Source organism: Phacochoerus africanus, chromosome X, assembly GCF_016906955.1.
Source record: "Phacochoerus africanus isolate WHEZ1 chromosome X, ROS_Pafr_v1, whole genome shotgun sequence".
Lineage (NCBI taxonomy): Eukaryota > Metazoa > Chordata > Mammalia > Artiodactyla > Suidae > Phacochoerus > Phacochoerus africanus.
Window position 1 is genome coordinate 115,255,286 of NC_062560.1, and position 144,179 is coordinate 115,399,464.

The following is a 144,179-nucleotide window of genomic DNA, read 5'->3' on the forward strand; positions in this document are numbered from 1 at the left end:
GAGCTGTGGCCGCCAGCCTACGCCAGAGCCACAGCAACGCAGGATCCAAGCCGCGTCTGCAACCTACACCACAGCTCACGGTCACGCCGGATCGTTAACCCACTGAGCAAGGGCAGGGACCGAACCCGCAACCTCATGGTTCCTAGTCGGATTCGTTAACCACTGCGCCACGACGGGAACTCCAGTAGTTTCTGAAATAGCCAACACTTCCCTTCATTGTTTCTCACAATTCCAAGATTCTTTAGTTTGCTCTGGTTTTGATGGTAACTGTGTTCTAATAATGTCAGTGATAAGAATTAACTCATTTTCAGTAGCTGGAATTTTTTTTGTAATTCATAACTGAATGACTTCTGCAATTTTGTTTGACAAGTTTCCACGTGCATGTTCTCTTATGCATAAGAGAAATGCAAGTCCAGACCACATTAGATAGCACCTCACAACCATTAGGATGGCCACTGTTAAAAGAACAGAAAATAGCAAGCGTTGGCAAGGACAGGAGAAATTGGAACCCTTGTGCACTGCTGGTGGGAAAGTAAAATGGTGCAGCCATTGTGGAAAACAGTGTGGAGTTTCCAGAAAAAAAAAAATAGAATTACCATGTGATCCAGAAATCACATTTCTCTATATACATCAAAAAGAATAAAAAGCAAGACATCGAAGAGATACCTGCACAACCATGTTCATCACAGCATTATTCACAACAGCCAAGACATGCAAACCAGCCACGTCTGTCAACAGATGAATGGATAAAGAAAATGGTGTAGACATACAGTGGAATATTTTGGTCCAGATTTATTGAAACATAGTTGACATATAACACTGTACACGTTTAAAGTGTACAGTATGTTGACGTGATCCACATAGATTGCAAAATGATGACCATCATAGAATGAGCCAGCACCTCCAGCACGTCACATAATAACTACTGCTTTTTTTGTGGTGAGAGCATTGGAGATATACTCTCTTAGCAACTTTCGAGTAAATAATACGGTTTTATTAACTATGGTCACCATGCTGTACATTAGATCCCCAGAACGTGCTTATCTTATAAGTGAAAACGTGTGCCCTTTGACCAACATCTCCCCATTTCTCCCGCCCCAGCGCCCAGTAACCAAGACTATACTTTCTGTTTCTGTGTGTTCAGCCTTTCGAGTTTCCACATATAAGTGATATCACTCAGTACGTCTTTCTGCATCTGACTTATTTCACTTACCATAATGCCCTCCAGTTTCATCCCTTTTTTGTACCCTCGGATGGAGTGGGTTTGGGTGGGGTGAAATGGAAGCGAGACCTTTGTGCACTGCCCCCAAAAGGCTGGGGAAGCTGGTCCCTCATCCCACTCTTCCTTTCCTGGTGCGGGGAACTCTTTCTAGCTGGGGAGTTCCCTCTCGGTGCTGAGCAATGTCAGCTTCAGGAATGGAATGATACAGGCACGATGAAGCTGTCATTCCTTCTCCTCCTGTGTGGTTAGTCTCAGGTTTGGGTTCCACTGTGTTGCTGAAGTTTCCTAAGTGGACTCCTAGGGTCTATCAAGGTTTTTGTTCATGGATATCTGTCTAACGTCAATCTTTGTGGGGATACAGAGACTGGGATCTCCTATGTCACCAAATTGGTGACATGCCTCTCTAATATGGAATATTACGTACACCTCAAAATGAAAGAAATTGTATCATATGCTACAACATGAATGAACCTTGAGGATCTTAGGCAAAGTTGAATAAGCTTTTCACAATAGGACATTGTATAATTCCACTCATTTGAAGGATCTAAAGTAGCCCAAATCCTAGAAACAGAATGTAGAAAGGTGGTCATCAAGGGTAGGGGCTGGGGGTGGAGAGGTAAAGGGGATAAAATTTAGTGTGTCTAGAGTTTCAGAGTGGCAGAGCAAACGTTCTAGAGATTGGATGCACAATAATGTGAACATACATGATTGAACTGTACACTTAAAAATAGTTACATGGCAAATGTAATGTTATGTTATTTGTTGCCTCATTAAAAACAATATGATGAGCTAAGGGACAGATTCATAGCAGCAGATTTACATATCCTGAGAGACATAGGAGCACCTGTCAGGGACAGAAAATGAATAGAGCCAGTGCTGGATCCAGGGTCACGTGACAAACGGGGACCAACGGGAGACTGTGGGCCAGGGGGAGCCCGAGGCTGCAGAGTCTAGGAACCCGGGCTTCAAGACAGACCTGGCACTGAGTTGTTGCTCCAGGTCTGCCCTGACGTGCTCATGCCCTGGGCCACTTCCCTGACCTCCTAGTGTGTCCACAGCCTCTCCTGTCAACTGAGGGTGGTGACAGCATCGACCTCTTCGGCTTATTGCGAGGATTAAGAAACAGCTCATTCGATATTTATGAGAAACTTTCAACGTGCCAGGGGCTTATGTAGGTGTGAAATCACAGCGAACCAAACACTCTTCCCCTGGACCTTAGCTTCCAGTTGGGAGATCAAGACACCAGACCCGCAGAGCGCCTGTCAGGTGCCACAGGTGTGCTGAAGAAAAGCTGAAGTCAGGTGCAGGGGCGGAAAAGAAGTGGGTGGTGCTGAGAACTGGTCCTCGGGGCAGGCCAGCGGGGCAGGGGAGGAGGGACAGGGAGTGAAGGGGTGGCTACTCCTCCCTATATCAATATGAGGATGCTTTTTTGGCACAGCCCTCATAAATGGGATTAGGGCCCTTCTAAAGGAGGTTCTAGATAGTTCCCTCAGCTATTCGGCCATGTGAGGACACAATGAGAAGACATCTATGAACCAGGGAGTGAGCCTTTACCACACACCAAATCTGCTAGTGTCTTGATCTACTTTCTAGCCTTCAGAACTATGAGAAATAAATACCTGTTGTTCATAAGTCACTCTGTGGCGTTTTGGTACAGTAGCCCGCATGCAGCAAGACAGCTCTCTTCTCGCTCTGTCCTCACGTGGTAGAGGGAGAGAGAGTAAGGCTCTGGTTTCTTCTTCGGAGGGCATTAATCCAGTTATGAAGCCCCCCCCCCCCCCGCATGACCTCATCTAAATCTAATCCCCTCCCAAAGGCCCCGTTTCCATCACATTGGGGGTGAGGGCTTCAACATATGAATTGGGGCAGGGGGCACCAACATTTAGCTCCTCACACTTGCCTACCACACGGGCCAGGAGTGACAGCTGCAGCACTGCGGTCCACTGTGGGACAGCCCGGGAGGACATGGTGAAGGGCAGTCCTCCCAGAGGGAAGAACTCTGAGCAGTCGCCGGGTCGCTCCTCTGCCTGGAGGAGAGACGGCCACAGGTACATGTGTATATCCACGCCTAGGTCATGCCCGAGCCCTCGGCTGGAGGGTCAGGGACCCAGGATACGTGACTGCATATTTGGGACAAGGTGGTCCAGGAGAAAATATGTGTATATATCTGTCCAAATGGATACATGCGGTGAAGATACTTGTGTCTCATGAGCATTCTCAGCAGATACGCTTAGCAGAGCAGCGCTTGAATAATCTGATGGCTAGAGTAGTCATCATCTCCACATCAGTCAGCCTCTTTCCCCAAAAGCTGGGCCCTAACCCAGTGGGCTCAAGAGCCAAGGGGCCAAGTGGCAGGGATGGAGGTTCTGCTCAGCAACGTGGGCTTCCACTCACCCAGGCTGGTCTCACTATAACACACTGCTGAGGGCCCAAACCACAAAAAGCAGAGAGCAACGCTGAGCCCTTGATACGGCCCCCGTCTCCAGGTGGCAGGACCACTTCCCTTAAGGCAGGGGCAGGGCTTCGTCTGCACACAGGTAGGCATTCGAGATATGGATTATCCTTCCACCTAGAGTGCTTTTGAGAAAACAATATTGATTTAATGTCTTATTTACCATCATGGTATTCTAATCAGCATCACTTCTAAACAGGAGCCCATTTCACAGGAAACAAGCACAGCACTGGCACAGTGTCCATGGAACTCAGTGTTCTTGTTATGCTCCCCTCATCCTGATGCGAAATGACCTGTGGAAAACTTACCTGTGTTTCAGCGAGACGTTAATAACTTGAGGGGCTGGGACAAGGGCCTCTAAGAGATGGCAGTGCTTTATCTAAGCATTTATATGCCTAGATATATGGTTCTATTTCTCCCATCGAATGGATTCGTGGGTCCTGCAATCAAGGTGTATAGATTATTGCCCCCAGCGGTACAAAAGAAAACTTCTGTTTCTTGTCCCGACAAGAGCGGTAGCTCTTCTGAGCTAGAGGTCTTAGTTCTAAAGAAAGAAGTGCTCTCACCATGGGATAAAACAGTGACTCCACTGAATGGGAAGTTGAAGCTTCCAGCTGACTACTTCGGACTCCCCATCCCTCTCAGTCAACAGGCAAAGAAAGGCTGCACTGTCCTGGCTGGGGGGATTTAACCTGACCACCAAAGGCAAGTTGATTTCCGACTGTGAAAGGGGCCATGGAGGACTGTCTGATATACCTAGAGAGCTTCTTGACACTCCCAAGTTCTGTGATTAAAATCAGTGGATAGTGTATGTACATCAAATCATCACAATGCTCGCTTTAAATATCTCACACTTTTATTTATCAATAAAGCTGAGAGGGGAAGTCAGTGGATAATTATAATAACCTAATTGAGGCAGACTATCTAATGGCCAAAGCATTCAAGAATGAATGTTGCAGAGTTCCCTTGTGGCACAGGGATCCTGCCTTGTCACTACAATGGCACAGGTCACGGGTTACTACAATGGTGCAGTGGCATGGGTTACTACTGTGGTTCAGTCCCTGGCCTGGGAATTTCCACATGCTGTGGGTGTGGGGGAAAAAATGTTAAGTCATCTTCCCAGGCAAAGAACCATGAAGAGCTGAGTGCTGGCTGAGGACAAGGGTATTGAAGGAAAGTGGTTATGAACATCGGCAATGCGACCTGCTGCAGAAACCAGGGCCGTAATAGTATTTAGCCTGATGAGTTAGTGACATACCCCTCCTCCAAGGGAAAACAAATAAATAAGCAAGCAAACTATTCAAATAAAGTTCTGGAGTTCCCGTCATGGCCCAGCAGAAATGAATCTGACTAGGAACCATGAGGTTGCAGGTTTGATCCCTGGCCTCGCTCAGTGGGTTATGGATCCAGCGTTGCTGTGAGCTGCGGTGTAGGTTGCAGACGCAGCTCAGATCCTGCACTGCTGTGGTGTAGGCTGGCAGTGGTGGCTCCAATTCGCCCCTAGCCTGGCAACCTCCATATGCCGTGGGTACGGCCCTAAAAGTTAAAAAAAAAAAAAAAAGTTCTTAGGGCCAAAGCCAGATTTTACTGACAGAGAATCATAACATTAAAAAAGGTTCACTACTTTTTCTTAACCATTGGAAGGCAATTCCTCTGAGTGTCATAGTCTAGGAAACTTCAGCTGTATCCAGCACCATCCTACAGCACAGCAAACTGGTCTTTGTTTCTCATTGATTGTTCTGATGGGATTATGTTTTGACTTGTAGTTAATTTTGTTGCGATGATGGGAATTTATTTTTATAGTACCTTCTCAAGGTCCTGGATATTCTTTTAAATCTGAAAATAAACAAACGTTTCTTTAAGCAAAAGATGCCTAAAACGCCTGTGTTGTACAAGACATTGTGAGGCATACAAAAAGGAGGTTACAATATACATGGGATTATAAAATGAAACCTCACGGAAAGCTATAGCATGCAAAATCAACACACAAAAATCAGTTGCATTTTTATATGCTAACAATGAACAATCTGAAATGGAAATTAAGAAAACAATTCTATCTATAATAGCATCAAAAAGAATAAAAATACTGGAGTTCCCGTCGTGGCGCAGTGGTTAACGAATCCGACTAGGAACCATGAGGTTGCGGGTTCGGTCCCTGCCCTTGCTCAGTGGGTTGACGATCCGGCGTTGCCGTGAGCTGTGGTGTAGGTTGCAGACGCGGCTTGGATCCCGCGTTGCTGTGGCTCTGGCGTAGGCCGGTGGCTACAGCTCCGATTGGACCCCTAGCCTGGGAACCTCCATATGCCGCGGGAGCGGCCCAAGAAATAGCAACAACAACAACAACAACAACAACAACAAAAGACAAAAAAAAAAAAAGAATAAAATACTGAGAAATAAATCTAGCAAGGTGAAGGATTTGTACGCTGAAAACTACAAAATATCACTGAAAGAAATGAGAAGACACAAATAAATGGGAAGACATTCAGTTCATAGACTGAAAGATTTAATGTTGCTAAGATGTCCACACTACCCAAAGTGATGTACAGTGTAATCCCTATCAAAATCACAATGGCATTTTTTACAGAAACAGAAAAATTAATCATAAGATTCATATCGACTCTCAAGGGATACCAAATAGACAAAAGATTTTGAAAAACAATAAAATTGGAAGACTTACATTCCTCTATTAAAGCTACAGTAATTAAAACAAGTGTGTTACTGGCATAAAGACACACAAATAGACCAATGGAATAGAATAAAGATCCTAGAAATAAACCCTCACATATATGGTCAAATGTTCTTCTCTGTGGGTGTCAAGACTGCTCAATGGAGAAAGGACCATCTTCAAAGAAATGGTGTTTGGAAAACTGTATGTTCACATAAATGAAGAATGAAGTTGGACCCTTATCTTACGCCATAAACAAAAATTAACTCGGAGTGGATTAAAGACCTAAATGTAAGACCTAAAACTATAAAACACCTGGAAGAAAAAAACTCAAGGGAAAAAAAGCTTCATGACACTGGACTTTCACTGCATTCAAGAACTTGCAATAATTTCTTGAATATGACACTAAAAGCAAAGACAACAAAAGCAAAAACAGAGAAATTCAGAGAAGGGGAGGGAGTTCAGGAGTTCAGTTTAAACACATGAAATGGGTTAAGTTTTAAATGTCTCTTAGACATGCAAGTGGAGATTACATATGTGAGTGTGAATTTGAGTCTAGGGTTCAAGAGTAAGTTATAGTCCAGAGGTATAAATTTAGAATTGTTGGAATTCACATCATATTTAAAGCCCCAAGACTATGTGGTATCATCTAGGGAGAGAGTATACTCAAGAGAAGAAGGCCCAGGTTCCAGATTTGGGGCCTTCTGATATTTAGTGGTGCAAATGAAAAGAAACAACTAGAAAAGAATGAAAAGAAGTATGAGCGAACAGGGAAGAAATCCGGGAAATGTGGTTTCCGGAAACCCAAGAAGGTTTCCACGGAGGAGGGAGCGAGTAACTGTGGTAAACACTGCTGAGATAGTTAAAGGCAACACGTAGCGGACCCTGAGGACTTGACATGGCAGTCTCAGTGGAGTGGAGGATGCAGAAACCAGACTGCACTGGGTTAGAGCACGAGCAGGGTGAGGAGACAGGCAGAATGTGAGCAGACCGAGCTTCCTGTTGAGCCCATCACCTTCTGCCTCAGGAACCCGATCCATCTTTCTAACTCTTGCAACAACTCCGAATGGTTGCACCTTATTAGATTCTTTCACTTCCACTTGCAACCATGGTCATATCTCTCTGTTCCTCAAAGACATAATTACCATTTCCTTCCTATTTCATTAACAGCAAAGCCATACTCTACCTTCTCTTAGATGAGGAAGGACTGTTGGGGTCTCTAGGACTTTTCATTTTGTTTTCAAGGCCAGCAGCAAACTCATCAGCTTCATCAGTCATCATTCACTGAAAAAAAGCAATCAACATATTCTATTAATGACAAAAATACAACCATGACAAAATTGGAAAGTCTTCAAGGATGTATACGATCATATATTTGCACCCTTAATATGATTTTAATAATGGGGCAAAAATTTGCCATCCCCCAAGAAACACTCATGCCAGAAATGTGACTTAATTTTAATCCAGTCTAAGTGGAATAAGGAAGTTACAATACAAAGTATTGTCCAAAGCCAAACATGGTACAGCCATGATTGATCAGAATGTTTGGGGAAAGAGTGGCTCTCATCAGCGCAAAGGGACAAATGCACAATTACTCACTGAAGAAGTACAGGTCATTCTGCGTCAACCCTTTTTAGGAAAAATCATTCTTTTTTATGTGTCCTTTTAATGCTTTAAACTCATCATTAACAAACGCTGACTACTGCTTTACCCAACGCCACACATAGACGGTGAAGGGTAGCGTAGCTTGAGTCCCCCCACCCCCAAACACAAGGAGATTCAAATATGTCCACGAAGGTGCTGGGTAGAGAGAGGTACTTTTCAAATTGGGAGGATAAGGACCAGAACTATAGAAGGTTATCTTTAAGCTGTTCTCATCCAAGGGTAACCAAAGACTATGCCCCCGCATTATTTGAATAAAATCATGGTAAAGAATTTTTCCATATCTTTGCATTTCTTAGAAGAGTACAAAGAGAGTGAAAACAATTGAGCATTTACTACCTGCCAGGTACTGTTCTAAATGCTTTATATTAGCTCACTGAATCCTCTGCAGAGCCATGTGAGTTAGGTGTGATGATCATCCTCATTGTTATAAATGAGGAAACCAAAGTACAGAAAGATTAAGGAAAATTCTAATTAACTGAGGATTGGGGTAAGGTGGAATATAATTATGTCTAGTTTTTGTTAGACAAGGGTCATTGCCTATTCTGTGCTTAATACCAATGAGTGTTCTGTGGGCACATGCTACTCATGTATGCTTCCAGGAGGACAGCTATGTCTCTCTCATCCCAGCTAGGACTGAGAGCTCCAAAGAAGAGCCACCCCCCAGGGCTTAGAAAGAACACTCAAGGAAAAGTACCACTCCTAGGACTGAGTTAGAGCACCTAAGGGACTGTCCCCACCAGGGCTGAGATACAGCTCCCAAGGAAAGCCCTCCTACTACACAACTGAGACAGGGCCCCCAGTGGAACTTCGGCCCCCAGGACTGACATCGACACCTAAGAAAGAGTGCCGCACCTTGGCTGAACTTGAGTACCTGATAAGAATTCCTCTCCAGGGCTTAGAGGGAACTTAAGAGGAACCCCTCCCCCCAAAAGAGTTGAAGTCCAGATCTTGTAGGAAAGGCCCAGCTGTGACTCAGTGTGTAGCAGAGAGCTTTTGAGGTGCCACGAATCTATCCTCTGGGATTAGAGACGTAGCAAAGGAATCCCTTTGTCTCTAGGGCTAAGATCAAACACCCCAGGACAAACCCCTCCTCTAACACTGCAGAGATAGCAGGCTCTAAGAAGAGCTTCTCCCTGCCTATATGGAGCATTCAACAAAAGCACCCCTCACCCATGGCAAAGACAGAACATCAAGGAAGAGCCCCTACTCCAGGGCTAATATAAAGCACCCAAAGTAGAGTTCCTCTTCATAGGACTGAGAAACAATCTAAGAAACAGCGCCAAACTCAAGCCTGAGATGGTGCATTCAAGGAAAAGACCCCCCACTACATGGCTGATAAGCCAGCAAGCGAAGTCCCTTCCCCCAGCGTGGCTGAGATGGGGAGCACCCCAGGAGAGTCCTCCCTCAGTACTGAGACAATCTCCCAAGGAAGAGATCCTCCTCAATGGACTGAAGTAGAGCCTCCTAGGAAAGCCCCTTCATCAACAGCTGAGAGCGAGCGCCAAGGGAAATTCTCCCCCAGGGCTGAGACAGTCACCCAAGGAAGGGTCCCTACCCCACGGCTGATGTATAGTGACCAAGGAAGTCTTCCTGCTCCCAGGGTCGAGACAGATCACCCAAGGAACAGTACCACCCTCTGGACTGAGAACACCCAAGAAAGAGGCCCCTGGCAGGGTAGTGATAAAGTACCAAGGAAAAGCATTCCCCCGCCCCACGGGTTGAAATCCTGACCTTCTTAGAGGAGACTAGAAGCGACTCAGAGAACAGTGGTAAAGTTGTTGTGGTACCACACCAGTGGAACTTTCTAGAAATCTGCCTCTGGGCTATCTGAGAACGTTGTACACAGAGATGTTTCACCAGAAGCAGTCTGATGTATACTACTGCCTGGAGAGGGTGTCAGGGGAAGCTGCTGGTCATAGGATGCTGCTGGCCTCTGCCCTGCACCAGCCGGCTCTGGAGAAGCTGTGTGCAGTGCAAAGGCTGGCGCTGGAGAAGGGTGCCCAGCAGGAGCCCTCTGCGCCAGCGACCCAGAACCAGGAAGCAAAACTTTCCCCTTGCAGTGTCTCTGGTGCCCTCTACAGACAAACTTCTGTAACAATGGTTATAAGAAAAATGAAAGGAACAGACATTTTCACAATTAGGCCAAACAGATACATTTGGAGCTGAGAGGCAAGACGTGGATAACCAGCACACTGTATTAACAAATAAAGGAGGAAAATCATACAGCCTAATCAATGCGGAAAACACAAGTGATAAAATGCAGCGACTATTCATGAGGACGAAATTAAAAGCATTTGTTAAGAAGTGAATCTACCAGAAATCTAGATTGTACATTCTCCCCAGTGGTGAAAAACTAGAAGTATTCCTTGTAAGATCAAGACCAAGCCACTATCACCACTTCTATTCAAGAGTGCACTACAAGAATCCCTAGCTTGCACCCTGAGATAATAAAAGATAAGTAAGTTAATTGGCTAAACTAAAAGCTCAAAGTAGTCTACAAAGAATTTAACAAAGAGAATAGATATAAAATTGACACACAAAAATTAATTTTACTTCTATATAACAGGAACAAGAAATTCGGGAAATGTAAGTTTTTAAACTATTACAAAAACTTGTAAATTTTATGAGAAATATATATTAAAAATATAGGAATATATAGTATATATGGAATATATACATATATTATGAAATAAATATATATGTTTAGAGAGATAATGTGTATGTGGAATGAATATACCTAAATATGTCTAATACCAGTATGCAATTATAAAATTTTATTGAAAGCTATCAGAGAAGACTTAGAGAGCTGTACCATAAACAGGAAGACTCAGTGTCCACTTCCTCCACCCCTCAATTTAATGTATAAATCTAGCTAAATTACAGTCAAAATTCCAATGGGTTTTTTCATGGAATTTGACAAGCTGATTTCCAAAGTCTATATGGAAAAGTAAATGCCCAAGAATAGCCAAGACAAACAGGAAGAACAAATTAGGGGGATCTCAAGACTCATTTTTAACCTTTAGTAATTAAGAGAGTGTGATACAGATGCAGAGGCACACGGATAGAACAATGAGATAGGATAACAGAGCCCAGAAATAGTTTCACGCATGTATGGGAGTGTGATACGTTTCAAAGGTGTCATTGCACATTGTTGGGAAAAGAATACTTCTTTTTGCAGCATATGGCGCTGGCAATCTATGTGAAAAAGAATGCAATTCGATATCTTCCTCACGCCATATGCAAAAATTTTTTTCAGGTTGATTAAGTACTTAAATGTGAAAGAAAAAAATTAAGACTCTAGAAGAAATTAGAGAAGAATACCTTGAAGACTTTAAACATAGGAAACTATTTCTTAAAGAGGACACATACACAAAAAGCACTAAACATAACAGAAACAGTTGATGCAGTAGTATTGGTAATACTCTCCTTTTTACATTTGACATAAGTTTACACAAGTCCCTTTTGTTAAGCTTCATCTTACACATATGAACCATACATTTTTGTATGGACCAAACACTACATTATACGATGTTATACTGCAAAAAGAAAGGCATATAAATTATGGCAGAGAAAGAATTCAGTAACCAAAGAAGAAATAAACCAACTTTTAGCAGAATTCTAGTCTTACCAGTGAAGCTGTGGTTTAAAGAAAGGGTTATAAAAGCAGGGTTAACATTAAAGAAAATCATAAAAGCCAAAAATCCTAGCAAGCTATTATCTTTAATGGACACTTGCTTCATCCCATGAACGCAAAGATGGGTCAACATTTGAAGATCTATTCTTATAATTCACCATTTTAATAGGTAAAAGAAAACAAAAAACATGATTATCTCAATAAATACCAAAAACTCATTTGATAAAATTCAAGATCCATTCCTGAATTTTTAAAATAATGACAACAAGGAGTAAGATATAAGGTTAATATACAAAAGTCAATTGCTTTCTAAAATACCAACAATGACAAACTGGAAGCTGAAAATTTAAAGAGTATCATTTACAGTAGCACCAAAAGAATGAAATACATAAAAATAAAAAAAAATATGTACAGGATCTCCATGTGGAAAACTACAAGATCTATGTAAATGTAGAGATATTATTCCATGTCCACAAAATGGAAGGTTCAATATTAAGATGTAAATTCTTTCCAGTGTGATCTGTAGATTCAAAGCAATCCCAGTCAAAATCCTAGCAAATTATTTTGTAGATATCGACAAACTGATTCTAAGCATTTAGAAAAAGATGAAAGGTCCTGAATAGCCAATCCAATACTGAAAAACAAGAACAAAGGAGGACTCACACTACCCAATTTCAAGACTTAACACAAATCTACAGTCATCAAGATAGTGTGATATTGGTAAAAGAGTAGATATGTAGATCAACAAAACAGACAGCCCAGAAATAGACCCACACGTATATAGTTGACTGATTTTTGACAAAGGAGCAAAGGCAATTCAGTGGAGAAATCATAGTCTTTTCAACAAGTGGTGTTGTAACAACTGGATGTCCATATGAAAAAACATGGAGACCTATACACAGATCTTGTATCTTTCACAAAAAAAAACAACTCCAAATGGATCATAGACCTAAATGTAAAATTAAAAACAATAAAACTTGTATAAGAAAATGTAAGAGAAAATCTAGATCGCTTTAGAAATGAGTTTTTAAGTTTAAAACCAAAAGCATAATACATGAAAGAGAAAATTGCTAAGTTGGGCTTTATTAAAATTAAAAAACTTCTCTGTGACGGACACTATTATGACAGTGAAAAGACAAGCCACGGACTGGGAGAAAATATTTGTAAAACACACATCTGTAAAGGACTTGTATTCAAAATACACAAAGAACGGGAGTTCCCATCGTGGCTCAGTAGTTAACGAATCCGACTAGGAACCATGAGGTTGCAGGTTCGATCCCTGGCCTCGCTCAGTGGGTTAAGGATCCGGCGTTGCTGTGAGCTGTGGTGTAGGTTGCAGACGCGGCTCGGATCCCGCGTTGCTGTGGCTCTGGCGTAGGCCGGTGGCTACAGCTCCAATTTGACCCCTAGCCTGGGAACCTCCATACGCTGTGGGAGCAGCCCAAGAAATGGCAAAAAGGCAAAAAATAATAAAGAAAAAAACACACAAAGAACTTTCAAAACGCAACAATAAGGAGTTCCCATCATGGCTCAGAGGTAACAAACCTGACTAGTATCCAGGAAGACGAGGGTTTGATACCTGACCTCGCTCAGTGGGTTAAGGATCCAGCGTTGCCATGAGCTGTGGTGTGGCTCGCAGACACGGCTCAGATCTGACATTGCTATGGCTGTGGCTGTAGGCCGGAAGTTACAGCTCTGATTTGACCTCTAGCCTGGGAACTTCCATGTGCTGTGGGTGCAGCCCTAAAAAAAAAAAAGAAAGGAAAAAAATTATGCAAAACATTTCAACAGATATTTCACCAAAAGAGAAATACAGATGGCAAATCAGCATATGAAAACATGCTCAACATTTGTCATTAGGGAACTATAAATTAAAACGAGATATCACTACACACCTATTACAATAGTCAAAATTCAAAACCTGAAAATTCCAGTTGCTGGAGGGGATGCAGAGGAAGAGGAACTCGTTCATTGTTGATGGAAACGCAAAATGGTACAGCCACTTTGGAAAACGGTTGGCAGTTTCTTATAAAGATGAACGTAATCTTGCCATATGATCCAACACTCATGCACCTTGGTATTGACCCAACTAATTGGAAAAATTATGCCATATGATCCAACACTCATGCACCTTGGTATTGACCCAACTAATTGGAAAAATTATGCCATATGATCCAACACTCATGCACCTTGGTATTGACCCAACTAATTGGAAAAATTGTCACAAAAACCTGCATGCAAGTGTTGTTTCATGATCATCAAAAACTGGAGATGTCTTTCAATAGGTGATGGATGAACAAACTGTGAAATATCCATACAATGAACTATTGTCCAGAGATACAAAAAATGAGTTATCAAGCCACCGAGGGACATGGAGGAGACTTGAATGCATATTGCTAAGGTAAAGAAGCCAGTCTGAAAAGCCTACATACCGTATGATTCCAACTATATGACATTCTGGAAAAGGCAAAACCATGAAGGCAGTAAAAAGATCAGCGGTGAACAGGGGCTCGGGGGAAGGAGAGAGAGGGTTGAACGTGTGAAGCACAAGGGATTTTTAGGGCTGTGAATTTTTTCTATATGATAATGAAATTGTGGACATATAACATTATGATTTGTCAAAATGCACTGGACTTTAGAGCACAAAGAGTGAACCTTGATGTATGTTGAAAAAAAAAAAAAAAACAAACCCTTTAGGTCAGGGGAATCCCAGGATAGAATGCAGAATGTGACAGATGAGCTCTATTACGAACATTTGAAACACATACTGAAGTGAATGGGGAGGGCATGTGCTGACCTAAGTCACTTCGGAAATCAGGCTTCTCAGTGCTGGCGTGGGACTTTACAGATAAGCAAGAGGAGGAGGTTAAAATGATTTATGTGATGATGGATCAAACATCAGTATGAACTTGTCTCTCACCTAATAGAAATACAGATGTTACATATAGAAATATTTATACATAATGCATATATGCACAGGTTAGTCTACACACATATACCTCCTTGCTTTGTCAGCCTTGAAGCTACAAAACCTCAGCAGCAGCTGAGCACAACTAGGGCCCAGACCTTGGTTTCTAAGACTGTTCCTCAGTAAAAGGAACCAGGTTTCTTGGAGAAAAGGCTGACATAGGACTGGGGAAGGAAATATACAAGTAGTGCCAGAAAGAAGTGCTGGGGAAAAAAAATCCACAATAATGGGAATAACGTCAAAGGGACGTAGGAGCCAAATGAAAGAGCTACCAACATCCTCAACAATTTCAACAACAAAATTCAGTAGTATTGCATGATAACCCAGCGTATGAAATAAAGTTAATATCCATGAGCCCAAACTCATAAATAAAAGAGCAAATGAATTAATAAACTGGGGAGAAAGCCATCTCCCCTGTAGAAGAATTCAAAATAATTGATTTAGATACTCCATCCTCAAGGAGGTGGAGCATCACACCCTGCCCCGAAAGTGAGGGCTGTGCATAGTGACTTCCTTCCAAAGAGGACAGCATGGAAGGGGTTAACTCTGCAGTGGAGAAACCTGACAAGCACTGCTTCCGGTGATCACTAACAACATCCAGAGTGATAATACATGTTAACAAATGTGTGTCCTTCGTGTGATCACCATGGCACACATAATCCCAGTCTAACAGTGATAAAAACACTGGACAAATCACAGCAGAGGAACAACATACAAAATACCTGACCAGTGTTCCCCAAAAATGTCAAGGTCACCAGAAATAAGGGAGGTCTAAAATTAACTGTCACAGCCAAGAGAAGCCTAAAGACATCACAGCTAAATGTAATTCGGTATCCTGGATGAAATCCTGGAACACAAAAAGGACATTAGGTAAAAACTAAGGAAATCTGATTATTAACTCTGGTTGATAATAATGTATCAATATTGGTTCAAGGGTTATTAGTACATGTATCACGCTAACATAAGATGTTAACCATAGGTGAAACAGAGGCAGGCTATGTGGGAATTTTCTGTACCATCTTCCCAATTTTTCTGTAAATCTAAATGAGTTCTAAAAAATAAAGTTTATTTAGAAAATACCATTTTAAAAAAGGAGGTAGAGGGACTATTAAAAGAGAAACAAAGTACCCAGCGTAATTTGTGAACCTTGGGCGGGGCAGCGATACAAGTCATTCTGGGGACACGTGGGTAGATTTGAACATGAACAGTATTGAATGGCTCATCATTTTCTTAAGTGTGAGAGTGGTATTGTGGTTAAATGGGAGAATGCTTCTCCGCTGACATATTTAGGAATGTCATGATGTCATGAAGCATGATGATGAGGTCTGTAACTCGCCACAAACAATTCAGGAGGGTTTTGAAAAAAGCACATTTGGAGAGAACAAAAGCAAAAGTAACAAAATGTTAGGAATGATGTATCTAAGTGAAAAGTATTTTGACACTCATCAAACTATTCTTTCACACTTTCTGTAAGTTTGAAATTTTTCAAAATAAAATTTTAAGAAAAGTATCAGTAGGATTTTGGAATTGGGTAAAATGATACTAAAGTTCATCTGGAAATATAAACATGCAAGAATAACTGGGAAAAAAATCCTGAAATTAATAATAATGTGGTATGGACCAGCAATGCCAAATATGAAAATGTATACTAATTTAAAACAATTAAAAGATTGCAAAAGACTACAGAGTTCAGGGAGTTCCCTGGTGGCCTAGCAGTTAAGGATCCAGCATTGTCACTGCTGTGGCTCAAGGTTTGATCCCTGGCCTGTGAACCTCTGCATGCTGTGGGTGTGACCAAAAAAAAAAAAAAAGACTGCAGAGTTCAGAAACAAACCTAAATACATATGGAAACAATGTATGAGGAACAGTTTTTCAAATCAGTGTGGAAAAAAGCCAATAAATAGGGTTGGGATAACCAGACTGCTCTTTGGAAGAGAAAAATGTTGAAACCTTACCTCACTCCTTTCACCTAAAGAAATTCCAAATGAATCAAAGATTTAAAGGTTACAAAAAAAACTTAAAAGGACTGGAAAAATACATTAAATTTATTCTTAAATGTAAAGAAGGCCTTTCTAAAGGAAGGCACAAATCCCAGAAGCCATAAAGACTGATAAGTTTAACTACATGAATAAATAAAACTCAGGAAAATATTATTAAACATATGACAATGGACCAATTTTCTTAGCTTACAAAGAGCTCATACAAACCAATAAAAAACAAATCATCTACTAGAAAACAGAACATGACCACACAGTTCACATAAAATGAAATATAAGTAACCAATAAACATGAAAATGTGTTCCATCTCCTTCATTAAAATGCATTATAGCTTCATTAAGATGCAAAATACCATTTATTCATTTTCAGATGATCCAATTTTTAAAAGGGCCTCATAAGTAATTATTCTTATACATTTTATGCAGAAGTAACGTCAACAAAGATTTCTGGAGATCAGTTTGGCAATAACTACTGACTTGAAAATGAAAACTATCCTTTGACCCAGCAATTCTATTACCAGGCGCGAACCCTGTTTAGTTTCATCTCATTATATGTACAAGTGTGCTCACTGCAGTATGGTTTAGCAAGAGTAAAATACTGCCAACAACCTGAAAGTTCATCAGTGCTCAAACATTTATAAACACATCCATATATTAAAATACCACAGTCGTTAAAAAGAATGAGGTATTTCTGTATATATTGATACAGAAAGATCTTATAAGACACAAGTAGCAAAAAAAGCAACGTACAGAAGAGTCTATACAGTCTGACTCCATTAATGTAAAACCTTTTTAAGTATATATTTGCTGGCAGATATTTTTTCCTGAAAGAATATACAAGACACTTAAAGCTGGTTACCTTTGGAGAGAGGTATTAGGTGCAAGAGGAAAGGGAGCAAGTTTTAATTTCATGCCTTTCTGTACCATCTGATTTTTTTGCCATGTGCATATATTATCTTTCTTTTTTCCTTTTAAAAGAATACTTGATTAGTAGGTTATTCTGAGATATTCCTATGTAGCTTTGATTACTGGTCGTGCTATTTTTCAAAATACTACAGACAAGTACCAAGTTTTGCAAACCAGAACTTCCCCTTGGATTTTCATGAAACTTTAGATTTGCCCCCTGATGCTTTAATCATGATTTCTTGTTAAATATAAGGTGCCACTCTGTAAAGGCAGTTCGGCTATATAACAAACTTGTGATGGAATGATTAGACACTGCTACTCAAGGACCGATATTCTTATACTCCAAAGGGCATTTGATAATTCATAAATATAAATGAGATTACACATTCTATTTTGACTCTAAAAAAACCATAAAATTGCAATTAGATTTTACATGTACAATGAAAAGTAAAGTATCCATTATTAAAACAGCATTACATTGCAAAAAATACAGTCATTAAAATTAGATCTTACATTTTTCTGGGGACAGAGAAGCAGAAGATGAGATTAAAAGTAAAACAAACAAACAAACAAACAAAACAAAAAAAAAACCACTACCAAAAACAGGGTGAGACAATCATTTATTTATTGGACAGGGCAAGGTCATTTAAAGAGAGGAAACATATCCAAAAGAATGTGTTTAGCTTGGTGTTACAGGCATCGATGCTCACAACAAACAACACTACTCAATACATCATGGAAACAGGCCACATACAACCAGGGAGATGCTGTCATGCCACTCAAAAATAAGCCACAATGCTTAGGAAACAGTCATTAGGGAGTTACAGAGCATTGCAGTCTCCCGCTAGCCCACAGCATTGGGCTGGTTCCCTGGTTATCGAGTGAGTCTTCCTACATTCTAGAGCGCCTTCAATAGTACACGCTTCTGAATGTCACTGAAATCACAGTCAACTGCAGGCTTAACCAGCTCACATCACTACATTTTTGGACTACCTTAGTGCTGTCTGATCGTATGATGACTAAAGACCTGAACCTAATCCCTTTAGCACTGTTACGATGTACCCAGATCACCCAAATCCTATGGTACATACTCGAAAAGGACAGCAGAAATTCACGGAGGAAACTGAAACATTCGGGAAGCTCACCTGACCGGAGGTATACAAGCTCCTTGAATAATTAGACACAACTGAAAACTGCTATGTCAATTAATTGCCCCATTATTTGGCATCGTTGTTTAGCAAGACTCTCCCGACCATGCAGGCAAAGATTTCAATATCCATTCTAGAGACCAGACAAAATATTAAAAGTAGTAACGTATCATGAATGCTTGGCTCTGAGGAAGGACTATTCAGCATTAAGACTAAGAAACCTCTTAGGTATCTGCCCTTCGCTCCTTCCATCTGCTGATCTTTACCAGCCACTGCCCTTCACAGCAATCCCAGTTCTCAAGACGAGAAGTTCTCCCTCCACATAGAACAGAGCCATCCTTGGGAAGTCAGTCACGAAAGACCAGACACTGTAGGAATCCATTCATAGTAAATGACCAGAACAGACAAATCTATAGAGACAAAAGGCCCTGGGGGGGAAATGACAGGTGCCGGCTAAAGGGCCCAGGCTGATGGCAATGTTCTCAAGTTGACTGTGGTCATACGGTCACAGAGTCGCACAACTTGGTGCATACATTACAGACCCACTGAACCGTACCCCTTAAATGGGTGAATGGTAAGGTACGTGAGTTACATTTCAATTAAGTTACTATAAAAACATATTAGGAAAGGAAGACAGGCCCCAAAAGAGAAGAAAACAGGAGGCTCTTGCAAATGAAGTCATACCTGAGGAAACGGTAGACAAGCCTGATGCGAGGAGCTTGTTTCTCACACACATAATTTTGATTTAATTATGACCACTTAGCTCCTGACTTCACGTTAAAACTCGTTTCTAAATTATTTTAGGTTTTCAACAGATTTCTAAGTTTGTTCTCCATAGAGGGCAGAGGCAGGGTTGCATAGACTGACTGGGTTGGCAAAACAAAACTAAGCAATGATAAAAACTCGATGCCATCGAGGATAAGGGCATCTTATGACTAAAGCATATTTCCTTTTCAAATCTGCATAGTTATTCCCTTTACACCTATACAGTTCAACAAAAGCACGGTGTTCATACCTGCACGATTCAGCAAAAGCAACATTCCCTACAAAGAAATGTTTAGCTTCCTGCAGATCAAAGAGCCAGCCAAATTTCCCTAAAACTAAGATCCCTGTTTCTAAAAACATTCTATGCTGTACCCTCATCCTCACCTTCCGCACCATACAATGAAGATGGAAAACTCTTAAGCCTGCTGCAAATCAGAAGCTATGAAAATTTCTTAAATGACCTTAATTTTTTAATTAAAAATATTAGTTCCAAATATTTAGAACATATTTGGCCCAATTCCTTTGAAGTCTACCTTTAATGAGAAAGTTTCCTGTATTTTTACTAATTCACTAGTTTAGTATGCAATAAAGTAACAGAGGCTTTGAATAAGTTAAACTGGCTTAATGACAAGTATCAGTTTTCCTCAGTGATTACTATTCTTCTACACAGGCAGGATGATTAATTCATGAATGGTCTTTTTGGTCTATCTTCAGCTATTCTCACACTACATAATCAATTAGGGACTTTTTTTTACAGATAAATGAGAACACAAGTAGCTTTACAGCAAATCGAGTTTGTTAAATATATTTGTTATGACAAAGGATTTCTGACACGAAAGTTGCTCACTGCACACAGAACCCCAGAGAAGTGATGAAACAAGACAGCTGATGTTAGGAGGTATATGGGAGCGGGGTAGGGTGAGAAATCACGGATAAATTAAAAACTGGCGAGTATCTGCTGAAGCAGAGCCACTTTGTAGGGGGCATAAGGAAAGCTGATGAAGTCACCATTTTGGTCTCTTTAGAGAAGTCCATTGGGTGTTAAGAAATGAAGACCATTTTACCATCATTCATGCTGCAAAATGCAGCAGTCACACTATTTCCAAAAGGATCCTCAAAACTGTAGTGCAAAAGAAAAGAAATCTAAGAAAATAAATAAGTACAAAACCATCAACATTTTCCCAAGAAATGTGCTCAAAACAGTGACTTTTACAAAAAAAAAAAAGTGAATTTGTTTTAAATGAAAAAAAGAATCCTCTCTGAAAGATCAAAGACTCATTTCACAGATCACTTATACTGCATTAATGATTTGATTAACAGTGTACAAACAAGGGTCATAGACTTTTTTTAGTTAGGTCTGAAAGATCAATATAAATACTGATGGGGGGAGTGTTTTGTACCCCAAACTCCAATATTCCAGCTCTGTGTCCTGTCCTGTTGTTATAATTTGTAAAAATCTTAACGACGCAGTGATTCAAGTTTTCGTAACTTCAATGATGTGTTAGAGGACAATGCATCTTGGTTTGAAGCATTGGTTGTATCCGAAGGCCGGAACAGTACTCGACCGCGATGATTAAATACATAAAATGACGGGTGATTCCTTAATGTGTCAAATGTCCTTAAAAGAAAAAAAGCATCAATTTTAGACAAACCTTTATAAAAGCCTATTTGAAAATAAGCAGGCTTCTAATGAATTATGAATCTGCTATGGGTTATATCTTTAACTAAGTTTAAATCCATACAATCGACTATAATTGGTAATCATACTGTGTCTCACTTTTTTCCTGTACTAGAAACCTGGAAAAGCAACATAAAAACTTCAAAATTTTTAAATTCAGGCATTCCTTCCAAGATGCCTATGAAAACAAATAATCGCTCAACTTTCATCACCTCTATAAATCTAACACGAGCCCATGCCAAACAGGCCTTAGAAAAACCGTACAGAGGTTGTATCTTTGATTAGTCTCATTTGGCCCTCACTATTCAAGCCATCTGATCATTTCGCAGCTCAGTCTTCCAAGAATCTTTCAAGTACAACGAAAAATTCCTTTTGGCCCTTCTTTACCCACTGTTGTCCAAACTCATATATTCTGCTACCACCTACTAAATGCATGTATTTTGCTACCACCTACTTAATGCCATTCTGTTTTACTTCTTTCTTTCCTGGCCCCTTGCCTGTGATTCTTGGTAGACTTTTTGTAAGAACAGTAGTGGGTGGTGATAGTGGAGGATCCTTTCTTCTTTCCAGTGAGATATATGTAGTCTAAAAAAAGTTCACACCTAAGCGTATGGCTTTTGCTGTTGGCTTGTTTTTAAATATTAATTTCCTGGAAACAAAGAGAACTCTTCCTTCGATAAATACTCAAATCTCAAAGTCAGCCCACCGAAAATCCAAGCATTCCCCCACACAAAATGGGAAGCCTGAGATGTGACTATTTAAAATGTAAATTAAAAAGTAAAAGGGGGGTGAATTTCCTCTAACACATAAATGTTTGTTGTGAATCCTTCTAAGGAAACATTGTGTTAAAATTTCTAGGATCAAGGTGGATAAAGGCCAGAGATGGAATCGAACAAAGCTAAAGGATGATTTTTACAAAAGTAAGAAATATGGAAAAGAAAACCAAGCAAAGCTCATGAAAATAGCTTAGACATACAGGAGGAAAAAGGAAAGCAGAAGAGCAAATATACTTTAGTCCAGGAATAGAAAAGGGCCTGAGAGCTGATTCTTATGTCACAGACTAGGTTCAAGTGATAGAGGAAACAGAAAACCCCTTAATCTTCCAAAGACTAAGCTGGGACAAGAATATATAAAGAGAAAGGAAGGGGGTGGAGGGGGGGAGAAGGTGGGGGAGGGGAGAGGGAGAGAGGGGCGGGAAGAAGGAAGGAGGAGGAATTCCTGTGGGAGTATCTTCCAGTATATCTATTTCCATCTATCTATCCATCCAACCAACCAACGAACAAGTAATTTTAAGCAACCATAATATAACATCTTATTCTAATGCCAATATCTGTCACTTCACTTCTATTTTTCCTATCATATCAAACATTGTCTCAAATTTTTTTACCTCATTACTCAAAGTACATAATTAAAATGTAAAAACAAAACCAACTTTTATGTACCAGAAAAACAGATTTTAAATTATGAAAATGAAGCAAACCCCCCCCATGAAATTCAATGCCTATGAAAAGCAAGAGACTTACTTATTTTTTAGTTCTGAAGTGGCATCCATGTCTTTAAACTCCCCTGCAATGTGAACTATACCATAACAGGTAACTGCAAAGGCCAGAAGTGTCTGAAGAACTATCTGTGAGTACAAAAATTGACATTACTAAAAATACAAATATTATTATAAAAAGTGGCAATTTTCTCTCCATCTCTTTCTAGCCTTTAACAGGTGTTTCTCCCAGAGCCTATAAAGGAGACAACTGCCACTTTATTTTACTTTGTTTTTAATGGCTGCTCCCGCAGCATTTGGAAGTTCCTGGGCCAGGGATTGAGTCCGAGCCATAGCCGCGACCTACACCTCAGCTGCAGCAACCCTGGATCCTTTCACTGGGTTCACTGCATCAGGCCAGGGACTGAACCGCCCCCTCCACAGTGACTCGAGCTGCTGCAGTCAGACATTTAACCCACTGCACCATAGCGGGAACTCCCAATTCTCACTTTACATGATGTGGAATCAGACACAATAAAATCTTCTTTAAGTTCTACGGATCAGCTGCAAAAGTACTTCTGGTGTTTGCTCAAATAGCAAAAACAGGTACCATGCCATTCAGAAATCAGTAAGCAACCACTATCTGCTTCCAAGAGCAACTAAGAATGTTTTAATGTATCACAGAATATAAAAAGGACACCCCTTACCCACTATCCAGCTTAAGAAACAGACCATTACCAAGAGCTTTCAGGGCCCATGTGTCCCCCTCCAGCTATATCCTTCACCCTCCCTCCCAATTAACTAGTGTCCCTGGTTGTGTAGTCATCAGTTCCTTGCTTTCATTGATAATTTTACCAGCTCTGTATGTACCTCTAAGACATATATTGCTTATTTTTTTTCCCATTTTGAGCTTTTTTGTGTGTGATTCCTCCCTGTTGTACTATATAGTTGTAGTCCATTCATTTTCATTGTATTTCATCATATGAAAATCCCACAATTTATCCGTTCCACTGCTGACGACTGTGTGGGCTGTTTCCTGTCTGTGACTTTTATGGCAGGATGGCTATCTCTGTGGAAGTCTCATGGCACGTGGGTGTGCAATCACTGGTGTACAGTATACCCAAACTCGACGTTATTACCTAATCCCAAACCGTGCTCCAAAGAGGCTGCACAAGTCAAAACGTGCAACGTTTGATATTAACCAACATGGGACTGCAAGCATAATTTCTTTTCCTTTTTGGCCACACCTGTGGCATACGGAAGTTCCAAGCCAGGGAGTGAATCTGAGCCGCAGCTGTTACCTACACCACAGCTGCAGCAATACCAGATCCTTAGCCCACTGTGCCACAGCAGGAACTCCTTTCTTGTGATTTTCTATATTTTTTCAAATTTTCCAATTTGTAAACAGAAGAAAGTTATTTTAAATAGATATAAATGAATGTGTATATGTGTGCATGCATATACCACAAAACAAAGGTGATAGGCGGGGTTAATAACCACATCAGGAGTTCCCGTCGTGGCGCAGTGGTTAACAAATCCGACTAGGAACCATGAGGTTGCGGGTTCGGTCCCTGCCCTTGCTCAGTGGGTTAACGATCCGGCGTTGCCATGAGCTGGGGTGTAGGTTGCACACACGGCTCGGATCCTGCGTTGCTGTGGCTCTGGCGTAGGCCGGCGGCTACAGCTCCGATGAGACCCCTAGCCTGGGAACCTCCATATGCCGCGGGAGCGGCCCAAGAAATGGCAAAAAGACAAAAAAAAAAAAAATAACCACATCATCTACCATTTCTTTAATTATGGACAAAGTCAAAATTAGCCACAAGCTATTTATTCTAACTTCCCAAATTAGAATCTAATGTCATATGTTATACTGGTTTACATACCCACCACCAGTGTACCAAGACCCATTTCACACAATGCAATTATAGGCATCATTAACAAGAATGTGCTGGAGTTCCCATGTGGCCCAGCAGGTTAAGGATTGGGCACTGTCACTGCAGTGGCTTGGGTCACTGCTGTGGCACAAGTTCAATCCCTGGCCCAGGAACTTCTGCGTGCCATAGGCATAGCCACAAAAACAAAACAAAAAACCAAAAAAACCCCAAGGATGTGGTAAATCTATAAGTTGTAGTGAAAATATGTCAAGATAAATTGTTAAGTAATAAAAAGCTATTTGTAAAACCACTACATATAATAACCTTTTTTTAAAGAAAAACTCTGTGTGTTTTGATTAGGTAAAATTATATAAATAAAGATAATGTTATTTATTTATAGAAGAAAACTAAATTACTTATACACTCCAAACTGTTGGGAGTAGACATAGAATTGTGAGCAATGGAGTCAGTTTGTCTTTTTTTTTTAATTTATGGGGTCAGTTTTACTTTTGACACTGTTTGATTACTGTAAGTTACAAAGAACTTATGACTTTTATGCTTTAAAATCCAATAAATATTTTTTAAAAAACAGTGAGTAAAGCTCACATATCATTTTTGCTTAAAAAAAAAAAAAGCCCTTCTGGGGTTCCCTTTGTGGCTCAGCAGGTTAAAAACCTGACTAGTATCCATGAGAATGCAGCTTTGAACCCTGGCCTTACTCAGTGGATTAAGGATCTGGCGTTGCCACAAGCTGCAGCATAGGTTGCAGATGCAGCTCAAATCTGATGCTGCCATGGCTGTGGTGCAGGCTGGCAGTTTCGGTTCTGATTCAACCCCTAGCTTAGGAACCTCCATATGCCACAGATGAAGTCCTAAAAAGAAAAAAAAAAAAAAGCACTTTTTTGTTTTTCTTTAGTTTTACCATTTATGTATATGTCCCTAAACAATGTTTTGTTAGTTTTTCTTGGGTTTTTTGTTGTTGTTTTGTTTTTGGCTGCACCCACGGCATGTGGAAGTTCCATAGCCAGGACTCAAACCCATGCCACAGCAGTTACCTGAGCACAGCAGTGACAACACCAGATCTTTTAACCTGCCAAGCTACCAGTGAATTCCAGTTTTGCTTGTTTTTAAAATTTACATAGAAAAGGAACTTTTCTTAAAAAATAAGGTCAAGTAATCAACTTGTTAAGTCCGTCTCAGACTATGGACAGAGCAACTTTAAGAAGACTGTTGGAGTTCCTGTCGTGGCTCAGCGGTTAACAAACCTGACTGGCATCCATGAGGATGCAGGTTCAATCCCTGGTCTCATTCGGCGGGTTGGGGATCTGGAGTTGCCGTGTGGTGTGGTGTAGGTTGCAGACATGGCTTGGATCCCACATTGCTGTGGCTGTGGTATAGGCCGGCCGGCAGCTTCAGCTCTGATTGGACCCCTAGCCTGGGAACCTTCATATGCCATGGGTGTGGCCCTAAAAAGACAAAAAAAAGAAAGAAAGAAAGAAAGAAAGACTATTTTTGGAGCTCCCGTCATGGCTCAGTGGTTAGCGAACCTGACCAGCCTCCATGAGGACATGGGTTCGATCCCTGGCCTCACTCAGTGGGTTAAGGATCCGGCGTTGCTGTGAACTGTGGTGTAGGTCGCAGACATGGCTTGGATCCCACATTGCTGTGGCTCTGGTGTAGGCCGGCGGCTACAGCTCTGGTTCGACCCCTAGCCTAGGAACCTCCATATGCTGCGGGTGTGGCCTTAAAAAGACAAAAAGACCAAAAAAAAAAAAAAAGGAAAGACTACTTTTTTTAAGAACTATGCATGTATGTATGTATTTTTTTTGGCCACGCCCATGGCATGCACAAGTTCCTAGGCCAGGGATCTGACCCACACCACAGCAGTGACAACACCATATCCTTAACCACTAAGCCACCAGAGGACTCCTAGAAAGACTACTTAAACTAAGTTCTGGAGACCAAATAGAGACATGTTTTGTTTCCAAATCTTTGGGTTTTACAGTAGGGGAGAAAAAGTAGATAACAGATGCTATTTCATGTCTGGAAAATTAAGAGAATAAAAAGCAGTAAAAAAATATTATAAGCTATGTGGTTATTTTTTTTTTTTTTGTCTGTGCCTGAGGCATGTGGAAATTCCCAGGCCAGGGACTGAACCCACGCCACAGCAGCAACCCAAGCTGCTGCAGTGACAACATCAAATCCTTAACCCACTGCACCACGAGAGAACTCCAGAAACTCCTAATTTTTAAAATATATATATATATATATTTTAAAATTGAAGTATAGTTGACGTCACAATATTGTATTCGTTTCAGGTATACAGCAAAGCGATTCGGTTATATATAATTTAATGGAATATAAATGACCAACTTACATCTATTGGCAGTGATTCATCTTCCTTTTCTGTTAATCGCATATAAGAACGATCTATAAACCAGAAGCATACCAGTATATTAAGGAAATTGTACCCCATTTTTCTTAAAATGCAAGCAAATCAATGTACCAAAGAAGCAACTGATTTATATGCTACAAAAAGGAATGCTAATCCCAGATTCCTCAAAACCCTCTATCTTCTAAGGCGGTCAGTCTGATCTTAAACTACTTTATTCCCATCATGACCTGCTTTGTCACCTTATAAAACAGAAGAGTGAAAAGTGAGCCAATATGAGGAAGAAACACCTAAACATAATTTTTCATGATTCCTACAGGAAAACTAGAATTCTCTGAAATTCTTTCACTAACTGGTCAAAGAAATCACAATTATTTAAAAACTATGTCTTCAGAAAATCTCAACTCTGAAGTAGCACCACCATCACATAATACAAAATAATAATGGTGTGGACATGTTTTTCCTGCGAGAATATGCGGGGGCAGTGTTGGAAGAGGAGAAATTCCTGGACACCAATTTTTGCTTCCATGATTTTTTTTTTTCCTTTTTAGGGCCGCACCTGCAGCCTGTTGAAGTTCCCAGGCTAGGGGTCAAATCAGAGCTATAGCTGCTGGCCTACACCACAGCCACAACAATGCAGGATCTGAGCCGCATCTGCGACCTATACCACAGCTCATGGCAATGCCAGATCCCCGAGCCACTGAGTGAGGCCAGGGATCGAACCTGCAACCTCATGGAGACTAGTCAGATTCGTTTCCATTGTGCCACAACAGGAACTCTCTGCTTTCATGAATTAATTATAATTCTGCTACTGCTTTAGCCTTGGGAAGCAGCAAGGTATGAAGGAAATGGATCAGGATTTGGAAGCGAAAAAGCCTGGATCATAACTCCAGCTCTTCGGTTTATCTCATTCAGTGTAAGGCACGTGTGGATTGTAACATGTATCTCAACTTCAGAGTGTTAAAATGTAGGAGGGGGAGTGTGTCTGAGAATGAAAGAAATACAGTATCTATCTTTGCACAACCTAAGTCTCTGCAACAGTAAAATGGGAATAATAGGAGGATAAGTGAGATACCCGATAGGCATTTTCACAACGAAGTTCATCAGGCAAAGGTGAGCATGCCACGGCAACACGGGGTTGCTGCCTGCTGCCACAATTGGGCATGACAGCCTCAAAGGCAAATACTGGTCCCCTTCCAACATGAGCATTATAAAGATGTCCCACTGCAGTGACACATGCCACAGGGCATTCTCACCTCACATAAAAACGTGAAATCTCAATGCTAGAAGAAACCTGCACAAGCCCTACTTCATAACATGCTTAAAATTGCAAATTGACTCTCAAGAGAGAATGTGTTTAGAGACATTTCTGAAGTTTTATCTCACAGGATTTATCATAAATAAGGACAACTTCCTACTGTCCGTTCAATCCCCAGCTACCTCTCTTCTTTGCAGGAAGCCCAATCTGACTCTAACGTAACTCGACCTTGAGCAAGGCATTTCCTCAGGTGTAAAAGGGGTTGGACCTCAGTCATCTGTCTGTCTCCTTGCTCTAGTACTGCACGAATTTACAGCTGAAGTCTATCGTAGGAAATGGCGCAGTACTCCAGCATCCTCAATTCCTCTAGGGCAGCGCTTCTCAAATGAATGTGCGCACAGATCACCTGGGGAGCTTATTAAAACACAGAGTCAGACGCCAAAGATCTGGGGCGGGGCCTGAGTGTCTGCATTTCTGACAAGCTCCCAGGCGAGTCCCAAGATGCTGGTCTACCGACCACACTTGATCGGGGCTCTTGGATACCTTTATTAACCCCTTTGCCACCTGAAAAACGACTTCCCCTGCCTCAATATATCTTTACCTACTTTTAGCCTAGCATCTGTATGACTACTGTGATTGTTTCTTGATCCGTTTGTTTCTCCACTTGACTCTGAACTCCCTCAGGGCATCATTGCACCTTCTAGCACCTAAGCACAGTGCAATTTCAACCAATTACTCAAGACTGAATTTTACCAAGCAGTGCAGCACACAGGCTCTAGAATCAAACTGCTTGTTTTGAAGCGCCACCATTTATCATCTCTGTAATTTTTGCACAAGCTTCCTAGCAGTGTGTGTCTCAATTTCTTCATCTTTCAAAGGCAATAATAACAATACTATCTGCCTCAGTGGTAGGACTGAATTATATAATACCTGTAAAGTGCTTAGTTCAGCGCCTGGCACACCGTAGGCACTTAATAAATGTTGACTGTTATTATCGTTATCATTAAAGGTTGGAGTTTTTGAGAAGCTATCACAGAACAGAGGAGCCTGGGGAACATGACAACTAAATGTAATACAATACCCTGGATTGATTCCTGGAACAGAAAGAAGACATTAATGGGAAAACTGGTGAAATTCAAAGAAAAGCTAGACTTTAGTTACTAGTAATGTGCCACTGGCAGTTTCTTAGTTGTGACATTACACCGCAGTAATGTAAGATGCTACCAGTGGGGGAACCTGGGGGGAGAGGTATACAGTAATTCTCTGTACTATCTTTGCAGCCTTTCTGTAAATCTAAGATTTCAAAACAAAAATTTAATAAAGCTGAATTTCTGTCAGACAAATGTCATAATACACATATGTAAAAAGTAATTTTAATAATTGGATCTTTTTAATTATATATAATAAATAGGACAAAAGGTTTTGTCTTGAAAACAATTGGCGCTTTGAAGGAATTCACATTTCGTTTTCTACTTTAGTCCTGAAGATGGAAAGTAATCTAGCAAAGAAAGGAATAAAGGTCAACTCTGAATTTGTTCCCTTCATTCAAGTTCTTAAATACCTACAGTGGAGAACACTATGCTAGGCATGAAATTACAGAAATAAACAAAATATACATTGTCTCTGCCCTCATGGGTTCTATAGGTTAGGAAAGAGGTCAGCAAACTGTTCCTGTAAAGGACCAGATATTATTATCTGTTGCAACTACTCAACTTTGCCCTTAGTGAGCGGCCAGACAATACCCAAATGAATGGGTGTGGCTGTGTGCCCATAAAACTTCACTGATGGACAGTGAAACCTGGATTTTATGTAACTGTCATGGATCATAAAATGATATTCCTTTGTTTTTTCCAAAACAAATTAAAAGTCTAAAAGCATTCTTAGCTCCCTGCAAAAACAGGAGAGAGGCCGCATTTGGCCCACATGCCAGAGATGGCTAGCTCCTGGTCTAGGAGAGAAAGCAAGACCTCAAAACAGATCAACCGTCTCAAGACTGCACTGCATCCTCTGCTGGACTCCAGGTTTCTTCTTGACCTCACAATTGCATGCCTATGATAAAGTACTTTTACTTTTTTTTTTTTCACTTAAACTTCCCTATCGCTCTTTGACATAGACAGGACACGAATTAAATCCACCTCAATGAAACTTCAGGGAAGGGATATGATGTGCCCAAGGTCACGGATTTAGTGGTAAAGCAAGTTTTTAAGAACCAGCCTTCCAATCCCCCAGTTCAGTGCTCTTCGCCCTGGATCACAGTGCCTCCCTGAGGCAAATGGTCACCTAACTTCTCAGTGTGCCTGGACAGCCCAGGAGTGCCCAAGATGTTGTCCATCTAGTTGTCATGGGGCCGTGAGCATCCGAGATCCTCAGTGTGACACTTTGTCTGATCAGCCCCACGCTGGATCTGACATCACTTGTCCCGAATTCTCGGACAGACTTCCTCTCTGCCCACCCTGCAGCCCGCCGGTCCTGTGCTGAGCCCTCTCCCCAACACCCCCTTCCAACCCCGCTGCAATCCCAGGTGCCCCACTCTCCTCTAACTCACACTGAAAGCCTTGCACCGGGGAGCCCTGTACTGCTTCTCACACTCACCCCAAAGTCTAAGGTCTCAAATGACCGTTCCCGGGACACTCGGTCCGACACTCCCTTCAGGGGTGCGCCCACACGTTGCCCCCGGAGTCCCGCACCGGAGCGGTCCCCGTCCCCCAGGCACTTACGCTGCGCAGCGGAAAACGCCGCGTGGGCTAGGGCGAAGAGGCCGATGCCCACCAGCCCTTTCCAGAGCGACGGCGCCATGACTCCGAAGGAGCAGCAGCCCAACAAAGAAGCGAAGGGCGGCGGAGCCGTTCCTTCCTCCACCGGCGGGTGTCCGCGCAGCGCGGAGAGATGACGTCACTGAACCCCTGGGCGCGAAGTGCCTGAGAGGTGGGAAAAGCAAAGAGCCATGAGAAAGCGGAAACAGGAATGCCGGGAAGAAGGAGAAAGCGACACGGAAAAAGGTCCGCGAGTGGCGAGGAGCCGGGCCTGCGCCGGGCTGCCGCTCTGCGAGGGGCGGAGCTGAGCAGAGGGCATCAAAGATGAGGCGAGAGCGAATCAATGGGGAAGCGCAGAAGAAGGGCGCCAGCAAATGAGCGCGCGCCGTGGGGCAGGGGGCGGGGCCTGCGGGGAGTTCCGGGCTGGGCAAAGGGATTGGGGCACTGGGGGCTGGTGTTAAAGGTGGTCTGTGCTGGCTCCTTACCCCTGGGCAGGGGGAGGTTGTTTGTTTGTTTTGCTTTTCCCTTGTCAAGCTGCGTTCTTTGTTTTCTGTCGACCTTTCCTGTATTTCAGCCTTCTGGCAACCGGCACTGCGGAAGGAGGCAAGGGTGTGAAAGCGAGGTGGCGGGTGGGATGTAGAGGAAAACCACCCTGGATTTGGAGCCCCAAATAAGTGGTAGGCCGGGGGGGGGGGATAAAAGTTTCCTTCTAAGTGTCCGTACCTTCCCGCCCAAAGTGTAGCCCAGCGGGACGTTCTGTCATGAAAAGAACCAGTTTACATAAGGGAGAAATGAAATGGGAAGAATAAAAGGATGCTAACAACACAGGCCAATCTTCTGCCTCTGTGATCAGAATAAAATATACTCTCCTTTCTCGATGTGTGTGTGTGTGTGTGTGTGTGTGTGTGTGTGTGTATTTGGTCTTCAGCCCGTAAAATACAGACAATTTGATATCGGAACCTCATACACCTAAGAGAAAAGTTATATTCCTTATGCTTCTTTAGAAATGACTAGTTTAAAATTGAATAGCTTAGAGCCCTTCCTGTGCTTCTCCCTGGCTTAATTGCACTCTTAACACAATCACCCCTGAGCTTCAGATTAGGCACCCTGAGCACAATTGCCTGTGGGTCAAAGATTAAGCACATGATGTTTTGGGGGGGGACTTTCCTAGATTACCCTAATATCTGAACAATATGTTCTTTTCGAAAGTTTTTGTTTGTTTGTTTTTTGTCTTTTCTAGGGCTGCAACCACAGCATATGGAGGTTCCCAGAGTAGAGGTCTAATTGGAGCTGTAGCCACCAGCATACACCACAGCCACAGCAATGCCAGATCCGAGCCACGTCTGTGACCTATACCACAGCTCCTGGCAACGCCAGATCCTTAACCCACTGAGCAAGGCCAGGGACCGAACCTGCAACCTCATGGTTCCCAGCTGGATCCACCAACCACCAAGCCACGACAGGAACTCCCGAAAGTATTTTTATTTTGGGAAAAATCGAGATACGACGACCCAGAAGACCACCAGGATCTTGCGGAGACCTCATGACACCAACCTCAATTCCACCAACTAAGGAGTCCCACAAAGAAAGAAGAATGCATATTTGCCCTCAACCCCAGTTCTTATCCCGAACCTTGTTTTTCTCCTTTTTACTATAAAACTCCCTGCAATTCTTCCCAATGGAGAACAGTCTTCAAGGCAGTAGCCCGCTGTGGCCTCCTTTGCCTGGCAAAGCAATAAAAGCTATTTTTTTCTCCTTTACCCAAAACTTTCTCCTTGTTTCTATTCTGCATCAATGAACAGAGGCTGAGTTTCGGCAACAATTTTATGTTGACCTCTTTACACCCTGCTGTCCTTTGGCCAGCTTGCCTATTTATTCCCACTGCTTTCAGCCGTTGTCAATATTAGTGATTCCAAATCGACATCTGTCTCTCAAATGTCTCTCCTTAGTTCCAGACTTGTATATCCAACTACCTGCTGATCATTTCTTTCTATCATGTGGCACTCCATTTTTTTTTTTTCCTTTGGCCACACCTGTGGCATATGTAAGTTCCCAGGCCATGGCTCAAATCTGTGCCGGATCCTTAACCCATCCCACTGCATCCAGCCAGGGATGGAAGCAGCACCAGAGCCACTGCAGAGACAACGTCAGATCCTTAACCTGCTGCGCCACAGCGGGAAATCCTGGCACTTCAAATTTAATATGGCTGAAATAGAATTCGTCTCTTTTAACAAACTCCACCACCTCTCATGGTGCCCCCTGACTGGTTGGCATAACGTTGTAAACGGCATATCACAGGGTAAAGGCAAAGTATGAGCACCATCCTTTCCCCTCAACCCCGTCAGAATTCTGCATTTTAGCTGCATCCATTTGCTCCCTCTCACTTGCTGCTAGACACCACTCCTGACCACCCTTTCAAATTTGCACTCTTCCCATTCCTGATCCCCCTCATCTGCTCTATTTTCTTATCACCTTCTCATATACTCTGTAATTTAATTTATCATGTTTGTATGTTATGGTTTACTGTCTCTCTTCCCCCCAGGAATGTAAGTTCCAAGAGGACAGAGATTTCTGTCTATACCGAGAACATTGCCTGTCACATGGTAGGTATTTAATAAATGTTTGCTACTGAATGAATGAATTATGGGAGACAAGTGGGGAGGGATGTACCGTCATTTGAAAAGATCTCAGAGTTCCCATTGTGGCTCAGTGGTAATAAACCCGACTAGGATCCATGAGTACACAGGTTCGATCTCTGGCCTTGCTCAGTGGGTTAATGATCTGGCATTGCTGCGAGCTGTGGTGTAGGTCGCAGACACAGCTTGAATCCTGTGTTGCTATGGCTGTAGTGTAGGCTGACAGCTGCAGCTCTGATTCGACCCCTAGCCTGGGAACATCCATATGCCATAGGTGTTGTCCTAAAAAGACCAAAAAAAAAAAAAGAAAGAAAGAAAAGATCTCTAGGAGTTCTCATTGTGGCTCAGTGGGTTAAGAACCCCGACTAGTATCCATGAGGACTTGGGTTTGACCTCTGGCCTCACTCAGCAGGTTAAGGATCCAGCATTGCCACGAGCTGAGGTGTAGGTCGCAGACGCAGCTCGGATCTCATTGCTGTGGCTGTGGCATAGTTTGGCAGCTGCAGCTCCAATTCAGCGCCTAGCCTAGAAACTTCCATATGCTGCAGGTACAGCCCTTAAAAAAAAAAAAAAAAAAAAAAGATCTCTACAGAGAGTCCTTCCGTCATTTTGAATCGGGTTCAAAAATTCCAGTGGACTTGTACACACCCCTAAATTTTGATAACATTTTGATTGATGATAAATATTTTCTGATATACTTGGGTTTCCTCAAAGCTGAAAAAAATTTAGAAAATAAAGAAGGCAGCCAAAAGTCATCAGATTTCTTCGACTTTACCTGTATAGTTCTTGTCCTGGATCCCATTTTCCAAACCTTTCATTACGGTCATTGTTTTTCTCTGGGCCCTCTGCAATTTCTTCACCTCTAATCCAAGAGTTGACATGGTACTTGATCAATGTCAAGTACAGCATATTGTATTCCTTACAAATATAGCCCATTTATAACCCTCACAATCAGGAAGAACCAGGAAATAATCTCTACACTTGACAGGAAAGTGTTTCCTTCTCCACTCCTGGGAGGTGGCCAGATAAAAAAGATAGTTTTGGTTTTTTTTTTTTTTTCTTTTTGCCATTTCTTGGGCCACTATCACAGCATATGGAGGTTCCCAGGCTAGGGGTCTAATCGGACCTGTAGCCACTGGCCTACATCACAGCCACAGCCACGCGGGATCCGAGCCGCATCTGCAACCTACACCACAGCTCACGGCAACGCCAGATCCTTAACCCACTGAGCATGGCCAGGGATCGAACCCGAAACTTCATGGTTCCTAGTCGGAGTCGTTAACCAGTGTGCCGCCACGGGAATTCCCAAGAAAAGATAGTTGATACAAAATTAAAAAATCTTAAACTTTGTTTTGGCTCTGATGATGGTCATGTTGAAATTAATCTTTTCAGGTACTCTATTAAATCACCTGAATATTTGCTAATAATATTTGTTAATGTTAATTTATCTGAAACAGAAAATGATTAAAAGGTTTCTCAAGGGAGCTGAGATCTGGTGATTTTCCTTTAAAAAGATGAGGTTAAGGAGTTCCCGTCGTGGCGCAGTGGTTAACGAATCCGACTAGGAACCATGAGGTTGCGGGTTCGGTCCCTGCCCTTGCTCAGTGGGTTAACGATCCGGCGTTGCCGTGAGCTGTGGTGTAGGTTGCAGACGCGGCTCGGATCCCGAGTTGCTGTGGCTCTGGCGTAGGCCGGTGGCTCCAGCTCCGATTCAACTCCTAGCCTGGGAACCTCCATATCCGCGGGAGCAGCCCAAGAAATAGCAACAACAACAAAAAAAGACAAAAAAGAAAAAGAAAAAAAAAGATGAGGTTATGTGCTTGGGCACATGTTCAATCCCCTGTCTGGTGCAGTGGGTTCGGGATCCAGTGTTGCCACAGCTCTGGTGTAGGTTGCGGCTGCAGCTCAGATTCAATCTTTGGCTAGGAACTTCCACATGCTGTGGATGCAGCCCCCAAAAATGAGGTTATAGAAGAAAAGAGAGAGTCAGTGAGGAGTCTGGTATTTGTATAAACCACCAATACATGACCCTACTCGTCAAGGAAGTAACCTGTATCCAGGTATTGAATTTTGTTTTCTCCATTACACACTCAAAATGCATTCTGCACTGTGTCTTCTTTTGAATATCTTACCAATATACTGAGTGCAAAAGAAACTAGGCTAGTTTTACATTTTCTAGAAATAAATGGTTAATTCATATTCATGGCGTGAAATTGTCTTATCTATAGATTCCACCCTGAAAGAAGCCAAGATCGTCATAGTCACAGTTACCAAGGATTGTATTTTTCAAATAAGTACCTTGGGTCTGCTCACACGATGTTCTCGACATTGAGTCAATCCCACAGGTGCAAGGCACAGCTCATGGAAACACTGTTTTCATTAGCTCTTAGAACAAAAGTCAAACCTCATGAGAAGGAACATTTAAATTCCTAGGTGACCCCCAAAGTGCCTCTAGTTTTCCCCAAGAAAGAGGCATTGTCCATATGCACAGTGGATTAATGATGCAGACGTTAGTAAAAGTGGGAATAACCATCTCTAAAGTGTTTGCTATGGAGAAGACGGAGATGTTGTTTATGAAGATTCCTAACAGTTTCCTCAGGATAGTTGGGTGAGTAGAGAAGGCGCCGCAGTCCCAGAATTGTCTTCAAGTTAACCAACTTTTTTACTGCTACCCAACTAGAGGAGTAACTTCATACACTACATCCCGGCATCCATTCCCCACACAGATTGTCCCTCTACCTAGCACGCTGTCCTTTCCTACCTAGGTCAAAAGCCCACTTTCCCTAGAAATCCATTCCTGGCTCTTAGAGGTATCTGTATGAGGCATCTATCTACTGTAGGTACTAAACCTTTCTTTGAGCTATTTACTACTACCTCCCTGGATAAAAATTCTAGAAGTTTACTTCTTGCTAGGTAAACTAGTGTTTTCAATATATACATATTGAAATTGTATCCTCTGATTTTTTTTTTTTTTTTACAAAAGTGATGTGTGCTCAGTCTAAGAAATTCAAGCAGCAAAGCAGTGTATTTCTCTTAAAGCATACACTGGTGCCTTGGTATTTTGAGTTTTGAATCTTGGTAAAAAAGACTGTGGTTACTTGATTCATAGCTTTGAGATTATTTTGCTGGAAGGTTTATACTACCACGGTTAAGAGCAAATGCTAAAGAATCAGATTGGGTTTATTTTTTATTTTATTATTTATGTTTTTCTTCCAGTTTTATGGAAATAGAATTGACATACAGCACTGTATAAGTTTAAGGTATACAGCATGATGATTCAACTTACATAAATCATGAAATGACTATCACAATAGGTTTAGTGAACATCCATCATCTCATATAGATACAAAATTTAAAAAATAGAAAAAAAGTTTTTCTCATGATGAGAACATCTTAGGGTGCTCTCAACAATTTTTGTATATAACATACAGCAGGGTTATTATATTTGTTTCGTTGCACATTACATCCCTAGCACATCGTATAACTGGAACTCTGTACCTTTTGTCTGCCTCCATCCAATTCCCCCTCCTGCTAATCCCTGCCTCTGGTGACCACAAATCTGATCTTTTTCTACGAGCTTGTTCGTTTGTTTTTAAAGTATAACTGACCTACAACGCTATGTTAGTTCCTGGTGCACAACATAGTGATTCGATATTTCTATACATTTCAAAATGATCACCACAATAAGTCTAGTTATGATATATTACCATTCAAAGAAATTATATCATTATTGACTATATTCCCCACACTGTACATTTCATACCCATGACTCATTTATTTTGTAACTGCAAGTTTGTATCTCTTAATCTATATATGTGATTATTTTAAGTGTCTGACCTCTTATGTTCAAAGACATTTTAACAACCCTGAATTTTTACTCCCTTCCCCCCACATTTACTGTTTTGACATCATATTTTACATCTTTTTGATTTGTGTATCCCTTAAATACTTATTGCAAGTGTAGGTGATTTCACTGCTTTTGTCTTTCAGCCATCCTACTGGCATTATACTTGGTTGAATTACTACTGTTAGTGTATATTTGCTTTTACCAATTAGATTTTTCCTTTCATAATTTTCAGGTTTCTAGTTCTAGCCTTTTCATTTTCACCTAGAGAAGTTCCTTTAGTATTTGTTGTAAAGCTGCTTTAGTGGTGCTGAACTGCTAGCTTTTGCTTGTCTATAAAACTTTTGATCTCACCAGCAAATCTGAATGAAAGCCTTGCCAGGTAGAATATTCTTGGTTGTAGGTTTTTCCCTTTCATCACTTTAAATATATTGTACCTCTCCCTTCCGGCCTGCAGAGTTTCTGCTGAAAAACTAGATGATAACAGATGGCCAACAAGCACATGAAAAAATGCTCAACATCCCTGATTATTAGAGAAATGCAAATCAAAACTACCATGAGATATCACCTCACACCAGTCAGAATAGCCATCATTAATAAGTCCACAAATAATAAATGCTGGAGGGGATGTGGAGAAAAGGGAACCTTCTTGCACTGTTGGTGGGAATGTAAGCTGGTACAACCACCATGGAGAACAGTATGGAGGTACCTTAGAAAACTATACATAGAACTACCGTATGACCCAGCAACCCCACTCTTGGGCACATATCCAGACAAAACTTTCCTTAAAAAAGACACATGCCTCCACATGTTCATTGCAGCATGAATGAACACAATAGCCAAGACATGGAAACAACCCAAATGTCCATCGACAGATGATTGGATTAGGAAGATGTGGTATATATACACAAGGGAATACTACTCAGCCATAAAAGAGAACAAAATAATGCCATCTGCAGCAACATGGATGGAACTGCTCTCATCCTGAGTGAAGTAAGTTAGAAAGAGAAAGACAAATATCATATGATATCACTTATATTTGGAATCTAATATACAGCACAAATGAACCTTTCCACAGAAAAGAAAATCATGGACTTGGAGAATAGACCTGTGGTTGCCAAGGGGGAGGGGGAGGGAGTGGGGTGGATTGGGAGCTTGGGGTTAATAGATGCGGACTATTGCCTTTGGAATGGATTAGCAATGAGATCCTGCTGTGTAGCACTGGGAACTAAGCCTAGTCACTTATGATGGAGCATGATAAGGTGAGAAAAAAAGAATATATACATGTATGTGTAACTGGGTCACCATGCTGTACAGTAGAAAAAAAATAATGTATTGAGGAAATAACAATTGATTACAATTAAGACTACTCAAGAAGAAAAAAAATTTAAAAAACTGGATGATAATCTTATGGGAGTTTCTCTGTATATAACTTGTTGCTTTTCTCTTGCTGCTTTTTTTTTTTTTTTGTCTTTTTGTCTTTTGTTGTTGTTGTTGCTATTTCTTGGGCCGCTCCCGCGGCATATGGAGGTTCCCAGGTTAGGGTTTGAATCGGAGCTGTAGCCACCGGCCTACACCAGAGCCACAGCAACACGGGATCCAAGCCGCGTCTGCAACCTATACCACAGCTCACGGCAACGCCGGATCCTTAACCCACTGAGCAAGGGCAGGGATCAAACCGGCAACCTCATGGTTCCTAGTCGGATTCGTTAACCACTGCGCCACGACGGGAACTCCTCTTGCTGCTTTTAATATTCTCTCTTTATCATGATTTTTGCCAAACTCTTCCAAGGGGTACTTGTTTGTGCATGACCAGGGAAACAGGGACTCTCTCAGGGAAGGTGGGTGTTCTGTGAAAGAGAGAACTGAGGGGGTGAAGGGAGGAGCAGGGAGAATTCAGAGATGGGGTCTTATACCCCTGGTGTGAAACTGAAGCAACGTTACCAACCTATAACATCACTAATGTCGGGGAAATCTAATTAAGCACCACATTGCCACATGGATTTGTGATTTTTTGAGTGAAAATCTTTGTATTAATAACCAATAAATAGTCTGGCTTATTGAGGATTTTGCAAAAGTTACAAATTTCTAGTTATAAGATGAATAAGCATTTTAGGGATGTAATGTACAACTTGATAAACATAATTAACACTGCTGTATGTTATGTATGAACATTGTCAAGAGGAGTTCCTGCTGTGGTGCAGTGGGTTAAGGATCTGGCATTGTTGCAGCTGTGGCTGTAGGTTGCAGCTGTGGCTTGGATTTAATCCCTGGCCTGGGAACATCTGTATGCTGTGGGTATGGCCAAAAAAGGGGGTGGGGAAAAGAGAGAGAATAAATCCTAAGAGTTCTCATCACAAGGAATAACATTTTCCTATTTAATTTTGTATGTTTATGAGATGATGGACGTTCACTGAACTTATGCGATAGTCATTTCATGATGTATGTCAGTCAAATCATTATGATGTATGCCTTAAACTTAAATAGTGCTGTTTGTTGATTATATCTCAATGAAATTGGAAGAAAAAATAAAATTAAAATAAAGAAAAAAAGAAAAGAAAAAAAAAACTAGATGATAACCTTATGGGAGTTCCCCTGTATGTATCCTGTTGCTTTTCTCTTGCTGCTTTTAATATTCTCTCTTTATCATATTTTTTGCCATTCAAATTACAGGGTATCTTGGTGTGGTCCTCTTTGTGTTGGTCATGTTTGGGACTCTCCATGCTTTCTGGACCTGGAGGTCTGTTTCCTTTTTCAGGTCAGGGAAGTTTTCAGCTATTGCATCTTCAAGTATGTTTGCAGCACCCTCCCCATCTCTCTTCTCCTTCTGGGACCCCTTTAATGCAAATATTAGTATTTTGATATTGGTCCAGAGGTCTCTTAATCTGTCCTCACTTCTTTTCATTCTTTTTAATTTTTTCTTTTGAACCTCAGTGATTTCCACTACTCTTTTTTCCAGGTCACTGATCTGTTCCTCAGTATCAGCTAATTTACTGTTGATTCCTTCTAGTGTATTTTTCATTTCATTTGTCATATTCTTCACCTCTGTTGGTTCTTCTTTATATTTTATAACTGTTAAAAATTTCTAACTTCTCACTGTGTTCATCTAATCTTCTCCCAAGTTTTTTGAATATCTTTACAATTATTACCTTGAACTCTTTATCAGGTAGATTGCTTAGCTCCACTTCACTTAGTTCTTCAGGGTTTTATTTTGTTACTTCAGTTGGAACATGTTTCTTTGTCACCTCATTTTGCCTTATTTGCTAATTTTTTCTTTTGTCTTTTTGCCATCTCTAGGGCCGCTCCCATGGCATATGGAGGTTCCCAGGCTAGGGGTCTAATTGGAGCTGTAGCTGCCAGCCTACACCACAGCCATGACAACACCAGATCCGAGCCATGTCTGCAACCTACACCACAGCTCATGGCAATGTTGTATCCTTAACCCACTGAGCAAGGGCAGGGACCGAACCTGCAACCTCGTGGTTCCTAGTCGGATTCATTAACCACTGAGACAAGACAGGAACTCCCTAATTTTCTCATTTTTATGTACCTGGGAGGTCGGTTACATTCCTGACCTTGGATAAGTGGCCTTTTGTAGGAGATGTCCTGTGCATCCCAGCATCGCACCAGAAATATATGCTCTATTTCCCGCAGCCCTCTGGCTCTCTCCAAAGTAAGGCTGCCAGCCTTCAAAGCCAAGCATTCCTGGGCCTTGTCTTCCCAGGGCCGGGCGCCCAGGCTGGGGAGTCTGATGTGGGGCTCAGACCCATTGCTCCTCAGGGAGGACCTCTGCAGTTGTAATTATCCTTCTGTTTGTGGCTTGTCCACCCTGGGGCATGGGTCTCGACTCTACTGCATATCTGTCCCTTCTACCTGTCTCGTTGTGGTTCATTGTATCTTCAGTTGTAGAAGATCTTTTCTGCTAGTGTCCTGGTCTTTCTTATCAATAGTTGCCCCATAAATAGCTGCAATTTTGGTGCGTCTTTAGGAGGAAATGAGCTCAGGGGTCTTCCTACTCTACCATCTTGGCCACAAGCTCTAGAATCAGATTGAGGTTTTGAGTTTTTGTTGTTGTTGAGTTTTTTTTGTTTCTCTCTTTTTTTTGAGTGTGCCCATGGCATGTGGAAGTTCCTGGGCCAGGGATCAAACTCATGCCACAGCAGTGATCCAAGCTATTACAGTGACAATGCCAGATCCTTAACCCGCTATGCCACGAGAGAACTCCCAGATTGCTTTAATCCTGGCTTCTCCTTTACTACCTTTGGGAGATTGGACAAGTTACTTTACTTCACTGCGCATCATTTTCCTCACCTGTAAAGTGGGAGTAATAATAGTACTTAACTGATAATATTGTTGTCAGGATTGAGTGAGATGATGCGTACAAGTTGTTTAAAATAATCTCACACAGGAGTTCCCATTGTGGCTCAGCAGGTTAAGAACCCAACTAGTATCCATAAGGATTCAGGTTTGATCCTTGGCCTTGCTCAGTGGGTTAAGGAATCGGCATTGCTGCAAGCTGCGGCATAGGTTGTAGATGAGGCTTGGATTTGGCGTGACTGTGGCTGTAGTGTATGCTGGTGGCTACGGTTTCAATTTGACCCCTAGCCTAGGAACGTCCATATGCCTAAAACGACAAAAAAAAAAAAAAAAAGAAAAGAAATCTCACACAGAGGAAGCACTCAATAAATGTTAGCCATTATTATGACTGTTCTTGCTGCTGTTGCTGACACTTCTAGCTATTTTTCCAGACTGAAGAGGTTCTTTATTCCTTTAGTCTTCCCTAAAACATTAGTTGCTTCTCCCTTTTGATCATTTTAATTGCTATTCTCTGGCCTGTTTCCAGATCCACTGATATTTCCCGTGGGATTTCATTAACGCCTCTGCACAAAGTATCCTAGGTTACCTGTCTGAGGTTAATATGATCATGCATTTCAAATAGCCATGACATTGAAAATGATACCCAAAGCCTTAGTATATTTTTTAGCACATTGGGCTGGGTTCAGGAAATAACCTGAAAACTCCAGCATAATTATATGGGATCTAACTGCTGGGTGTGACCTATTCCTTCTTCTACTCTGTGAATATAAGCATTCCCTCTACTACTGCCCCAGGATTGGCTCTCTTTCTACCCCCTTTTTGTTGGAGAACACATGAGTCCTATAGCTTCTATATTGTTCAGATAGCGCCCAAGTTCATCGCCGGTCCTGACTTCACTCCTGAACTCCAGACCCAAGCTTTTAACCGCCCATTTTGATACCTCCCCTTGGCTATCCCACCAGTCCCTTAATCCAACCTGTCTAGAGCTAAGCTCTATTTTCTGACTCCAATTTTAATGCAATTAGAAGTTCTGTGCTGAAATTCCCATCGTGGCTGAGTGGTAACAAACCCAACTAGTATCCATGAAGATGTGGGTTCAGGAATTCCCGTCGTGGCACAGCGGAAACGATTCTGACTAGGAACCATGAGATTGCGGGTTCGATCCCTGGCCTCTCAGTAGGTTGACAATATGGTGTTGCCATGAGCTGTGGTGTAGGTCACAGACGTGGCTCGGATCTGGCATCGCTGTGGCTCTGGCATAGGCCGGCGGCTACAGCTCCCATTCGACTCCTAGCCTGGGAACCTCCATACGCTGTAGCTGCAGCCCTAAAAAAACAAACAAACAAAAAAGACAAAAAATAAAAAATGACAAGATGTGGGTTCAATCCCTGGCCTTGCTTAGTGGGTTAAGGATCCGGCATTGCCATGAGCTGCAGTGTAGGTCAAAGATGTGGCTCAGATCTGGCATAGCTGTGGCTCTGGCATAGGCTGCCAGCTGTAGCTCTTAGCCCGGGAACCTCCAAATGCCTCAGGTGCGGCTGTAAAAATGTAAAAAAAAAAAAAAAAAAAAAAATCATGTGCTTTCCCACTATCCAGGTTCAAAACCTTGAAGTCATCTTTCAATCCTTCTTCCTCAAGCACATCCCATCCACCCACCCAGTGGGTTGCCAAAATAGGTTAATCCTACCTCTGCATTGGCCTTTGCATCCAGCCCCCAGTTTCCATTCCTACCGCATCTGACAAATGAACGCCTCATTGGTTTTCAGCAAGACTACTTTTCAATTTCTTTACTGGCCTCTCTTATTGCCCATCTTTCTGTGTTTCTTTCATCCCCTTTTCTGCTGCCAAATTAATATTGGAGAGGTTTTTTTGGAAATAAAGAGCCAACATTATTTATTGCCAATTAAGCATATTATACCAACAAGTGTATAGCTTTGCTGGATTTATTTATTTTTATTAGAGTATAGTTGATTTACAGGGTTGGGTCAATTTCTGCAGTGAGGCATAGTGACTTAGTCATACATATATATACAGTCTTTTTATCATATTATCTTCCATCACCAAGAGATTGGTCACATTTCCCTGTGCTGAACAGTAGGATTTTTTTTTTATGGCCATACCCGTTCCCAGGCCATGGATTGAATCTGAGCCGCAGCTGCAAGCTACACCAAATCTGTGGCAACGCTGGATTTTTTTTTTTTTTTTTGTCTTTTTGCTATTTCTTGGGCTGCTCCCGCGGCATATGGAGGTTCCCAGGCTAGGGGTTGAATCGGAGCTGTAGCCACCGGCCTACGCCAGGGCCACAGCAACGCGGGATCCGAGCCGCGTCTGCAGCCTACACCACAGCTCACGGCAACGCCGGATCGTTAACCCACTGAGCAAGGGCAGGCACCGAACCCGCAACCTCATGGTTCCTAGTCGGATTCGTTAACCACTGCGCCATGACGGGAACTCCACGCTGGATCTTTTAACCCACTATGCCTGGCCAGGGATTGAATCTGAGCCTCCTCAGCGATCTGAGCCTCTGAAGTTGGATTCTTAACCCACTGTGCCACAGCGGGAACTCCAATATTGGAGAGGTTTTGATCAAGGAAATGAATGAGTTAAAATTTTCTGTGGCATTAAGACCTTCCACAATATGGCCTCAACTTAGCTGTTCAGCCTTTCCCATGACACATAAATTAATTCCATGTTTATCACACACCTCCAAAGAACCAAGGACTGCAGTAAACTCTGGACTTCTTATGTACGCTTTTCAATTATCAAGTCATTCCTGGGCACGTACTATGTACCCGGTACTGTAATGTCCTCTTTCTGTTTATCCTTGGACTGAATCTATGAACCTAGGAGAATTAATGTCATTTTCAAACATAAGAGATCTCCCTGAGCCTCAGATATGTTTTTTTTTTGTTTTGTTTTGTTTTTTGGTCTTTTTAGGGCTGCACCTGAGGCATATGGAAGTTCCCAGGCTAGGGGTCAAATTGGAGCTGCAGCTGCCAGCCTACGCCACAGCAACTTGGGATCTGAGCCGCATCTGTGACCTACAGCACAGCTCACAGCAACGCCGGATCCTTAACGCACTGAGTGAGGCCAGGGATCCAGCTCGAGTCCTCATGGATTCTTGCTGGGTTTGTTACCACCAAGCCGAGCTTCGGATGTGTTTTATTGAGAACCTCTTTTGGCTAGGCCTTGGGCTAGATGCTATCAGTATAGAACTAAGTAACATCTGGTTCTTGCCTTCAATCTACTCACAACCTGGAGGGCTAAAAGAAAGATTTGCCTGGGGTGAGAGTGGGCTGGGCTGTGGAAACCTTACAGGGAGCCCCTAACTCAGCCTGAGGACTTCCCAGAAAGCTTGGTGACCTTTAAACTGGGTGTTGACAGATAAGAAGCTAGTTAGATGAGGAATGGGCTGCAGATCTATTCAAACAGAGGGAGCACGTGACAGGGCGCAGAGACACATGAGCGCTCGAGGAGCGTTCAGGCAACGACAAGGAGTTCAGAAAGGCTGAAGCACAGTGTAGTTGGGGGAGAAGGGCAGGACAGGGAGTGAAGAAGCTGCCTGGAGACAGGACCTGAGGAGCGTCTGGTCCCAAGCTCAGGAGCCAGAGCTGAGGGCCATGGGCTCCTTGGAGGCTTGGCAGCAGGCCTGAGATACATTCCCAAAGAGCCCTCTCCGGGAGAAGTGGAGAAGAATGATTGACAGAGGTCGAGGCAGAGGTGGCAAACCTTCCCTGCAAAGGCCCAGGCAGTACAGCCTGCAGGCTTTGCAAGGCTGTGCAGTCTCCTTTGCGACCACTCGACTCTGCCTGGAGGTGCCAAAACCGCCACAGACAATCGGTAAACAAATGGGCAGGGCCGTATCCAGGCCCTTTTACTGGTGGATGTTGCAGCGTGAACGGCACAGGGTTTTCCCGTGTCACGAAGCAAGCCTCTCTTCACGGCAGAAATTGGCACATTGCAACTCATCTATACTTTAATAAAAAAATTTCAAAAAATGCAGTATCTGGGAGCACCGTAAAATGAAGTACGATTAAAAAAAAAAAAAAAGACAATCGTCTTCTTTCGGTTTTGTTTCTCAACCGCTGAAAATGTCAAAAGCATCCTTAGTTGCAGGCCCTGCAAAGCAGGCAGCAGGCCGGGTGCGGCCGGCTGACTCGCTCACTGGAGGCAGAGCCGGCAGGAGGGAGTCTTGCGAAGCTGGGTCTCCAGGCGCGGAGTGAGGAGGAGGGGTTGTGAGCGACCCAAAGTGGTTTTAGAGACCAGAAAGCGAGAGACGGTGGAGGCAGCAGACGGTTGGGGCCGCTCCTGGAAGAGGCGGGAAGGAGATGGGGGAGAGCCGAGGGTATAAGTGGAGGCCCGAGTGTCCCGAGGGCGGGGGACGCCCTTGCCCCGAGGCCGGAGGGCAGGAGGAGCTGGTAGCCACTGATGGCATATCGGAGGAGACTGCAGCGTGAGACAGCGAGGGCTATTTTCTGAGGATCTTGATTTCCCCAGGAAAAAAAGGAGGCGCTGCTCAAAATCCCTGTGACCTCCCTGTAGGAGCAGCGCAGGCGGCCTGAGGTGGGGAAGCTGGCGGGGGCGGGGGGAAGGACGCTGTGAACCAGATACCCAAGTTCCCCGTGAGTGTGTGAGAGTGACCAGGAAGTCCGAGGGTGGAGCAGTAAGGAGCTTGGAACCACAATGGGGAGTGATACAGGGCAAGAGGGGTGTGTGTGTGTGTACACACACACACACACACACACACGCGGGCGCCTAGGACAGTGGGGGGGAGGAGTAAATAGCTTCAGAGCATGTGATATCCTGGTCGAGATTTGGGTACCAGGAAAAGGAGAATGGAGGGGGCCTCACTGCAGCAACTGAGAGGGTTGAGGGTTGGGTAATTTGTTCATAAGGGAGGGCCTTCCAGAAAGCACCAGACAGGACTGGCAGGGGAAGCAGGAGTGAGAAGAGAAACTGGAGGATGAGAGTCACCCAAGAGAGTGCTGGGTTGAGAGAAAAGTATATTCTACGGGGAGCAAAGACTCATGGGACTTGGCCTGCTTGATGGAGGCTTGATGAACCTGCTTGATGAATCTTGCTGTCTCAAGATCCCCCCCGGAACTCTGCTCTAAAGGCATTGCTGGAGAGGGGGCGGGGGGCGGCCGAAGTTGCTGGGGCTGTAAACAGAGGTAGAGTCTGAAGCTTGAAGACATTTGCTAACTGTGGCCAGGAAAGCCATCTGTGACTCGGGATTTTTTGAGTTCCAAACACTAGGAGAATGAACAATGGTTTTGTGTAGGGGCGAAACAGCCTCGGATTTGGTGGTTAGGCCTAAAAAAGCCGGAATAGGCATTTCTAGGTCTTCTGGGGTGACAGAGACAACTCTGGGGAGGGGGCAGTATGGAGACTGGGAAGGCTCATCACTGTGCTCCTTGCCTCTCCCCACACAGCCCTATGGGAACAGGGCAGTATGATTAGGCTGGAGAGAGGGTAGAGGGGACAGGTGGCCACAAGGTTTCTTGGGAAGGCACAGGCCCACCCAGATACTGAGAGCAGAGAATGGGCCCACAGTCACTAGGACAGCTCCTGACCCGGCAGGGGGACAGAACTCAAGAGTTGAACACCATTCCAGCACTTTCTATTTTTTAAGCTCAGCATCCTCACAGAATTTAATGAACCGCTGAGCAGGAGTGAATCCACACTGGGACAGCTAGGAGCCGCCTGGATGTGGTGTGTCTTAGCAAAGAGGATATATGGCCATGAGATGAAAACGTTTGAGAATCATGACTTCTGGGCAGAATGATAGGAATTGGACTGATACCTAGTGTCATTGATGGTATGAAAAAATAGAGGGAAAAATGTGTTGGTGGGATGAAATGAGCTCATTTAAAAATGAGATTGGTGGGAACCTCAACAGGATGTGCTCAGTAGCCACCAGGCAGAGGCCTGAAGGGAGGGTGGCAGCTCAAGGCTTGGGATCTGGAGTTCATTTCTGCGGAGGGAGAAATAAAACATTCTAGGGAGAGTCCGGAGAAAACAAAAAGCCCACAAAGACTGAATGATCTAAGAACAGAGAAAATAGGAACCCACTGTTCTCAAAGAGGTGAAAATTCTGGTTCAAGAGGTAGGGAGGCTTGAGAACAGGGAAAATATTCTTTGAGGAAGACAAATGAGAGATGGTGTCAAAGGTGACTTCTGAGCTAGAGAAATCTGCTTAACTAGACATTTCACCAAAGAAGACATACAGATGGCCAGCAGGCACATGAAAAATGCTCAACATCACTAATTATTAGAGACATGCAAATCAAAACTACAATGAGGTACCACCTGACACCAGTTAGAGTGGCCATCATTAATAAGTCTACAAATGACAAATGCTGGAGAGGATGTGGAGAAAAGGGAACCCTCCTGCACTGTTGGTGGGAATGTGACTTAGTACAACCAGTGTGGAAAACAGTACGGAAATACCTCAGAAAACTAAATATAGAACTACCACGTGACCCAGCAATCCCACTCTTGGGCATATATCCAGACAAAACTTTCATTGAAAAAGATACATGCACCTGTATGTTCATTGCTGCACTATTCACAAAAGCAGAGACATGGAAACAACCTACATGCCCATGGACAGATGAACAGATTAGGAAGATGTAGTACATATATACAATGGAATACTACTCAGCCATAAAAAAGGACAAAATAATGCCCTTTGCAGCACCATGGATGGAACTAGACTTTCATACTGAGTAAAGTCAGAAAGAGAAAGACACACCATATGATATCACTTATATGTGGAGCCTAAAATATGGCACAAATGATTTATCTACAAAGCAAAAGACCATGGACATGTAGGACAGACTCCTGTTTGCCAGGGGGCAGGGGGAGGGAGTGGGATGGATTGGGAATCTGGGGTTAGTAGATGAAAACTCTTGCATTTGTAGTAGATGGGCAATGAGATCCTGCTATATAGCACATAATCACTTGTAATGGAACATGATGGAAGATAATGTGAGAAAAAGAATATATATATATATATGTATGTTTGGGTCACTTTGCTGTACAACAGAAATTGACAGAATGCTAAATCAATCATAATAAAAATTAGAAAAAAAAGATGAGGAGCAAGAGGAGAAACCCTCCACTTCACAAAAGATTTCTTCTTGGGGAGGGAGGGGAGTATTTGGAGAATGGGTAAATTTGAGCACAAATCGATCAAATCTTTGTGAGATGGAGGAGTTTATCTCTAAGAGATAACTTACATCAGGTAAACGTTTACGTGTAAAGACAACTGAACATACATACACATAATCCTTGCCTTTAAGTCAATTATTTATGAACTACTACAGTGCTGCTGTTTTTTTCCGAACGAGGACAGAACAAGGAGAATCCGATTTAAATTAGAGATGGAGATGTAGGCCCCTCCCAAGAGGACAACGTCTCATCCTGTTAAGAGACACTGGGGGACAATATTCAGATGGGTTATGAAAGATCGATTCCCCTGCGAGCACTAAGAATAGGATCAAAGTAGACAGAGCACAGTCTGCCTCTGCTTTGATTACGCTGAGCCCAGGCTTCGTTTCCAGAAGGCACTGTACTGGATTCGACGGTCTTGCGTTGCGGCGCAGCGGGGCCTGGGGGGAGCTGGTGCGGCGGGGGGGACGAAAGGCCAAAAGGATGGGGCCCGCGTCCCCTTTAAGGGCGGTGGCGGCGGCGGAGGCGGCGGAGGCGCGCGCTCCGACGGCTTCCCTGAGGCCCCGCCCCTTTCCCGTGAGCCCTCGGGGCGTGGTCCGACCGCGGGCGGCTGCGGGTGAGGAGCGGGGCGGGGGGTGGGGGGAGAGTCATGGCTCGGCGCGGCTGGCTGCGGGCGCCGCTCCGCCGCGGCGTCGGCGACGCCGGCCCCCGGGCCCGTGGGCTCACGCGGCCGCTCTGGTTGCTCCTCGCAGTGGGCGTCTTCGGCTGGGCCGGGGCTTCGGACGGCGCTGGGGGAGCGGCGAGAGCCATGGACGAGGAGATCGTGTCAGAGAAGCAAGCCGAGGAGAGCCACCGGCAGGACAGCGCCAACCTGCTCATCTTCATCCTGCTGCTCACGCTCACCATTCTCACGATATGGCTCTTCAAGCACCGCCGGGCCCGCTTCCTGCACGAAACCGGCCTGGCTATGATTTACGGCAAGTGCCTCAACCCCGTGCCCCCCGCTGGCGCTCCCCCTTTCTCTGCCCGCCGGCTGCCTCACCTCCGCTCCCGGCCCTGCTCGGCCTGCGTTCGGCTCCCCTTCCAAGTCCTTCCATTTTCCCCGTCGCCTCTTCCCACCCCCACCCCCCGGTTCGTCTTCCTCGCCCCCTTTTTCTGCTACGCCCCTCCTTTCTCAGCCTCACCCCCGTTTTCACCCCCGCGCCCCCCTTTCCTCTGCCAGTCCACACCTTTTTTCCTCCGACCCCACCCCCTTTTTTCTTCCGCACCCCCCTCCGCCCCCCGCCTCTGCCTGAGGATGGAAGGGAGTGGGTGCGGTGTCTCGGATTGGGCTGGGGACTGGGGGAGGGGAAGCCAGCCTAGCGATCCATTTCTCCGGGGGTGTCAGTTTGCTTAAGGGCCGTTGAGGCTGCAGTAGTCTGTCTGCTGCTCTGAATCTGGCGTTCTTCTGAAGCCAGAGTCCACCTTTCCCCATCACCCAGCTCTTGCTTGCTACGCCCTGTCCTTTGGAGGCTGAGAATGCAAAGTAGACTGTTGCCCAAGTAAAAACCTGAACACGAAAGAAGCTGAGGAAGGCTTAGGGCTTTTGAAATGACGTCCTGATTTATTGTACTATGCTTGCAATATCTGATATGGATACAGATGGTTGAACCTGATCATTCAGGCCGTGCCCTGGTGAAGAATAGGTAAAGATCTTCCAGCAGCATGTTGTACTATGGCATGAGCAGGACAGTTCAGCCAAACAGTAAATAGGAACACCATGCATATGCAGTATTATGGGTGACTCGCTGATGGCATAGGTTATGGACAGATCATTGAGTAAAGGGCTTCAATTCTTGTGACCTAGTGTGCTTTCTTTTTGATGTTTCTTATTTATCTTTATTTTTTGGTCATGAGGAGAGAAAGGCAAATCAAGTCATGGACTCCGAGGCATTTTGGCCTGTGCTGGGGCTTCATGGGAGGAAAAGATGAATATTGCTGACTGTCTTAATCTAAGATGACCGCGAGGCCATACATGGCTGGAGAGATGAGGGCAAACAATCCTTTCTGGGCAGTGCGTGAGTGAAGATTATCTTCATTTGGAACAGGCTTAAAGGGATGAGATTGTTCAGCTTTGTGTCCAGACTTGCAGATAGGTGGGAGAAGCCTTGGCACAGAAAGGCATTTCTCCATGCGCCCCCCCACCCCCACCCCTTTCCAGTAAATACAGACTTCTGGAATGTGCAGCTCAAGGGTAGCATAGCAGGGGAAAGTTGTTGTGTGCATCAGGAAAATGCATGAACTCCAGCTTATTTTTCATTTGTGGGGTAATGAAATTCTAAGTATGTATGCTTCCTAAGATTCTTAGTTTTTAGATGTATTGGGTGGTTTTCATATTTCATGTTTTTTTGCATTTTCTATACAGCATTCCTTAAGCTAAATTGGCCAGATAAGCTATACATCTCTGTATAATTTCTCTGTATAACTGTGTGATTTATTTACTGTCCTCCACAAACATTTGCTACTCAGCCTGCTATGTTATGCACAGAAAATGTGAAGAAATATATGATTCCTGCCTTCAAGGAACTTATCCTTCTTCGGTAGACAGGTTATATAAAGAAAATAAGGGCATCTTAAATGCCATTAAATGCCAAGTGATTATTATGGTGTGAAAATAAGGAACTGATCGCAGAAACCTCTTTCCTGTCCAGAGAGATAGTATGATGAAGTGGTTAAAGATATAAGGCTGTAGACCAGAGGTCTGCACATTTTTTCTGTAAAGGGCCAGAGAGTAATTATTGTTGGCTTTTGGATCACATCAATCTATGTGCTGTGAAAATGTGTTGCGTTTTTTTCTTTGCTTTTTTTTTTTTCTTTTTACAAACCTTTAAAAAGGTAAAAGCCATTCTTAGTTCTTGCGCCCTACAAAAACAGGCCACCACCGTGATTTTCAACCCCTGCTTTAGAGTCAGGCCTGGGTTCCTGTCCCACTGTGCCAGTAGCTCTGTGTGATCTTAGGTAAGTCCCTTACCCTCTTACACTGTCAGCTATAAATTAAGGACAATGATAGTAGCTTTGTTGTGAGGGAGAAATGTTTTAGCTTAGTACTTGACCCCTAAGTAAGTGCTCATTAAATGAGTGCTGTGATACTTATTATTGCTGTAACTGCATTTTCTCAGGTTAGGCTCAGAATAGTTTGTTTAATTGCTCAATCTTTAAGTTTAGAGGCAGACGTCATATTTTTGAAAAATCAAATAGGGACTTAGAATTGCCCTGAAGCTATTTGCTCTTTGGTAGTTGATATCATTAACCTTCTCTAAGTCTTGGGCTAGGGGAGAAAATTGGGATAACTGATTTGCATTCCCTGATGTTTCTAAGTTAATGAAAAGTGATGGCGTGCCTTAGTGTCAGTATTTTGTGAAGGAAAAACAAGGCTATCTTTTGTGGAATATAAAGTGAAAGAGTGTTATCTGGGAGTCAAATCGGGTTGATTTCCCACGACTTGGCATTCTTGAGCCTGTCCCATTTTCTCAGTATGGGTGATGGGGGCTGCGGATGCACAGTCTCCTGACTAACTCCCAAGTCCAGTTTGAGAATAGATGAGGTTGGGTCAAAGTATTGTCAATGCTACAGAAACGGACATTTTCTAATTACCACCTGTCATTTATCTTTTCTTACAGCTCTTGTACCATTATTGCTATTATGTTAATATATTATTTTAAGGACTTTATTTTTCAGCTTGACTTCCAGATGAAAATGTCTAGACCTCCAAAATTCAGCCCACTGATGATTGAGTTACCTAAATCCTGGAAAAATGCTACTCAGAATAAGCTTCTCCTTTATTTTTTTGAGAAGCAAGAGTTAAAAAAGAGAGAGATTAAATTGCCAATGTGGTCAGTTTCTAGATTGTAATAATAGCCTAATTGCTCCAGTTACAAACACAATGTCGAAGCACCCAAGCGTTCTGTTCATTGGGCTAGCTTACTTAAGAAGCTTAAAAGTGAGTCACTGTTAGTAAGTCTGAAAAGTGATCACTCACTGCAGTGTTCTTACGGATAGTGTGAAAGGCTAAAGACAGGGAAGCAGTATTTATTATGCCTTAAACTATAGCATCCACAGTCCCAGCTTTAACTAATGTGACTCATCAATAAATATTTATTAAGTGTCTTTGATGGGTGAGATACCATGGGAAACACCGATGTGAGTGAGTCATCATCCCTGCCCTCAAAGCACTTACAGTCTGGTGCCCGAATAGGTGGTGTTTATTGAGCACCAGGATCTTTAGACACTGCTAGGCGCTTCACAAATATCAGCTCACTTAAATCTCATGAAGACCCTGTGAGATAGGAGCCACTATCGTTCCCTTTTTACAGATGAGGAAATGGGGCACAGAGAGGGTAAGTGACCTGCCTGAAGTCATAACTTGTAAGTATTAAGGCAGGATTCAAATACAGTCAGTCTGCTTCAGGAGCCACATTCTGTTAGCCCCTTAAGTAGTGGCTTATGTTAAAGAGATAAAACTTATCTTTGAAGACAAAACAGGGTAGAACTATCATCACTAATGAGGTTCATTGAGAGGTTATCTTTCCTGGGATCACAGACTAGAACTTGATGGAGCCAGAATTCACACCTCTATCTGACTTCCAGACTTGTGCTTTTTCTCATGTAGTCCACTGTATTGACTTGCATGAGATCAGATATGAAGGAAGTTAACACTTAAAGTTATAGGGGTTTTGGGGGAGTTCCCATTGTGGCTCAGCAGTAACAAGTCCGACTAGTATCCATGAGGATGCAGGTTCAATCCCTGGCCTCGCTCAGTGGGTTAAGGATCCAGTGTTGCCGTGAGCTGTGGTGTAGTTCGCAGACACGGCTCGGATTCTGCATTGCCGTGGCTGTGGTGTAGGCTGTCAGCTGCAGCTCGGATTTGACCCCTAGCCTGGGAACTTCAGATGCTGCAGGTGCAGCCCTAAAAAAAATAAAAGTTATAGGGGTTTTGGAGGTGAGTTGTGAGGAATGGCTGTGAGAGAATGGAGACCTAAACCACCAGAGAACAGGTTAGTGGTGACGTGAGAGCAAGGAAGTAACCAGAAAGTTATAGAGGCTTTGGAATAGAAAACCCAGATTTCAGTTCTGGTTTTGTCACTCGATGCCAAATAATGTTGGGCAAGTCACCTACCCCCATTTTATAAATGAGAAAATAATGACTGAGAGATTTATAATAGTTGAATTAGCTTTTAAGACAATCTAATAGCATTCTTCAAGAAGTAGATAAATGTTATATATGTACACACCCACATTCACCTATATATACTTATATAAAAAATACACACATATATACGTATATACACTTTTTTTTTTGTCTTTTTGCTATTTCTTGGGCCGCTCCTGCGGCATATGGAGGTTCCCAGACTAGGGGTCGAATCGGAGCTGTAGCTGCCAGCCTACGCCAGAGCCACAGCAACGCAGGATCCGAGCCGCGTCTGCAACCTACACCAGAGGTCACGGCAACACCCACTGAGCAAGGGCAGGGACCGAACCCGCAACCTCATGGTTCCTAGTCGGATTCGTTAACCACTGTGCCACGACGGGAACTCCCACAGAACCCAAGTTAACTTGACCTGTCAACTTTATTCAAAGACATTCCAATTTTTCAGCTGATGCTGTGGTCAAGAATCTTCATTTCTTCCCCCAGCCTAAGTGATTATTCTCCTTGCAGATGTTTGAACTGCCAAGGTGCGTGTTTCAAATTTGTCCAAGGGCTGAGCCCTGCTCAGGGCACCCAGTGGCCTTTCAGCGTCAGGATGGAGTGTGGTCACCAGTGGGCACTCTTCCTTCCACAGTCAGGCTTGGGGATATGGAAAGAATTTATGCTGTTATTATTACCATTTGTAGTAGCTTAACTGTGATTTTTACACGTAAACATAAGGGGATGACTTAGTACTACTGAGCCTCTCAATTAGGAGGTCTTGTTGGATAGTAAGGAGCTGTGTGTATATCACATACACAGAATGACTGTGGATCTAACTTTTTCTCTCCTGGGTTATGTTTATCAAACACAGTTGATACCCAGTCATCACTTTTTTTTTTTTTTTTTTGGCTTTTTAAGGCTGCACCTGTGGCATATGGAGGTTCCCAGGCTAGGGGTCGAATCAGAGATGCAGCTGCCAGCCTACAACACAGCCACAGCAATGTGGGATCTGATCCGCACCTGCCACCTACACCACAGCTCATGGCAACGCCGGATCCTTGACCCACTGAGCAAGGTCAGGGATTGAGCCTGCAGCCTCATGGATAGTAGTTGGGTCCTTAACCTGCTGAGCCACAACGGGAACTCCCCAAGTCATCACTTTTTAATTTTGTTTTTCAGAAGTGAGATTTTTCAGAGTGTATCTTTTGTTTATTTTTTAAAATTTAAATAAATTTATACCCCCTTCACATCTGTTCTCTGTATCTATTGAGCTTGTTTTTTGTTTTTTAGTTTTTTTTAACGGGGGAAGTGGTTTGGCTGTGCCTGCATCATGCAGAAGTTCCTGAGCCAGGGATCAAACCTGCACCATAGCAGTGACTTGAGCCACAGCAGTGACAATGCTGGATCCTTAACCTTTTGAGCCACCAGGGAACTCCATTTTTTATTTTGTTTTGTTTTTTTTTTAGATTCCACATATAAGAGAGAATATGGTATTTGTCTTTCACTGGTTGACTTATTTCACTTAGTAACACCCTACAGGTCCATACCTGTTTCAAATGACTAGATTTCATTATTTTTTATGGCTAAAGAATATTCTGTTGTGTATATATGTACCATATCTTCTTATCTATTCATCCATCGATTGACACTTAGGTTGGTTCCATATCTTGGCTCTTGTAAATAATGCTGTAGTGAACATAGGGGTCCAAATATCTTTTTGATTTAATGTTTTCATTTTCCTTGGATAAATACCCCAAAGTGAAATTGATGGATTATATAGTAGTTCTAGTTTTAGTTTCTTAAGGAACTTGTGTACTGTTTTCCACAGTGGCTGCAGCAATTTACATTCCCACCGATAGTGCTCATGGGTTACCTTTTCGCCATATCCCCGCCACTTGCTATTTTTTGTCTTTTTGATAATTGCCATTCAAACATGTGTGAAGTACTGTCTCATTGTGGTTTTGATTTGTATTTCCCTGATCATGAGGAATGCTGAGCATCTTTTTATGTACCTTTGTCTTCTTGGGAAAAATGTTTATTCAGATGCTCTGCCCAATTTTTAAAATCAGATCATTTGTTATTTTGCCATTGAGTTTGTATGAGTTCTTTATATATTTTGGATATTAGTCCCTTATGAGGCATGAGATCTGTCAATATTTTATCTTTATTTTTTTTTTTGTCTCTCTCTCTCTTTTTTTTTTTTTTTAGAGCTGCACCCACAGCACATGGAAGTTCCCAGGCTAGGGGTCGAATTAGAGCTGTAGCTGCTGGCCTACACCACAGCCACAGCAATGCCAGATCCAAGCCACTTCTGTGACCTACAGCATAGCTCACGGCAATGCCGGATCCTCAGCCCACTGAGCAAGGCCAGGGATTGAACCCATGTCCTCGTGGATACTAGTTGGGTTCATTACCACTAAGCCACAATGGGAAGTCCCCCTTTTTTCTTTTTTTGTCTTTTTAGGGCCACACCTGTGGCATGTGGAAGTTCTCAGGCTAGGGGTCAAATCAGAGCTGTAGCTGCTGGCCTACTCATTTATTTTAAATATGAGCCTTTGCTAAAATGTTTTTAGAGTTGATGTCATTGTACTGTTTTTACCATTTACTCATTGCCGCTCACTTTTAAAAAATATGTGTGGGAGTTCCCATTGTGACTCAATGGGTTAAGGACCTGACCTTGTTTCTGTGGGGATGTGGGTTCCATCCCTGGCTTTACTCGGTGGGTTAAGGATCCGGCATTGCCACAAGCTGCAGCACAGGTTGCAGTTGGGACTCGGATCCAGGGTTGCTGTGGCTGTGGCGTAGGCTGGCAGCCGTAGCTCTGATTCGACCCCTAGCCTAGGAACCTCCATATGCATCAGATGGGCCCATAAAATATGTAGAGAGAAGGGTGGGGGCAGGAGAGTCCTTCATCTCTGCTTCCTCCTCCCTTCCCAGCTGACTGCTCTTACAGTCCCCGTTTCTGCTTTATCACTTCCCACTCTCACCCCCACTGCTCCACTGAAACTGCTCTTACCAAGGTCACCTATGACCTCCTTGTTGCCAAACCCGATGGACACTTTTTTGAAAGTAAAGTATAGTTGATTTACAATGCTGTGCTAATTTCTCTTGCATAACACAGTGGCTTAGTTATACACACATATACATTCATTTTTAAAAATATTCCTTTCCATTATAATTTATCCAGGAGATTGGATATGGTTTTCTGTGCCATACAGGGGGACCTAGTTGTCTATCCATTCTAAATGTAATAGTTTGCATCTACTAACCCCAAATTCCCAGTCCATCCCTCTCGCTTTCCCTTCCCCCCGTGGCAACCACAGGTCTTTTCTCTTTGTCTGAAGGTCTGTTTCTGTTTTGTAGATAGATTCATTTGTGCCATATCTTAGATTTCACATATAAGTGATATCATATGGTATTTGTCTTTCAGACTCACTTCACTTAGTATGATAATCTCTAGGTCTATCCATGTTGCTGAAAATGGCATTATTTTATTCTTTTTTATGGCCAAGTAATATTCCATTATGTACTTGTACTACATCTTCTTAATCCATTCATCTGCCAGTGGACACTTCTTAATGTCTGTCTCCCTTGACTTTGCTGCAGCATTTGCTGGTTTTCATCACTTCCTCCTCCTGTAGCTTTTCTTTCTTAAACTTCTTCATGGTCTCCTCCTCCTTTACCAGCCCCTTAATTTTGGCATAAAACTCTGGGCGTATATCCATAGTCCTCTCCCCATTTTATTTGCTCCCTGGGAAATGCCATCTGCACCTAACTTCAACCATCTTATGATGGCCGAGTGTGTATCTCCAGTTGAGCCCCCTCTTCCTTGAGCTCCAGATCCCACGTACTCAGCTATGCATGTGTCACAAGTACATCAAACTCAGCATGTCTAAAACGGAACTGTGCATTTTCCCCTGTAAACCTGTTCCCTGTCTCACTGACTGGCCTTCTTACCTACCAGATGGGCCAGGCCAGCTTACCCACCTAGTTGCCAAGTCAGTTTAGGTTCCTCTTAGTTTTTCATCTCCCTTCCTCCCAGCCTTCTCAGCCATCAGATCCTTCTACAAGATAATACTGTAAAAAATCTCCCCCTCTCCCTATCTCTGCTCTCTTAGATTAGGCCTGTACTCAGTGCCTGAATGTCAGCAGTGGCTTTCTAGCTGGCCCTTCTGAACCTCTGTATTCTAAACCAGTCTTGCTAAAATAGAAATCTGATGTCAAGCCTCTGCTTAAAACTGTTCTGCGGCTTCCTTTTGCTTTCAGGATGAAGTCTAAACACCCTTTCCCAATATGCCAGGTCCTTTATGATTCAGCTCGTGCCAATCTTTCACACCTCGGCTCTTGCCGCTTTATATCCCAGCCATACTGAACTATGTATGATTCCCTGAACAGACTATGGTTCCTCACTCTTCCATAACTGGATGTGTCCTGCTCTTCCTCCTACTTGGAAAATCACTTTCTTTTACTTTGTGACTTGCTTAGCTGACACCTCTGGAAAGACTTTCCTAATGCCCCACTCTTTCGGACTTGCTTAGGCACATCTTTTCTGTTTTATAATACCTTGCACACACACACACACACACATGCACACACGTATGTATATATGTATGTATATGTCATGTTCTAATTGTTTATTCAGTCTGTTTTTGCTAACCGGATTAAGAGCTCCTTGAAGGAGGGATCTTGTTTTCATCTGTGAACCTGCTTGGCACATATTCCATTCACATATATTAAAAGAAAGGCTGACTGGTTAGAATGAAAAGAGATAGGAAGGTGAAAGGCTACTAATAGTGGAGTTCAGGAAAGTTCCTGACATTTGAATTCAATATGCAGTTGAGGTATATTTATACAATGGAATATTATTTGACCATAAAAAGGAATGGATTTCTGATACATGCTATGACATGGGTGAACCCTGAAAACATGCTGAGTAAGAGAAGCCCGGCATAAAAGGTCACATGTTGTAAGATTCTGTTTATATCAAATGTCCAGAATAGGTAAATCTGGGTAGAGAAAAAGTAGAATAGTGGTTGCCAGGGGAATGGGAGTTGAGGTGGGAAGAAATGGAGAGTAACTGCTAATAGGTTTAGGATTTCTTTTTGGAGCAGTGAAAATGTTTTTGAATTGGATAGTAGTGATCCAAGTGGTGAATATACAACTTTGTGAATATACTGAAAGCCATGGAATTGTACAGCTTAAAAGTGTAAAATTTGTGCTATGTGAATTATATCTCCATAAGATCATTATTAAACCTATTGGTCAGTATAGTTTTATAGTAACTAGAACATTGTGCATCTTTGAATATCAGTGTGATGGTCCAGGTGAAATTCTAGTAATACATTGATATCATAGTGTCAGAGTCAGGACTTCTATTCCATGTTTTGATTTTACAACATCTATTTTAAAATTAAATTCTGGCGTTCCCGTCGTGGCTCAGTGGTTAACGAATCCGACTAGGAACCATGAGGTTGCGGGTTCGATCCCTGGCCTTGCTCAGTGGGTTAAGGATCCAGCGTTGCCGTGAGCTGTGGTGTAGGTCGCAGACGTGGCTCGGATCCCGAGTTGCTGTGGCTCTGGTGTAGGCTGGCAGCTACAGCTCCGATTCGACCCCTAGCCGCGGGAGCGGCCCAAGAAATAGCAAAAAGACAAAAAAAAAAATTAAAATCTGACCTTTTAATATTAGAAGAACTCAGTCAATCTACAAACATCATTGACTTTCCAGTTTGTAAAGTTTGTATTGTTTGGCCAGCCATGTGCTTTAGGAGTAACTTGAGAAGTGCATGTGTTTAAGTCTTGTGAATTGACGGATGGAGGTGGTCAACACATTTCTAACATGATTACATTGTCAGGTTGGGATACCTTGGAGCATATTCTCTGTACAGGTGATTTGAATGTATTTTCTCATTTTGTTTCTATCCTAATCAGTTATTTATATCCTGATCTAGGAATACAGTGACATGTGTTGTTACCCTAGGGAATTTTGTCCCCTTCTGTATCACTGGATGATTAGAATAGCAGACTCTTAGATTTGTGAATTCATTAATGCTTTAAAATGTCACTGCAGGAGTTCCTTTCGTGGCTCGGTGGTTAATGAACCCAACCAGTATCCATGAGGAGGCGGGTTCAATCCCTGGCCTTGCTTAGTGGGTTAAGGATCTGGCGTGGCCGTGAGCTGTGGTGTAGGTCGCAGACGTGGCTCGGATCCCATTGCTGTGGCTGTGGTGTAGGCCAGCAGCTGCGGCTCCGATTTGACCCCTAGCCTGGGAACTTCCACATGCCGCAGGTGTGGCCCTAAAAAGCAAAGAAATAAAAATTAAAAATGTAACTGCATTTGGTCTAAAAATGAGTTTTGAACTCAGGGGACTACCATAAAAGAGTTCCTATTATCAATCCAAAGGTATGTGTGGGGTGCAAAAGAAGTAGTCTTTGTCTAAAAGAAGAGCTTATGTTATCCTTTTATTATTTCCAGGTCTTTTGGTGGGCCTTGTGCTTCGATATGGCATTCATGTTCCAAGTGATGTAAATAACGTGACCCTGAGCTGTGAAGTGCAGTCAAGCCCAACGACCTTATTGGTAAACGTTAGTGGAAAATTTTATGAGTATACGCTGAAAGGAGAGATTAGTTCCCATGAACTCAATAACGTTCAAGATAATGAAATGCTTAGGAAGGTAAGTTTGTCGTTAAAGGGAGTCTTTGAATTTTTACAAAAGTATAATAGCAGCAAAGTCATTCAGGAGAAAAATAATGAATTTTTAATGATATTTAGAATAATCAGTCTTTTAAAGTGGAGCAGACCTCAATGAATGTAAAGCGGTGCGAAGGAAATTGACATGTCTGTAGCCTCATTTTTCTGATTGAGGCTAAGTAGCATAACCTTTTTTGTTTCACTCTGTAAATGTTTACAGTTGTAATAAATGGTGACCAGTATTGAGTTAAGCAGAATTTATAAGTGTTTCTTTCAAATTGCTTATGGCCCTTGAGGTTTTATAGTACTTCAGCACAGTGAGTTTGTTTGATAGGACCTAAAATTTTACATTTTTTATTTTTGGCCTTGCCCAAGGCATGTGGAAGTTCCTGGGCCAGGGATCAAACCCAAGCCACAGCAGCGACCCAGGCTGCAGCAGTGACAATGCCGGATCCTTAGCCCACTGCCCCACAATAGAACTCCCTCCATTAAAATATTTTGTATTCTTTCTTGCCTTGATTATGGTTTTTTTTTTTTTTTGAATTTTTATGGCCACACTCGTGGCACATGGATGTTCCTTGGCCAGGGATTGAATCCAAGCCATGGCTGAAGCAAGGCCAGTTCCTTTAACCCACTGTGCCAGGGCAACGAGCAAACCTGAGCCTTCGCAGCAACCCGAGCTGCTGCAGTTGGTTTCTTAACCTACTGTGCCACAGTGGGAACTCCTTGATTATACTCTAATACTAAGCACAACTTAATCTTTCTTTAATTAATAATCTGGTGTAACTTCAGGGGCCTCAGTCTGAGTAGCAGTTAGTGTACCATGCTGTGCATGAAGCTTGATGTAGGTTGGGTTGCCTTTTCCCGGCTCCCAGACATTCCTGGAGCTGCATTCTCCTGTCCCTCTCCCTCTCATAGTTTCTATCCTGAAGCTTCTCAGGGCCTCTTTGCTCGTGTCTCTGTTTTTACCCACCCTTGGCCATTTGCCTCTGCTTCCGCCTTCTACATTGGCAGGACTTGGCTTTTATAGCTACTTGGTTGTGTTCCTGACCATCTTTAATGGTTTTTAAAATTGCCTACAAACTTCAAGTTTACTTTGCAGCAAGGGTTTTTCCACCTGTGGAAAAATTCCAGTTCCTTAAAAGTTCTAGGGAATGAAGTTTTAGCATGGGTATGTGTGTAGCTGCTTTGTGTTCATGTCAAATCCTACTACAGCCTTATGAACAGAAGGGGGTGTCTGTATTATTATAGGGAAGAGGTATTAAAAGGTATGGGCTATCAGGACTAGAAATTTGAATTGTACAGAAACTTTTTACCATAATATGTTGTATACCTTTAGAAATGTTACTTATGCAAAAAGTCTGTTTTCCTCTTGCTGATAATAATGCTATACCCCTAGATTTTATGTTACCAGTTTGGGGTCTCTTTTTTTTTTCCTTTTTTGACCTACCTGCAGCATATGGAGTTCCTGGGCCAGTGATCAGATCCCAGCCACAGGTGCAGTAGTGCTGGATCCTTAACCCACTGTGCCAGGCCAGGGATCGAACCTGCATCCCAGCGTTGATGCTGCTGATCCTGTTGCACCACAGAGGGAATTCTATTGGGTCTCTTTTATTTATAGCAAAGATATGTTCATGCTTTCTCTTATTTTAAAGATTTTTACTATAATAGTACTTTATTTTTTTTTTAATTTTTATTTTTGCTTTTTAGGGCCGCACCTGCAGCACATGGGAGTTCCCGGGCTAGGGGTCGAATTGGAACTGTAGCTGCTGGCCGACACCACAGCCACAGCAGAGCAGAATCTGAGCAGTGTCTGCAGCCTACCCCACAGCTCATGGCAACACCAGATCCTTAACCCACTGAGCAAGGCCAGGGATAGAACCTTGCCTCCTCATGGATTCGGGTTCGTTACTACTGAGCCATGATGGGAACGCCTATAATATATTTAAACATACCTCACACAGATAAGACTGAACTGACTGTTCCAATGTGATCTCCTTGTCATTTAGTTGAGAAGTGGAACAACGATTGTCCTATTTTTCATTTACCACAGTAGTAATATTCTTGCCTTTTGCCAATTTAACATTTAATCTTTTTTCATTTTGCTCATTTGATGATGTAATATGAAATCTGAGGGAATTCATTTAAAAAAATCTCTTTATTTTAACAGGTTACTTTTGATCCGGAAGTATTTTTCAACATATTACTTCCTCCTATCATATTTTATGCGGGATATAGTCTGAAAAGAGTAAGTGCCTTTGTATTTTATATGCTGTGAACAACCTTAAATTCCAGGGCTTTATCATCCTTGACACTTCAGTAACAGGCAGTTCTTTCCAGGTTCCCCGCTCTCCCCTCTCTCCTTATCCTTTTGAGATGCCAAAATTTACGCCTATCCAAAAATTCTTTCTCTTATCTCCTTTAATGAATAATGCATTTGATATTAGCATAGCATACTAGAAGAGAAAACCTTTTCTTTTTTAAATAATTGGTGCGTATTCTTACACTGTGTAACTTTTTTTTTTGTCAGAGACACTTCTTTCGAAACCTTGGGTCTATCCTAGCATACGCTTTTCTTGGAACTGCAATTTCTTGTTTTGTAATTGGGTAAGTACTTGAGGCTTAAAACACTTTTCGCCTTCAAATTATAATTTTAAAATAATACATATTTGATTTATGCAGTGTTCTTGAATGTGTTTAAGGACTTTTGCAGTAAAATGTATTCACATAGATAATAAGTTGTTTGAGTTTTCCTTAAGGCTAAGGCATTACCTTATTTAAATGGCATAAGGTAAATTTGGGATTAGTCACAAAGCACTGCAGTAGACCTATCTTCTTGTGCTTACTATGTTCTGACTTCTTTAACAGTTGATGTTTTTTTCTAAAGTAGAAATATGTTTATTGAACAGATCGATAATGTACGGCTGTGTAACACTGATGAAAGTAACCGGACAACTTGCGGGAGATTTTTACTTTACAGATTGCCTGCTCTTTGGTGCCATTGTATCGGCAACTGATCCAGGTATGTTTTACATGGGAATGGGGCCCAAGTACTTAAGCTGTACAGTGTTTGGTCATCAGTGCACGTGTGTGGGTATTTCTTCCTTCGAGGTGTAGAATTTAGGATTAGGTACTCCCCATATTACTATATTTTCCAGTTGTAGAGGAAAAAAAGCAAAATTCATGGTTCCTTTTGGCTTAAGCAGACATTTTTTTCTCTTTCTTCTATTTCCTATTACTGATCCACAATTTGATGCAGTTTAGACTGGGCTATAAGGTATTTTCTCCAGAATTTCAGGTTGGTCTCTCTCCCAAGTGACTGGCTGTAGAAGATGAACTATAGGAGTTAAGATGGGTAATAATTATACATTTCCTTTCAAACTTCTAGATCCCTAAAAATCTGTTTACATTCAACTTTCTGCATTTAAAAGTAAGAAAAAATTTTTAAATGATTGTTGGAAGGCCGTTGTGCAAGAACAAGAATGATTTTTGGGTCATTGATGGGCTATAATACACATTGAAGAATTGTTTTTTTATAAAATTGCCTTTCTGATTATAAAATAGTTTTGATAGTGGCATGACTAGAGAATGAATTTAATTGTACTGAGGTGGATGAATTAGATTGTAGTTTTCCTAATATAATATTGGTGAGCTTCACAGCCACATTCGTATTAAGAATTTAGAGAATATGTGGGCTGAAGATGTAGGGATAAGAGCAGAGACTGCGTTTTTTTTGCACTAAGGATGAATGCATTCTTTCACTAGACTTTAGATCCTTAGTAGAGATTTGTTCTGTTTTACCCTTTGACCTTGTAAGTTAATAATCTTCTTTAATTATCATCCAGCATAATTAAAGGTAGGATCCTAAGGTTATCTCTGAATTGCTATGTTAATGCTGATAACAGAGGGCCTTCTAGAAAGTAGGAAATGTGCTCTATATGAGATGATTTTTAAAAATTTTTATTTATTTATTTTAATTAATGATTTTTATTTTTTTCCATTATAGCTGGTTTATAGTGTTCTGTCACTTTTTTACCGTACAGCAAGGTGACCCAGTCTCTCTCTCTCTCACACACACACACACACACACACATTGTTTTTTCTCACATTATCATGCTCTGTCATAAGTGACTAGATATAGTTCCCAGTTATATAAGATATAATTTTTAAAGCTCAGAGGACATTTTGGAGAGGCATTTGTGTAGTTTGGCATTTTTAAAACTGAAAATCATATCCCTCCTTGGAGATAGTCAAGGCTACTTACTCCCTTACAGTTTGTAGCTGTTCTCATTATCAATATGAAGATGAGATGGTTTTTGCAAGGAGCCAGTGGTCTATGTTTTCTATGTTCTCTCACTAGAAGCAAGGTCCTTGATTTTTCAGAGTCAGTGAGAAATCTGAGTCAGTTGGACTGGCTACATTACTTAAAACTTCTGATTTTGTTTTGCTAGGAGTATTGCCTGAATGGTTCAAGCAAAACCGTTTTGGTTATATAAAGTTGGATAGTTATATTTCTTCTGAATTATATAGGTATTTGCCCCTATAATAATTCTTTAATTTTGCAGTTGTTCGCTCGATAGAAGAGTAAGCCAGAGGTTCTCTCTTTAAAATTCTACAGCCTTTTCTCCTGCCCTCCTTTTCTCCTTCTCTTGGTTAGCTTTGGTATCAGCATATGCCAGATGAAGTGCTTTGCACTAGAAACTGTGTCTTTTTAAATACAAGCTTCCTGTTTTTTGGTTGACATTTGAAAAGGCCCTCCCAACCCTGCTTATAACAATCTTTTGTGTTTGCTTGGGTTTATTTAGCAAGTGAGTTGTATGTAACGCAGCAATTAAAGTTAGAATGCAACTTTACTCTCTTCTGATTTTTCAAGAATTCTCATGTAATTGTTTCCTAAAAACAGGTTTTTTCCCCTCAAGCTGTAATGGCATGATAGTTGGCTTCTTATTAAGTTAAATATAGCACCTGTAATTCTGGTCATAAATTTTATCCCAACTGAAAACCAAACTTGTGTTTTCATTTTCTACTGTCTTTGCTGAACTGGTATGCTTGAAATTGGTGAGTCAAATAAATAGAAGTGAGTTGTACGGCTCCAAGGAAAAAATGAAGTTTGTGGCAGGAAATGCTTTTCATAATAGTCTTCTTCATCAAAGATTAATGATCACCTGGTCTGTAAGGAATCCTGAATGTATTCTTTATGGAAAAGAGATGTACAAGATTATTAGCATTCGCATGAAGAATGTAGGCCAAGTCAGTCCTCCAAGATGATTTTCAGTTCTTTATAAGAGAGAGGAAGTATATACTATAGGTACACGTCAGGGAAAAGAAAAATATTGACATAAAGTTGCTGAGTCTTTAATATAGTAAGAGAATATTTGTTAAGATCGAATCTGAGATGAATAAATGAATTTCTAGATAGGTTCATGTGTGCCATATATTAGATTCCGGATATAAGTGATATCATATGGTATTTGTCTTTCTATTTCTGACTTATTTCACTTAGTGTGAGAATTCTCTAGTTGCATCTATGTTGCTACAAATGGCATTACCATGATGGAAGATAGTATGAGAAAAAGAATGTATATGTATGTATGATTGGGTCAATTTGCTGTATAGCAGAAGTTGGCACAAGATTGTAAATTATACTTTAATTAAAGTTTTAGATGGAAAAAATGAATTTCTAAATAACTTATGATCATCTATGGAAGGGAAATATTATATTTGTAACATCTTAATATTCCTCTGACTCTTTCTATTTGCTAGTGACTGTTCTTGCCATATTCCACGAGCTTCAAGTTGATGTTGAACTCTATGCACTTCTTTTTGGTGAAAGTGTCCTCAATGATGCTGTTGCCATAGTGCTATCTTCGTAAGTGTTTGTTTTCTTATTATATTTCGTATATTGAATGTTAGGCTGCTAAGAACCAAAAATAACTTATTAAGCGAAGTATATTATGAATGGAAACATTTGAAAAACAGAAGCATTTTTTTCCTCTTGAAGAAATACATGCTTATAGATAACATGGGAAGTGCAAAGAAGAAAAGGAAGAAAAAAATATGTACTCCCCAAACCTGAAGACTATTACTGTAAACATTCAAGGACATTTTTTAAATTCTTTTTTTTCAATGTGTAGTATTTTTACATTGTTGTGATTGTAGTATATATATAATTTTGTATTTTGTTTTAACATTATAACATGGACATTTTTTCACTAAATTAAGTTTTGGGCATAGACACATATTCACGTGTTTCAAACATCAAAACTATATAGAAGGGTGTACATTGAAAAGTCATGTTCTTACTCAGGTCCTCATCTACCTATTTCCCCAGCCCCTTATAGTTAGTCATTTTTATTAGTTTCTAGGGTATCCTAGTATTTCTTAATTCAAATCAAGCATGCATATGAATAAATATTCTTATTTTAAAAGTAATGTGCTGGGGAGTTCCCATCGTGGCTCAGCAGTTAACGAATCCGACTAGGAACCATGAGGTGGCAGGTTTGATCCCTGGCCTCGCTCAGTGGGTTAAGGATCCGGCGTTGCTGTGGCTGTGGTGTAGGCCTGCGGCTACAGCTCCGATTAGACCCCTAGCCTGGGAACCTCCTTATGCCGCAGGAGCGGCCCTAGAAAAGGCAAAAAGACAAAAAAAAAAGTAATGTGCTATATATGTTCTATATCGGACTTTGGCATAACTGTATTCTGGAGATCTTTATCAAAACAAGGAATTTCTCATTCTTTGTTTGTAGCCACATAGTATTCTATGTACAATATCATGAACTGTACTATGGTGTATTTAATCAGTCTTCTGTTGCTGAAGTATAAAGGATTTTCAGTCCTTTGCTATTTCAAGTAATGCCATATTGATTAACCTTGAACTTAACTGTTTTATACATACATAGGTGTATTGGTACAATAAATTTCCAGAAGTAAGATTAGTGGGTTAATGGGTAAATACAGTTGTAATTTCGTTACACTGCTAAATTGCCTGTGAAAAAGCATTATGCTGTTTTGCATTTAAACCACCAAATTATGGGAGTGCCTGTTTCCTCATGGCTTCACCAAGAGAATATTTGTCAGACTTTTGAATTTTTGCCAATTTGATAATTGAGAAATACCTCATAGTTTAATTTGTATTTCTCTTATTTAACATAATCATTTCAGAAACTTTAATTTTAAGAAGTGTTAAAGAGTACCCTTTTTAAAGATGGTTAATGAAAATGTCTTAATCTAGCTATAGAAATTACTGTGCATGCTATTAGAAGGTATTTTCAGGTAAAAGTGGGTCTGAACTTCTGAGGAACTCGGTCCTGCCAACTCACTCCTACTCCTGTTAAGCAAATATTTAACCCTACAGATAGTTGCTTTTATTCCATACCAGAACTTTCTATGATAGAGCAGTAAAAGCCCTTCACATTTCCTCCTTATTACTTTTCTTTCTTTCCTTCATTTCCACTTCATTAACGATGAAAGTAATCTGTCACCGACTCTGGTTCACATAGCTTGATTGCCCTATTGTCTGACTACAAAGTGGAAAATTAGCCTTTCTGAGAGGTAACACTAATCCGTTAAATGTTGTGTATGAACATGTGCAAAAGATCAGCTCTCTTTCGTGACTGTAAATGTATGTGAATTTTACCTCCTTCACCATATTTATTGCCAGATTTTTTTTGTGCCGTCTACCACTAATGTAAATTTAATTTAAGAAATAAAGCCTAGGAGTTCCTGCTGTGGTGCAACAGGGTCGGGTCGACAGCATCCCTGCAGCACTGGGACACAGGTTTGATCCCCAGCCTGGCACAGTGGGTTAAGGATCCGGTGTTGCCACAGCTGGGTGCAGGTTGTCACTGTGCTTCTGATCTGATCCCTGGCTTTTCTATGATTCAAAGGGAGGAAGAAATGGATAATATGCTTATAACTTATATGTTACAAAAACTGAAGCTACAAAGATTGTTGAAGTTTTCAGTAATAGGAACATGTGAGCTCTCCAGTGCTACCCGACAGAGAATAGGGAACAGGCAGTTATTTTTAGCATCAGTTCACCATCCTGAATAACTATTCTGCTCCTTAATCATCTTACTATATGTAATAAGTGTTCATGGCCCTAACAGAGGAAGAGTCAGAAAAATCTCTCTTCCAGTCTTGTTTTAAACTAATGTGTCCTGTGCCTCAGCTTTCCCATTAATAAAGCAACTTCTTCCCTGCAACTTTATTTATTTATTTATTTATTTATTTAGTCTTTTGAGGGCCACACTCATGGCATCTGGAGGTTCCCAGGCTGGGAGTCCAATCGGAGCTGTAGCCGCCAGCCTATACCACAGCCACAGCAATGCCAGATCTGAGCCCCATCTGCGACCTACACCACAGTTCACGGCAACACCGGATCCTTAACCCACTGAGCAAGGCTGGGGATTGAACCCGCGTCCTCATGGATGCTGGTCGGGTTTGTTAACCAGTGACCCATGACAGGAACTCCATGTCCTGCAATTTTAAGAACAGTTAGTGTTAAAAGAAAAAACTCACTGGTAAATTCAGAGCTTGGGGGTTTGTGTATCAGTGTTGGTGAAGAACAAATGTGTTAGAAAGAGAATGCCCTTTCCATAACGCTTCTCCCAAAGGGAGCAGGACTTCTCCTCCTGCAGCTTTCTCACATTGGGCCCTGTGAGAGGATTCAGCCTTGTAGAGAACGATTCAAGTGATAGTTTTCTCACTTTTCCTAAGGATGGTCCTTAGCTAGTACTAGTCTAAATTCGTAGGAGAGAAGTTGACTCATTGCATAGTCTGGTGGAACTGCGGTGGGGAAGGCTGTCGTACAGGGCAATTGTTAGCTGTGTGAGTGTCTTCACAGGGGTGATCCAGTAAGTTGCTGCCACAGAGAAGAAGGGAAGGCAGTTATGCTGCAGCCTATGGGAGCTTACGAGCTGGAGTGCTCAGCGATACGTTCGGCATCATCTTTCATTTGTCTTTAAAAGTACATTAGGTAGAAGTAGTCTTCTTTGTGTTGACTTCTGTTAGGTCAATGAGTTTCTAGTGTGTATATTCTATAGAAACAGCCTTGTACAAAGAGGGGGACCCCTTTCCGAAGGGCTTCTGTTTGGCAGTTAACAGGTTAAGATATCCCTTCTTGAAATTTATGTCCAAAGTTGTTTTTGTTTGTTTTTTGACCCAACAGGTTAGCAGTCTTTTTTTTTTTTTTTTTTTTTGCCACCCCTGTGGCACTTGGAGGTTCCTGAGCCAGGGATGGAACCTTTATCACAGCAGTGACCTGAGCTATAGCAGTGACAGTGCCGTATCCTTAACCTGCTGAGCTACAAGGGAACTCCTAAATATATTAATTTTTAGACAAAAAGAGGCGTATATATACTTTTCTGTAACTTGCTTTTTGCACTTGGACGTTCTACTGTCAGTACCTCCATTGTTCCATTGTACAGATACACGACAAATTCACCCCTCCGATACCCTATTGATTAGTATTTGGTGGTTTCTAACATTGTATTATTGTGAATAGCACTAGCGTGAACATGTTTATGTGAAAATGTCTGAATCCTTGAGAGTATTTCTGTGGATAATTTTTAGAAGGAGTATTTCTAGGTCGATGGATATGATCACTAAAAAATTGAGGGATAAAGTCATATTTCCCTCCTAGAATGTCATCCAGATCTATTGAGAAGCCATTGCTCAACATGTGAAAGGAGCCATAGGTAGAGTAATACCCTATTTTAGGAGTGTAGCACAGGGAAATAGTCCAAAATTTTTAAAAAGTACAAATATGTTCTTTCACACTGTTATTTATAGTAGCAGAAATATTAGAAGTGACTTTTAAATGCTCCACAACGAGGAAATGGTTAAGTGAATTATGTTCCATTCATTTGGACCATTTTTGAAGTCTTAAAAAACCTCGGTTAGGGAGATTGTAATAATTCTTATGTCATTGTCAGTTGAAGAATCAGAATTCAAAACCATCGGTTCACTCTGATTACAACTAAACATGAAATGGCATGCATGTAACAAAAAGAAGGGAGAGAAATACAGAAGGAAAGTAAGAGATTTGTCAGGGAAGTGGAATGATGGGGTGATTTTCTGTCCTGCATAGTATATTGTGTTACTCTCAGGATTTTAAAAGATGTATTCATCAAAATGTTGTTGCTTCAAGATAAAATGTTGACTGATGTAGAAAAGATGAGTTAATATTTCAGTCCAGAGGCCTGCATTTGCCTGAAAAGGAAGAAAACAAACCTCTTATCTGTTTTTAGCCCCCCACGCTTTTCCTGTGTTCTTGTACACTTTAGTGATTAAAGAATGAAGTAATGATTAGTGTGAATCTTGAGTTTCTGTGAACTAATCCAGGGAAAGCAGTCTCGGGAGGCATGGCATTGATTTTTTTTGTTCCTGCCAGCATTTTGAAAACTATCGCCAGGGAGAAAGAAGGTTGCTGTAGCACTATCTTTTCTTTTCTCTAGCTGGCTGCCGTCTTTTCATGTTATAATGTAATCAAACCTCATTTATAGTGGTGGGGCTCTTTATGTGTAGTAAGATAGCATGACATTAAAGGCCATTTCACAGTTCCTAAAACAACATCACATCCACTGGTCTCAAAAGGATCAGGTCACTTTGAAGATTTAAATGCAGATGTTTCAATTTTTCAATTCAGATTGAGTCTCAGAAACTTCTGGATACCATTACCAGAAATTCGTGTTAGAGCCATACTTCAGTGAAATAGATAAAATTAGGAAAATTTAGATTGGTCTAAGATTTTGTTTTGTTTTGTTTTTTAACTTAACTAGGGAGGTACAAAGAGAACTTGGTGTACACGGTATAGCAAGGCCACATGTTAGCCTTGAACCAGAAAAAATACTGCAGTAACCACAGGGAGAATTCATTATATTCTTAGGAATGTGTTTTTTCTCCTTTTCTTTGACATGACTTGTGTGATGTCTTTGAATCTGGTCTTATTATAAAAACACTGGCACCTCAGTTAAATGAGATGAGGATTGATTCAGTAATGGTAGGTGCTTTTGCCAGAGACCTGCTGGCAGCAGTGATTTTCTCAGCTGCATTTATTCCCTGGGGCAACTGTTTTAAAAGACGTACTTTTAGACCAGGTTTGGACTATGAGTTCAAGATGGAGAATGTCCCTTGTAATTGCCTGTCTAGCCTCTTGGGGAGTGACTTTCTTTCAGAAGTTTGAGGTGGAGGATCCAGCTGGTATGCTAAAAGTACTGTTGAGTGCATTCTCATTCCTTGGAAGGCCTTTCAAACCCCTTGTCCAATAAAAGTCCATTTCAGTGAGTGAAGAGGTCAGAGGCATTGGGCCCATTCTGGTATTCTAAGGATTGAAAGGGTACTTCAGTCATCTTTTTTTTTTTTTTCCCTTGGAAACGCAAAATGTGACCAGGTTAAGTATTGACTAGTATTCCTTATATCCTTCTGCCTCGGTTGGAAATACGGGAGATTTTCTTTAGTTTTGTTCACATTAGTATGTTAGGGCTTTCAGTCACTCAGTACCAGTAAGTTGTAAACAGATTCATAAAAGAATAGTACTGCCCAGTGTCTTGGGGCTGGAATAAAAGGCTTGGTACAACAGCCTTCATAGAGAGGATCTGAAAATGTTCTACCTTTTGAAATTGTCGTTTAAGAAAGGCTGGATTTTCTTGCTAGCTGGATCTACTGTGATGTGGTAACCTTTGGTTCTTATTTTGGCAATTCAAATCCAAAGTGTTTGGTTTTTGCCCCTCCTCTGATTTCGTCTTTCAGGCTCTACACTAGGTAATTTTTTTAACATTTATTTATTATTTTTAGATAATGTTTTAAAAGTAAAAGTTGCTTCCAGAAGTAAGAACAGTCTCTCTCTTGTAGCTCAATAGTAGCATACCAGCCAGCTGGAGACAACAGCCACACCTTTGATGTCACAGCCATGTTCAAGTCTATTGGGATTTTCCTTGGAATCTTCAGTGGATCTTTTGCAATGGGTGCTGCTACTGGAGTGGTGACAGCTTTAATATCCTTTTACTACGTTTATCTTTGCTTGTTAACTTCACAGAGTAATCATATACTGTGTTTTGTGGTCTCTCCTAGTTCCATAATTGACATTGTGTTATAATTATTAACCTTACAACCCAGTACTTAGTTTGAAAACATTAGGCAATCATCTGTACCAATAATTAAATAAAATAATTTCATTGTTTTGCATAGGGCTCCATGCCCTCAAACATGCACTACCAAAGTCGAATTAGACACAGTGACCCTTTAGGGTGAAATGTAAGGTTGTAGATGGAATTGATACCAAGGTAAATACAGTCCAAAGAGCCTCTGGGTGTCCCGTGCTGCTGTTCAGCCTAGCAGCCTTCTGCTCTTTGTTTAATAGGACAAATAGGACAGTATGGCCTTGATGCCAGCTGAACAGAATAGGGTTCCTGGGTTAGGACAGATGGGAGTTCATCTCAGCTCTCACTGATTTTCACCTCCTGCTCTTGAGTCCTCTGCACTGCCACTAGTTTGCTGTCAGAAACACTGAGCACGTCATTCTTGTATTCAGTCAAAAAAATTCTTGATTTTCTGCTAGATGCCACGTGCTCTGCCCTCTGTATCAAAGATAAACAAGACAGCTGTGGCCTCTGCCTTCAGAGCTTCTGATAGGGAAGCGTTGATACTTCACCTCATGGGACCTCAGTGTAGGGGGGTATAGGGCAGGGACCGGAAGAGGAGTGGGACTTGAGGATCTCTGAAGGGCTTCCAGCTCTAAAACTTCTAAGGTACTTTCCTATAAAACAAATACTTTTTCCAAGAATCTGTTCTTTTGCTCTACTTCAGCCTTGTGCTGGAAGAGGCTTCCCTACTGTGGTATGCGGAAGATTGAAAGGGTACCTTTTACAGACAAACTGAGGCATAAAGGGACAGCGAAAAGAGATCTGAAGGAGGACCCAGAACAGATAGCATCTCTTCCCCCAAAGAGGTTCCTTGAGGAACTGACCCTTTGCGTTGTCGTGCACGGTGGTTGGAGTGAGTGTAGATTCCCGCCTGAGGTCTCCCGCAGCTTGACTCAGGCCCTTCCATGGCCACGAACATGGTATAAGTGAGTGGCAGGCCTCAGTGTCTTCCTCGTGGAATACTCTACATCACAGAGGAGCCGGAGGAGGAAATAAACATGAAATCTCCTGGAAATGACATTTTTTGTTTGTTTGTTTTTTAGGGCCGCACCCATGGCATATGGAGGTTCCCAGGCTAGGGGTTGAATCGGAGCTGCAGCTGTGGGCCTACACCACAGCCACAGCAACGCAGGATCCGAGCCGAGTCCGTGACCTAGACCACAGTACATGGCAACGCCGGATCCTTAACCCACGGAGCGAGGCCAGGGATCGAACCCACACCTCATGGATACTGGTCGGGTTCATTACATCTGAGCCATGACAGGAACTTCTGACTCATTTTTAATAAATGTGAATCGCTGTAATTATGGAAGCTGTCCAGCTTTGGGTCACAAATTAATTGGGTTGGCATATTGTATATCTAGGCTGTCGCTCTTATCCCTTACTGTTCTATCTGCTTTTTACTCCATGGTTTCCTGCGAGGCATGTGATAGCCATAAAACAATTGCATGGGCTGAGCTGTAGAACTTGCTCACACAAGGGCAGCTGCTGACTGCGTAGTACAGCACTTCAGTTCAGAGCTGCCTCACTTTGGTGCCACCTTACACTGAGACTTGGGTGTTGGGCGGGAGAAGCCTCCGTTTGCCTTCATGTTGTCCTTGCTTTCATTACTGATTTTTTCTAGTCACATGTCTGTGTTATAAGATCTTCTCAACCTTGACAGTCTTACGTGACAAAATTCACCAAACTACGGGAGTTCCAGTTGTTAGAGACAGGCCTGTTCTTCCTGATGTCCTGGAGCACCTTCCTCTTGGCTGAAGCTTGGGGTTTCACAGGTAGGTTACCTTGTCCTTTAGTTGTCAACCTTTGTAGAGAGTGACTTAGCCAGTCTTTTTTTTTTTTTTTCTACAAGTGAACCAACTCCTCTAGTATTTGAACAATCTTGTTAGGGTTGGGATTTATGCTGTCACTATAGAATGTTACAAAAAATTCTCAATGGAAGTTAAGTCACAACTGAAAGTTTTGACACTCAGTGTGTAATTTAGTCCTTTAAAATAAGAGCCTCAGGAATTTCGTGGTGGTTTGGCAGGGTAAGGATCCAGCGGTGTCACCACTGTGGCTCAAGTCACTGCCATGGCATGGGTTTGATTCCTGGCCTGGGAACTTCCACATTCCATGGGTGCAGCCACAAAAAAACCAACCAGCCAAACAAACAAAAAAACCAAGAGCTTCAGTTTAAAAATTGGGAACTCTCCTTTGATAAGAACTTGGAACTCATTGTCTTTATAGGTGTGGTCGCAGTGTTGTTTTGTGGCATCACACAGGCCCATTATACGTATAATAACTTGTCCACGGAGTCTCAGCATAGAACTAAACAGGTAAGAGAGTTTATAGGTTATGAATAAACTTTCCCTCCTTGCAGTGAAACAGAAGTTGTTTTGTGCTAAGAAAAAATAATCTTTGATGTGTTGAAAGTGATGTCTGCTTATTTCAGCTCCTCTTCCATTGACTCCAGCAAATAGATGGGATGGGCAGACTGAAGGGTGACAGCTTTTAGGGTAGAGATAGGTCAGCAGAATAGCCAGGGGCTATTCCTGCTCTGGCTCCAGGGGTCAGTCATTTAGCTTCGTTTCCTTGTTTTCCTCACCTAATGGCTTTTTGTTCCTTGCACTTTGATGGAGGTATAACTGACATACAGCACTGTGTAGGTGTAAGGTGTACAGTGTCATGATTTGACTTACATGACATGATGGCTAAAGTAAGTTTAGTGAACATCCATCATCTCATGTAGATACAAAATTAAGGAAATAGAAAAAAATTTTTCTCGTGATGACTCTTAGGATATTCTCAACAACTTTCATATATAACATACAGCAGTGTTAATTATATTTTTCATGTAATGTACAACAATATAATTTGTCATGTTGTACGTTATATCTCTAGTACTTACTTATCTTGTAACTAGAAGTTTGTACCTTTTGATTACCTTTGTCTAATTCCCCCCAACCCCTGCCCGATTTCTTTTTCTCTGAGTTTGTTTGTTTGTTTTCGAAGTATAATTGATCTACACTATGTTAGTTCCAGTTATACAACATAGGGATTTGATTTTTCTAGACATTTCAAAATGATCACCAAGATAAGTGTGGTTATGATACGTCACCACTCAAAGATATTTCATAGTTACTGACTGTATTCCCCACACTGTGCATATCATCCCGTGACTCATTTATTATACAACTTGGAACTTTGTACCTGTCGGTCTTCATCACCTGTGTCTTTCCCTCCTGACCCCTCTCCCCTCTGCAAACTACCTGTTTGTTCTCTGTATATATGACTCTGTTTCTGTTTTGTTATATTTCATTTATGTAGGTTTTTAGATTCTACCTTTAAGTGAACTCATACAGTATTTGTCCTTCTCTGACTTAATAGGATCATCTCTAGGTCCATCCAAATTGTTGCAAATGGCACTACTTCATTCTTTTTATGGCTGAGTAATATTCCATTACACACACACACACACACACACACACACACACACACACACACACACACACACACACACACACCCCCCACATCCGTTCTTCTACTGATAGGCAGTTAGGTTGCTTCTATATCTTGGCCATTGTAAGTAATGCTACAGTGAACATTGGGGTGCATATATTTGCTGATGTCTTAGGTTTAAATGCATTCTCCCTCCCCCATGTTTACCGGCTTTGACATCACATTTTATATCCTTTAGTTTTGTGTATCCCTTCACTACTTACTGCAGCTGTCGATGATTTTACTACTTTTATATTTTAACCTTCCTACTAGCTTGGTACATGGTATACAACCTTTACTGTATGTTTGCCTTTACCAGTGAGATGTCTCCTTTTGTGATTATCATGCTTCTGGTTGTGGCCTTTTCATCCCAGTGATGTGAACAGGTAGAGGCGGCCAGGCGGCAGGGGCGTTCAGAGCATAAGAGTGTAACGTGTGGGCCCTTACTCCCTCAACGAGGGCTGAGACCTATGTAAAACAGGAAGTCACGTGGCACGGGGGCATGGTGAGGGTTGTCACGAAGCACTCTCTGCCAGGATAAAGGAATCGGAAGTGGACCTCACAGCCTGTACAGAGAGCAGTGCCTTTAGCTGCTATATGTAGAGAGCTGCATAGGGTGGGGGCATAGAAGAAGATGCCGGTGGCAGAGATACCCTTAGGCTCATTGCAGCAGCGTTGTGGACGGGACATGATGAAAGTTAGACTAAGGCAGCGGCAGGGACAGCAAAGCACATTCCAAAAGAAAAATTGGCGGGGTTTGGAGGAGGAGGATAGGAATGACTGAATATGGGGATTGGAGAAGGGAAGCTGATTGGGGAAGCGAAGGGGTGATGCTTCTGGCTTTTTCTGTGGAGCAGGAATGACGTCTCTGCATTTGTTCCCCTCTGAATCACATATTTTGGGGGATATACATGAATGTTACATGTTTGAAATATGTTTCATTATCGTAGTAATGCTCATGTTTTCAAGTTATATAACTATTTACTGGACTAACCTTTTAAAATTTCCTTTCAGTTGTTTGAGCTTCTCAATTTCTTGGCAGAGAATTTCATCTTCTCCTACATGGGACTGACACTCTTCACCTTCCAGAACCATGTCTTTAACCCAACATTTGTAGTAGGAGCATTTGTATCCTTTATTATGTGTTCTGTTTTGGAAACTTTTTTTTTTTTTGTCTTTTTCCTATTTCTTGGGCCGCTCCCGCGGCATATGGAAGTTTCCAGGCTAGGGGTCTAATCAGAGCTGTAGCCACAGGCCTATGCTAGAACCACAGCAACTCGGGATCTGAGCCGCGTCTGCAACCTACACCACAGCTCACGGCAACGCCGGATCGTTAACCTACTGAGCAAGGGCAGGGACCGAACCCTCAACCTCATGGTTCCTAGTCGGATTCGTTAACCACTGCGCCTTGGAAACTTTTTAATTGAGATTTGCATGTGTTTTCTGGAGGGGTGGTTGTTAAGAATACATTAAATACATGAAATTTTCCTGAGTAAAGCAAATAAGGGTTTCAGCACTTTATTCAGTTGCCATTTTTGTTTATTGCACAGATAATACTGACAGATTGAAATGAGAGAAAAAAGATTCCTACCCTCCTGCCAACTCCAAAACATAAATCTGTTTGTCCTCTGTTGCTGCAGGAAGAAAGAGATTGGATGGAGGGGAGCAGTGCGCAGTCTGTGCCACGGGCGGTGGGTGAAAGATGGTGAAAGCTGGAAGGGGGCTCGCCCGCCTCTCTCCCTCTGCCCTCCCCATTCCCCTCCTCCCCCCCTTCTCTAGTTGAGTTTTAAAAACCCAGCTGATGACAGGAGAGAGAGCCATCAGTAAAGCCAGCCTCATGGGACTGCGGGAGGAGCTGGAATCCCGGAGCCCGTGGGGTGGGCCTGGCCTTCAGCAGGAGGAAGCGCAGCCCTGCTGCTGTTCCAGGAGAGGGTAGGGTATGTAGAGATGGAGGTACATTCACAGGATGGCTTTCCCGTCTGATAACTTCTATTTTTATCTGTAAAGTAGGAGGTGAGATCAGCTGCTGAAAGTGAGATAGGAGCAGGTGGCCTATCAGCTATCTATTATATAACAAATTACCCTGAAATTTAGCAGCTTCACAACAAACACGTATCATTTCACACGGTTTCTGAGAGTCCAGAGGCCAGGAGCAGCATGGCCGGCGGGTTCCCGCTCCAGGATCCCTCATGGGGTTGCAGTGGTGCTCTGGGCTGGGACTGCACGCTCTCGAGACTGGCGAGGGCTGCGGGAGCCCCCCAGGGCTCACTCACGCGGCTGTTAGCTGGAGGCTGCAGTTCTCCACACAGACCTCTCCAGCTCCCAGCAGAGCTTCCTCCCGAGGGGAAGAGCTGAGAGGGCTCCAGCGTGGAGGCCCGAGTGCCTTTTTTTTTTTTTTTTTGTCTTTTGTCTTTGTTGTTGTTGTTGCTATTTCTTGGGCCGCTCCCGCGGCATATGGAGGTTCCCAGGCTAGGGGTTGAATCGGAGCTGTAGCCACCGGCCTACGCCAGAGCCACAGCAACGCGGGATCCGAGCCGAGTCTGCAACCTACACCACAGCTCACGGCAACGCCGGATCGTTAACCCACTGAGCAAGGGCAGGCACCGAACCCGCAACCTCATGGTTCCTAGTCGGATTCGTTAACCACTGCGCCACGATGGGAACTCCCCGTGGGGTGACATACCGTCATCCTTTCTGCCATTTGCTGTTGGTCACACAGACGTCTCTGGTACTGTGTGAGTGGAGACGACACAAGGCTTGTACATGTGAGGGACCCTCTGGGCGGCTGGCTTCCATAGGTGATAGGAGTTTTGAGGAGAGGGTTTGGAAATAGTTGTCGCACAGAGTGGGAGAGTGAGTTGACCAAAGAACTGCAGTCGGGTCACTGAGCGGTGTTAGGGATCCATTTGCATTTGAGGAATAGGTATTAACAGTAGAATCATTCTGCCCTGCTGTGTGACTTTGTCCAGGAGTATTTAGCTATAAGCGTGGAGGAAATAGATGGTCGGGCCCATCCTAGTTTGGAGTTTTGTCAAGTTGGTGCAGTAAAAGCAGAGGGGAAACAGGGGAAGGTGGATGTAGGGTATTGAGAAGAGTGCTGGTGAAATGTGCCTGAGAAAGGAAATGAAGGTGGGAGAGGACGGACGGAAACACAGTGGGGACTTTGGCCTGGAGGTCTCGGCGAGGTGGAAGAATTATCCAGGATGAACGTGAGATGTGGAAAGAGAGATTGTGGTCAGAGAGAGGAATGTTTGAGTTAGTGATTGTCAGTAGTAGCATTTTTAAAAAAAACTACCTCAGGGAGTTCCCGTTGTGTTGCAGTGGAAACGAATCCGACTAGGAACCATGAGGTTGCAGGTTTGATCCCTGGCCTCACTCAGTGGGTTGAGGATCCGGTGTTGCCGTGAGCTGAGCTGTGGTGTGTAGGTCGTGGATGCAGCTCACGCCTGGAGTTACTGTGGCTGTGGCGTAGGTCACAGATGCGACTCGGATTCCATGTTGCTGTGGCTGTGGTGTAGGCTGGCAGCTGTAGCTCCGATTGGACCCCTAGCCTGGGAATCTCCACATGCTGTGGGTGTGGCCCTAAAAAGACAGAGGCAACACCGGATCCTTAACCCACTGAGCGAGGCCAGGGATCGAACCTGAAACCTCATGCTTACCAGTCGGATTCGTTTCCACTGAGCCACAATGGGAACTTTTTTTTTTTTTTTTAAAGGGCTGCTCCTTCGGCTTATGGAGGTTCCAGGCTAGGGGTCGAATTGGAGCTGCAGCTGCCAGCCCACACCACAGCCACAGAAAAGGGGGATCCGAACTGTGTCTTCGACCTACACCACCGCTTGCCGCAATACCAGATCCTTAACCCCTTGAGCGAGGCCGGGGATTGAACCTGTGTCCTCATGGATACTACTTGGGTTCGTTACTGCTGAGACATGGTGGGAACTCCAAGAAATACTTTTTTAATTAAAACTTTAAGTAGGATCTGTATTTGAAAGTGAAGTACTGAAATGCCATTCTGCAGAGTCTTAGCCTTTAGAAAATGAATCCCAGGCAAATGATAGATCCTTATTCATAAGAGAAGAAGCTTAGCTGGAAGACTCCCATGAGTTCAGTAACTTCACATCCTGCTAGTCTTTGAGAAATTTCTGAGCAATCAAGTGGTTTGATCCACTACACTGATCTAGAAACGAGGCTTAATATTCTCTATAGGTTTCTGAGTTTGTTAGGAATTGAATCTTCCTCCATGCAGAGTCCTGCCATGGAAATTGACTCTTACAAGCTTGTTCTCTTGCTGGCTACGTTAGTTAGGATATAGATTTGGTTTCATGTGGCTATGACCAAAATTAACCAAGGTTTAATCAAGATAGAAGTTTCTTTCTCATGCAGAGGTCTGGACTGGTGTGGCAAGCTCAGCTCCACAGAGTCATCAGGGACCCAGGCAGCCTTCTTGTACCCATCCTTAGGGAGGTGCCCTTGTTCTTAGGACCCACGATGGCTCACCCCCATGTCTGCCAATTCCCTTTAAGTTCCTGAGCCAGAATATGGGCACATCACTTCCACTTAACATCCATTGGTTAGACCTACCTGGGAGGGGGCTGGGAATTACATTCTTTTTATCTAGGTGGCTACTTACTCAGATGAAAATTGGACATGAGAGGGAGGAAGCTACTATCAAGGGAAGAAAAATAGATGTTGGGGATATAACTAGCAGTCGCCGTCACATTGGCCCACATGTTTTGTTGTTATTGTTTCATTTTCTTGGTGTGTGTGTTTTTCCAGAGAATCCCTGTTTTTAATGACCTTTGTATTCTAAAAGAGTTTTAGATTTACAGAAAAATCGTGACTACAGAAAACTCTCATACATCCCATACCCAGTTTCCCCTGCTATTGCCATCTTACGTTAGCGTGGTGTACTCGTCACAGTGAATAAACCAATATTGATAGATCATTGTTAACTGAAGCTCATCCCTTATTCAGATCCCCAGAGTTTTTCGCTAATGTCCTTGTTCCGGTCCGAGGTACTGTCTGGGCTGCCACATGTCACTGAGTTGTCACACTTAAGGAGGTTCCAGTTGACTTCGACAGTTTCTCAGACATTCCTTGTTTTTCATTTTCAAAGTCAGACATTCCTTGACTTTGAGGGGGTCCTGGTCAGACATTTTGCAAAATGTCCCACACTTGGAATTGCCCTGATATTTTCCCCATGATTGGACCAAGGTTGTGCATTCTTCAGGGGGAAGACTACAGAAGTAACGTGCTGTCTTATCAAGGGTACCTACTATTATAATGTGTGTTAATAACCTCAGCGTTAGTCTTAATCGCTTGGCCTAGCTAGTGTTTGTCTGCTGGCTCCACTGTAAAGGTACTCATTCAGCCCCTCTCTCTGTTGTACTGCTTAGAGGGGAGTCACTGCAGGGAGCTGCACGTAGGGGCTGAGGAGTTCAGTTCCACCTCCTCGAAGACAGAGTACCGACAAAATTATTTGAAATTCTTTCCATGGGAGATTTATCTATTCTCCCCATGTTACTGTTGTAAGCCATTGCTTATTTAACAGTATGGACTCATTGATATTATTTTATACTTTGGGTTATAATACAGTACTGCTTTAATATTTTGTTGCTCAAACTGTTGACAGCTTTGGCCATTAGAAGCTCTTTCCATGTGCTCCTGTGTCACTTGTGTGTGGTTTTTTGTTGGTTGGTTTGTTTTTGTGAATGCTTCCTCACTTTCTTAGAACTGCAAGATAGTTCATACTCACCTTGTATATTTGCTGCCCCAGCCCTAGACTCGGCCATTTCTCCAAGAAGCACTGGTTGGAATGGTATTAGAAACCAAGATCAGGGCTCTAGGTGTGCTCAGTGCTACTGAGTGTGCTGGCTTCTAAGCCTTTCCAGCTGACAGAGGAGAAATATATATGTGTGTATATTAACTCCTCTATCTAAGTGTACCTATAAATATTCACATAGGTAACCATCAGTATTTCTCTTAAGCCAAAGATGGCTGTGTCTCCAGCTCTAATCCATTACCACATGGGTCCCTCGAGCCTACTCCCCTTGCTGATCTGTGACTTCCCATTCCAACAGTGGGAACCCTGGCTCCCGCCTTCCACCATCCGTTACTTAATTGTTCCAGCGTGCATAGCAGTATCAGGATTGTCTCCTGTGCTCCCATGGAAATGGCTTTGTCAATGAGCATGCAATGCTTCTGTGCAGTTCCTTTTTTTTTTTTTTTTGTCTTTTTGTCCTTTTTAGGGCCGTAACCGTGGCATGTGGAGGTTCCCAGGCTAGGGGTCGAATTGGAGCTGTTGCTGCCGGCCTACACCACAGCTACAGCAACGCAGGATCCAAGCCGCATCTGCGACCTACACCACAGCTCAAGGCAGTGCTGGATCCTTAACCCACTGAGTGAGGCCAGGGATCAAACCCGCAACCTCATGGTTCCTAGTTGGAGTCATTTCCGCTGTGCCACGACGGGAACTCCGAGTTCCTTTTGCCTTTAACCCATTTCCAAGGTTACTTAGGTCAGCACTCCTTCCCCAGCACACCTTCTTTTGTTTTTAATCTTAGATTTTCCTTTGTGTTCCTTTCAGAAAATGAGGTGGAGACTGTATTGTAACCCCTGAAAGAAAAATTGTGTGTGTCAAGCAAGAGTCTCTGTGGACAGCAGACTGGAGAAAAAGGCACTAAAACCGGTTTCGAGTTAAAACCATTCTTAGTTCCCAGTAAGCCTTGGCTTTGAAGCAGGGTGGAAGTATAAACTCAGAGGAATACTTCAAGGCTGGCAGGAATTTCGGTGTCTGTGGTGTTTGAGCTGCCCTTTGTTCTGAGGAAGCCAGGGCAAGTTTAGCCAGTATCACTCTTCCCGCCACCAGCATTGACAAATAGGGTGAACTAACCTGTTCTATTCGTAATTTAAGATTATGCCAAAGAGGACTTCCCTGGGAGTCCAGCAGTTAAGGATCCAGCGTGGTCACTGCTGTGGCACAGGTTTGATCCCTGGACCAAGAACTTCCCTGTGCTTCAGGCGCTGAAGAGGCTCTGTTTTTAAACATGTTTCTATTCATCTAGTGAATTTCTTATATATTAGACCTGCACTGTCCAATTTGGGAACAACTAACCACATGTAATTATTTAAATTTAAGTTAATTAAAGTGAAATTAAATGAAACGTTCATTTCCTCAGTCATACTAGCCACACTTCAGGCACTCACCACCTTGGACAGTGCAAACATAGAACTGTCATGGCAGAAGGTTCCATTGGATGGTGCTGTGTCACATAGCGGAATCCAAAGACTGTGTGTGAGAAACTGAACTTTTAAGGTGATCTTTTACTGTCTTGAATGTAAAGTTTTAAATAACAGTAAAAGGAAGTATCCTTAACCTATTAATAATTTTAGATTGCTATTTTCTTGGGAAGAGCTGCCAATATTTACCCCTTGTCTCTCTTACTTAATTTGGGGAGAAGAAGTAAGATTGGATCAAATTTTCAACACATGATGATGTTTGCTGGTAAGTTATAACCCCCTCTCTTACCTAGTCTAAGAAACAACTCATACTGCGTATGGCAGCTTGGTTTTCGGTGGAAACGATTTGTTGGTAATACAAGACTCCCTTAACCTTGAAGATGCAACCTCTAGTAAAAAATTCTTTTAAAAAGTGTCCCATTCCCTGGCGTTCCCTGGTGGTACAGCGGATCAAGGATCCAGCGTTGTCTATGCTGTGGCGCAGGTTCGCTCCCTGGCCCAGGACCTTTGGCATGCTGCGGGCGCAGCAAAAAAATAATAAGTGTCTCGTTCCCTTCTGTGGGAACTTGTTCATGTTCTGGTTCCAAATTCTCAGTTCATAGCTATGTCCTGTATAGTGGAGAAGATAAAGATGAACACACTTTCACACAGAAACCTGTATATGCATGTTCGTGGCAGTCATGTTCATAACTGCCAACACCTGGAAATAGCTCCGTGAGGGAAGGAATAAGCAAAGTGTGGCACATCCATGCCACAGAATACCGCGTGGCCCTGAGAAGAGCAAGCTTGGTACACACAGCGTGGGTGGACCTCAGAGGCATTGTGCTGGGTGAAAGCAGCCCATCTCAAATGGTTGCACGCTCCATGTTCCATCTACACGACGTTGGCAAAAAGACAAAAGCGTTGCAGTGGGAAACAGACCAGTGGTTGCTGGGAGTTTAGTAGGGTGACGAGAGGCTACACTCCAAAGAGAAAGCTGGAAGGAATTGGGAGGGGGCAGGGAAACTGCTCTGTGTCTCAGCTGTGGTAGCGGTCACCTGCCTCTTAGACATTTGTCAAACCTCACGGAGCTGTACACCCCAAAGAGTGAACTTTACTGTGAGTCAGTTTTAAAATAGATTTCACAAAAGTTGTTAAATGACCGATGCTTCTGAGTATCAGCTTCTAATTCTTTTTTCTATTTGTATATACTTAGGCGGGTTAATATAGATGATGTACTTGTTCACGCTCTTCTCAGAATGTGCCTTATTTCTCCGAATTGATTTCGCTCACGCTGTGCTCCTTCCATGCCCCTGTAGGTCTTCGTGGCGCCATGGCATTTGCCTTGGCCATTCGAGATACTGCCACTTATGCCCGGCAAATGATGTTTAGCACCACCCTTCTGATTGTGTTTTTTACTGTGTGGGTGTTTGGTGGTGGCACCACGGCCATGCTGTCATGCTTGCATATAAGGTAAGTAATGACAGGGGACCTCATTTTAATGCTAAATTATAATTCAGGGTTTTTTTCTTTTAATCATGAGAAAAATTTAAGCTTTGACAAGTCCCTCATATTTCATTTCTTCCTTTAAAAAAGTATATAACATGTAGTACAGGAAAAAAAGGAAAATATGCAAAAGAAAAATAAAAGCTTTGTTAACACTTTGAGAGATGTCTTTCCAGACCTCTTGCTATGCATTATGTATTTTAATAGAAAGGAGCAACATTACAGGTACTCTTGTAAGCTGATTTTTAAGTGTACTATAGATTGGACATTTATGTTAGTGTATATCATTAGTTTAATGGCCACATATGGTGTGATTTATTAGCTATATCCCTACCATATTGGATTTTTCTGTTGTTGCTAGGATTTTGCTATTGGGGCTAACAATTGAGAATTTTGCTCTTACAATTACCATTAATAATGTGAACCTTTGTAAATGCATACATCATTGTGCACTTGTTTATTTCCTTAGAATCCGTTCCTGGAAGTGGAATTGCTTGGTCAAGGCATATGCTTATACAGAAGGCTTTTGATCTGTATCACCAGACCAGATCAAAAATTCTATCTACAGCATATGAGATAGTCTGGTTTATCCCAACCCCAGTCAACACTAGATAGTGTCATTCTTTCTCATCTTCACGATCAGCACTGTTTCTGACCTAACAATCCAAGGCCAAGGTTGTAAGGTCTTAGTCTTGAATGTGCACTAGTTAATGTCTTCAGTGGGAAAGCTCCCTCCTATCTCAGGAGTTCAGCGTTGGTTTCCATGGGTACAGCAGTCTATGTTGTTAAAGCCTTTGTAGATTTCACTTCTGTGTTTGGCTGAAACTTCTTGGACCTTAAGAGCTACTAGGCTTCCAGAATATGTAAGGTTCATTAGAGAAAATAGTATTTTACATTTTATAGAATCCGTTCTCCATTTTTTCCATTCTATTATGCTTTTCTTTAAACACTCTAAATAGCAACCAGCCCTAAATCAGACTTTCATTGTTGTTATTTGTCTTATCTCTCTTTACTGTTCAAATCCCTTTCTTACAATTTCTGTGTTGTTATTGTAGGTAATTGAAAATACACCGAGATAATGTAATAATGATTATTCCTTCAGAGAGGACCTGGCATTTGTTGAGCAGCTACTATGTGCTGGGCATTGTGCTAACTGCATTTTACATATTCATCTAATCACAGTTGCTCCATTTTACAAGTGAGGAAATAGAGGCTTAAAAAGTTTCTAAGTTATTCAAGGACTTAAAAACCATTGGTGGACAGAGGAGCTTCCAGTCTCACCTGATTTCTCGTAGACAGCTGCATCAAGAAGTGAGGGTGGTCCATTTTGGAAGGATTAAACTCCTTTTTTTTTTTCCTCAAGAGCTTGTAAATGGAAGACTCTTCTTTATTTTACTAAGAACAGAACTAAATGTAAGATAATTTAGGAAAATAAGACTCTTAGGTGGAATCTCGATATTTAAGTAGAATCAGTTCTCTTCCCTGGTTGCCTGCCACACAAACCAAACGAAATACCCATTGTTGCTACCCGCCCCCCAGAAAACCCCACACAAACCTACCTACTCACATCAAGTCCAATCCACCTCACCGGCTTTGCAAGCTCTCTGGCCCCATCTTGCCTGTCCTGTAGCATAGTTTGGCATTTAATTGTATATATTACTTATGAGACTTAGGTTAACTCTTGTCACTGTTACTGTTTTTCGGTGCAGGGGGGCCTCTTTGCAAACAGAGACTGGAATTTAAGTTTCTCTTAACTCCCCCCAATTTTGAGGATACTAATACAGTCCTTTAGGTTTAAGATTCATGATTCATACAGGATTAGACTTGACTTTGAGTTCTTGCACCATCGTTCAAGTTCCTTAACCTTTCTAAGCCTCAGTTTCCTCATTTATAACCTGTGTGATAGAATCTACCTCCCAAGGTTGTTGTAAGGATTCAGGGAGCTAATATCTGTAAAGCTCTAGGCACAGCATTTCACACGTACCTTTTACTCATTCATTCGATAACTACTGATTGAGCACCAACCATATGCCAGGTGCTGTGTTAAGCTCTAACTTAGTGTTTCTCAACTTAGTGTTTCTCCCCCCGACTCAGGAACATTTGGCAATGTCTGGACAATGTCAGACACTCATTTTTGACGGTCACAAAATCAAGAGAGGGTGCTACTACTGGCATCTCGTTGGCAGAGGCCAAGGGTGCTGCTAGACACCCTAGAGTGCACAGCACAGCCCCCACGACAGAGAATGATCTAGGCCAAAATGTTGATAATGTGAAGGTTAAGAGACCCTGGTCTGGAGAGGTATGGTGGTGGTAATTAGATAGAAAAAGTCCCTGGTCTCATAAAGTCTATACGTTAGTGGGAAAAGACAGATAGTAAACTCGTAAGCAAATAAATGATGATGACAATTTTAGATCGTATTAAATGCTCTGATGGCAAACAAGGTACTATGATGGTAGCTGAGGATAGAGTGTATTTTATAGGTAGAGATCAAGAAAGGTTGGATTTGAGCTCAGTCTACCTGAATGACGAGACAGTGCTAGTTAAACAGTGAGCAGGAAGAAGAGTGGTCCACAGAGGAATGAGCAAGTGCAAAGGCCCTGAGGCAGGAATAGGCTTAGCCTGTTAAATGGAAAAGGAAAAAAAGCCCACCTAGCTGGAATATCGTGATCAACAGGTAGTGGGAAATGAGGTGGGCAGGGGTTGGCAAACATCTCCCGCAAAGGGCCAGAGAGTAGAAATTGTAGGCTTGGAAGGCCACATGGTCTCTGCCTCAGCTCCTCACCTCTAGCATGGAAGCTCCCATAGACAGTACGCCAATTGGCTGCCATGACTGTGTTCCCACAAGACTATTCACAGAAGCAGGAGGTTCACCGGTTGTGGCCTGTGGGGCTGTGGGTTGTGTACCCCCTGCTGTTGGGTCTTGTAGGATGCGGTGAGGAGTTTGGGTTTTTATTTATTTATTTATTTATTTATTTGATAATGATATTTTGTAATTTTTTCTATTATAGCTGGCATATGGAGGTTCCCAGGCTAGGAGTCTAATCAGAGCTACAGCTGCCGGCCTACACCACAGCTCACGGCAACGCCGGATCCTTAACCCACTGAGCGAGGCCAGGTGATCGAACCCACAACCTCATGGTTCTTAGTCGGATTCATTTCCACTGAGCCACGACAGGAACTCCGAGTTTGGATTTTTAAATCCAGCCACAATCTTGAAGGATTTGAAAGCAAGAGAGTGACATGATCTGTTGTGGGGACAGTGGCTCCTCCGTGAGTCAGAGCCAGCCAGCTCTTCCTACATCCTTTCGCATGGTTTGTGACAGTCGCATTTGGCTCCGGGTCGTTTACCACACATACTTTACATTTCTCTCATCTCTGAGCCTTTGCTCATACTGTTGCCTCTGTCTGGAATTCTCTTTCACTCCCAGGAAATGACACAGCTCAAAGGCCTTCCTTCTCCCCACTTCTATCGGAACCACTCTTCCACTTGCGTAACACAGGGTCTCACTGTTGTGGCACTTATCTCAGCCTTGTAAGGATTTAGCGAGTGGTAACGAGGTGTCAGACGCTCTTTTTGAGTCTTTGGACACCTTTTCTGGGTTAATCCTTGCAGCACCTCTGTGTGGTGGACATCACTCCCAGTTTCCAGGTTCATAGGGCTGCATAACTGAGTTCACACAGCTTGAAAGGAGCTGAGGTCAGACTGGAAGCCAGCTCTCCCTGATGGCAGAGCCCTGGGGGATCACAGTCCCGTTGTGTCTGTCTCCCCACTGGTCCGTGAGCTCGTTGAGGGCAGGGCTGTGTCTAAGTCACGTCTATGCCGTGTGTTTAGCACAGTGCCTGGCGGGTAATGACTGCTCTGCTACACATCCACTGCGCTGCCTCGGCCTCCAGCCGTGTTCCCCCTGAGAATCACCAAGTCGCTGCCTGCCAGACCACTAGGTGTCACTTTAGATACACGAATGTGGTTAGAGTTTCCCATGGCTGAGAAGCTGTTGGAGACCTTTTGGCCATTTTAAGGAAGAAATGAGTGTGTGTGTATTGGGGGGGGGGCGGGATTCTGAATCTAGTCATGGCCATGTGTTTTCACATATTGGATTGTGATTCACTTGCCTTCCAGATGAGGTCTTGCAGCGCTTCCTTCCCTTCGGTGGTATTCATATTCTGGGATGCTCCTGCTACAGCTTCCCATCCTGCTGTGTGTTCTGTGTTGTCTGTAGTAGTGACCTTAATTGATAAACGTTTGAGCGCCTGTTGTGTGTCAGGTACTGTGCTAGACTCTGGGGAGACAGAGCTGACCTGGGACCTGGCCTTTACCCTCAAGGAGTTCACAGTCTGTTTGGGGAGACTGACCGGTAAATAATTATACTCTACTGTGCTCAGTATGATGATGGAGGGACCTAGGAGGTGCTGTAAAAGCACAGAGGAAAAATGATTCTGCCTGAAAGGGTCATAGCATGGCTCATTGGGAACTCGACAAAGGAATAGAACGAGCTAAGGGCCAGTGCATTTCACGTAGAGGGCACAGCATGAGCAAAGGCGAGGAGGCTCCGGAGAGGACAGGACCTGGGGAGAGCCTCGGTCGAGGCTGGCTGACATGGGGTGTGTGGTAGAGAAGGGGGGTGGGGGCAGGCTGGAGCGGCGGGGCTTGCTCGTTTGAATGCCACGCAGAGGACTTGAGCCTTGATCCTGTGAGTGGCAAGCCCCTCTCGAGGCTTTTGTCAAGGCAATAAGCTGGTGAGTCCTGTGCTTCAGACGCCCACCTCGAGGTTAGAGGCAGTTGCTCCAGTTGCTCCAGACCCCATCTGTCAGAAGGAGGCTCGAGCCTGAGCCACTGGAATGGACAGGAGAGAAGATCTGAGGAGCAGTTTAGAGAACGAATGAATAGAGTTGCCGAGCGCTCGCGTCGAGGTGATAGAGGAGTCAAAACGAGCTTCTTCATGATGAAGTTGTTCCCTGGGTAGAGAAAGCAGGAATTTGAAGCAGATAAAGAGGAATTATGAAGAACCAAGGCTGATGTCTACCCATTAGTTTCTGGAAAAAAAGCCCTGGAATTGGACCCTCTCTTCAGTCATCATAACAGAATGTTGCCAGGAGAGCTGAGGGGCCTGCAGACAGGCAGCTCCCTCCTGGCACTGCGGTGGGCCAGTCTTGTCTTGGGACCTACCCGTAGTTGCTCCTCAGCAGCGAGGGCAGTGCTGCTCTCCCTGACTCTTGCTCGCAGTGGACTGAGAGTCAGAGACGACAAGGCGGTCTTTCTGAAACTGGTAAGTGGGGTTGGATTGCAGGAGGAGAATGTTAGCAGAGCCTGCTTGCCTTAGGATCCAAGCTGTTGCTAAGGAAAGTGGCAGGAGCCAAAGCACCAGCCGCCATGTAGCAGCGCGGAAACCTTAACCGTTCTGGAGCTTCTGCGTTGAGAAAACGGGCTGCCTGACAGTGTGTGAATAGACCCTTTTTTTGGCTTTGAGATCTCATTTGCTTTCTGTGTTTCTCCCTCAGGGTTGGTGTTGATTCAGACCAAGAACATTTGGTAAATATGCGTTTGTGTTGTCTCTGGCGTTTCTGTTGAATGTGCGGTCGCTGGGAGAGAAAACTCATCTACTGTAGACTGCGTGCCACTATTATTTAGATCCTGTCTTGTTTGCATCAGCTTTTCACTGACATCATTCCTGGCTTTTCTCACTGCTCAGCAGAGACAAAACTGAATTTTAGGCAACATGTGGTGATCCAGGGTGACAGCTCTCCTATCTGTGGGCCAACCTGGGCTTTGAGCACAGCCGAGAGCAGTTCCTTCAGTGCTCCTGGGTTTTCAAGTGCCTGCCCTGGCACAGGCAGCCTTTTTCCACTTTGGTTTGCGCATAAAGGCTTGTCTCTGATGTCAGCCCCACTCCAGCTGCTCTTCCTGTGGAACTTTCAAATTGGATGACCAGCAGCTGCCCTTGAGAACTGCCTGGAAGCTTTGGAGTCTTCAGCCAGTCTTCCCGCCTGTTCAGCTTTCTTAGCCTAAGCCTCAGCCCTGCCCACGTTTCCTGGCTTATTTACCTCCATGTGTCACTTTCTCGGTTGGTTCTCTGAGCTTGAGCCTGTAGACGAATGCAGTGTAACCCAGTGCCTTCCCTCGACTGACCACCCTTTTCTGATTTTTCCCTCTGCTTTATTTTGTGGGGGTGGCACTCGCGGCATATGGGAGTTCCTCTGCCAGGGATCCAACCCGAGCCTGAAGTTGCGACCTGCACCACAGCTGCAGCGATGCCAGGTCCTCAACCCACTGCGCCTCAGGGGAGCATCCTCCCTCGGCTTCTTAATGCTTTCTGAGCAGCATCACTGAATATGTCCCTCTGCCCCAGACGTGATGTGGGGAATCACAGAAATTAGGGTTTTGAAGATGAAAAGCATCACTTTCAAAAGACAGTTCTTTTTCTTGTCTGAAACAAGCCCTAGTCTGTTTTTTTTGTTTGTTTTTTTGTTTTTTTTGTTTTGTCTTTTTGTCTTTTTTAGGGCCACACCTTGGCATATGGAAGTTCCCAGGATAGGGGTCGAATGGGAGCTACAGCTGCTGGCCTACACCACAGCCACAGCAATGCCAGATCCTCAACCCACTGAGCGAGGCCGGGAATCAAACCCACGTCTTCATGGATACTAGTCCAGTTCATTAACCACTGAGCCATGATGGGAACTCCCAGGCCTAGTCTATTTGTCTTCAGGGTGTAGTTCAGGAAAAAACCCATTTAGCAGATTCATTTCCTATATGTTCATTTTGCCAGCTGTTGAGTCATGAGTATGTATGTGACATAGTACTTGCCTCTTTTGTGGTCAGAACCTGAAAGTATAATTTCATGGGCTTGAAATACTTGTGCAAACCAGGCTTAGATAAATTCCATAAGGCTGAGCTGCTGGGATAGCTTCCAAGGGGTAATAGCCCCTCAGCGTCTCCACCCTCACGTCCAAACAAGAAGAGCTATCAAATGGCTCACCAGACAGATGCTTGATCACCATCTGCATGCGTCTCCACCTGCTCTGTCACCCCTGTCACCACAGGGGAGAAATGGAAATGGAGTGAGAGGGGGACAGTCAGGTGCTGAGTACTGGCTGTAACATCCAGAAAAAAAAATACCATTTTTACTTTGCCCTCAAAGCTGTATGGATGCCCTGGCTGAGCATATTGTTTACTCAGTACTTCGGGTATCCATCCGGGAAGCACAGAGGAGGATTATAATAGGTATGGAGATGGGGGGGGGGGAGACAGGTGTTTTTGTGGTGAGAAGATCGAGGGATTTATAGATTCATTGCTCTTCAGAAAGCGGAGACGTACCAGCCAACACCTCCTGGTGTGAGAGGAAAATTGGGTGCTTCTTGGCTCTTATAAGCCCACCCGGTGCTCTTAAACATTGCGTGTGGGCATGTGTGCTGCTGCATGTTGAGAGGAAGATTCATTTATTTCAAGAATCAGGAAGAGCAGGAACCCAAACCCAGAATCAGAACTCTGCACTCTTTGAAATTCATGGAACCATAGACCATTCATGCTGGAAAGAGCCTTTAAGTCACATTGCATCCATGAAAAAACTCAGGCCAGGAGAGGGAAGGGCCCAGCCAGGTCATGTCAGAGCCAGACGGGCCAGACTGACCACACCGTATTACACATAGGGACCCACTTTAGGCTTTTGGAAGCTGTCTATGCAGAGGCCTGCTTGCTCTGCATGTTTTCCCTCCGGCCAGTCCAGCTCACCATGGACTTTCCCTGTTTGCTTGCCTTTTGTTAGTGTCTAAGAATAATAGTGGCAGCTTTGAAAATGCCAGTTACTTTTGGGGCCCATGACAGCTCTTAAAGACTGGGATGTCGATGTGATGTTTTCTACTTAAGGTATAGTTCACATTGTGGGTGTAAACCTTTGAGATTTAGGGGTGAATTATCCCACATGGGTTTTTTTAAATCCCCCAGTGGGCTCATAAATCTGCAAGCAGCCTGAGTAACGGAAGTGTTTGGAAAAACACTTCAGTTTCTTATTCCCAAGCTGCAGTATACAAGCTAGTACATTTCTTTTTTTGTCTTTTGTTTTGTTTTGTTTTTAGGGCCACACCCGCGGCATATAGAGGTTCCCAGGCTAGAGGTCAAATCAGAGGTACAGCTGTCGGCCTACGCTAGAGCCACAGCCATGCCAGATCCGGGCTGTGTCTGTGACCTACACCCCAGCTCACGGCAACGCTGGATCCTTAGCCCACTGAGCAAGGCCAGGGATCAAACGCACAACCTCATGGTTCCTAGTCGGATTTGTTTCTGCTGTGCCACGACAGGAACTGCAGCTAGTACATTTCTGATGTTACCCGTGTGGGAGAGGATCTCAGATGTGGTAGGTGATATTTCTGAGTCTACAGAGAAGTGATTCTTAAATGTGTTTTTATCTTTGTGTATGTATTGATTTATTATCTGTTTGCAGGGTATTCCTGAAAGTGAAAGAAGAACCACCAAAGCAGAGAGTGCCTGGCTTTTCCGGATATGGTACAACTTTGATCATAAGTATCCTTGAGAAAAAAATTGGTAGTGTGGACACGGACAATTTCAGTTTTTTTGTTTGTTTGTTTGTCTTTTTAGGGCTGTACCTGAGACATATGGAAGTTCCCAGGCTAGGGGTTGAATTGGAGCTACAGCTGCCGGCCCACACCACAGCCACTGCACTGTGGGATCCGAGCCTCGTCTATGACCTATGCCAGATCCTTAACCCACGGAGCAAGGCTAGGGATCAAACCCGCATCCTCATGGATACTCGTTGGATTCGTTTCCACTGCGCCACAGCGGGAACTCCAACAATTACAAGTTAATGGAACAACTGTTTTGACTACCCTCGTCCTGAGCTGAGACGTAAAAGCAGTCATTGGTCCTCCCTTTCCTCTGCAGTGCAGCGGAGAAGGTTACTAACGGAAACCCATGAAACCAGTAGGGACTGCTTCCTGCAGATCCTGGCTGCGTGCAGGGCCTCGGGAGCCCTTGTGAGAGCCTTGCTTTGATATATAGGTTTATTTATCAAGCACACTCTAATATTTATTGTCCTTTAGCTAATTCAATGAATGCCACAAAAAGTATTTGTTGGTTCTTGTCAGTGTTCTTGCTAGGGCAGAAGAGGAAGGGCTGCCTTAGGAAAAAACCATGAGAAAGAAATGCAGCAGTGCTGGAGACCACAGTGAGCCTTTTTTCTGTGGCCTTTCCAGAGACTGGGAGATTCTGCTCTCCACTCAGAGTGCCAGTGCTTCATTGTTTTTACCGGATTCCTTTCTGGTCCTATTGCAACAGTCTTCTTCAGAGCGCTCCTTTAGGTCGGGTTACAGATAGTAACCTGTTTAAATCATGCCTTTTGAAAAGCATTTTATCACTCGCCATTTATTAATTTCCTCTTTGAAAATTGAAGTAGAAAAAGGGACCATGGAGTTCTTTCTAGCTGAGACTTGTCAGTAAATGAATCAAACCCTGGTTTATGTTCCATTGAAGCAGATTTGGGACAACCATGTAAAATGTTTTTTCCTTGCTTTTGACTTTCTCATCAAAACCTTCTATGTTTAAGAAAAATACATGTGACACTTATCATTAGAAACTACTACTTTATTCTCTTTGCTAGAATTTTACATTCGCTTTTTGCAAGAACTCAAGATTAGATTAATATATGAAAACATGAATGCCGCATATCTCTGGTATTAAGACTCCCTTTAGAGAGAGAGAGATGCTGCCTCTTTAAAATTGTTGAATAATTATGTCATTATTTTTGGCTCCATTATCAGCATTTTGGGTATAAGCCACTCCCATATCTCTTGGGGCTTTTTCATCCCTCTGGTTTAACAAAATTGTTTAGTTTTTCCTGCCTAAAATGTTTTGTGCATTTTCTGCATAATATACAAAGTAACTAAATGATACTAATGTAGCAAAAGAGTAGAATAATTTTTCTATGTATTCTTACAGAAGTAAACACCAAGAATTGTTTGACTCAGTATTATTAGCCTCAGACTTGGTAAATTTGATTCCTAGTGCCCTGGTAGAACTAAGCATTCATCATTCCAGATTTCAGTTCCTTTGTGCAGCCAGATTGTTCTAATTGAAATGTAACTTGACTATAGTAATGTATACAAATCTTAAGCTTACAACTTGATGAATTTTGTCTTATGTATACTCCTGTGTGCCTGCCACCAATATAGAGAGAGCATTTCAAGCACCCTAGAAGACACCACCTTCCCTGCAGTCAGTACTGCCTTCCTGAAGGCCTGCCCCATCCCAGCCAAAAAGGCAGCCCTATTCTCATTTCTAGCGGCATGGATTAGTTTCACCTGTTTTTTTATCTTCATATAAGTGGAATCATATATCATGTATTACTTTGTTTTCCTTCTTTCTTTTTTGCTTTGTGGGTTTTTTTGTTTGTTTGCTTTTTTAGGGCCGCACATGCAGCATACGGACAATCCCAGGCTAGGGGTTGAATTGGAGCTGCAGCTGCGACCTATGCCACAGCCACAGCAACACTAGATCTGAGCCGCATCTGCGACCTACACCATAGCTCATGGCAACACCGGATTCTTAACCCACTGAGTGAGGCTGGGGATTGAACCTGCGTCCTTGTGGATACTAGTCAGGTTCGTTACCGCTGAGCCACGACGGGAACTCCCTCTTTTTGCTTCTTTCGCTTAGCACTGTGCTAAGTGCTGCCTATACAAGAAACTCATTCTCTCTTTTTTTTTTTTTCTTTTTTCCCCCTTTTATTTTTTTCTTTTTAGGGCCACACCTGCAGGATATGGAAGTTCCCAGGCTAGAAGTCCATTCAGAGCTGCAACTGCTGGCCTACGCCACAGCTACAGCAATGCCAGATCCAAGCCTTGTCTGTGACCTACACCACAGCTCAAGGCAACACTGAATCCTTAACTCATTGAGCGAGGCCAGGGATCAAACCCACATCCTCATGGATACTGGTCAGGTTCATTACCATTGAGCTACAGCAGGAACTCTCAGAAATTCATTCTTTTATCATTGCTGTGTAGTGTTCCATAGTATGAATATACTACAGGGTTTGGAGGGTTTTGTTTTTTTGTATTGTTTGGGGGTTTGGGTTTTTTTGGTCAACCATTCTATTGTTGATAAACGTTGAGGTTGTCTCCAGCCTTTGACGATTACAAGTAAAGCCGAACATTGATATGTGCATCTTTTGATGAACATAGGCACTCATTTCTCTTGGGTGTATACCTAGGAGTGGAATTTGGAATAAGCATATGTTTAGCTGTAATAGACGGTGCCATCCAGTTTTCGGAGGTGGTTGTGACCAGTTTACACCCCACCAGCAAGTTAAGTTGTCCCACATCTCCTCCAAAACTTGCTGTTTGTCAGCCTTTTAAATTTTAGCCATTTCAGTGGGTGTGTGGGGATGTGATTTAATTTGCGGTTCTCTGATGAGCAGTGAGGTTGAGCATCCTTTCATGTGTTTATTGGCCATTTGGATATCCTCCTTTATGAAGTGTATCTAGTCAGTTCTTTTTCTCGTTATTTAATTGAGCTGCCTTTTCTTTTTTCTTACTGACTTGTAGTTCTTTCTGTATTCCTGAATTGAGTTCTTTGTGGGTTATATGTATTGTGAATATCTCCTCCCAATTTGTAGCAGATCTTTTCAATTTCTTAATCCTGTCTTTTGAGGAACAGAAATTCTTCATTTTAATGAAGTTTATTTTATTAATCTTTTCCTTTGTGGTTAGTGCTTTTTGTGTCTTAGGAAACCTTTTGTATCCCAAGGTCACGAAGATATTTTCCTATATCTTTTTTTTTCCTTCTATATATTTCCTATTTCCTACTTTTCTCGAAAAGTGTGATTGTTTTAGCTATCACATTTAAGTCCTTAGTCCTTTACAAATTAATTTTTGCACATGGTGTGAGATATGGGTCAAGACCTACTTTTTTTATTTGAGTATTCAGTTGACCCAGCACCATTTATTGGAACTGCCATCCTTACCTCACTGTATTGCAGTAGAACTTTTGTTGTAAATTACTTGGCCATGTCAGTCGGGAGGAGGGGGTCTCTTTCTGGACTCTGTTTTCTATTTGTCTGTTTCTATATCAATACCACACTCTTGTAATGACTGTACGTTGTATGTAATAAGTCTTGCTATCCAGTAGGGAGCGTCTATAATTTTGTTGTTCTTTAGTATTACCTTGGCTATTTTAAGGTCAAGGGCATTTTCATCTAAATTTTAGAAACAACTTGTCATTTTCCATATACATGTACACACCCGCACACACAACCCCCCGCCCCGGCAATTTTATTGAGTTTGTATTAAGTCTATAGGTGAATTTGGAGACTACTGACATTTTAACAGCCTTGAGTTTTCCAGTCCATGACTGCAGTATATCCCTCCATTTATTTAGATTATCTTTAATTTCTCTCATTAATGTTTTATAGTTTTCAGTGATAGGTCTTGAACATGTTTCATTATATTTTTCTCTATTTCGTATTTTTGATGCTATCGTAAATGGTATGTATTTCATTTTATTTTCTACATTTTTGCTCTTAATATATAGATGTACAATTGGGTTTTATATATAGACCTTGTATCCAGAAATCTTAAGTTCACTTACTATTTCTAATAGTTTTTGATTCTTTTGATTTTCTGTACAATCAAGTGAATGTTAATGTTTTATTTTTTCTTTTCCAGTATCTCGTATTTCTTTTTTATGTCTCATTATACTGGCTGGACCTTTCCAGTACAATGTCGAATGTAAGTGATGGTAGTGGACATTCTTGTCTTATTCCTGACCTCAGAGGGAAATTTTTCAATTTTTTTTTGTCTTTTTGTCTTTTTAGGGCTGCCCATGGCATATGGAGGTTCATAGGCTAGGGGTCCAATTGGAGCTGCAGTTGTTGGCCTACACCACAGCTACAGCAACGCAGGATCCGAGCCGCGTCTGCAACCTACACCACAGCTCATGGCATCACCAGATCCTTAACCCACTGAGTGAGTCCAGGGATCAAACCCGAAACCTCATGGTTCCTAGTCAGATTCATTTCTGCTGTGCCATGAGGGGAACTCCACATTTTTCAATATTTTATCATTAAGTATGATGTTAGTAGGAGTTTCTGTTGTGGCCCAGTGGGTTAAGGACCCAGTGTAGTTTCTGTGAGGATGAGGGTTTGATCCCTGGCCTCACTCAGTGAGTTAAGGATCTGGTGTTGCTGCAAGCTGCAGCATAGGCTGCAACTGCATACAGCTGCAGCTCCAATTCAGCCCCTGGCCTGGGAACTTCTATCTGCCACAGGTGCAGCTATAAAAAGAAGCAGGAAAAAAAAGTAGGATGTTAGCTGTAGGTTTTTGAGATATCTTTGATCAGTTTGAGAATATTCCCTTCTATTTCTAGTCTGCTGAGAGATTTTTATCATGAATAGGTAGGTATTGAATAGTATCAGATGCTTTTTCTGCATCAGTCGAGGTCATATGCTTACTTTTTTCTCCTTTAGTGTGTTATTTCGCTGGTTTTCATCAATTATTTGAATGTTAAACCAGTCTTACATTGCTGTAACAAATCCTTCTTGACCATGATATGCTTGTTTCTCGCTGTGTATGTCACTGGATTTATTTTGCTAATGTTTTGTATCTGATTTTTGTGTCTATTTTCATGAGAGATACTGACAGACGATTTTTTTTCTTGTAATATCCTTGTCAAGTCTCTGTAACGAGATTGTGCTAGTTTTATAAAATGAGTAGGGAATAATTTTTCTCTTTTTCTGGAGGTGTTTGTATAAGATTGGTGTTATTTCTTCCTTAAGTACTAGGAAGATTGTGACCAGTGAAGCTATCTGGACCTGGAGCTTTTTGTATGAGGTTTTTAGTTTCTTTAATAGATGTAGGACTATTCAGATTTTCTTTTGTCAGTATTTGGTAAGTTTTGTTTTTTTAAGAACTTTGTTCTTATAGAGTTAAATACCAAGACTTATTAGCCTTAATACTACCCCCATTAAGTACCACTCAATTAAGATCTTGTAGTTTCTGTACTTGATGCACTAGTAGAATGCACCATTCCAGATTTTCAGTGGTTTTGTGTGGCAAGATTTTTTATGAACTATGTAAGTGTGTTTATACTGAGTACTTTAATCTTGGGGTGTGTAAATACCAGAATGTATGTAAATGTCTCTGACCTCCTCATTTTCAGTTGGGACTGGCCTTCAGGTTGCAGTTTTAGAAAGTAGGGAATGTGCATATGTGTCTTTCTCCCTGTCACTGCTTTTGCTTTTGAGTCCCTCTTTTTTTCTTCTAAGTATCATATATTATTGCATCTGTTTTTATTTTTATTTTTGGAGAATGAAGGAATACTGAAATGAGATTTTGATACATAATTTTAAAAATGTTTTTAGAACTGAATTTCCTTTGATACTAAAGTTTCAACTCATTGAAGAGACCAGCTGCATCCACAATAGGTAATTAAAACCATTTGTAGTACTGTATTCTACCGCTGGAGTACTCCTTCAGTCTCTTTTCAGACTCTTCCCCTGCTTTACGTTCTTCGGCATCGCCTCCTTCAGTGCTGAATTGAGAGCGATTTCGTCTTCCTCTTGGCTTTAGTGAAATCGGAAAGGCAGTAGGATGTAGTGGAAAGGGCACAGGATTTGGAATCAGACCAATCGGGGTTTGAGTGTTGGCCCTCTGTTTGCTTAATTGTGTAGCCAAGTCTGGCTTCGGTGAGCCTGAGTTTCCCTGTTTGTGCAATAGAGATAATAGTGAAACCTCCTCCCGTTGCTGTCTCACTGACATGATGCGGACAGCGTTTGCTCTCTGAAGTCGTAGGTACACTGTGAACGGTGATTGGTATCACAGGAGTTGTTCTTTTCAATTGGTGAAGAAAGGGCCGCAGCCTTTCCTTAACCAGCACAGCTATCTGAAGCCTCTGCTGACGCACAGTGGGCCTCCTCTTACGACAACCCTTCCTGCCTGCTGTGGACCGATTGCGAGATGCCTAACCAGCCCCCAGGCTTATGAAGTAAGTTGGTTTTATCCAGAACCTAAGTTCTTCATTACGTTAAATTTATCTGCTCTCTGGATGGGTTACTGGTTTTTTGTTTTGTTTTGCTTTGCTTGTTTTTAAGATATAAAATCTGGAATTTCTGTCGTGGCTCAGTGGTTAACGAATCCAACAAGGAACCATGATGTTGTGGGTTCAATCCCTGGCCTCGCTCAGTGGGTTAAGGATCCAGTGTTGCCATGAGCTGTGGTGTAGGTCGCAGATGTGGCTTGGATCTGGCATTGCTGTGGCTGTGGCGTAGGCCGGTGGCTACAGCTCCAATTAGACCCTAGCCTGGGAACCTCCATATGCCGTGGGTGTGGCCCTAGAAAAGACAAAAAGACAAAAAAGATACAAAAATCCATGAATGGAAACCTAAGCATATTTTGTTCTGCTGGTAAGTGGACTGAAATCTGTAATTATATACCACAGCTTTTGAAACATCATTTGAAAACGGATATAAAATAGTACCTCATCTTTTTTTTTCTTTTTTTTTTTTTTTTTTGCTTTTTAGGCGTATGGAAGTTCCTAGGTTAGGGGTCAGATCAGAGCTGTAGCTGCTGGGCAGGCTACACCACAGCCACAGCAACACGGGCTCTGAGCTGCATCTGTGACCTGCACCACAGCTCACGGCCACTCTGGATCCTTAACCCTCTGAGCAAGGCCAGGGATCAAACCTGTGTCCTCCCGCGTTGCCCAGGCTCCCCTGTCGGACCCAGTGCCCATGCCCTCTTTACCCTACTAGCCCCCATGGCTCTGGGCAGAGGGGTCAGCCAGCTTTGTCAGTTAAGTCAGTGAGACCTGGCTCGTGGATTCCGGAGAGCCACTCGCTCTCCCCCAAAACCAGAAGAGCTCCATGATGCCTGTGGGTCCTGTGCAGTATAGCGCGATACAACACTGTGGTATGGGCCGCCGTAACAGCACCACAATCTGAACGGCTTAGCAATGGAAATGCCCCGTTTCACAGCCTGGAGGCTGGAAGGCTGAGGTCAGGCGCCAGCGCCAGCACCAGCAGGCTTGCTTCCTGCCCAGGGCTTTCAGGGAGAACTGGTCGCAGACCTCTGCCCAGCTTCCGGGGGTTCGCTGGCAGTCCTTGGCTTGTAGATGCAGCCCACAGATCTCCGTCTTCATCCGCATGTGGCATTCTGCCTGCGTGCGGGTGTGTGCTTGTGTCTGTGTCTCCAAATTTCCCCTTTTTAGAAGGACACCCACCGGTCGTACTTGATCAGGGCCCAACCAAGGGCCTCATCCTAACTTGATCACCTGCAAAGACCAGATCAGCTCCATTCACAGGTCCTGGGAGTTAGGAATTCAACATCTCTTGGGGGGGAGGGGGTTACAATATAACCTGTAAAAACCATAAAACTTAATTTTTTTTTTTTGTCTTTTTGCCATTTCTTGGGCCGCTCCCACGGCATATGGAGGTTCCCAGGCTAGGGGTCTAATTGGAGCTGTAGCCACCGGCCCACGCCAGAGCCACAGCAAAGCGGGATCCGTGCCGCGTCTGCGACCTACACCACAGCTCACGGCAACGCCGGATCGTTAACCCACTGAGCAAGGCCAGGGATCGAACCCGCAACCTCATGGTTCCTAGTCGGATTCGTTAACCACTGCGCCACGACGGGAACTCCAAAACTTAATTTTTAATGTTACTTTTTGTTACGTTAGCTACTTTTTAAATTATAAAAGTAGAATGCTTGCGGCCAGATGTACAAATATTTTGGAATGGACAGTGAAAAACAAAAGTTGCCCTCTTTCTCTCACCTACATCCCCCAGAGACAGTCTTTATAAGGGTTTAATGTGGATTCCCCTGATAGAGTTTATCTACACGAACTCACATGTGTATAGAGAGAGCTTTGTTATTGTTTTGCACAGATGGGATCGTAACAAGAGTATCGTCCTGCTACTTGCTTTTTTCCCTCAATGATATATTGTGGATGCCTTCCTTTTTGTTGTTGTACAGCGATCATCACAACCCAATTTTATGGCATTTCCATCCCAAACCCCCGGCGCAACCTCCCACCCCCCCAGTGGATGCCTTTCTAAGAGTCCCCGCAGTCCCTTACCATCTCTGTTGGTGGCTGCATAGTGTGGCTTTACCAAGCTTGATGTAATCAGCCTCCTGTGGCTAGACCTTCAAGTTGTTTCCTTTTCTGTTTTTGTTATTATGAACCATGTTTACAGTGAATATTCTTGTATATATAAATTTACCCAAGTATATCAAGTTAGAATAGATTTTAAAGATTGAATTGTTGCATCAAAAGGCATGTGCATTTTAAAATTTGATAGATAATGCCCCAAACCTCAAACTTATTAAAGATGTTAGAAGGTGCTGAAGAGCCCCTGCCGATGTGTAAAGGCGCCACAGAGCTTTGTGAGTGTTGTTGAATTAGGCGATAGACACACACTCCAGACTTACTCTTATAACTAGTGTGAGCAGGAAGGGATTATGACTGGTTGGTGGCATGGGTTTTTTTGCTTTTTCATTCATGTCTTTGAGTATTTAGGCAAATACCTAGCAACAGCAACTTTAAAATTATTTAAAAATTTTTCGTCCAAGTGTCCTTACTCTATTTGACTATTTTAGACAAATTTGAGATTTTCAAGCATACACAGGATAGGAGAGCTGGGTGTAGGATGTTTCTGTCAGTTCTAATTCCCTCTAGGAGTAGTCACAGACTTTTTTTTGCTAAATCAATATGAGTGTTTAGAGTGATTGTTATTCTTTACATTAAAAAAAAATGACTTTCTGATTTTCCAAACAAATATGTTTTCATTCCGATAAAATTTCAGATAGTACAGAAGCATAAAGAAAAAATAGCCCACTGGCAATCCTGTCATGCAGAGCTCACTATCCTCATTGTGTTGAATACCCTTGTAGGTTTTTCTCTGTACACATACATTTATTAATTTACCAAAATAACACTGTATATGCTGGACTATTTAACCCTTTTGTGGAACTTTATTAATTGTACTCTTTTGGCCCAAAGTTTCCATTAGAACCGAGGTTTATTGAGCTGGGTGACCAGTATGTAGTGAGGGTTCAGTCTATGCAGAGAAGGACACTGATTTCTAGGCGTTGTTGATAGAGAAGTGAAAGCTTCATTTATATAAATCCACCCAACAATCGGTTGAACTTACATTTAGTGCGCACTTTCTGTGTGTGCCAGCCTGTCAGGTGATGGAAGGACAGCGGCAGGGTTCCTAGGGCCTGGGGGGTGGGGGAGCAGACCACTGCGTGTGCAGTTATGAGAGAGGCTAAGTGCCCCTCTAGGGAGAGGGCTGAGGACAGGAGGACGCCTAAGCTAGCTCCGGGAGAAAGTGACTTTTAAGCCCAGACCTCAGCAGTAAGTAGGCTCTACTTAACAGGAAGTGGGGACAGGGGACAGGAGGTGAGAGGACGCGGCCGCCCGCAGTTCAGCCTGGGGGCGGCCGGGGTGAGGGAATCAGACTGTAGTGGCAGATGGAGCTGCAGGGTCCAAGCCACACAGGGTCTTTGAAACTGAGGTCAGGACTGTAGACTTTGTACTAAGGGCAGGGTGGTGGAGGGGGCAGCTCCTGCTGCGTTTAAATAGAACATCCTTGAAAATTCTACCACTGGAAATGTTTCCTGACTTGGATAACAATTCTTAAAACTTACTTCCATTTAGAACCAGGAACAGTTGAAAGATGATGACTCCGATCTTATCCTCAATGATGGTGACATTAGTTTGACGTATGGGGATTCTACCGTCAACACCGAATCGGCAACATCCGGAGCCCCGAGGAGGTTTGTGGGAAACAGCTCTGAAGACGCCTTGGATCGGGAGCTCGCACTTGGAGACCACGAACTGGTCATTCGGGGAACACGCCTGGTTCTTCCTATGGATGATTCTGAACCCCCGTTAAATTTGTTAGATAATACGAGACATGGTCCAGCCTAGGCTCACTAATTACTCACTTAAGTGATCTGTAAAATTTGCACATGTGATCATGAAGAAATTCGTACTACCTAAAAAGTCCCAGTGCATGTCTCTGAATGTTTAAGCTATATAAATGCTATTTATATGGCCTCGAAAGACTATAAATACCCTGCACCAGGCAGATTGTGAACAAAATATTCTTTTACGTCCTCTTGGCTGCACTATGTAGACCGGAGCTATTTTAGAAAGTTAATTTCACAGTGATGTCATGTGTTCTTTTAGCTTTATGTCTCAGTTCAAGTGTGCAAGGTGACAGATTGACTCTTATATTTACCTGACACTTAACCAGAGTACCAAGTTCTTGTGATGTGAATTCATTTTGTTTTGTGGGAGGGGAGGGGGAGGGAAGAGGGAGTGTTATTTCTGGGGAGCCCAGGCCGGAGGAGCTCCTGTGTCGGGGAAACTTGGGTTGATTGCTGCTGCCTTCTTCAGTCGTCACTTCTTTCTTTCCTGTTTGTCTGTTGTGGTGCGAGAGGCGGATCTTGCCCCATTCGGGTTGGGGAGTGAAGTGCAAGGCCCTCTCCCCCTCGCAGTGAAAGAGCAGGTTTGGGGGCTTCAGTGCAGTGCTCTTCGGAAAAGCAGGCTGCAGATGACCTCCAAGACTCGGTTTCTTTTCTTGCAGACCAAGACCTTGGAAGGAGTTGCGTGGCGCAGCGCTCTTAGCCAAAGCACAGCTCTTTGGTTCAGAGCCCTTGATTTCCATCTGGAGGGGCAGCGAGGGGCAGAGGCCTGGAGGGGAGGGAGGAGAGTGGCGGTTTCAGAGAGCTCTCTTCCCAACTGTGTAAATATTCTGTACCAGATCAGTTGAAGTAAGAAATTCAGTTGCTGCTTACTTTTTGATTGTGTACTTTATCTGTATAGTAAGCTTTGTGGTCAGAAGTTTTTTTTATATCAATTTAAATTGCTGCTCTTTAGCAGCCAAACAGGAGCAAAATGTAAAATTTTTGAACTTACTGTGTCTAATCGTCCTTCGTTAGTCTGTCATTGATGTGAAAAGTTAATTTATAAACCCATGAGCGCTCCACACTACACCCAAGCCAGTCCTGGGAGAAACAGAAGGCTCCGCGGCGAGCTTACCGCATGGGCCTGGCCTCGCTCCTCTGTGTGCACCGTGTGTCGTTGTCGTTATTTGCGTGTAACTTTTTCATAGGAGATACCTGAGCTGCCATGTTTGTTTTGTTTTCGTCTTTCACAGTTTTCAAGCAAGAGTGCATAACAATTTCCCATTGCATGTTGAGAGTGAAAGCGAGTTCTATTTTGTAAGGCTGAAAATACCCAAAGGTGCATTGAATGCTTAGCAGGGGGGATCCTTTCTGATGTCGATTCTGACCTGTAAGTGTTTCAGAAGAAAAATAGAAACTCTTGTGGGCTTGCCCCCCTCAGGCCTGAATAGCATTGCCTTAAATCTTACCCAATTTGAAAAATGGATTTGTTTACATGATGGTCAAATTGTCCCAAACAAATTATGTATGTATGTTCCCGAAGGTTTCCTTGCTGTGATGCAAACACTCCTTCTGATTTTAAGGGAATTCTAGTGTTGGACCCTTGAGTGGCAGCTCTAACTGTTGGCATTGCCATTTGTCATGTAGTGGTAGCGACTTTCCTGCCATGCAGGAACCCCGTGAAGTGTGCATTTTCTATGATGTGTGCCTCTTCATGCAGTAATAATTTCTTGTCAATGTGTGTTTGAGGGACTTTGAACTTCAGCGTCACTTACCCGTTAAGTCATTCACGTTGTAAAATGTTATACAAGAAATTAACAACTACCTTTTTTTATCCTATCAAGTTACCGAGCTCACTTTGTGAAAATGGCTGTAAATATTTAGCATGACAAATTCAGTAACTCCTCTGTTTCAGCATGCATGAGACTTTCTAGGGAAACCGGTAAAGCTTGAGTCAACTAAATCTGCCTTCGTACTTTATCAAAGGGGAACCAAGTCTGCTGTGCTCAGCTCAGCATCTGGAAGGTTCTCCTCTCCTCTAATCTGTGTGCACATCTCCAAGCAAAGAAGAAAAAAGAGAAAAAACCACCTCTGCTCACACACATCTGTTGGTTTGAGACACCTGGATGAACTTGGATGAGGGACGGTCTGAGTTCCCATCATGCACAAGTACAACTGTTCTTGGACTTGTTTTTCTGTTCTTTGTGGACCCTACATGTTTGAATGACTTGAACGTTGCATCTTTTCAAGTTATTTTCTAAGGTTCCTTGGCGTTTGATCCTAGTTGTCCGTGTTTGGCAGTGTGCTGTTAAAGTAATAGACTTTTAATCTTTATGTATTTTTTTGTTTTCCCTTGGAGTATTTGGACAGATGTTATAGTGGTTTCTTTTAGGAAAATCTGTCATTAAAAAAATTATAGCCTTGCAAAGAACTGCTCACCGTGCTTGAGTAACAGTTTATTCTAGTGAGAAGTCAAGAGGGCCGACTTCATTCGTTTGGGTACCTGTATACCCCCCGGGCAAGGGGAAAGAGTGATGTTTCGGAAAACAACAGACCGAAACCTAGCAGGACATAACCTATGGGGCGGCACATTTTTGGTGCTTATGTGTAAGGCTGGATGCATTTGCTTCTAGTCACAATCGGACCATTTAAGAAATATGACTCTGGAGTTCCCATCATGGCACAGTGGAAACGAATCCGACTAGGAACCATGAGATTGCGGGTTCGATCCCTGGCCTTGCTCAGTGGGTTAAGGATCCAGTGTTGCCATGAGCTGTGGTGTAGGTCGCAGACACGGCTTGGATCCCGCGTTGCTGTGGCTGTGGTGTAGGCCGGTGGCTACAGCTCCGATTCGACCCCTAGCCTGGGAACCGCCATATGCCGCAGGTGCGGCCCTAAAAAGACAAAAGGAAAAAAAGAAAAAAAAAGAAATATGACTCAAAGCAGTCAAATTCTGTTACACTGATTTGTAGCCTGTTAGCTCAGTGGTGGATAATGTCATGAAAATGTTAGTTCCATTATGTGGGGAGAGTAAGTTCTCTATCCAGTTAGGTAGAAAGGCAGTTCCAAGTTGGGTCTCATGATCACCCGAATAGTCCTTTTTGCCAAATTAAAGACAGGTCTTTCTTTTTGTACGTAAGAAGCTTCGTAGGTTAGACTCTGCCGACAGTGACTTTGCTTAGTCTGGTAATGGCACCGACCACGCCATTATTGTCTTTCATTGCCAGCCACGCCAGCTTCCTTGCTTATGGTCCAGTGGGAGACCCAGGTGGTGGCCTCCGCCACACAGGCTCATTTCTTGAACAGACTCATGTTTCCTGATTCACAAGCGAGTACATGTGTTTACCTGACTCAGCGCACGCGTGTAAGGAAATGAAAATGTACGTGTCTCGACTTAATCAGAAACTCCTTGATGGGAAGTCCTCCGCACAGGTGATGCAGCATTGAGGCAGGAGGCTTGAAATAAATCGGGAATGATAAAAATAGTAGTTCCCATATTTTGAGCCCCCTTAGATCCAGGCGATGTGTAGTAGGAGGTATTTTTTCATCCACATTCTACTTTAATCTTTATCATGCTGTGAGGGTTTATTCTCTTATTCTCCTTTCACAGATCAGGAGACTGAGGTGGAGCGAAGTTGTCACATTTCCAGGAAGTGACAGACCCAGGACTCCAATCCAGTCTTGGTCCCAAAGTCTAGATTTCTTAACTGCTGCTCCACTGGCTCCAGTGGCAGGCGACATGCTGGTCCACTTTAGTATAACCAGAAGGATGCTGAAGGGGGTGGCAGGCATCTGTCCTGCTGGCCACCATCTGCTTGTCACCAGGGTAGGGTAGGGTAGGGCATGGAGCTGCAGTCCTGTCACTCCATTTGCAGCACTGTTGGCTGTCCTGCACGAGTTCCCCTGGTTGGAAAGTTTCTCGAGTCGAATTCTTAGTGCAGTGCCTGCCTGTATCTCTTTGAGCCAGCAGACGAAGCCTTCACACTCTGCCTTCTGCCATTTCACCAGGGAGCCCACCTTTTAGGGCAGCGCATGCGGTCTTGAACAGCGGCTCTGTGCCCGCCGAGTTTGGTGTAGTAGGAAAAAAAAACCAGGCTTTGGAGTTTCACAAACCTGGGTTCGAATCCAGACTCTACTGCCTGCTTATCGTGAAACGTCAACCACTTATGAGATGTTGCCGAGCCTTTCTGATTTCTCAGCTATGAGGTTATTAGATCACTCAGGAAATATTTGAGCACTTAATGGGTGGCCTGCACGGTGGCTGTAGCAGCCAACAACTCAACAGCGGTCCTGCTCTCACAGAGCGTATTCTGCAGCGGGTGCCAAGGGCCACCTCGAGGCCTTGCTGGGACCCACTCATGCAGAAAGACCGGCCGCCTGCTGGTAGGAGACTAGTCAGCAGGCGACATCAAGTGCCGTCATCACAAGGGCTGTGGTGGCACTGTGTGGGAGCGTCTGGGAGCGGACTGTCATTTGGGGATAGGACAGGAAAGCTTTTCCTGACCGCGTGGTAGTTCAGGTTCACCCCCAAGAGGAAGCGGAGGTCACACAGGTGATGGGCAGGTGCGGAAGGGACCATCCGAGCCCTGTGAACAGTGACAGCTCTCCTGTAGCTGTCCCTCCGCACAGCGTTCGTGCAATCAAATAGTCACTGAGTGCCAGGCCAACCGGTGCCACGCTAGTTCCTTCCCACGAGGAATAAAATAGATGCGGGCGACCCTCTTAGCACGGCCGCGCTGGTGTGCAGGACGGTCCTCGCAAGGAGCACTTAAACCCAAACCTGCCCCTGCAGCTTCCTCCCCCTCGGCCTCCCCCACCGCCCCTCCGAGGCGGGGTCCCAGCCCCCTTCTGGGTGCAGCTTTCAGACCTCGGAGAGGAGGAGCTGGCGCCTGTCCCCCATCCAGCCACATCCAGCCGCCCGCAGGCCAGCAGCCCCGCCCCTTCGCATCTTCCGCTCTCGCCCCAAGTCCCAAGTCCATTGTCCCAGCCGGTTTCATGAGTGCGCCTTGCGTTCCCGTGGCCTCGTGTCCCTCATCCACGGTGTCTGCACAAAGTCTGAGCCGGCCCCCCGGCATCACAGAGCTTCCACTCGCGGGTGGGGGGAGGGGTCCGTCATAAACCAGTAAGTAATGTAATAAAATTCATTAAGTAATTTAAAAAGTAAATAAACCGGTAACTCCAGAGATCGGGCTAAGTGGCAAGGAGAGGGGCCGGCGGTGACAAGGCCCCGCTCAGGAGGTCACACTGGAACTAGGACCTGCAGGAAGCAGCCAGGCAGAGCACAGCCGGGCAGCGGGGTGGGAAGGCTGGTTTAGGGTAGATGCGCCACGAACATTCGCTGACGCGGAGGGAAGGCAGTTGGATTTGGGAGGACAGCACAGGGAAGGCAGGACGACGCCAAGGCCAGAGTCCCAGCCCGCCTGCCTCTGGGCGGGATCAGGAAGCCGCTTGAACCTCTCCGAGCCTGTTTCTTCCTCTCAAAAATGATGGCAGGTCACGGATCCAGTAAGCATTTATTGAGCTACTGTCATGTGCCAGCGCTGCGGTAGGTACTGGATTATGATCTTGGCCCCAAGCAGCCGCCAGGCCTGTTTGGGCCATCAGCTGAAGTGATAGACATTGAAACATTTTGACCGGAATACAGAAGGCTCTTGAAACGGAGCCTGCGTGTTCCGTAAGCTCTTCCTGATGAGGTGCTATATGAATAAAACACGGCAAACCCTTTGCAGACCCCGCTTCTGCTGTGGGCTCTTTGCCTTCAGAATCTCCAGTTCAGCAAGTTGGAGGTTTCCCAAGCGGTTGCCACGGTGAAGGCCGAGCTCTGAGAACGGGCTCAGCTGGGGCTGCCATGCCTGCAGCGCGTGAGCTCCATGAGACCTGACCGTGTCTGGACAATTCTGTCCGCCGAGTGAAAGAGCCCCTCTCCTTTACCAGGGCGCCCCGGCTGCACTTGCACTCGCGGCCTGGGAGTCCCACCCTTGGTGTCCCGCGTATTTTCCCCTGGGTGCTGATGGTCACGGGGTTTGGAGAGACCCGCAGCTTCGCTGTGCGAGTTATTTCTTTTGCAGTGATGGAAAAACACATTGGAAGCTCTGAGAGCACTTCTTGGACACAAGGTTTAATTTCTCCAGATTTGTTGGAACTGAAGCGGTTCGCTGTGTGTTTAAAGACTGATCCCACCAAAATTGCTTGGGAAGTATTCAATTCTCGGTTGCTCTGGGAGTCACAAGGCTTTATGGCTTGATTTTTTTTTTCTTTTGTTAATTTGAATTTCCTATACAGCTGTGTTCCCATGTGGACGAAGCAAAAAGCATGTGCGCTGTTTTTGTCATCCAAGGAGCCTGGAAGACTTCTGTCAGATAATGGAAGATTTGCCTGTTTTTTCCAATGTGAGAGCTACTTTAGTGCGAGAAAGCCAGATAATGGCCAACGGACCCCCTGACTGTGCTACAAAATTGGGTTTTTAACACTTTCTTGAGACCAACCATCACAGTTCCATTTTCTAAGGGGAAACAAGAAGTTGCTATTCAAACATTCCACCAACCAGTATTTTACTTCCTGGCTTCCAGTCAGCAAACACTGGGCACCTCATGTGGGCTGAGCCCTGGGCCAGGCCCGAGGGAGGCAGAGGTGACTAAATCATGGTTTTGATCTAAAGGCAGCTGCAGCCAATTAGGTAAAAGCCTTGCAATCATGTGACAAGCATTATTAGAAAGGGGCCCTCGCCGTCGCTGCTGATGGTGGGCAGAATAACGACCCCTCAGGGTGTCCACACCCTCATGCCTGGAACCTGAGAATAGGTTAAATGACACGGCAGAGAGAATTATGGTTACAGGTGGAATTAAGGTTGCTAATCAGCCGACTTTGAAATGGGGACATTATCCTGGATCATCCAGATGGGCCTGCAAAATCAGAGAACATCTCCTGACTGTGGTCAGAAAAAGAGACGTGACAACGGAAGCAGGGACGGACAGACGCTAGGTTGCTGGTTTTGAAGACAGAGGAAGGCGGTCTCAAGCTGGAAAAGGCAAGGGGAGAGAGTCTCCCATGGAGCCACGAGAAGGAAGGCAGCCGTGCTGACACCGGGTTTTAACCCAGTGACGTTCCACCAGACTCCTGACCTGCAGAACCATGGCAAGGGTGTGTTGTTTTAAGGCCCTGTGTTTGCGGTCACTTTAAAAAAAATGTTCAGGGCCACACCCGCAGCATATGGAAGTTCCCACAGCAACGCCAGATCTGAGCCTCAACTGCAATCTCCACCACGGCTCATGGCAATGCCGGATCCTTAACCCACTGAGTGAAGCCAGGGATCAAACTTGCAAGCTCACGGTTCCTAGTCGGATTCATTTCTGCTGCATCACGACAGGAACTCCCTGTGGTCATTTGGTATGGCAGCAGTAGGTAACTAACACATTGCCTTTGTGGGAGAGGGTATTGTCTCTTATTATTTAGTTTTGAATGTCTGCTCTGTGTCAGGCACTGTGCAGGATGCTGTGGATACAGAACTGAACAAGGAGTTCTCACTGTGGTTCACTGGGTTAAGAACCCGACATAGGAAGAGGTGGGCTTTTCCAAGCCCCACTCCCCTTGGATTATGAAACTGTAGCCCACCGGATCCTTGGGGCAGAGATTCCATGCCTGCCTACTTGCATCTCTCACAAGTGTCCTATGGTAATTAATCTATTTCTTGCCTATCAAAAAAAAAAAAAAAAAAAAAGAACCCGATACAGTGTTCGTGAGGCCTGGCCTCACTAAGTGGGTTAAGGATCTGGCGTTGCCTCAAGTGGCTGGGATCAAATAAAGATAGATAATAGAGACATAGACAGACAGATAAAAATTTGGTTTTTTTGTTTTTTGTTTTTTAAGAGCTGAACAAGATCCAGGGTCCACGATCCAGTGGGAGAGACTAGCAAGGATACAGACAACATGGAGGAAAGTCCGGATGATGAATGCGCAGCCGGGACAGGGCTCAGAGGCCGAGGAAGGCCCTGCCATTTCTGTGACTTTCACCTAGCTTTAGCCAACACCTCCACATTTACTCGCTGGTGTAAGGAATCTTCCCAGGCCACCATGCCCCCTAGATTACCAGGCGGTGGCAGAGTATGGAAGACATGACCACATTTGGGTCTGAGAAAGATCACTCTTGTCGTGGCTGCAGTAGGAAGAATGACTGACCCGGACGGAGCAGGAGCGGACGCAGGGATGGTGGTGGGTCCAGACCTGGCCGGGTGAAAGAAGGCATGGCCTGGACCCTAGAAAGGTCAGTGGGAATGGAGAGGAGGGAGCAAACGCAGATGTGTGGTCAGTAGACTCAACAGGCCCCGGAGACTACATGTACCGAGTAAGTGTCTGTGCAGGGTTATGATGTCCAGGATGGGTGGGACGGCAGAGCTACCGTTTTAGAAACTCCCTTTTATGACAGTTCAGAGACGTAGGCAGGAAAGGTATGAACCGACATTTGCCTCTGGAAGGTGGAGCCCCATCAGGAAAAGAGGGTAAGGGAAAGGAACTGAGGGTCCCAGGCGGGAAAGCTGGGAGCGGATGCCAGCTCGGGAAACACTCTCCCGTCGTGACCGAGGAACATCTGGAGCTTTCTGCTCTGGGTGGTGTCTGGGGAAAATAATTGCTTTAACCAAAGCACAATAGATGCAGGAAAAAAAAAACGAGTTCCCCTCCTCACAAAAAAACAGAAAACCTCCGAAGTTCCCGGGGAACGATGGCTGGATCGTGGTGTCCTCCTGCACCGGTCTGGCCAGAGGAGCAGAAATGCATGCTGTGGGTGCTCTAAAATGCACGCATTTTCCGGCAGGGTCAAGGGCCAAGGATGAGTCCCGGACCTGGAAAGGAAGCCACTTGGCTACTTGGCCAGACCCTTGCTGGCTCTGGAGAGGTTTACGAGCTTTTCCCCAAAGGCTGTTGCAAGAGTTCTCTAGCTCGTCCAGCCCAGCATCCGGAGGCCTGCGGTCTGCTGTCCGCAGAGACCGTGGCGCGAGCTTGCTCCGCCAGTTGGGGCCGGAGCTGCAGGCCCGGTGGAAGTTTGAGCCCCGTAGCCACGGTTGGGATGGAGCTCAGCAAATATGCAGAGCTGCAAACTTTTTAAAAATTGAGGATTTGTCTTACTTCAAGAGAAGGAAATCAGCAGTGGACGGTATAACTGACAAAAGAAAGCAGAGAGGTCTGCATCGAGATGAAGGAAACGTCTGGTTTTTGTTTTCCTAACTTTATTAATTCATCTGAGGTGTGAGTCACCAGCTCACCCAGCCAATGTTTCCAAAATGAAGTCTTCGTTGCCTCCGGAGTCGGTGGGAAAAGTCATCTCAGAGCTACCTTGAGAGAAAGATGATCCACGGGAGCGATCATTAAAAACAGATGGACGAGTTCCTGTTGTGGCTCAGTGGTAACGAACCCGACCAGTATGCATGAGGACATGGGTTCGATCCCTGGTCTCCCTCAGTGGGTTAAGGATCCTGCATTGCTGTGGCTGTGGTGTAGGCTGGTGGCTGTAGCTCTGATTCGACCCCTAGCCTGGGAACCTCCATATGCTGTGGGGGCAGCCCTAAAGAGACACACAAAAAAATGTAATATTGGTCCTGATAGGTATTTCCTTAAATTGTGTGCATTGGGTTTTTTTGTTTTTTGGGTTTTGTGTGTGTGTGTGTGTGTGTGTGTGTCTTTTTAGCGCCATGCCCGAAGCATATGGAGGTTCCCAGGCCAGGGGTCAAATCAGAGCTGTAGCTGCTGGCCTACACCACAGCCACAGCAACTAGGGGTCCGAGTTGCGTCTGCGACCTACACCACAGCTCACGGCAACACTGGATCCTTAACCCACTGAACGAGGCCAGGGATTGAACCTGCAACCTCATAGTTCCTAGTCGGATTCATTTCCTCTGCACCACGACGGGAACTCCAAATTGCTTGTATTGTTAACGCATGATTATATTCCTTCCTCGGCAGGATTTTATTCCTCCACCCAGGAATCGTAGGACTGATGCACCGACCTAAGCTTGTATAGGAAATTCAGAGCCTCGCCATGTGTGCCTTCCACCTACACAGAGCACTTCGCTGGCTTCCCTGCGTCGTTCCCAGCAGCGGGCGGGGTGGGATGTGTCACCCCTGAGGGCCCTAAGGAAGGAGAAAACGCTCCTCTCCCTCCCCGCAAGGCTTTCATGAGCCACCACCAAATCCCACCCCAAAAGAGGCTCAGATGGAGCCAGGGATGAGAGAATATGACTTTCTGGGGTGAGAGCCTAACAACACTTGGGTTAGTGATTCTCTGTTCTCAGCTCTCCTCCCGATGACCGTTACGCTTTCAAGGTGGCTGCTCAGAGCTCACAGTTGGCTCAAAGTGACCATCCAGGACCGATCTGGCTGGTCTGGGCAATAATGGAGCCAGCGACTCTGCACACATCACACTATGCTCTACCCAGCTGAGCCCTACTCTTCTTGAGCCGTTGGCAGGGATGTCGCCCGGGGGATTCAGACCTCTGCCTTTCATGCAAGACCAATATTTGAGTCCAGTAACCATTCATTTGTTCATTCATAAAAATTTGAGCACCCACCCACCCAGGGGACTGGGAATTCAAAGGTGAATAAGGCATAGTTGCTGCCCTCAAGGAGCGCACAGTCTAGGAGTAGAGACGGACGTGTCATTAGATGAATTATGAGTCTGTGGTTCCTGAGGAAGGCGGTATTGAATTGAGGCTTAAAGGAGAAGGTAGGTGTATAAGCCCGAAGCACCAGAGAGAGATCTAGATGCTGGGGGTGGATGGATCACCAAGAGAATGTCTATAACGGAAAGAGTCCTAGAAAAAATACGGAACAACGACAGCAAACAAGCAAAATCAGTGATGTTGAAAGGGACTGGAGAGATTGGTGGAAACTAGGAAGACACTAACAAGGACCTACCGCCCAGTGTTCTCTAATAATAACCTGGGGGGCCAGGGAAAGAAAGGCTATCTGTATAACCGAGATCCACTTTGCTGTAAATGTCACGCTAACACAACAATGTAAATCGACTCTACCCCAACACATTTTTTTCAAAAAGAAAAGAAGAGGGTGATGTAACAGATATGAAAGAAGAAAACGAATTTTCACCAAGAAGGGATGGTCAGTAACATCAGAATCAGTAAAGAGATCAAGTCATACGAAGACAAGGGCATCCATCGGGTCCAGGAATGTGGAGACCAATGGTAACAGTAAGGGAATGACGAAAGCAGGTTTAGGGGAGACCTTTTGACTTCTTGCTTGGGGAAGGCGAGGAAAGGTGGAATGCTAAGGATGACGGCCAGGTTTTCTGGACTGAGGGGCTGGTGAGCGGTGGTTCCATTCACCAAGATGTGGACCCCAGAAAGAGCAGATGGGGCGGGGGAGGGAAAGGGGAGGAGTTTGGGTTCAGACACACTGAGCATGATGGGATATTCAAGTGGAGACATCCAGTGGGCCATTGGCTTTATGGGTCTAAAGCTCCAATTCCCTAGTTTGTAAATAAAATAGACCAACCAGATTTTTTTTTTCCCTGTAGAAAACATGACATCTTTTCATTATGCCCTTAACCAGGATCAATCACTTAGCTATTTTCTACTTTTCGATATTTCTCTGTGATTTCTCAACTGAGTTTATTTGAACCAGGAGCATCTGTGCATGCAGTTTCTATGTCATTTATTGGGAGCCACTTCTAAAGAGAAACGGGATTTACAGGTCAATTAAAAGGTCCCTGGATCAGCTCTTCCCTGTGTACTGAGCCAGTCGCTCACCTCCTTTCCCTAACCCTGATCTGTGGTGGAACCTTTTCTTGCTGTTGTTTACCTACGGAAGAAACAAAAGAGGAGCTTCGGATCTACCTCCATTAGAAAACACCGAATGTCAGGATTTATGGACCATGATCTGATTAGATATTCAGTAAGAGACAAAGCAGTCTCAAAATTTTAAACGACATGAGTGGATTTGAAAACCAGTGTCTACCGTGGTCATTCAGGATCTGTGTCTCGGCATATTTCTTTCCTACAGCTGATCTTAAGTTCTTGCCAGCTTCTGGCTCATGGAGTCACCTACTCTAAGATAGCCTTTATGATGTGCCCCTGGCGGTAAATGAAGACCCCAATCTTCATAAAGAAAATGATGTCACTGGCTTGCCCTTTTTTCCATTCTCTATCAGATTGAATTTAAATCTCTGTGTGTGTGTGTGTGTGCATGCGCACGTGTGTGCATTTTTGGGGGGCGGGGGCATTCCCACAACATGCTGAAGTTCCCAGGCCAGGGATGGAACCTCAGCCACAGCAGCGACAATGCTGGATCCTTAACCCGCTGAGCCACCAGGGAGCTCCCAGATTGAATTTCGATATGACACTGGCAAGAGCAACGGGATTAGTGATCAATTTGTGATGTGTCTGGTCCAAGGGGGATGATTTTGGCAGTCTGTTCTAACCATACAAGCAATGTTTCTAATAATAATAAAAAGTTTTATTAGGTATTGTCACAGATGTGTTTCATAAAGATATCACTCCCATTTGTAAACCATATACTTGAATTCATACTCAAGTCACCTCATTAAAGACCAAGAAAAATTCTTTCACATAAACCCTGGCCTCAAGTGACTTTTTAAAAAGGAGCAAAGAGCAAAACACCAAACTCAAGCCCCAGTCATGTAAGGCTGAACTTGAAGAGACTGAGGAATATGAAATTTTCCTCTATCTCTTTCTTTAATCTTCCTTCTGAGATCATATCTTCCGAATGTCGCATTAGCTTCCTACGTCCATTGGAGTCTCCAGAAATAATAGAACTGAAGAAATGATCCAGACTCTAACTTTAAAAATCTGATTTATTGAGGAATGCTTTATATACAATAAAATGTATCCTTTCAGGGCCGCACCTGAAGCATATGGAGGTTCCCAGGCTAGGGGTCCAATTGGAGCTGCAGCTGTCAGCCTATGCCACAGCCACAGCCATGCCAGATCTGAGCCGCATCAGTGACCTACACCACACCTCACAGCAACACTGGATCCTTAACCCACTGGGCGAGGCCAGGGATTGAACCCACGTCCTCATGGATACTAGTCGGGTTCTTAACCTGGTTAGCCACAATGGGAACTCCAAATTTATCCTTTTCAGTGCGCAGTTCTTTAAGTTTTGAAAGACATACAGTCACCACAATCAAGTGACTGAATATCTTTATCTCTCCAAAAAATCCCCCTGCGTCCCTTTGTCGGCAGGCGCTTCCCCACCCCAGGCTCCTGGCAACCACAGGCCTATTTTCTGTTCCCATAGTTTTGCCTTTTCCAGAATGTCACATAAACAGAATCATGCAGTAATGCAGCCTTTTGCAGCCTCTTCACTTTTAAAATTAACATTGTTTTTCAGATTATAAAGATTGGTGCATGTTCATTGTGGAGAAATGAAAATAAGAAACAAGAGAGAAAAATACTTCCCAAAGTATTTTTCCTTAATGTTTTGATGTGTTTCCTTCCAATCTTTTTTCTGTTATGTGCTTGTGGACTCCCACACACAGAAACAAACAAGTACAAAATTGGAACCCTACTTTCTACAGGATGTGCGATTTTTATTTTGGATTTTGCAATTTAACATTGTAAGCTGATCCAGTAAGCTCACTCCTGGGCATATACCTGGAGCAGATGAAAACCCTAATTTGAAAAGATAATGCACCCCTATATTCATTGCAGCACTATTCACAATAGCCAAGACATGGAAGCAAACTCAGTGTCCATCAACAAATGGATGGATGAAGAAGGTGCGGTATATAGGCACAATGGAATGCTACTCAGCCATTAAAAAGAATGAAATAATGCCATTTGCAGCAACATGGGTGGACCTAGAGATTCTCATACTAAGTGAAGCTAGACAGTGAAAGACAAACATCATATGATATCCCTTATATGTGGAATCTTAAAAAAGGATACAAATGAACTTATTTATACAACAGAAATAGACTCACAGACACGGAAAACAAACTTCTGGTTACCAAAGAGGAAGGGGGAGGGATAAATGAGGAGTTTGGGATTAACAGGTACACAGCACTATATATAAAATAGATAACCAACAAGGACCTACCTAATAGTATAGGGAACTCTACTCAATAGTCTGTAATAAACTATATAGGAAAAGAATCTGAGAAAGAATGGGTATATGTCTATGTATAACTGAATCACTTTGCTGTGCACCAGAAACTAACACAACATTGTAAATCAAGTATACTTCAATTAAAAAAAAAAATTGTGGAGTTCCCATTGTTGCTCAGTGGGTTAAGGACCTGATGTCTCCACGAGGATGTGGGTCTGGTCCCTGGCCTCGCTCATTGGGTTAAAGATCTGGCGTTGCCACAGTCTGCAGCGTCGGTGGCAGATGCAGCTCGGATCTGGCATTGCTGTGGCTGCGGTATAGGCTGGCAGCTACAGCGCTGATTCGACCCCTAGCCTGGGAACTCCATCTACCGCAGGTGCGGCCATAGAAAAAAATCTGTATTTATTGTGAGCATTTTCTTAGGGATTAACTCTTTCTTGAGGGTTGGAGGCAAGAGCCCAGTCAGTGGGCTCGGGCATGGACAAGAAACAGCAGCAGAATCACCTTGACCCAGAGGAGTAAGACCCAGAGCAGCCTTTGCTGGCTCTGGGCTCTGTGCATTTGGTTTCCTGGGCTGCTGAGCTCCATTTGTTTCCAACAAAGCCTAATTTTTGTTGTTGTTGCTGGCTTTTTCTCCGACTAAAACAAAACACACTCCCAGGATGGGTTCAGTGCACGTTCTTCTGGGGCCCAACAGCACGGCGGGCTCCTCTCCCGCAGAGAAGTTGGCACAGCACGCTAGAATTGCTCACTGACTTTGTCCTCCCCCAGGTCGTGGTGCGCCCCCCGGGCCCAGGCACCCTTGTATTATTCGCCTCATCGTCTCCCACGCCAGGGGCGTATTACTCAGCGAAGAGCAGCTTCTTCCTAAGAATGCTGCGAATGGACGAATGCGCAAACCAAGATGTAACGTCCTCTTCCCAGGACTGGACGCTGCCACTCCTTTATTCTCTTCTGCTTTATACTCAGAAGCAGGAGATAAAAATACCTTTGGGAACATTCCTTTTTTTTTCTTTTTTGTCTTTTGTCTTTTGTGTTTTTTTAGGGCTGCACCCGCAGCATATGGAGGTTCCCAGGCTAGGGGTCTAATCGGAGCTACAGCTGCTGGCCTACACCACAGCCATAGCCACACCAGATGTGAGCTGCATCTGTGACCTACACCACAGCTCACGGCAACACCGGATCCTTAACCCATTGAGCGAGGCCAGGGATCGAACCTGCAACCTCATGGTTCCTCGTCGGATTCATTTCTGCTGAGCCAGGACGGGAACTCCGGAAACATTCTTTTTGATGGCCATCACAGAAGGGGCGGCTTTTGGGAGTTCCTGCTGTGGCTCAGTGGTAATGAACCTGACTAGTATCCATGAGGACGTGGGTTCAATCCCTGGCCTCGCTCAGTGTGTTAAGGATCCGGCGTTGCCCTGAGCTGTGGTGTGGGTTGCAGACACAGTTCGGATCTGGCGTTGCTGTGGCTGTGGTGTAGGCCGGCAGCTGTAGCTCCGATTGGACCCCTAGCCTGGGAACCTCCATGTGCCGCGAGTGCGGCCTTAAAAGAAGGCGGTGGGGGGGGGGGGCTTTTGCCTTCAAATGCTCTGGTATTTCTGCCTCTGCGCAGCCTGGTGAGCTGGCCAACAAACGGCTTCGCAGTTGCTGTGGCCGGCCTCCTGCGCTGCCCGCGGTGCCAGGCCAAGGGGCCTTGTCGAGGAGATGCCAACTGCAGAAAACGGACCTGTCGGGGGGCGGGGGCGGGGACGGGGAGGGGAGAGAGGCAGCCGCTCAGAGTTGCTGTTGACCCGCACGCAGGCCGCGCGGGATCCGGGATCCGCATGCTTTTCCACCGCCGGGTCAGCCCTGCCCCGCCTCCCCCTTCTGGGGCTTGGGAGGAAATTGAAAGGGTCTGCGTGCAAAGGCCGCGCCGGGGGAGGAGCGTGCGGGAGGCTGTTCTCGGTTTTCCCTCCGCGCCTAATCACTCGATGCTTTGCACGTGGAGCAGCAATGACCCCAGCTGCCACTTACTGAGCTCCTCATCTGGGCCCCTGGCGCCGTTACCCTCCTCAGCCCGACGGCCTGGCCGACTCTTCACACCCTTCCTCTGAGGTAGGCGCTATGATCACGTCTCTTTGACAGATACGCAAGAAATGAGGCTCGGAGAGGTTCGCGGACTGGTGAAAGCCACCGGGCTGCCTAGTTGCAGTGCCTGGGCGCCGGTGAACACTCCCCTCTGTCCCTGGCGGCTCGTGCCCGGCTGATCACTCTTATTAATCAGAAGAGACGGGGGGGTGCCCGGGGCTCAAAGGCCCAAAGTGGGCTCTGAGATGCAGCCTCCCGCAGGCGTCCCGGAGCTCCCCGGGGCCTGCTGGCCGCGCACGCCCCCCCCTTCCCTTTCTGTCCCTTCAGGACGGGAAGGTGGCTCCTTGGGTGGTGGGAAAAATGATGCCGTGCTTGCGTCTGGCTCCTTCTTGGTTCCCACAAATGCCCTGAACATTTTCCATTTTCTGAGCGCTTTTGTGCAACAGCTCTGATGTGGTTGACAGTATTTGTAGTCGGAGCCAAGTCAAGCCTTCCTCTGGAGGAAAGCTGGAAGCCTTTAAGGGTCTGGTCGGTGCTCACGGGGCCCGTAGGCCCCTGCTCGGTGGCGCCCAAGGCCGCGCTTTCCCGGCAGCCGCTCGAGCACAGCGCGCGCATTGGTTCCCGCGCAGCGCATCGCGGCGGCCAGCGAGGCCTGTGCTGGAGCCACTGGTCCGCCTGTGAGGCTCTTCGTGGTTTAGGGACGGCTGCGGACGGCTGGAGGTCATTTCCCTTTCCGTCTTTTCCGCAGCTCCCCCGCCCCGCCCCGCCCCCGGGACCCAGGAGATTCCCTCCAACTTAAAAATCGCCCGCGTGCCAGGAATCCCCACGGCCTGGGGGTGGGGGCAGACGAGCGCCATATGCTGTTTATATAAAAAGAAATGGCTTCTCCCATGAAGCACCGGCCTGACTCCTTGGCTAACCCCTCTTTTACCTTAGCAGCTGGAGCAAGGGCCCTTTGGGTGAGGATGTGTATGCAGGGAGCAGTTTGGCTTAGAAAAAGCCCCAGTTTGTGTGCCAGCCACGTCTCCTAGGGAGGCGGGGTGCAGACCGGTGGCCCTCAGTGGGGCCAACTGAGGAAGGCAGGGTAAGGCAGACAGGTAGTGCCGTTCCATGACCTTCTGCCTCCCCGAGCAGGCTTCCAGAGGGGTCTTCCTCTGCCTCCGGACCCCTCCCAATGTCAGGAGCCCTAGGGATGGTGGGGGCGGGGAAAGGGTCTCTCTTGGGCTTCAGACGCCATTGGCTTGGCTTAGGCAATAGCTGTTGATTCATTCACTCATTTGGCACATAATTATTGAACAGCTACCGCGTGTACATCTTGACATGGCACAAAGTCCAGCCCCAGCCGTTTGTCCCCAGTGATGACCTGACCAGGACACTGGGCCAAAACTAAAAGTCTGAAAGTGAGGCAGCTAATGAGCAAAGGCATCAATTGCTACATTTCAGTGGGGTTCTCTTCATCCGTCCATCCATCCATCCATCCATCCATCCATCCATCCATCCATTCGGCAAACCATTCCTGAGTACCTACTGTGTGTCAGATACTGTGCTAGGCACTCGGGTCACCCAAAGGGAGAACCCCAACTCTAATTAAAGGGAATTTCAGATAACAGTAGCTAATGTTTACTGAGAGCTTATTATGTGTGCCAAGAACTATGCTAAGTCCTTCCCAGCCTATCTCTTCTTCCTTTTAAAAGAAAATTTGGCTGCGCACATGGCATGCGGAAGTTTCTAGGTCGGGGTCAAACCATGTCACAGCAGCGACCCTAAACTACAGCAGTGGCCGTGTGGATCCTAAACCCATTGATCTACCAAAGAACCCCTAGGCTTCTCTCTTCAATCTTCATTCCAGAGCTGGCAGGGAAGGCTGCACAGATGGGGAAACTGAGGCTCAGATTCCCCTGACTTGCCCCGGGTCACCTAGCCAGAACGTGGCAGAAGTAGGCTTGAAAAACCCAAGTGCGGCCTGATGCCTAGGGCTGTGTTTCTTGTGCGTGCCTGCCCGCTGCAGGGGCCAGTCCGCTGCAGCCCGCAGTCCAAATCTGGCCCGCCTCCCGTGTGTTTTTATATTGCCTGAGCGCTAAGAATGGCTTTTACATGTTTAAGTGGTTGGAAAAAATCAAAAAAGACTATTTTATGACATGTGAAAATTGTATGAGACTCTAGCACTTTCCTGGTGGTCTAGTGGTTAGGATTCATCACTTTCACGGCTGCAGCCCCGGTTCAATCCCTGGTCTGGGAGCAGAGATCCCACTGAAAGCCACTATGCTCTGTGCCCCCTTGCCCCCCACAAATTCTATGGGATTCAAATTCCAGTGTCCATCAATAAAATTTTACTGACACACAGGCACATTCATTCATTTACATATAGGTGTTTCTATTCTAATGGCAGAGTCGAGGCGTTGTGACAGAGGCCTTGCTGCCTACGGAGTCAAAAATGCTGCCTAGCTCTTTACAGCAGGAGTTTGCCAACCGCCTGGACTTACAGGTCGCTGGCAGGAGAGGAAGCACCTCTCAGCCCATGTCTGGACTCAGGTGGCTTCTAGAGCCCCATCTTCCCATCCCAGCCTCTTAGCAGCTCAGGGTGTCTTGAGCGTGTGTGTGTGTGTGTGTCTACAACGGCCGCCTTGGAGTTATTTTCAGCACTTCTTCCAAATGTCTATAAGGCCTGCAATGTTTAGGGTGGTATCAGGTTTTTCCTCAAATGTTTAGATGAAAATGTAGACAGCAGATCCGGGGTTATTAGGGAACAAAGCCCTGAGAGCAGTCCTGTTGGTCTTTGCTCAGAGGTGCCAAATTATGTCAGGCTCCACTGGGAGCGGCCTGCAGCGCCTTATATGGGCATAATCTCCCAAGCTGGGCTTGTCTCCCTCTGCAGTATGGTCAGATCCACTTTTAAGGTTATGTGTGAAGATTTCTGGTCTTCCCGGTTGCTCAAGCTGTGGGGAATTTAACTTCTGCTGCCCTTGAGGGAAACGTGAATGCTGTCGACTTCTGCACACGCCTTCTTTGTACATGAAAGATGACAACCGCCTTCTTTTTTGGCTGTTATCCGCCTTCTCATTAGTCTGTGGACGGAGGGAAGCATTTTTGTAAGGGCCGGAGCGGGAGGAACGTGGCTTCGTTATCCTAACTGTTTCCTGGGCTTAGAGTGTTTGAAGAGATGTCGAGGAGGCAGCAGTTACGGTTTGCTCGGAGGCAGCGGTTCCTGTGTGAGGCATTCCAGGTCCCTTAACGTTCCTCAGCCCTCACGGCCTTTGTGCATTCAACAGACACGTATTCAAGGCCAAGCAAATGCCAAGTGGTGTTCCAGGCCAGGGCTCCAGCGGTGGATGAGATGGTCCCTGTCCTCATGAAACGAACCCTCGAGTGGGAGAGGCAGATGACAAACCGGGCAAGAGAGACAACAAGTCATTACAGACTGTGATGAGAAACAAAGCCAAAGAGCGGTGTGCCAAGACAGTGATGTGGAGACCTCCCCGAGGCCGGGGAGCCAAGGAAAGCTTCTCAGTAGAGGAGACGGTGAAGATAAGACCTGAAGGATAAGAAGGAGCTGGCTGGGAGAGTCCCAAGAATGGGGCTGGAAGGCTTGCTGTCGGAGAGTTGGGTTTTCGTTCATGAAAGAGCTATGCCAGTGACTCAGTTGACTGGAGCTTCATGCTGAGGAACCCAGGGCCAAAGATGCTTGTGTTCTAAAGACCACAACCCGGAGGCCCAACTTAAGCCCTGGGAAATATAGCTCTGGGTCAGAGGGGGACACCTGGGCAATATGGCACCCCCGCTGTTGGACGTCCCGTCCCACAAATGCCTGAGGAGCGCTTCCCGTGAGCTCGGCACTGTCTAGGCTCTCGAGAGCCAGCGAGGTATCCGACAGCGAGGAGCTCATGGTCTGGTGGAGGAAATCCATCATGTAATCAAACAAACTACTCAACCGTGTGGGGAACACCATGCAAGAAATATGTGCAAGAGCCCTAGGTAGCACAGAAGAAGGGGTGCTGGACACATTTGGGAGCGTCAGGGAACAGCCAAGGGAGGCTGAATTTTGATTTTTTTAAATTGAAGTATAGTCGATTTACAATATAATATTAGTTTCAGGTGTATACCAGTGACTCAATCTTTTTATAGATTACACTCCATTTAAAGTTACTATAAAGTATTGGCTCCATTCCCTGTGCTGTATGATCTACACCTCTGGCTTATTTATTTGATACCTATACGGAGTCTGAATTGTGATGGGGCAAGAAGGGCCCTCCAGAACAAGGGACCCCATGAGCAAAGGCCCCAGAAGCACAGAAGCCACATGGCCCTGGGCCTTTGGGGAGTTAGAAGTCGTTGTGTTATGTAGTTTTGAGCCTGGAGTAAAAGCCAGAGCATGGTGGGCGTTGAGGTTGGAGATTTCAGCAGAAGCGGGTCACGGGAAGGCTTTGCAAATAAGTGTGGGGGATTTAGGCTGCCCTAAAGGTATGTAAACACCAGAAACAGATCCCCCCTTCCATTTGCCTTGATAATGCCCCTCTTGTTACCTAATCCACTGGTTTAGACTCGATTTTCTGGGAAGCTATGGTATTTCAAAGAAACTGCCTGATCCTTTTCTAGACACATTTCATGCTTTTGGAAGGAGCTTTTTCACCCAGGTCATGTATGCTTTTCTTACAGTTTTTCAAAGCATCTACCATATGGTATTTCTCCCAAGTGAGAGATTATTACCCCTTGATTTTGGTGGTGGGGGGAGCTGAAATGAAGTCATCTGTCCACGGGAGTGACAGCTGCGCGGCGCGATGTCCTCTCCGGGGCAGCCCGGCCCGGGCCCCTCCTCCGTGCGGGCCTGGCTCTGCTGCGCACCGCTCCCTTCCCCTTCTCCCTTGCTTCCCATTATGTAAGAGCATTTTTGCAGCGCTGAGCTCTGGGCTTGTTCTGAATATTTTAGGTGTCGAACATCCTGTTTTTCTCTGAGTAACGTGACCCTGTCAATGACCCGCTGCGTTGCAGAAATGACATCATGGGATTAAACTGAGAATGGCTGAAGAGATGTGATTATGGGCGTCTAGGGACCTCTGCTTGTCCCTTTACCTTTCAGCAAGTTTGGAGATGCTGAACAAGAAGAAGTCTGCACATAAGCGTTCGCTTCGCAGGGGGCGGGGGTCACACCTGAGGGACCACAGGCCCGGTGCCAGCGTGGGGAGCCCATCTGGTCCGGGTTGCTTTTGCAAATAAAGTTTTATTGGCACTGAGCCACACTCCCTGGTTTGCACGTTCTCTGCTCTTGTCTATGGCCGTGTTGGAGCCTCCGCAGTAGGGTCGAGCCTGTGTGACAGAGCCCACGCGGCCCGCGAAGCTGAAAATACCTAGGCTGGGGCCCTGACAGGGCGAACGGGAGTGCCACCCTTCCAAGAAGCTCCCCTGGGAGCTTGCACACTCCTTCCAAGGCCGCTGCCAGCCAGCGCGACATCACAGGGGCTGCCCCTCACCGCCAAGTGACAACTGAGAATATCCCCCTCACCTTCTTTTCGGGGACCCAAGGTAGTGCAGCCTGGTTGGAAGAGCTGCCTCATGGCCATGGATCAAATGTTGACCGATTGTTTAAAAAATTCAGTCCAGAGAGTTCCCGTCGTGGCTCTGAGGTAACACCCGACTAGGAGCCATGAGGTTTCAAGTTCGATCCCTGGTCTTGCTCAGTGGGTTAAGGACCCGGCATTGCCCCAAGCTGCAGTGTAGGTTGCAGACATGGCTCACATCTGGCCGTAGTGTAGGCCGGCAGGTGCAGCTGCAATTCGACCCCTGGTCTGGGAACTTCCATATGCCATGGGTGTGGCCCTAAAAAGAATATATATATATATCTCAATACTGCACTCGGGTTATCCCAAGAAATGAGCTACAGGGTCTGAAGCCAGTTTCCTAAAAGGTGCTCCAGGTGTGATCTCCTCACAGGCCAGCTCACCTCACCCAGGGACCTGGGAGTCAAAGTTCTATTTGGCAGACACCCTTGGAGATTTTGCTGCGTCTTTTCCAAACTGGGGCCATTCAGTTTCTCAGAAAAATGACCCCTCAGCATGTGGCTTTCCCCTCCCTCTTCAGGGACCACTTCTTTACTTCAAACACCCTTCCCATCTGTCCCGCAAGTCCCCATCTTTTTCTCTGGGCTGGTGGCAGTGGATTCTGCTGTCGTCTGGTGCACTGGGCCCGTTCGGCTAAGAACAGCCTGGGCTAAGGGCTAAGGGAGCCCTTTGCTCAGTTGCATTTCTCACAGCCAAGTTTGGATGGGAAAGCGTCCCTTGGGGCGGGGATGTGGTCTGCTGCGGGCCGGCCTGGGATTGGCGGGAGAGGGCCAGGCGGTGGGCGTGGCAGCCCCGTGGCCCCGCCCCGTGCTGACCGCTGGGCTTGGGGGGTCTAGTCTGGTGGTTTCTGAGACCCGTGAAATGCCTACTTATTGCTCCACATTTCTGCTGTCTCATTTTCCTTTAAACTTAACTCTGTGACAGGACAGGGATATTGTGAAGCAAAAAGATAACCAGTTCAGCAAAATGCTTGTTCTGTCGTTGTCCTTTCTTTCTTTTCTCTCCCTCCACCCGCCAAGGGCCACTGCCATCCCCACAACGTGTCTCCTGAGCTCACAGTTGTTCTGTGCTCTTAAGAGTCCCAGGCACAGCCAGAGTTCCTCGGATCCACGTTTGTGGCTCTACTTCCCATTAAAGTAAATGTGCTTGCGTGATGGAGTGTGATCAAGCGGATTACTAAGAAGGAAGCAGGATGAGGCTGGAGCTGCAAGTATAAACTCCTCTGGTGCTTCCGGCTTCCCATCCTGCCCTGGCCGCGGTGGTCAGGCTGGCCGTTTCCAGGGACTCTTGGTTAACCAGCACTCCACTAGGTGGCCAGTTTGGGTGGGAGGCTCTGTGGGTCTTCTGAGATGTTCTTGTTCCAGGCACCAGATGGCAATTTTTTTTTCTTTTTACAGCCGCACCCTCGGCATGTGGAGATTCCCAGGCTAGAGGTCAAATCGGAGCTGTGGCGGTCAGCCTATGCCACAGCCACAGAAACACGGGATCCACGCCGCATCTGCCACATCTGCAACCTATGCCACAGATTGTGGCAACTGGATCCTTAACCCACTGAACGAGGCCAGGGACCGAACCCACATCCTCATGGACACTAGTTGGGTTCTTAACCCACTGAGCCACAACGGGAACTCCAGGGACCAAAATTTAAACTCCAGCTGTCATCACCAGCCCTGAGTCAGAGATGCTGTCTGGTCCTGATGTTCCAGAGTCAGGTCTTCCGTGTCTCAGCCCAAAGGAAAGCTGAGAGCTCTGCCCACTCATCAGGCCAATGCTGGTCACGCCGTATGTGTCTGTACTACAAGTTCCATGACAAACATGTGTGTCCTTGGCACATATGAAGATCTGGCCTCATTGGACCCTTTCGAGGGTAGGAATGACGTCTTCTATTGTTTGGGCAATGCCACAGAGGGTCCCTTAGACCAGAGGGCACATCATGCGCTGAATTGCCTCCAGCAAATGGGACCCGGGGGCATTGGGTTTTATATTTCGGGCTTGGTTCTATTCTGACGGTACTCAATAATCAAGTGGCTTTCGGGCGTGAATCCTCCCAGGGCTGACTCCCAGAGGACTGCCATCCATCAGGCAGCATTTGAGGGAACTTGTGCTTTGTTCATAAAAAGTCTGGCACAAGAAGTCTGGTTTTTGGGAGATGTCCAAACTGGCATATGGCTCGCCACCAAGGCAGGGAGGAGGGCTCTTTGCGAGAGAGCCCTTTAGTTTGCAGTTTTAAAAAAAGAAAGACGGTGGCGCCAGAAATGTTTGTTGGAAAGCTCTGAACCTCGGTTTTTGATGCTGAGCGAGGGAGAAGTTCTGTGGGCCAGCCCTTAGTATTCATAGAGTGAAGGGCCCGATTTAGTAGATTTAGCAGATGGGACCTGGTCCTGTGGCCAGAGCTTCTGGAGGTGGAAAGATGGCTTTCTGCTCCTGCTGTTGGCCGTCTGGGGGTGGAGGACGTGAGGGTGGGGAGGTGGGAGGCTTGGTGACAATTAGGGGCTGGGTGGCCATGGAATGCGGGGACCGGGGGCCAGTCTTCCTCTTCACTGCCCTCTGGAAAAGCTGAGACCGTTCCAAAGGGCCATGAGACACGCGGGCAGCTCCGTGCTGCCCGGGGTCTTGTTGCTAGCCACTGGGAAACTGGGCTTTATGAGTAGTCGTGTGACATCGGTGTTCCAGCTCTTCCTTGTCACCAATTAATGTCTCCAACACCCACCAGAGGTTCTGAAAAGCTGCCCTCTGCCAGCTCCTCCCTCTCGCAGGCCACGAAGGGCCATGTGGGGCTATTTTTCTTCTTTCCATACCAAAGGTCTGCCCTATTTGGACATTTTTTTTCTTTTTGGTCTTTTTAGGGCTGCACCCGTGGCGTATGGACACTCCCAGGCTAGGGGTCGAATCAGAGCTGTAGCCCCTGGTCTATGCCACAGCCACAGCAACACCAGATCCGAGCCACATCTGTGACCTACACCACAGCTCACGGCAACGCTGGAACCCACTGAGGGAGGCCAGGGATCGACCCCATGTCCTCATGGATGCTAGTCAGATTTGTTTCCGCTGAGCCACAATAGGAACTCCTTATTTGGATATATATATATATATATTTTAAAAAGAGCCTTCCCAGTGTCCTTCTCTCCTGTGTGCAGGATGCAGCTCTTTCTGGGATCACATTGACCACGGTCCTTAGGGAACCACTGACGACCCACGTTGGGCCCCAGCTTGTGAAGGAGGCTTCCGCAGCACCTCACTTCATTTACAGCCTCCACGGGAGGACACCCAGCTGTCCTCTGAGGGTTGCATTTGCTTCATTCATTCATTGGTTTATTCACTCAATTCATCCAACATATATTCATCCAACATTCATCCTACTACTGTGCACCAAGCTTTGTCCTAGGTGCCGTGTGACAATGTGGGGCGAGGCAGGACAAGGCCCATGGAGCCTCCGTTCCTGCTAGGGAAGCCAGGCCGGGAACAGACCGAAAAGAAATGCACAGGCACGGAAAATATCCATGAGTGGCAAGTGTGGTGCAGAGAATGGAAGTAGAGTGATGTGACAGAGTGTCTGCGTGGCCAGCTCTGATGGGGTGCTCAGGGACCGCATCCTGGGATGACCATTAACCTGAGATCAGAAGGATGAGCAGCCAGACTTTTAAAGATGTGGGCGAGGAATATTTGGCATAAGGATGAGCTGGTGCCAAGTACCTCCTATGGCCAAGTACCTCCTAGACCCATGGCATACAGAGAGGAGCAAGTGACAAGAGCTCCCTGCCCTGCAGAGCCTCCACTCCAGATGGAGGGACGAAAGCCTGGCAGCCACAACGCAGTTACTCCAGTGCTGTGGCAGGAAGAGGATGTAGAATGTTCTGGAAACACAGAGCAAGGACCTCGAGGGCTGCAGGCGAGAGTCAGAGTGGGCTTCCTGGAGGAAGTGGCATTTGAGCTGTGACGGAAAGGACGAGGAGAGGTTGGCCAGGTCAACACAGTGAAGATGAGGTGGGGAGGCGAGGGGACAGCATGTGCAGGGCCCGAGCTCACAGTGCAGTGTAAGCTCCTCTGAGGGACCAAGAAACTTCACCGAGTTGAGGGAGGGGAGGAGTCCTGCAGGGAAAACCAGGGAGATGAGCGAGGCACATGGTGGATTTGGGCTTTGTATTCGATGACAATGGGAGAACCATGCAACAGTATTGAGTGGGAGAGAAACATACTCCAATTTATGTTCTGAGGGGACTGTGGCCAGGCGACAGTGGTGGGGGGGGGCAAGAACCGCGGCAGGAAGACTGGTTGGGACCTGAGTCCTGCCATCCAGGCGGGAGAGGAGGCTGCCTTGGCCTAAAGTGATGGATGGAGGTGAGATGGTCAGAGGCCTGAGCTGCGTAGAAGGTCAGACTGACAGCGCTCCATGAGGGATTTATAAATGGAGGTGAGAAGGAGAGAGAGGAATTGATGCTGCCGCGTAGGTTTCTGGCTCCAGCGATGGGGTCTCTGCCAGGGCCATTTAGAGAGATGGGCAAGACAGAGCTTGAGATCTGGGGGGCGGGGGGCGGAGGCAGAATGAACAGCTTAGTTCTGGACCTTTGAGTTTGAGACGATGTCTGGTCGGCAGATGGAAACGCCGAAGCCTGGAACCCAGAGTCTGGCGATGGGCAGAGAGGCCAGGCCAAGGGAAGTCGCCAGAAGCAGGATGAAGGCAGAGAGAGGAGAGGACCAGAGACGGAGCCCTGAGGCCAAGCGGGGGTGGGGGTGGGGGTGGGGGGAAGCTAGAGAGACGGGGGAAAGCCGAGGTATCTGCCCAGCAGCTGGGAGAAGAAAATGCTTCATTCAGGGAGGCAGGAGCTGTCGCTGCCCTGAGCTGGTGACAGTGGCGTGATAGTGGACTGGGGTGCAGGAGGTCACTGGCGACCTTGACGAGGGGCTGCGGAGCATGACCGCAGCCAGTGGAGAGGGAGAAATGGGGGGGGGGGATGTGAAAAGGTGGAGATAGAGCCCCAGGGAAAGGCAGCATCTTGCGGCTTGGAGGGCGGCCCAAATTGTGTCACTCCGCGCTGGCTGGGAACTAAGATCGAACCCCCACTGGGCTGTGCGGGAGGGGTGGGGCGGAGAGCGGAGCCCTTCGGGTGAATTCTATACTCATTCAACATGTAGCCCCCAACACTCTCCCGAAGAGAAAAATAAGTGGCCACACTCTACGTAAATTGAGGACTCGCAACTGGATCCGCGAAAACCCCCTTCCCAGAAACGTTGGTCACCCACGGACACAGGCTCACCCTCCCCTAAATGCACCGTGTTCCCCCAGCTTTCCCCAAGGCTCCCGAGGGGCCCTCCTCTAGGCTGGGAAGGCAGCGCTGTGGTGATAAAATTCTTTCTTCTTTTCTTTTCTTTTCTTTCTTTCTTTTTGTTTTTTTTTTGGGGGGGGGCGCACCCACGGCATACGGAGGTTCCCAGGCTAGGGATTGAATCGGAGCTGTAGCCACTGGCCTACACCACAGCCGCAGCCACGCAGGATCCAAGCCATGCCTGCAACCTACACCGCAGTTCAGGGCAACACCGCATCCTTAACCCACTGAGCAAGGCCAGGGATCGAACCTGTGTCCTCATGGATACTAGTCGGGGTCACTACCACTGAGCCACAATGGGAACTCCCTTATTTTTTTTTTTTCATTATTTCCTCACTGCTTGCTACTAAACGCATTGTAGGGGCCCTGAGAACAACGCATTGGAGGAGACCAGTTCATGGAGTCTGGATTCTAAATGATATTTTCAGACAATGAGAAGTACATTAAGGAAAGCAAAAGAGAGAATGGGATGCACGGTGATGGAAAGGGAAGGACACAGGTATGAGAGGCTCTGGAGAGTCAAGGAGGAGACACTGGAACTCCCTACAGAGCTGCCTGCCCTCGTCTCCTTCCTCCCACTGGTGATGACACCTGCTGGGGCCGCCACCGCCACGACAACCTCTTCTCCTAACAGCGCTACAGCCACTTCAGTGTCCACGGGGAAGGGCCTTCCAGCCCAGCCTCTCAGTTCCTTGACCTTCTTTCCGCCAATGACCTTGTCTGCTTTCACCCTCCGCTCCCCCTCAGCCACTCAATTTCATGATTGTCCCCTCAACCTGGTCATTACCAATTTTTCCACCCAAACTTTCAATGTCTCATTGCAAGGCTAGATGGGAGGCTAGCATCTCCTATCCGTCCAGCTGGCTCTCAGCTATCTTTTGACCCCATGAGGCTTCCCATCCATTGAGCCTACTACGTTTCTTCCCTCCTTGCTGATCCTGTGCTTCATGCTCCGTCACGGTAATCACGCCCTCGCCCGCCCTCCAGCTTACTGCCCTCTCACTGCTGCATACTTACTTGGCAAAACCCCAAACTGGTTACGTCCCCCTCTCTCCCTGCTCTGCACCTGTCGCTGAACTGCTGCTGAAGGCAAACACAAAAGCACGCTATCTGGTCTCACTTTAAATTCATGACCACTCACCGCAAGTGGGTCCTTGGAGTTGCCGGGGCAACCAAACCATTTTCCTCAACATCCACTCCTCAACTCCTGTGGAAGATCATGGCACATCTACTCTCTCTCCCCAAACCTTCGGGTGATCGAGTTTGCTAGTTTATGGAGAAAATAGAAGCCAGCAGAAGATAAAAAGAACTTCTCAAAGCTCCCGCAACCAAATCTGTTACATTGGAAGAGGTGTGTTTTCTATCGAAGGGCAACCCTTGCAGCTCTTCATTAGGTTTCCACCCTGTATCACCCACTCAAGGACCGAGCTACAGCCATCCCTCCAATTCCTTCCACCTCCTCCAAGTCAGGCCTTTCTCCTGCTCAAGTGGATCATTCCCCTCAGTGAACCCCATGTCTCTTGACTCACTTTCTTCTCTAACAACTGCCCCGTCTTTCATTGTTCTCTTTCCTTTCACACTAAATCTCCTTAAAAGAGTTGTCTTTACTCGTTGCCTCCACATTCCCTTCTCCATTCATATCCTCTCTCTCTCTCATTAATTTATCACACACACATGGAAAAGGTGCACAAAGATGGTTAATGAGGAATGCACAGGGCTCTAGAGGGTAGCAGAAGGGGAAACTCTACAAAGTTGAGACCAAAGGAGTCTTCCTTTAAACAGTGGATCCGTTGTAGGGTCTAAGGGGAATATAAAAACAATGGAATAAAAATTGAATTTTGAGAATTCCTTACAAATGTAATCCATGAAAGCAACAAGACTTCCTGAGATGAATAATCAGAATTCCAGTAGTACCAGCAAAAATTTCTAGACATCATAGGTACAAAAAAGTATAAAGCAATGCAGTAAGGCTCTTCTATTGGATTTTTTTTTTCATTTTTTTATTACTGGTTTTTTAAAGACTATTGTTTACAGCAGTTTTGGGTTCACAGAAAATTAAGAGGACGAGACAGAGGTTTCCCCCATGTCTCCTGCCCCCACACATGCCTGGCCTCCCCCCATCATCGACGTCCCGCGCCAGAGCGGTGTATTCGTTACAATTCATTACAACTGATGAATGTACATTGACACATCATTATCACCCACAATCCAGTGTTTACATTAAGGATTCACACTTGGTGTGGTATATTCTATGATCTTGGACAAATTTATGACCTGTATCCCTCATTACAGTATCACAAAGAGTATTTTCACTGCCCTAAAAATTTTGTATTCTCCCTATTCATCACCCTCCCCCAGCAGCCACTGATATTTTTATGGTTTTGCTTTTTCCAGAATGTCATATAGTTGGAATGAGACAGTATATACCCTTTCAAAGATTGTCTTCTCGTCTGTATAATATGCACTTAAGCTTCCTCCATGGCTTTCATGGCTTGATAGTGCATCTCTTTTTTAGTGGTGAATAATATTCCATTTTCTGGTTGTACCACAGTTTATTTATCCACTCACCTACTGAAGGACACCTTGGTTGCTTCCAAGTTTTGACAGTTATGAATAGAGCTGCTATAAATATCCATGTGCATATATTTATGTGAGATACGTTTTCAGCTCCTTTGGGTAAAATACCAAGGGCTGTGATCGCTGGATCATGTGGGAGGACTACGTTTAGTTTTGTAAGAAACCACCAAACTCTTTGGAAGTGGCTGTACCATTTTAGATTCCCACCAGCACTGCAGGAGAGTCCTGCTTCTCCAAATCCTCGTCAGCATTTGGTGTTGGCAGTTTTCCACCTCCAGCTCTTCTTGGCCCTTAGAATTTCTTTGTTGGAAAGAACTGGTTGTTTACCCTGTTGAATGCTGCACATTCTCTAGTTTACTGACCGCGTCCCTGTAGTTTCATGGAACATGCTGCTTTGTCTTCTGTGTTCTCTGTACATTGGTTGTCAAATCTAGAGGTTTAAGCAGATTTAGTTTGGTTTTTTTTTTTTAAGCAAGACCACTTCATTGGGGGTGACATGGGCTTCCATTCAGCCCCGAAAAGGGTGATTCTTTAAATATTTGAGTCTGACGATGATGCCGGCTTTATATAAGAATACCTATTCCAGGAGCTTCTGCTGAGGCGAAACAGGATTGGCAGTGGCTTGGGAGCACTAGAACATGGGTTCAAACCCCAGTCCTGCACAGCGGATCCAGTGTTCCTGCAACTTGGTTTGTGGCTTCAGATCTGATCCCTGGCCTGGGTGGTCCACATGCTGTGGGGCGGCCAAAAAACCCAAAAACCTATTCCACATGTAGCATCTGCTGCCTGCCAGGCAGGACGTGGCCTTGTGTGATCTTGTCCCCATCACTTTTCCTACTACTCTTCCTGTCATCTATACCACTCTGCACTGGCCTCTCTGTCATTCTGAACACCCCACACATGCTTCTGTTTCAGGGCATGTGTTGCTGTTCCCTCTGCCTGAAACACCCTTCCCCCAGGTAGCCTCACGCATGCACTTCCTTCAGGTCTTGGCTTAGTTGTCACCATCTTGGGTGACCAACCATCAAAAACCACAACCCAGAGTTCCCATTGTGGTGCAGCGGAAACGAATCCAACCAGGAAACATGAGGTTGTGGGTTCGATCCCTGGCCTTGCTCAGTGGCTTAAGGATCTGGCATTGCCGTGAGCTGTGGTGTAGGTCACAGACACGGCTCGGATCTGGTGTTGCTGTGGCTCTGGTGTAGGCCGGCGGCTACAGCGCTGATTAGACCCCTAGCCTGGGAACCTCCATATGCTGCAGGTGTGGTTCTAAAAAGACAAAAAACAAAACAAACAAACAAAACCCTGCAACCCTACACTCAATCCCAGCTCTCCCTAATTCTGTTTTCCTGCTACATTCTTCTTTTCTTTTTAAACATTTTATTTTTATTAAAGTTGATTTACAGTGTTGTGTCAGTTTCTGCTGTACAGCATAGTGACCCAGTCATACGTATATATATACACATTCTTTTTCTCATTTTATCTTCCATCACGGTCTATCCCAAGAGATTGGATAGAGTTCCCTGTGCTATGCAGCAGGACCTCATTGCTTATCCATTCTAAATGGAATAGTTTGCATCTGCCAAGCCCAAAGTTTCTTAAATTTCTTTTTAAAATTATAGTTGATTTACGATCTTGTGCCAATTTCTGCTGTACAGCCAAGAGACCCAGTCATACACACACACACACACACACACACACACACACACACACACACACACACACTTATCTTTCTTATCCTATCTTCCATCACGGTCTATCCCAAGAGACTGGATCAAGTTCCCTGTGCTACCCAGTGCAACCTCATTGCTTGTCCATTCTAAATGGAATAGTTTTCCTGCTACATTTTTCTCCTCAGTACTTATCATCTTCTGACAAGCTACGCATTTGACTTATTTATTTTGCTTATTGTTTGGTCTCCTTCAGTTGATTTCAAATCTCTTCATGGAGGGACTTTGGTTTCTTTAGTCACTACTCTATTCCCAGCACCTAGAACAGGGCTGGGCAAATAGGTGCTCAATAAACATTTGTCAAATGACTCAAAGATTTGTCGGATGACTCAATCATAATACCAAGTAGCTCTTAACAGACCCCAACTGTGTGGCTAGACATCTTACATTCATGATGTCCCCTGGTTTTTCCTAACCACCCCAGGAAGTTGTATTATATCCATGGTACATGGATGAGGAGATCGAAGCGTTAACTGATTGCTCCAACTCACGCGTGGCTCAGTGCTGGAGCTCTGTGTCCCGCTCCCACAGGGTCACAGTGTGGCTGCGTTTGCCTTTTCTCAAGCTGCCTCGTCTCAAAAGAGTATGATTCCAGGGGTATCTCTGGAAACATGTAAATGGGATCCCAGTCGTGCCATTTACATCTTAAAAATTGTCCCAAGGCAGGTTGCGCTTTGTGGGTCTATTTTCCTTTCATGGTTTTGCATCTTTGGAGTTGTGGACACAAAGGGCAGACTTGGTCCTGCTCAGATCCAGAGATGGCGGGGTTGACGTACGCATCTGTGGGAAAGAACAACGTGATGGGAGTAGGAGCTGTGTTCTTTCTGGAGTGACGAGTGTGTCCAGCGATGAAATGATCTCCCTCCTGCCTGCTAGCCCTTCAGATGCTTTGCCTCAGTGGCTTCCTCAGCGCTATTTAAGCCAGTGAAGTAAGCTTACTCCTCGTTTGGATTGTTTAGGTAATATTTGGTACTGTTTCGGTAAGAGAATGTGTTTTAATAACTTTATGTACTTTATAGATAGTCACAGATACTTGAGACAATATTTTTGCAGCCGTGTCATAAAATAAGCACTGCATTCTGGACCGGGTCAGACTGACCAACACTTGCTGGCGTCATCCTTCATTTTGGATGCCAATTCTACTAAGTTAAACACAGTTGGAGCCGAATCACTTTATTGAGAGGAGAAAGATCTGATGGATTTTTCTACCCAGGTGGACTTGAGTTTTGGAGTCGCATGGTCTCCAAAAGTGTCATAATAAGGTATTCTTTATGCTGCTTCACAGAGGTGAGCTTTTTAAATGAGTGGCCCTGTAAATGGACCGGAGAGCCTAGGTGGCATTTGAAACTGCCCTCCCTCCTCTGAAAACATAATGCCGGGGGTTGGTATTAGCTCCGTTTGGCAGAGGCACCTCCAGGAAGTTGCAACAACCTTACTTTCTACTTCTGGTCCATTTCTAGTTTAAGATGTGTGATGCTTCCCCCTCACAGACATCCCCACAGTCCACGTTTAAGGGATTGCAAATGGATGGTGATGGTGGAACAAGGATGTTGGCGTTTCTCATTCTCGTTACCTTTGAGATTTCATCTTCCTTTTCCTTCATGCCATTCTTCGCTTCTGCACATCTGGAAAGAGGCAGTATGCACCAGGAGTCCTCTGAGCACTGTCCAGCCCGAGGTCATTCAGCGACTGCTTGAACTCTTCCGTGACAGCCGGCTCTTTCCTTTGCAGAGCCCCAGGCGTAAGCTTCCTTCTTAGAGTTCCCTGGTGGTATAGTGGATAGCCTGCATTTTCACTGTAGCAGCTGGGGGTGTCGCTGTGGCGTGGGTTTGATCCCTGCTCTGGGAAACTTCCGCATGCTGTGGACACCCTCCCTCAAAAAAAAAAAAAAAAAAAGACACTTCCTTCTTAATAAGGAACCTGAGTCAGTTGCTCTGTCACACTTACCACAGGTTTAGCTCTGCCCTCAGGCATGAACGGATATGCCCTCTTCCATATGGCAGCCCTTCCAACATTCAAAATAGGAGTTCCCACTGTTCCTCAGCAGGTTATGAACCCGACTAGTATCCATGAGGATGTATGGTTCGATCCCTGGCCCTGTTCGGAGGGTTAAGAATCTAGCGTTGCCGTGAGCTGCGGTGTAGTCACAGACGCGGCTTGGATCTGGCGTTGCTGTGGCTGTGGAGTAGGCCGGCAGCTGTATCTCCGATTGGACCCCTAGCCTGGGAACCTCCATATGCCACGGGTGTGGCCCTAAGAAGCAAAAAACAAAACAAAACACATTCAAGACAAAAAGCCTTCCATGTCCCTCCTTAGTCGTTTGTCTCAAGCTCTCCTATATATGGCAGGGTTATTACTTCTCGTTACCATCCTACCTCCTGGGCCTCTGGTTCCTCTTAAGTTTGTAAACAACCTTTAAAAAGTGTTGTGTCTGGTCTCTAAATCTGAGTCCAGTTACAAAGAAAACAACTCATTGGACATTTGCTCAACTCTAGATTGTTGTCTTAGTTAGATAATTCCAAGACTTTACTTTCCTAGTTAAGCGTTCTTTCTACACTCCCATTTTGTCTCCCATGACAGAATTAAGATTCAAAGAGATTTGCAAATGATGGGCTGGAACCAAGAAGATCAAATATAACAGAGACTTTGCATCTGCTAAAGCGGCTTGGATTGCTTGCAGTTTTAAAATTGCCATGTCACTTGGCTGACTCATACAGAACTTGTGGTCAGCCGAAGCCCCCAAGGCTTTCTCCCCGCTACCAAAGTGGGTTTCCCTCAAGCTCCACTTTAAAGTTATTAGACATTAAAGATCATTTTGTTGGTTTCAACTCATTCTCCTAGCTTGTCTGGATCTTTTTATTATTTTAATATTTTTTGTCTTTTTAGGGCCATACCTGCAACACATGGAAGTTCCAGGCTAGGGGTCTAATCGGAGCTACAGCCACTGGCCTATGCCACAGCCACAGCAACATGAGATCTGAGCTGCATCTGCGACCTACACCACAGCTCAGGGCAACGCCGGATCCTTAACCCACTGAGCAAGGCCAGGGATCAAACCTGCATCCTCATGGTTCCTAGTCAGATTCATTTCTGCTGAGCCACGTTGGGAACTCCTATTATTTTAATCTTTTAATGAAGGTATAAAGTATGTGCATAAGTCTTAATTGCACAGCTTGATTGATCTTCACGCATGCACACACATGCACACACACACACACGTCCCTGTAACCGCCATTCAGATCAAGAAACAGAAATTTACCAGCACCCTTGGGCCTCTTTCTAGTCAACAACTCCCACCCCAAGGTGACTACTATTCTGATTTCTAACACTCTAGATTAGTTTTGCCTGTTTTTCATTTTCTTTTCATGTGGAAGTTCCCAGGCTATGGGTTGAATTGGAGCTACAGCTGCCAGCCTACACCACAGCCACAGCCATGCCAGATCTGAGTCGCATCTGTGACCTATGCTGCAGCTTGTGGCAACGGTGGATCCTTAACCTACTCAGCAAGGCCAGGGCTTGAACCTGCATCCTCATGAATCCTATGTTGGGTTCTTAACCCACTGAGGCACAATGGCAATTGCTAGTTTTGCCTGTGTTTGAACCTCATATAAATGGAGTCATACAGAATGTGGTCATTTTTGATTGGCTTTTTTTGTTCGTCATGTCTGTGTGAGTCATCTGAACCGTTGCCCAGGGTAGTAGGTTGTTCTTTCTCATTGCTAAGTAGTAGTTCATTGAATGGATGGGCCACAATTTGTTCATTTATTCTCCTATGGATGGACACTTGAGTTGTTTCCAATTTCAGTCTCATACAAATAAATGCTGTTGGGAACATTCCTGTACATGACTTTTGGTGGATACATGGATTTATATTAGGTCCAAACCTGGAAGGATACTTGCTGGGTCGTAAAGGACTTACACGTCTAGCTTTAGTATATGCTGTCAAGCAGCTTTAAAAGGTGAATGTGGCAATTTACAGTCTGTGATGGCCAGTTTTATGTGTCCTTGGCTAGGCTACAGTTATGCAATCAAACTTTGATCTGGGTCTTGCTATGAAAGTAATTTGTAGACGTGGTCAAAGCGCATACTCAGTGGCCTTTAGGGAAGAGACATTATCCTAGATAAATTGAGTGGGCCTGGTTTAATCAGGTGAAAAGTTTTGAAAGCAGAGCTGAGGCTTCCCTGAAGAAGAAATTTTGCCTCTGGACAGCAGCTTGAGCTCATGACTGAGAGCCCCAGACGGCCCTTCCTGTTGGTCTACTCTGTGGATTTCAGGCTTGTCAAGCCAGCTACCCCCCGCCCCACTGCATGAGCCAATTTCTTATAATAAACCTTGTATATATTTCATACTGGTTCTGTTCGCCTTACTGGTGTTCCAGGAGAGTGCCACTGTAACACGTACCTAACAGGCTGAAGTGACTGTGGAGGTAGATAATGAGTGGAGGCTGGAAACTTTTGGAAAAGCATGATAGAAAAATCTTGCTTTGGCTTGGACAGAGTATGGGTAGAAATGTGGATGTTGGAGATTCTGCCAGGAAGGGCTCAGGAGGAAGTCAGGAGCACTGGAAAGAAAGCCCATATCATCTTAGAGAATTTGTATGTAAAGAGAATGTTGGTAGGATAATTTATCCTCTTCATTTTTCAAATATAGATAAATCAAAATGTCATCCTAAAAAAGGTACAAGTGATCCACAGGAAGGCAAGAAAAAAGAAATAGAGCAAAGAGAAGACCATAAAATCGCAGCCATATATCCTAACATATCAAAAATTATATTAAGTTTAGTTGGTTTAAATACATCATTTAAAGAAGGTGAGGAGTTTCCTGGTGGCTCAGCGTGTCAAGGAGCTGGCACTGTCATTGCTGTGTCTCAGTCACTGCTGTGGTGCAGGTTCAGTCCCTGGCCTGGGAACTTCCACGTGCCATGAGTGGGGCCAAAAAAAGGAGGATGGCCAAGTAAATGGAGAAGCCTGACCCAACTCTGTGCTCTCTACAAGAAACCCCCTTCAAACATGACAACATAAGAAGTTGGTTGAAAGTAAAAAGAGAGGAAAGTACATCTTGCACGCTCTTTATTAAAAAATGGGAGTCACTATATTAATATCACAGAAACTTCAGACAAAAATCAAAACTTACCAGGTAAAAGAGGAAAATTACCTAATGATGAAAGAATCAGTCCACCAAGAAGACACAGGGATCTTTAAATATGTGTTCATCAAACAACAGAGCTTCAAAATACACAAAGCAAAAACTGATAGCGCTGAAAGGAGAAAGCAAAAATCCACAACTGTAGTTGGAGGCTTTAATGCCATACTCTCAGCAATTGATAGAAAAATTAGGAAGAAAATCAGCAAGGATATAGAAGAAGTCAACAATACCATTAGGTGATGGTATCTAATCAACATTTATAGAACACCCCATGCAGTAACAGAACACATGTATTTTTCAAGGGCCCATGGAAGATTCATCAAGATAGACTCTATCTTTGGCCATAAAACAAAGCTCAACAAATTTAAAAGAATGCAAATCATACAGAGTGTGTTTCTCAAGCCCCAATGGAATCAGACTATAAACCAACCAGAAACTAGACACAAACACAAAGATAACAGAAAAATCTCCCAACACTTGGGAACTAAGCAACATCATTCTAAATAATCCAAAGGAGGAGGCTCAAGGGAAATCAAAGAAAACATTGCACAAAATGCCCATGACAGAACGAGACATTAAAACTTGTGGGACACAACTACAACAGAGCCGAAGGGAAATGCATGAAATCCACACATTGCAAAGGGGAAATCTCACAAATCAACACTGTAAGTGCCCACTCAATTTGAAATGGAAAGGCAAGAACTTGGAAGACCTTAAAACAATTTTGAGAAAGACGAGTGAGGTGGAAAGGGTCCTTTTACCACCCAATGGAAGATGTACCGTGTAGCTACAATGATCGGCTCGGTGTGGTATTGGTGGAGGCCTAGACATTGACCGGTGTTTAGCTGAACTAGGGCAGGTGTCGTCAAAAAGTTTTTCTGTTCTATGAGGCCACCCTTTTTCTGGTCCTGTGCGCAGGGAGAGCAGCCCCCTTGTGTTGCTTGTCTGTGCCTGTTGCTGGTTCCAGGTTGCAGGCTTTCCCAGCTCCAGATACATGGGGGGCACAAACAAAGCCAGAGAACTCGCTGCCTTGTTCCTGAAGTCCCGAGATCCCTAGCCAAGTCTGTCGTCGTCTTTCCACCTTCTAGAGTCTTCATGTGTTTGTTTATGTCCAAGGTTTTTTAGTGGTTAGAAGAGCTTTTCCGTCTTGATTGGACCAGGAAGTCAGATTTCTTTCTGGGTCTTTTTGAAACGTGATTTTGTCATGCAAAGTTTTTCATCATCCCTTCCAAGCTGTATGTTGAGCAGAACAAGACGCTACAGAGCTTATCCCTGTTTTCTTTCACTTGTGGTTTATTTCCAGTCTAGCCCTGACCGCTTACAGTTTTCTGGCTGACACCCTCAATTCTACATGTTGGCTCTCATCGGTCTGTTCCATGAAGGTCCTCTTCCTATGAATTTATTCCTGGTCCACCACAAAATGGCCCTGCCCAGTAACCCCCACGTAGAGGTAAAATACATGAAAGAGCTCTTGTTTACGCAGAGATCGCCTGATGATGCTGGCTATGCATGTTAATTTGGGGGAACACCATTTGACCCGGAGCATTTTTTTCTCCCTCCTCACCCTTCTGTTTTCTGAATCCCAGCCAAACCTGGAGCACAGAAACAGTGCAGACAGCCAAGGAATGCTCACATGGGATGTATCATTTTTATTTTCTAAGATTTTTTTTTTCAAAAATCTGTCATTTATGGTAAATTACCCAATGTCGGAAACTGTGTTAAGAACTTCGCATATCACCCCTCTCAATCTCGCAGTAGTACTCGGAAGTGGAGACTAGTCTTATAACCATTTTTTCAGAGGATGAAAATAAGGCACAGAGAGGATAAGTAACTTTCCCAGAGTCACACAGCTGGGATTCGAACCCAGGTCTCTGTAACTAGCGATCTCAAACTCTTCCTCATGCTGTGAAATGGCCTTCCCAAATGACTTTGCGGCTAAGAGAGTTAACCCTTGACTTGGCATAACCACTGACCCAACTGGCTCTGCTAATTGACCCTAAGCCGCTGCTGTCATTGCTGCCAAACATGGAGAAGGGGGAGACGGTCTGGGGAATGTGGATTAGGAGGAGGCAGGAAGCACGGGGCCACAAGGATAGTAAAAGCCTGGATTATGAGCCATAGTCCTGGGGGTGACAGACCTATCGGGCCACCGCATGGGCAAGTGCAGCCTGGGGATAAGTGTGGCAAGAGGACTGGGCAGAGCGTGAGAAGAGCGCTCTCTCTCTCTCTCTTTTTTTTTTTTTTAGCATTGTAACATTTTAAAAACTTATTTTTTTATTGAGGTATGGTTGACTTACAATGCGGTATTAATTTCAGGTGTACAACATAGCAATTCAATATTTTTATAGCTTATGCTCCACTTAAAGTTATTATAAAATTTTGGCTATAGTCTCTGGGCTGTAAATCTATCCTTGCAGCTTATTCATATTCTGCATAGTAGGACGCACCTCTTACTCTTCTACCCCTGCACTGCCCCCCTCCCTCGCCCCACTGGTAACCACTCACTTCTTCTCTAATCTCAGTTGTCACTAACAAGCTGTTTGACGTTGGGTGACTTACTTGGCCTCCCTGAATCTCAGGTGTGTCATCTGTCATTGAGATGGCTGGAGTATCAAAGTGTACACACAGGCGTCCTGTGGGCTGGCTAAGGCCAACGGATCTGGTTCATTTGGATAGCTCAGTGTTATAAAACATCTGATTTTAAACACCTTTAGTGGAGACACGTGCTGTCCAGGTTAGCGCAGGCTCCACCACGCTCTCGGTCCGCCCGCCCGCCCCCAGCTCCAGCCGGCTGCACCCTTAATTCACCTGCCAGCTCCTGAAGGTATTTTGCATTTTGGCCACTGGCCTGGCTCCTCCACTCGGCTTCCTGAAGAGATGGCCAGTCCTAGTCCTCTATGGATGCCAAGTTCACTGCTAAATAAGCTAAGTCTACCCCTAGTGCTATGCTCACAGTGCCATTGTGGAAACCAAATAATGTTAATAGTACGAAAAAACGCACAAGGAGTTCCCATGTGGCTCAACTGGTTGAGAATCTGACATAGAGTCCATGAGGATGAGGGTCCGATCCCTGGCCTCTTTCAGTGGATTAAGGATCTGGTGTTGCCACACGCTGAGGCATAGGTCACAGATGTGGCTCCGATCCCGTGTTGCTGTGGCTGTGGCTAGGCCAGCAGCGGCAGCTCTGAGTTGACCCCTAGCCTGGGAACCTCCATACGCCTTGGTTGCAGCCCTAAAAAGTAAAAAAAAAAAAAAAAAAAAAAAAAATCCCCCAACCAAGCGACTACCCAATATGAGGGATTAGTAATTAGTTACTACTGTTCTGCTGCCCATAAGCACCAGCACAGACGTGCCTGCTGATTACGGTAGGTGCCATCCCGATGGGCTGCCGTGTCCATTCTGATGGGTTGCTTCCTGCTCCGGGTTGGTTGTTGAGTATTTTGAGTATCACCCCAGTGGTTTGTCTGGAATGGGAGTCAGGGACACCGTTGTCTACATACAAACCTGTTGGATATACCTTATCATATTTCGGGGCAAGAATTTAAGCACACCTAATTTGACTTTGTCTCTCTTTCGCCTGTATAAGGTGTGAGGCCTTGTTTTCAGCCACCAAGTGTGTGGTCATTTGTTACAGCAGCCACGGGAAATGGAGACACCACCCATCCCTTCACATTCAGAATGTATGTTCATGCGAGCCCATACCCTGCTGAGAACTCCATAGGGCATTACCTTCTTGGTCATTCTTGTACCTCTAAATTTTAAACTGT

The 144,179-nt window shown here is 44.5% G+C and overlaps 2 protein-coding genes across 4 annotated transcripts; one reads left to right on the top strand and one right to left on the bottom strand.

Annotated features, from left to right (window-relative positions):
* Nucleotides 1-18,117: 18,117 nt before the first annotated feature.
* MMGT1 (membrane magnesium transporter 1) lies at nucleotides 18,118-31,212 on the bottom strand. Its single transcript, XM_047765249.1, has 4 exons — nucleotides 30,819-31,212; nucleotides 26,829-26,881; nucleotides 22,624-22,727; nucleotides 18,118-21,040 (listed from the first exon to the last, which is right to left on the bottom strand). The coding sequence occupies exons 1-4, from the start codon at nucleotides 30,895-30,897 to the stop codon at nucleotides 20,881-20,883; spliced, it is 396 nt and encodes a 131-aa protein (XP_047621205.1). The 5' UTR covers nucleotides 30,898-31,212; the 3' UTR covers nucleotides 18,118-20,880.
* Nucleotides 31,213-49,401: 18,189 nt separating this feature from the next.
* Nucleotides 49,402-106,371, top strand: SLC9A6 (solute carrier family 9 member A6). Of its 3 annotated transcripts, none has more exons than XM_047764421.1 (17): nucleotides 49,402-49,440; nucleotides 49,577-49,801; nucleotides 60,464-60,663; nucleotides 62,851-62,928; nucleotides 63,211-63,287; nucleotides 63,590-63,702; nucleotides 66,444-66,549; nucleotides 72,534-72,675; nucleotides 74,493-74,598; nucleotides 75,053-75,141; nucleotides 77,318-77,431; nucleotides 83,696-83,807; nucleotides 84,841-84,994; nucleotides 90,528-90,558; nucleotides 93,464-93,543; nucleotides 99,909-100,014; nucleotides 103,687-106,371. In XM_047764421.1, exons 2-17 carry the CDS (start codon nucleotides 49,633-49,635, stop codon nucleotides 103,957-103,959), a joined length of 1,950 nt encoding a protein of 649 aa, XP_047620377.1. In that variant the 5' UTR covers nucleotides 49,402-49,440; nucleotides 49,577-49,632; the 3' UTR covers nucleotides 103,960-106,371. The 3 variants fall into 3 exon arrangements, with proteins under 3 accessions (XP_047620377.1, XP_047620376.1, XP_047620378.1); XM_047764422.1 differs by lacking the exon at nucleotides 49,402-49,440 and adding an exon at nucleotides 89,294-89,383 and having other exon boundaries at nucleotides 49,463-49,801; XM_047764420.1 differs by having other exon boundaries at nucleotides 49,403-49,801.
* The last annotated feature ends 37,808 nt before the right edge of the window (nucleotides 106,372-144,179 follow it).

Bases quoted from the DNA above. Each gene is read 5' to 3' on its own strand.
- SLC9A6 (XM_047764422.1), top strand. From the start codon at position 49,474: ATGGCTCGGCGCGGCTGGCTGCGGGCGCCGCTCCGCCGCGGCGTCGGC. The intron at 63,288-63,589 runs GTAAGTACTTGA...TTTATTGAACAG, and splicing joins ATTTCTTGTTTTGTAATTGG to ATCGATAATGTACGGCTGTG. The intron at 75,142-77,317 runs GTAAGAGAGTTT...ATTTCCTTTCAG, and splicing joins CTCAGCATAGAACTAAACAG to TTGTTTGAGCTTCTCAATTT.
- MMGT1 (XM_047765249.1), bottom strand. From the start codon at position 30,897: ATGGCGCCGTCGCTCTGGAAAGGGCTGGTGGGCATCGGCCTCTTCGCC. The intron at 26,882-30,818 runs GTAAGTGCCTGG...TCTGGTTTATAG, and splicing joins GGCGTTTTCCGCTGCGCAGC to ATCGTTCTTATATGCGATTA. The intron at 22,728-26,828 runs GTAAGTTGGTCA...TTGTACTCACAG, and splicing joins ATGAATCACTGCCAATAGAT to ATAGTTCTTCAGACACTTCT.